The sequence below is a fragment of the Larus michahellis genome, chromosome 1, assembly GCF_964199755.1.
Source record: "Larus michahellis chromosome 1, bLarMic1.1, whole genome shotgun sequence".
NCBI lineage: Eukaryota > Metazoa > Chordata > Aves > Charadriiformes > Laridae > Larus > Larus michahellis.
This window is the reverse complement of record NC_133896.1, coordinates 210,086,861-210,231,039: the sequence shown is the minus strand read 5'-3', so window position 1 is coordinate 210,231,039 and position 144,179 is coordinate 210,086,861. Positions and strand designations below refer to the sequence as shown.

Below are 144,179 nucleotides of genomic sequence, written 5' to 3'. Positions count from 1 at the left end.
TAGTGGGGGTATTTTCAGGACATTACAGTAAATAAAGCCAAGGGAAACTTGTCCTACCCATCAAAACCAAGTAGGTAAGCAGCAAAGGTTTATGTGAGAGCTAATAGGACAACTGTTGAGCAAGTGATGAAACATGCTGACAGATACAGAGAATTTATCTGAAACATCTGTGACAAGCATATCCCCATCCTAGGGCAAGCTGTGTCACCCTTCATGTTATGTTCACTTTTAATGAGCTGTTACTGGTTTTTTTTTCACATACAGATCAATAGCTTACCTACAGTTAATGGCTTGCATCTATCTGTAATACTATCTCTAATATGTGTAACACATTTAACAGATCCATACATGTTTATAACAGATATTAAACATCAGATAAGGCTCTATAAACTATCTGTGCACAGAGCTGTAATATAAAGCATGATGGCAAGCACAGCCTAACTTGGAGTGCCGTGATCTATTTAAGTTATGTTCACACTTCTCATGTGTTTCACCTGTATTAGGGATCAGGTCTTCAGGGCTTCAGTCCTCATGAGGCAAAAGAAGAGTCTAATTTTTTTGAGGTTTTAATGGTTATATAAAGAGTCACCTTGGCTCCTCTGCAGAGACTGTATCCCATTATTCCTGAGTCTGTTTTGAATTACCTTTCTTGTACTATAGGGATAATGTCACACAAAGAAAAATAGATTTTTATAAAATGGCTATGCAGTGAAATACAGGTGCATTTATTGATAACGTTGTTGTAGCCTTGATAGTTTAAGGACCTAGACAAGACATGCTTTATAGGTAGAAGCAATATTTTTTATTGGGTCAACTTCCCAGTCTTTACTTTTCCTGTAGCTGGAAAAGTTGGTAAGTTCTCAGGCACACGAAGCCTTTCTGCAGGTCTCTGTTTGCACTGCTCCTCTGGGGCAGGGCACATGCCAGGACGTGCTGCCGGGTGCCTGGGTGCGCGCTGCCTTCATATCCCGGTGTGATGGAGCGCAGCGTTGCCTTTCACACATGGGACCTGCACCGGCTCTGCAGGCTCAGTGCCCCCCAGCAGGGTCCAGCACTGCCCAGAGGCCAAGAGACGGGCCTTGTGTTAACATCGTGCTGCAACATGGCAGCAGTAGGTGGCCCATCTATAGATGTGAGTTACAACACGCTAACAGCAGCGTTTCACTTAGATGGATGCCTTGGTTTGAGCAACACAGGATTAATTTTGCTTTCAGCAATTTTACTTTTCTGTAAGGTCTCTTCCAATGCTTGGGAAAAGTGCATTCTTAGAAGACTCTAGTGTCAGAATTTGTGAAAATATTTACTTCATAACCAGCTATGGTATGTGGGTTTCAAGGTCTCAGTGTTTCTGAGTTAGCCAGGTATAGGGACAAGGAGGAGCGAGACCTGGGCCCGTGACTCAAGATCGCCAACAGGATTATTTCATACCATGAATGTCACATTCAACATAAATTAGAAAGTTTGCTGAGAAGTTCTCTCTCTTCCTTGATGGCTGTGATCCCAAGAAGTTCTTTCCCCAGTGCTGGACCCCTGAGCCCTTCCCTTCCTCCTGAAGCCACAGCGCTTGCAGTGTCCCACATTTGCTGTCCCCTGCCATAAGCGCACAGCTTCCTGCTGGGAGAATGGGCTGGGTATAACCCTCGTGTATTTTATACTGGTATCAGGATCAATATTGGTTCTTTAGTATTATTAATGTCAATTATTTATTCTTATTCTAATAAATCTGTTTATTTTTCAGCCCTCATGTTTCCTTGTTTTTCCCGATTCCCCTTTCCAGGTCGGGAGGGGTCATCATGGGCCAAGAATGCCAATGGCACCCTGGGGTGCATCAAGAAGAGTGTGGCCAGCAGGTGGAGGGAGGTCATCCTCCCCCTCTGCCCTGCCCTGGGGAGGCCGTACCTGGAGTACTGTGTCCAGTTCTGGGCTCCCCGGTTCAAGAAGGACAGGGAACTGCTGGAGAGGGTACAGCAAAGGGCTACCAAGATGATGAGGGGACTGGAACACCTCTCTTATGAAGAAAGGCTGAGGGACTTGGGCCTTTTTAGTCTGGAAAAAAGACGGCTGAGGGGGGATCTTATCAACACTTATAAATACTTAAAGGGTGGGTGTCAGGAGGATGGGGCCAGGCTTTTTTCAGTGGTGCCCGGGGACAGGACAAGAGGCAATGGGCACAAACTTGAACATAGGAAGTTCCACCTAAACATGAGAAGGAACTTCTTTCCTTTGAGGGTGGCAGAGCACTGGCACAGGCTGCCCAGAGAGGTGGTGGAGTCTCCATCTCTGGAGAAATTCCAAACCCGCCTGGACGCGTTCCTGTGCAACCTGCTCTGGGTGACCCTGCTCTGGCAGGGGGTTGGACTAGATGATCTCCAGATGTCCCTTCCAACCCCTGTCATTCTGTGATTCTGTGTTTGGGTGAAACTGTCTAAACTGTCTAAATAACAACAAATTGTTGTGGGTTCTTCAAACCATAACAGTGTATGAAAAGATGCGGTCTGCAGTGGACCTTGCAAATGCTCTTCCACCTCTGGGCTTGCCATTTTTGGCAGCAGATTTGGCATCCATTTGCTACCCCGGAGAGAATGGGCAAGCCAAAAATTGATGTCAGGTGTTACTTGAAGCACCACCACTGTGCTTGTGGTGTGGTTAGAGTGGCCTCAGCCCAGAGTGGGTCTTGTTGCAGTGGGGAGCTGAGCACCCTCCCCAGCACCCCACGCAACAACCTCAAACCAGCGTCTCCCAGCTGGAATGGAGGGGCTCTGCTGAGCACCTCCTGTCCCCTCTAGGCCAGAGTTCCCACATAGCCCAGGTCACGGTTGTCATCACCTGTGGAGATCAAAGCTGAAAAGGCTCCAGAAGCGCTTCCGATGGCTTACGGATAAGTCGTTCTCGGAGAGGACTCAGGGAAACAATTGTGACTTGTATTACACAAGCCGGGAGCTGACTTGGTCTGAAAAAGTTTGTCAGTGGGTAAATTCCCACCATAGGCTGCTGTCAGCTTGTGTAATGCAGAGTCTGATCATGCAGAGGTGCCTTGACAGGTCTGTGCAATGTTATTTTTCAACTCATTACTCAACGCTGCAGCTGAATCCATCAAACCAAAGGTGATTTTACAGCTTTTTGGATAAGCGAGTCAGTGTTTATTCAAAAGGCAGGCTTTTCAGTAAGGCTCCTATCAGCCTTTTCACTGAGTCAGACTCAAAAATGAAATTTGCTTCTCAGCAAATTGAAAAGACCAGAGTCAGTATTTCCCCTGAGGACCTAGAGCTCAGCTCCAGGAGGTTGCTTCATTTTGGTATGCCAAGAAACTCCCAAGGCACACGTGTCCGTGTCTGTGTGTGTGTGTGCACTCATGCCTGTATGCCCACGCACAGAGTGCAAATTTTACTTTTATCCTTCCAATATTCTTGATAAAAGAAATGAGTATTTAGGGAACAATCCTTCTATAATTTTTGAAAATTTTAGCCTGGAGATACAAAGCAACCCTGAAGTCAAAATACCTACCTGTTCTCACCTCTTCATTATATCAAGTGTTGAGGGTTCTCTGTGCCAGGTGGTCAGAAGTGGCAGTAATAATAATCTGCTGCCTTGTGGTCTGAGCTGAGCACAGGCTTTTGTTATATTATTTTGTAAGAAAATGCCTTGAATGGTTGACCATCTAAAGAGACAAAATAGGAATGAAAGGAACGGTCCGCTGTTTTCCCGATGATCAGCTGTGGTTTAGATACACAGAAAGTGAAATCCTATCTGTGCTCGAGTTGATGACAAAGCCTCAGTAGGGCTGCGGGTTTTATCCCAGTTGCTTAAATAAAACATTAAGAAGTCTTAAGGACCTTTAAACTTGCCTGCTGCAAAAAAAAAAAGCTTGAAGGAAACCTGCACAGAGGCAGACACTGTGAACATGTTTCTCAGGTCCCAGATTTTTATCTTAAACCCCTGAGCACCTTTAGCTGTTAACTCCCAATGCTAAAAAATACAAGGAGCAAAAAAAGACTGGCTGGGATACTGGGCTGAGTGGGGAAATGAAAAAAATCTCAGTTGCTGGCTCTTTGATAAACTGCTTTCAGCAAGGGACGAATGCCCGGTCCTCATGAAGGAGAGCAGTAGTACCTCATGCCATGCTGGGATGAAATGTTTGCAAGCCCTGTGCTGTTCCACTGCCGTCAGCACCCTTTTCTGCGCACCCCCTGCTTTCAGAGCCCGGAGGCTGGTGCCACCGCTCTCCTGCCTCCAGATGGCCGCAGGATGGATGTTTGCGTTGGAATCACTCCTCTCAGCTTCCCTGGGAGCCGATGCAGAGCCATGGGCACCTCTGAGGCACAGCACGTCTCATCCTGAGGTTGACAGCTAACGTGAAGTGGTCGCACGACAGCAGGAGGGAAGAAGAACATAGGGCTGACAGTTTGAAACGAAACAGAAATAAAGGAGGGACAGGATGAGGATGAAGGGGAAGGACTTGACTAAGCCATGACAAGATGCACAAGGCACCAACTGGACCTCTTCCAGCTCCTGTTCTCTACTCATAAAGAGGGCTGTATAAACTATCTCACACACACTTAATGAATGCTCCTTCATAGAAGCCAGCTGCAAATTTCTTGCCGGTGTTTGGATTATGTTTTGAGGGCTGCTTTAAAGGCAGGCCGCATGTGAAAGAGGATGATTGCAAACGGCTTGACCTTTCACCAGAGTTCAGCCCCAACGCAGTCTGAAAAGGACTGCCATTTGATGGCTGTCTAATTGTTTTCAGGAGATGTAATGAGAGAAAACATGTCAGCAGTTAAAAAAAGAAAAAAAAAAAGAGAGAAAAGCAGAGGTGAAGGCAGTTGCCAGCTGGACTAGGGAGAGGCAGCTGTTGGTTGCAAAATGGCTGCTTTGGGTCTGCAACTACTTCGTCTTGCCAAACTTGGAAAGAAATTGAAGGGCGTGCAGGGAAAATAGTCTCATACTTCGAATAATGAAGTAGAAAGTACTCTCAGGTTATGTTCTTTAAAGTGTGTTTTCTGAAACTTTACAACCCAGACACACTACTTACAAGTGGAAAGGTAAAATTAAAACTTTCTCCAAAATGAGGCACGGTTGCTGGCTTTTTGGTTGCATTAGCTTCAACACTGACATTAAGTTGTGAGTTGATCCAGAAAAATCCATCACAGTCCATCAACAAGATTATTCTTTACTTCAGAATCTCTTCAGTTTCCCAAACGCAAGTCTGGACTCCCACTTTTAAGACTGGTTACAGACCGATACCCTACCTCCTGCAAGTTTCTGGTTTAATAAAGCTCCAGATGACTCCAGCAGTTACAGCAACATTCTCGATTCTGACTTCAAGATAAATCCAAAAGCCTCACTAAGGACCCAGACTGCAATTTAATCCCCCAAAAATCTTAAATATCCAGTTCAAGTCCTACTGTAGAACGTGTCAAAGCCCTGAATAATATCCTGTTCCCAAAATTACAACAACAAAAAAAATGATCAAGCGGGACGATTTCATCTTTTTGTATGATGCTCACTGCTGGAGAAAATTTTTATCAGCAAATCTCTAGTATCCTAAATTAATTTTCACCACTCAAGTCCACAGTGTTTTATTGCATCTGACATGCTGACTCAAGACATCTCAGTGTTCAACATAAAGCTTGCTCTGTCTTATTAGCTACCCAGCCCATAGGGAAAGCATTCAGCGTGATGGACACCATGTGGCACAGAAATGTCTCGAATGAACAGAAACATCAGGAGGCGCATTCTTCTGCTCCGAATGAGTCTTAACAACAGCTGTTCACAGTTTCATGATGAACTTCTTCCAGTTTTGGGCAATTAGAGCACCCCTTCCCCCCGCGCACACACACTGTTGTGGTGATATCTGTTGCTCTCTACTCAGAAGCTGAGACTAGTGATCTTAACACAGCTCATCTTTAAAATATATATATTTGGTGGGAGCATGTATTGAATTAAAAACAATGTGACCTAGTTACTGATTTTGGGGGAGAAAAAAAAGTTTAAAAAAAAAAAAAGCATGAAGCTTAAACACATCTTATTATCAGCGGATCAACCACAGTCAACCACATCAAAATCTGACAGAAGTCAGAATGTCTTCACATCAGAGTTATAAAAGAAAACAATACCAGAAGTATGGATAATTTCTTTTGATCTTGGTCAGAAAAAAGTTTAAAATTTATGTGCTCCGAAATATGCGTTAGAGCTTTTGAGTGCCATGTATTCCGGTAGGAAAGAATTCTTTGCAATAAAGTCTTAGTGAAAGACCTCAACCTCCACCACCACCAGCTCTTGGACTCTCTGTTACTGTGCTCAGATAAGGTAGCAGTGGTGAAGGCACTTCTGCTCTGGGGGCTGCTACCTGTTACCTCGTTATACACAAGCCAAAGTACACTTGATCCTGTCAGCGTAGACTTTGGTGAGAAACGTGCTGCTCGTTTTTGTGGCTCTCTACGATGTTATTAATTCTTCTGTCCTTGCATCAGTTCAGTAATATACATATGGATTTGAGATAAGCGCACTGAATGGGAAAGCAACGTTATTTTCACATGAAGTACAGTAGTGGGGATATTTAAACAAGAACAGGCTGCCCAAAACAGAAAACATACTGAAAGAATCAGCTCGAAAACCAATATGAGACAGAAAAGTGTATCTTAATATAAAGAGACATTGTTTATAATTTGTATGGCTAAGAAGAGAATGCAGAGCAACATCTGCATCCTCTTTGCTAATTTTGTTTTACAAATGCACTCCAGCAGCACACACCACAAGGGGGTCTTACAGAATAAGAACTGGTGTGGATTAAATAAAGAATAAACAAACACCCTTCTATAACTGACAGGTATAAGGAAGGTAAACAGTTAAGTTCTTTCCTATAATTATCCCCAAAGCTTGCTGTCATTTCGACAATGCTCTTTATTGTTGATGTACAATATTGTGTTATTTACACAGAAAAAAACCCCAACCATCTTATGACATCAGATAACTTTTACAAGGGACAGTAAAGGCTGATTTGGATCTTGCTAACATTGTTTGGGAGCAGCAGTACCTCCATGTGAACGTGTGGAGCTGCACGGCAGGGTTCAGGAGTTAGCCCTAGGATGGACAAGGACCGGGATGCTGGCATGGAGCCACCCTGTTCAGGAAGATCAGGTAGCCTGATGGTAGGAACCCAAGCCACTCTGTGGTAGTTGGCATCAGACCATGCTTAATATACTAATAAAGACATATTCTTGAAGAGTCGTAGTGAAGTAGATTGGAGGTTTATCTAGTCCATAACTGTCCTTGAGAGTGCTCAGCAGCAAACAGCAAGGGAGGAACGTAAGACATGAGAGGAGTAAAGGTGGTCAATGCCTCGTCCAGAACCTCCCTGCTCCTGGCACTCAAACCAGGCATGGCCATGACTCAGGATTATCTGACTTGCTCAAGTGGGAGAGCATCACAAAACAAGTAACGTGAAAGCTTCAGGTGAGGATGTGCTGTTGGAAACTTGGTGGCTTGGCACATCAGCAAGGGATAGACAGAAAGGGAAAATTCAGATGAAATGGAGTGATGGCAGGGTCAAGCCATCCAGCCTTGGTATCTAGTCACCTAGTTCTAACCAGACATCTACCCCACAATTAAAGAACATATGATTCCCATGTTTGACACCAGCCTTCAATTCAGCACTGTGATGTGGCATGGTTCAACAGTAAAGCTAAACATGGAGCCCCTCGCTGCCCTTCATCCTATCCTTTTCTCCCTGTATTAAATCCAGTCTTCATTACAGTCAGTCTTAATTATCTTCCAAACCTGGAACAGCTACCTGCTGGCCTCTACTTTTTCTTTATGGATCTTGTAAGAGCAGGCAGCAAACATACTTTTTTGCCTCTTTGTCTCAAACCTTCCCCCTAACCCCGTACAGAGGACCAGATCCCAACCACAGTGGCCAGAAGCAGGTTTTGTTTACCCGCACAAGCTCCATCTTAGCCCTTTGTGCCTCGGGGAACCCAACTATAAAGGTGTACCTGCGCCCTTCCTCTCCAAAATGCCAGCCCTTCTCCCAGCCCTGGTGACAAACACCCTGCAGCCATCGTGGACTCCAATAAACCCACCTCTTCAGCTCTGCCAGCGCCATACCTCTACCCTTCCCAGCTGACATACTCCAGAAGCAAACATCCCCAGCTACCCTAGTCCAGCAACTCATGTAACCTTCAAGCTGCAGCCCCCAGCCGTAGACCTAGCCTAGCAGGAAGCCTGAGCCAGCAGCTCTGGGGTGACCTTGGCTGTGCCGCTCTCCTGAGCCGGCCAATGGACGGGTATTGCAGCCTGCACAGAGAAATCTCCTACGCTCTGCATCACGGGGAAGGTGAGCATCATGTCTGCATGTGTGTGCAAGCTCCGGGAGCACAGAAGTGAGATTTGAACACCATGATCCCCTTTATTGACTTCTCTTTATAATTAAGACATGTTAGTAATGTGCTTAACAAGAAGCCAAAGAACTTTTCCCTCCCTCCCCTTCCCCTAATATCAACAAATAGCCCATGGCATTGAAGTTAAACAAAAGCTTTGCATTTGCTTTCTCTATTATTGCGGTAAATCATGCTGTCAGGTTGCCATAGAAACGGCAGCTATCACAAACACCACTACATCATGGCATCCGACCAGCTCCGACAGCCAGGTCTTCTGTTTTCATTCTGGGGCCAGTCCTCCTTTCCCTCACCCAGCCCCATGTTTCCAACTCTTCTAAACAACACACTGCATTTCTTTTATGTAAAAAAAGAGAAAAAAGTATCAAAGCTTTACTCTTGTGAGTGGAAAGTTTTATGGAAGGGGATTCATTGTAAAAATGACACTTCCATTAGCTCTGAAATACCCAGGCACAGTCACAGGACAATTTACTATGGAGAGCTGAGAGTTCAGTGATATAAGTTGCTAAGTTTAGTCACAATGGAAAAAGTCAGTGAGAGCAAACAAATTAATCACAGGTTGTTTTGAAATAATCTGTAAAACAGTTTTGGCAGAGAGAATAGGTGTTTTTGTTGTTTTGGGTTTTTTTTTTCCCTCAAATATTTATGAACCTAAAGATACAGATGGGTAGTGGGTGAGATTTTTAAGAGCCATGCTATGCTAATTTATATTCACCGAGAATTTTGTTTGGACTTTTCTATAGCAGAATTGGAAACCACTAGAACCTTCCCCTCCAACCCTCCAGCCCTCCCTTGGACAAATATCCATTAATTTCATTGAAAACCTGATATAACATCAGTATTGCCCAAACAAAAGGCATAGAAGCAGTGGTTTAACTAAAATGAGCAGAATGCTCTGCTCTAATGTAATGATGAATATCTGATGGGATGGGCTTGAAATCTTACCAGTTTTCACTTACAAAGAAGCTTTTAGGCACATCGGCATATGTTTCATGCAGTGAGTAGAAAAGATCATTTTAACTTCTTTTCAGGGGCCAGTAACATGAGTTTTCAAAGACACTGCGTTTTTTATTATTAAAATACCTTTCCTTTATTTCATTTATTCTGCTTTTGCTAGCCACATGGTTAAAGTTAGGAAAACAAACAGCAGATACTTTCCAGTGAGGAGTGTTTACATTAGGTCTAGCTTATCTGTGCAAAGAATAATCTATGAACTCTCTCTGGCCTTTTGGATAAGCAAACGTAAACTTCATTTCCCTTTATTGTCCACTCCACGTAATAACTAGCCTTTGCAAAGGTCTTCACAGAGGTTATTCTGTTCAGGATGGCTCCTGGGGATTTCCTTTAATGACTAAAGGGATCAGTGTATGCATTATTGAGTAGTAATATTGGAGCTGTGATGGTCTAAGGATAAAGCAGGGAAGTTTGTAGGGAGAGGTATCAACCCTCATCAGGCTAATCAATGCTGTTGGAAAAGGAGAAGCTTCAAGCATCAGTCCTTTCTCGCATCTCTGAAGGTAAACTGAAATGCTCCACAAGTTCATGCACGTAACCACAGTCCCATCTCTTTCTAGCAAGCATTTGTACAAAGCTGCCGTGAGCCAATTCAGTAAACTAGTAGAGCACTAATCCAGCAAAAACCGCTAGAATTTTTAGGATGGGTTAATAAGCCGAATTGGCCCCTTGCAGGGTCACACTTAGTGCCACAGTTGTCAGGAGCAAAGGAGAAGAAGAAAAGAAGAGCCCTTTTTGGCGACTGTAGGATGTATTTTTGGTGTCTCATCTCATGGTGGTTAGGCTCTGTTCTGGAGATTTCAAAGGGCTGCATTAACTCTGCTCACATGAAATTCTCAAAAAAAACCCCACCAGCAATCAGCCTAACCATCATAAGGGTACGCTTCAGCTTTCAACAGCAATCAAGAGGTGGTCGATGCTGCTTTCCTTAGAGGGCTTTGCAGCACTTCCTGGACCCCTTACTCTTGTTGACAGGTAGACGCCAAGGCTGTGACTTTGTCAAGGCACTCACGTGGCTGGTGCCACCACTAGGTTGAGTAAGATTCCTGGGTACTGATCGTGCCCTTATCTCTCTAAAGAGACAGAGGATGAAATAGCCTGAGCAAAGTGTTCTTTAAGGACCTCTTCCCTAGCACACTGAGGCTATTGCAATTGCTCACGCTGATTTCAGTGAGATTTGGATCTAGTCTCACACAGCTTGACAATTCAAAGCATGCTGAGGAATCTTGTCCTGCTATGGAGAATATGGGATTTAAAAGACAAGGTAAAGCTACCAAGTCTGAGCTGCAGGCTAACATATGGCAAAGGACTTTATCTGTATAGATTGTCATATAAATCTTTGTGGGAGTAATTAGACAATTTCTCTTAAGGAAATATACAATTCTGATGCAAAAATACAAGGATGAAGAATCTGCCAGACTTCTTCATATTCAGTTAGTGACCCAAAGTGCAATATATTTTTCCTTAAATTTGTGCAGACTAGTAATGTATGTCTTGACAAAGCCAGTTAATAACCGTATGCTTTTAAGAAGAAATATCTTTGAAGGAAAGATTAAATGATGAGCTGAGAGGCTTAGAGTCCATGTGTAGTTCTAAAGGCTCCTGGCTTGTTCGTTCCATAAAACCCAACCATATTTTACCGTCTCCCACATGAATGCAATATGTGCATGAGCTGACCGGAGTGAAGTTGCTGACTGGGTTATGAACATGAAATGCCTCACCCTTATCTCACTTTCTGGCTGCTTTCACCTGCTGCAGACTTCATGGTGGTTCCTTTGAAATCTACTCATTTCCAGTGACTCACTTGGAAATTACGGGTTTTCGTGCCTAAGTGTTCTGTTATGAAAGAGAGAAAAATAAAGATGGTTCACTGTTCTCTCATTCAAGTAGATTTACACAGTCACTATCAGCAGTCAAGGTTGTTTTTCAGTAAAGGCATGACTCCAGGGCTTTACCTTCATCTTTCTCTCAGAAATCTTCCAGAGGAATCTCTTTCCTAGGAAATCTTTTTTTTTTTTTTTTTGTTCACTCAGGTTTTCCATGTGAGCACTGTACTGCAGAGATTATACAAGGCATGCAAGGCTGCTGTCTTCCTGGGTGAGCAGAAGACAACAAGGAGTTCACAATAAGTGGCAGCAGCCTGAGTTTCTCTCGTATGGAAATGGATAAGCCACACGGCCGGTTACTGGGCTCAGCCCTGGGTGACAGCTCTTGCATCAGTGTAATCACACTCAGAGCCAACAGACCCGTCTGTCACGTATGCTGCGCGCTCCCATGCTGCAAGCCATAGGACACTTCTAGCAATCTTCAGTCCTAGTGGAAGATCAAAAGCTGCCACTATCATGGCCATAGGGAGGGCAGCAAGAGAAAAGACTGGCATGATCAATATGCTATGTCCCTCCAAAACCAGAGGTTTGCTACATGAAAATCAGGCCAGCCCTACAAAGTGAGCCATGCCCCATAACATAGAGGAAGGCAACTCTTCTCCACCCAGGCATTGCCAATCTGAGGCAAGAGAAAATTCCTGGTCCCAAATCATAATACGGGGCAATTAGCTGAATAAGCAAAACCAGGCATCTGAGATACTGCAAAATACTCGTGCTGAAGCACTGAACCAAACCACCACCAATCTCCAGGGGAGGAAAACCCTGCTCTCTACTCTTCCTGCAGTCAAATTTTGTAGTAGGAGAGTGAAAATATGCTCTTTGATCCTGCAAATAGTAAAGTAGAGGGTGTATATGAATTGTTGGGGCTTGAGAACACACTGCTGATCAAATCAAGAGATGGACAAAGGGTATAAGTGGTTCCATCTTGGGGAACCACAGCAGAATCATAGAATGATTTGGGCTGGAAAGGACCTTTGAAAGTCACCTAGTCCAACCCCCCTGCAATGAGCAGGGACACTTTCAACTAGATCAGGTTGTTCAAAGCCCCGTCCAGCCTGGCCTTGAATGTTTCCGGGGATGGGGCATCTACAACCACTCTGGGCAACCTGTGCCAGTGGTTCACCTCCCTTAGTGTAAAAAACTTCCTTCCTTATATCTAGCCTGAATCTACCCTCTTTTAGTTTAAAGCTATTACTATTTGTCCTATCACAAGAGACCTTGCTGAGAAGCTTGTCTTCATCTTTCTTGTAGGCCCTCTTTAAGTAACGAAATGCTGCTATAAGGTCTCTTTGAAGCCTTCTCTTCTGCAGGCTGAACAACCCCAACTCTCTCAGCCTGTCTTCATAGCAGAGGTGTTCCAGCCCTCTGATTGTCTTTGTGGCCCTCCTCTGGACCCGCTCCAGAGGGTCCATGTCTTTCCTGTACTGGAGACCCCAGAGCTGGATGCAGTACGCCAGGTGGGGGTCTCAAAAGAGCAGAGCAGAGGGACAAAATCACCTCCCTTGACCTGCTGGCCACACTTCTTTTTATGCGGTCCGGTCTTATTTCTGCCAGCATTCATCCTGCTGCTCAGATTTCTGTCGCATTTATTGAGTGAACTGCTGAGAAACCTAGGTTAGCTTCTGGGGTTCACATGTTGGATTCAAGACATGTAGGCCACCTGCAAGAAACCTGATACCACAAAGAGCCTGAAAAAAAAAAAGTGTTCTCTGGAGGGCTTGCTCCTTATGAGAGCCAATCTTTGCCATAAATGGCAACAACTGGGATGGAGCCTTACAGATGCCCAGAGTCAAACCAGTTAATCAGGGATGCAAATTAGTTAGCTTGCCTTGTCCCCAGCTCATTATCATACTCAGCTTTTCAGACCTCTCAAATTTCTTCTGATCCAACCTGTGAGACTGAACGACATCGTGTCTTGGGGAAGGTCTGTGTTGGGTCTGTGTTTTGGAGAGGGATCCGTAGCACTAGGGTGCTCCGTGCCTCCTAATGAAAAGTACGAACATTTCCAACTTCAGTGCATCACCACACCAACCTCTGATACAGGCCTCCCCAGCACTCCTAAATCTGGGCAACATGGAAGAGATTGAATGTCACCTCTGAGGACCTCACAGAATTAGCATTCCTGTCTTAAAATTTTTTTAAAAAATATCATTTTCCTAGTTGAATGCTAAACCCTATACCTTTGCTGAATTTTACCATTTAACCTTCCTTTGCACATCTTTTTCACCATTACTGAGACTGTAAGCTGCTTAGTTACCTCCGTTGCAAGACCTTTTGCACCTAATTTCCTCACATTTTCAACAAAAATGTAATTTGAAGATCTTTAGGAGAAAGTGACGCTTTCTAGGTAATAGAATGCAGAAATCCAGTGGTTGATTTTTTGCCCATGGATTCCCTTTAGGGTCTGCAGGCACTCATAATACAAGAGACATTGCCTTTCATTCATTGGTAACCAAGTACTGCCACCACTGCAAATTGCTCTAGGTGAATAACACCATGGAAAATTCTCCCTGGAAAAGTAGCTGCTGGGATTTGGAGACTGTGTCATGATGACATACTTTCTTCTTTTTTCTCCTGCATTTAAGGTTTGCGTTTGCTTGCCTCAGTTTGTCTGCTCAGGGGATTCCCATTTCAATCCATTATTCTGGGGAAATTCATGTTCTCAGTGACACTGCGCTGCTTTCCTTCTATTGATTTCTTGCCTGTGAACTGGGGACGACGTAATCTCAGGATGAGCATTTTGCATGTGCCGTTCATTTAGAGTGATGGTCATTGAAGTGAAGATCAATGACGGACAAAAATAACCATGTTCCTCCACAGGGCGCTGAAACTTGGAGTTTGAGCTACACCAACTCAGGAATGGTCCTGGGAAGAGCTGCGGCACGAGACTCTTCACATGGGCACAATTAATTCTTGCTTCTCCCCTGTCGCTTGATGGTAGCGAGTAGCGGCCAGTCTAGACTGAAAGAAATTAGAGACCCATTCGTTGTCATAGCTTTGTTCTGTGGGCTGATTCACAGGAGCAGGGCACAAGTCAGGACGCAGCTTCTCATTCACACGATACTCGCAGCAGCTTAGCGCCGGAGGTAATCCATGCAGAGGGAAAAAGGGAAATCTTATCTCACCTTCTTCCCCTCGGTAAGTGAATAGAGAAATTCCATTTCTCTCTTTCCCTGCAGTCTCGCAGGCTCTCTTCTGGCATTCTAACAATCTTTGCTGGAACAAAATCTGCACCTTAAATTGACCTCGGACTGCAAACTTCTAAATAACGTTAGTTGGATTCTCCTCTTTTACACTGGTTTGGCACTGGCTGTACCGGAGTGATGTCCATCAAAAAGGAAAAGTCATCTCACTTACTGTATTATTGCTCCATACTTGATTCTTTTTCTCTCCAGTGTATCCCTTTGCAACAATAAAGAGATCTTTCACATGATTACTAGCTAGCATAACTAAGCTGCATAGCTATTCATCACTTAAGTAACTCTAACTCAGTCCCTGCTATGAAATTCCATGCACAAACAGAGAAAACATAGTGAAAGCTTATTTGGAAAAGCAAATATTGCATGTCGGCATATTCGTTAATGCCTGTCTCATAGTCATTTCAAATTCTTGGCATATTATTGTTATATTTTCTCCCAGCAGGACACAGAAATTGCTTGGCAAAGCGTTCATCAAAGCACATAAGCATATGTCTTAAATCGATGCTTTAAGTTAGTCATATGGTCAAGTACTTTGCTACATTGCGACCTGTTTACACAGTGGCTGCTTCCAGAGATCTGGCCCACTAAAAAGCGCACACAGTCAGACAAGGAAGTGTAGGGCTGACAAAAGGAAAAGCAAACTTGAAATTATATGATGACTACCTCTGCTCCAGATAATACATAGTTTTAGTGACATAATGAAGTGTGAATTTAAACAAAAACCAAAATTTTACCAGTCATGACTTACCTACAGCCTTGCCATTATCAGCCCACAATCATGGGAAGGACATCCATGAAAAACAGGCAGAGGCCACGCGGATAGCAAGAGTGTAGGGAAAGTCAAAGGCGGTTTTGGGGAGTTGAGGACAAATGACATATCAAAGCTGGTGCCACCAGCAAACCATAAGGGACAGTTTCAGTGAGAAGATGAGAGGCGTGGATGAGGCAGAAGTACAACACTGGAAGAAGGAGAAGCTTTAAGTGACACAGAATGAAATGGTAAAGACCTAAGAACGATTAACCACACGCAACACTTCTAATTTCACCAGCTTTAAGTATGGGTCAACATACGTATGCTGTCATACAGCAGTGAATGAGAGAAATCCGTCTCCAGCCCATTCCACAGCTCACCACCTCAGCATAATCATCTCTACATCGTTTGTGAACATCTATAGACAGGCTTTTTTCTCCATTTACATACATGCATATATTTTAAAATTGTGTTCTTCTGTTCATTGTTCAAAACTGATTCTTTAGCCCACCAGCCTAGCCCGAAATGCTATTACCACAGCAGTTTTTGAAGGGTTTTCCAAATAAAAGATAGGCACAGGCACCTAAAACCACTTTAAGAACTGTGGTTCCATGAAACCTGAAGTGTCACAATAATAGAGTGATAAGGAACTGATTGGAAGATTCCTCTGCACCTTCTGATAGGGAATTGTAAGACAGAAAGAAATTAGCCTTAAACTAGCTTTTAATTTCAATGTACTTTTCCAAGGAAAACATTGTCTTACCAAAAAAAGTTGGTGTGTAGGTTTGTAGGGGAAGACAACTATTTATTAACATGCAAACAAAGTCCTCAGTAAATATCAGCTATTATACTGTAACAAAGTTCCTGCCATTATGGCTCCCCTGACAGAGATGTGTTATGAGAAAGAAATGAATTTGAGACAAATTATCACCTCTAAAAAGCATAATAGCAAGAGCTAGGACTGCTTTTGTTCAAATGTGTTCTCTGTTTTGGGATGCATGAGTTATTAATCATCACTGTACAGGGAAGTAAGTTCTTCCACCCCAAGAAATAAAGACTAAAGTTAAAAGAAGCCAGGCCCAGATTCTTATCCTAAACACGCAAACTTGACAGGAAGGTGTCTCCTCTGCCTTGAGCAGTCTTTCTGGATTTAAAGAGGTATAAATGAGATCAGCATACGATAACCTTTCAGATACCTACAAGGAAAACACTCAAATAGCAAAACGTAATTTCCAGGCAGTTCCAGTAAGTGCATTATGCTTGTAATTTAATGACTAATTGCAAAATCTATTATCTTGGAGATGAAAAGATTTTGGAAGATTTAAGGTCAGATTTCAAGTTCAAGAAAAGCAGGAAACAAAAAAACCCAATAAACTAAATACTGGAAAACACATGCATGACAAAGTCCTGCAATAGAAATTGCTGTAAGCTTTCATACACATTAATGTGATTAAAAACAATTACTAGATAAGTGGGAAAAGTTGAGCCCTGTATCGAATGCGAATTAGAAACTTTCAGAGAACCATTCAAAAGGAACAGGAAAGGACAAAGAAGCATGAACCTTGCTTTGCCAAAACGGAGTTGCAAATGATGGCGAGGCCAAAGCAGTAACGCTTACCAGGCAAGGCAGCAACATCTGGACAAGGGTTAGGAGGCCACCATCCTCAAGGGCCAGCCATTGTAATTGCCAGTTGTACGAAGCGTCTGAGGCACTGAAATGTCTAAGGCAACTTATTCAGCAGCATACAGCTAACAGAGAAGGGGGAACAACAACCCAGAAGAACTTGAAGGGCCAACTATTATGTTAGATGTGAAAGAGCTCTTAAATATTGTTACAGGGAGCTGGCTGTGCGAGAGACCGATGGTCACACAGTGAGACAAAACACTGGCTCTCAGTGGGCAAAATTCACCTCTGTAGAAAAGGCTAGTGTTGAAGAGTCAAGTGGGACATAAATAATGCAAAAGCCTTATGATGGCTCCTCTCAACAGACTGAGTTTAGCCTACTGTGCGTACCTTAATGACTAGAAGGAGAAAGACAATATTGGGGTCAAGAAAAACAGGGCTGAGATAATCAAGGGTTGTTATGATTTTTCAAGTAAGCCAGAGGTTTCACACATATTTTGGTAAGTTTTGAATTATTTTCCCTGTCTTTTATCTCAGTCTCTGAAATGAAAATAATCTTCACTTTTCCAGACTGTACACAAGAACTTCAAGTGCCCAGGAGGCATAGAAACACACAAATCCTTGGCTTATCTGGAAAAAAGAGAGTCCTGAGAGTAGTCATTGAAATGCCGGAAACTATGAGCCTTTAGTGGTGTTGGAATGGATACAGATAATGTAAACTGATAGCACAGACTCCAAACAAGAATACCCAAGAAAAATGAATTCTGCATACTTGTATGTGCAAGGAAATGTCAAATAACTGCTTTGCAAAGAATGGTAAAAAACAGTGCAGAAGAGAAAAGCAAATGGTAAACCCTTTAAAGGAAAGAAAAGTTGTGAGATGAACCTGTTGGTGCCTCCATTTTCTTCTAACCCTGTTGACAGGCTTCTAGCGACGTACCATTGTAGGACACAAACGGATGTCTTATCCCTTGCAATATAAAGCTGCATTCAGTTAAATAATGCCAGTGCTTTGCAATCAGGAAATCAAGGATGACAGGAAATAATTTATGGAATAATGATAAGCAAATGAATGTTACCTACCAGCTAATTCAAGAAGATCACAGAGGACTGGCACAAAGAAAGTACATCTGATTTGAAATGAAGTTAGCATATCCTTCTCCACCAGGACATGAACGAGATTCCCAAACTACTCTTGCTTACATCACCACCAGAGGGTGACAAATTTCATGTAATACCCAACATTTACACACACACGGTAATAAGAACAGGAAAGATCTTCTGCACATGCAAATCTTACCTCTATATAACAGACTCCATGGTATGATGTTAGCCGTCCCTGTAGTAGATTCTAATCACTCGGGGCTCTAAATAGACAAGCAGGCAAAGGTGGGTCAACTACGCCTTTTAAGAAAATCAGACTGGGAAAGGGAACCATGGACACAATCTCTCAACAATTCAGGTCAAATGGAGCCCAGGTGGGAGGCAGTGCTAAGGGCAGGAGCGAAGCTGTAGGACAGAAGTGTACTGAGAAATCTGTGTGCAGAAAAAGAGAATGGGGGACCTTCAATACCCCTCACTCCTATGAAGTTGCTCACACACACTAGAAAGCACAATATTCCTTCTGCTTCATCTCTTCTTTCTACTCCAGTCCCTTTGTAACCATATGATGCCTTCCCCAGCCACGATCCATAGGACCCTTCAGCCTACACCTACTACCCTGCTCTCAGAGGCTTCTTGGAAACACCTCCTCCCGCGTCCACCCTGCGCGAGGTGGATGGACATCTTCCTCTTACCCTCCACAATGAATAGGAGAAAACCAGAAGGAAAAGGAGAACATGAAAAAAGTCAGAGCATCTCTAATCTAAACAGGCGAGGAAGACAAAGGGAGCGCAGGAGAAAGTAATCTGAATTCCATCTGTAGAAGGGAAACTAAAAGAAGGAGACATGAAGTCCAGAGAAGGCTGGAAGAGGAGCCAGAAAAGCAATCCAGGTCTCCTAAAACTGTTGCACTGTCAAGCTCAGATCTTCCTTCCATTGCTTTAGATTAAATACAACAGAAAATAAGTATGTGTCTAATATTCAGCTTGTAGTTCAACTAGGTTTTAAGGTAGCAAAAATGTCTAAAAGCCCCTTTAATTTCCTACCTTTATCAGCAGCAATTAAGGTTAATCAGTACACTCATCTGATTTAATCTGAGCTCGGAAAATCCTTTTTTTTTTTCCTCCAAATACATTGCAGGTGTTAAATGTCAAAGTTGTAGGTTTTCCTCCTGCTTTGCTGAATGGTTTTCCCCCATTGTAATGAAAAGAGAGCAATGTCACGCATTTACTGAGATCTATTTCTTTTCCTTCCTATGCTTCCCAGTCCATGTATCTATCAGGTCTAAGGACCTGTATTTTACCAAAATAGCTGTGTTTACCAATTTTTTCCCAATATCTTCTGTTCTCTCTGCCTTATCCATGTGCTTTTCTAGACTCACTATGTGAAAGTAAAAATAAAATTTGTGTCCTCAGACACATTTCACTGTGGTGCAATTCACGATACAAACCTAGAGAAGGAGAACCAGAAACTCCCTCTGTTGTTGTCTTGCATGGCATTCATTCCTCCCTTAATGCCTCTTATTCCCTTAGGATTGCTTTGTCCATTGATAATTACTCAAAACAGCTCATTATTTTAGTCAGCTGATTATATTGTTGCTTTATAAAAAACCTCTATTCTTCATCATCTTAAGAACTATTTCTACAGCCTCAGTATAGAAACAAGATGGTTTGCTCTTGTTCTTTCTGAAAGGCTTGTATTTTAATCAAGGCACAACATAATTACAGTGCTTTGCATAAATATCAACAGAAAATTTGGATACAACATTCTCTACTCAGCCCTTTAGGTACGTCTGTGTTCCTCATTACTTTGGCATTTGACCATCTCGTGTTACTTAATGTATTTTCATAGGGCAGAGCCATGTGCCTGGACAGAGAACTGAAGCAAGGATGGAGTGTTTGTGAGGATGGCTTCATGGAAAGAATAAACAGATGCAGATTTGCACTACTGACGGAGAGGCTGAGCTCCTCTCCCCGCATGCCCAGCCCTGCGTGCTCTCGGGGTCCCTTGTGCAGGCACCAGGTCTCACACAGCAGTGCCATCAGCCGGGCTCACCACCCGCAGAATTACACAGCTGCCTTGTCTCTGGGCATCAGGACCACGTACTTCTGCCTGATAAAACCCTTTGTTGCATAAAACGGCTTCTAAAGCGCTCTCCTATGAAGCGGTTGTAATTTGATAGGGAGTCATTTTTTCCATAGAACACAATTCAACCTGCAGGATGTAGCACGCAGTCATATTCCTCCTCTAGAAGTCTGCAGGGTGCTCCTGAGGAAGCCTGCCAACTCTTTTTGGATATTGGCAACAAGCTGAACCTTTCCCACAAAGCCAGGACGTGGATCAAACAGGAGCAGCAAGCAGCAAAAGACTTCCTTTGTGTCTTGAACAGGTACTGTAAATCCTTAATCAAGCTACTAAACATTTTTGCACTATTTGACGTAACCAATTGTGGACTTTGCTACTCCTTTTCCTTTTGCCAGAAGCGGGAAAGAAGGGTAAGGTTACACAGCAGTGATTTCATGGAGTTCTCCCAGGATACCCCAGGACAGCAGTTCTGCCTGTTCTGGCACGTCAGTCCTCTGCAAGCTCATCCCTACAGGAACGGGGCTGGAAGAGCTTATGCAGCAGCATAGACCGAAATGCCAACAGTGGTTTGAGTACACGTACTTCCAGAGGCTTTTCTTAGACCACTATAAAATGGCACAGATTGGAAGAATATGGAAGTGATAAAGAAGTAATTTAGGGGGAAAGGAAGCTCTTTTAAAAAGCTCCATGCTATCAAACCGTGAGGGAGAAAAGATCCTTAAATCCTTAAGATGGTCTGCAGCCTGATATTCTTCACTGCTCTGAGATCTCCAAATGGCTGCCATCATGGAAAGAATACCATGGCTGTCAGTATCTCGTTCCTCTTCTGGGATCCTGTCTTGTCTAGAAGTGAGGCAAGTTTCCAAGACACGTTCTCCCTCCCCAAATACAACTGGTTTTCTTTAGAAGGCTAACATCATCTCCATTTCATCCCTGTTTCAGGATGAGACTGCTTCCCAACGTACATCAACCTAGCATTTAGCTTGATCCCACCATGTCATGAAGGCTGATATTTGGAGAAGGAGGAGACCAGAGGGAGTGTGTTTCCTCAGCTTCGAGGCACTGGAGATCACTGACCCAACCAACCTCTCCCTAGTTTAACAGGAGAGAGACATTATGGCTAAATGATCAAATGTCGGGGTAGGAGGAGGAAGGCTTCTTTGGACAGTAGACTTGCAAATAAACTTGAAACATCATCACCAGAAGAAATCTGTGTAGTCATGACTGTAATGGCTTCAGAGGTAGGTGAACCCTCCCCCCAAAACATCCATTTTGGAAAAACCAGACTCATAGACAAGATAGCAATAGGCAACCAGTTTGGGTTCCAGCTGGTGGCTGGAGAGAGGTAAATACACCTGTGAGTACTCCATGATTTTGAGAAATATTAAGCTAGCAATAGCCAGAGGGATCATATAAGACTTATATTAAAAAATATAGGGGAAGTAAAAGAGTTATTAAATTGTGTTGTTCTAGAATATGCCTCCAAATTTGGCTCTACCACTATTAAATTCACTACTTTTTTTCATACTGGCATGTTTTCATATACTTGGCAAAACTGATGACAACAACAACACTTCTATCAAAATGTCACTGGATCACATGAGAAAGTAAGTACTTACAATAATGGTTCGGTTAAATTACCTCCTCTGGCCTCCTTGGAGGTAAACCTGGATTACTGGGCTCTAATGTTGTCAAAAGAGGCTTTGTAGAATACCATACGGCTAAAAACATAATGAGCTTTACTAGGGGGGAGCATATTTCTAAAGTTCAGCAGAAGGTGTATGTTTGTACGCAGTGACTAAGCATATGCAAGTGGGAGGCAATTACAGATGGCTGGAAATATGCTACTACTGCAAAACACATATGATGTTTTGTATCCCAGAGCAGAAAGCAGAAATGCTCTAAAGTACACAAGCTCGGCGACTCGCTGAGACGGTGATGCTGAATTTGTGTTATTTAGGACCACAGCACCACACTCGGCAGTTGCAGATCAGCAACAAAAGGTTGCTCACTTCTTTTTTTTTTTTTTTTTTTTTTTTTTCAATTGAAAAAAGTTAATACGATCATGGAGAATTTGCAGAGATAAGAGGGATGTACCAAGTGGAAAATGGTTCAGTAAGTTACATCCAGTAAAAGCTCCATTAAAAACAAAGGCATGAGTTAACCATGAGACAGCATGCTTGGGGCGTATAGGAAATTAAATCAACTACATTTGCCAGAGTGGTTAGCCTGCCTTCTCTCCTCCATTTGGGGTTGCCTTACCTATTTTTTGCTGTACTACAGTTCTGCGGTTGGTTTGGGCATAATAAATACTCCTGCTGATTGTAAAATACTAATTTGAGGTGTATTCATTCTCTTAGATATACTCTACATGTGAATTTTTCTTTCACCTGAGCAGTTGCCTGTGCACGGAGAGATCAGCCCTCACAGCACTTACCAATTTGCATTTTAACTGGGGAGGTGTCCTGGAGGAGGTTTATCGAGGGATTGTTTTGGACGTGTTGAGTGGGAACTGTCATTAACGTGAGATTTGAACACAGGAAGTTCCGCCTAAACATGAGAAGGAACTTCTTTCCTTTGAGGGTGGCAGAGCCCTGGCACAGGCTGCCCAGAGAGGTGGTGGAGTCTCCATCTCTGGAGACATTCCAAATCCACCTGGACGCGTTCCTGTGCAACCTGCTCTGGGTGACCCTGCTCTGGCAGGGGGTTGGACTAGATGATCTCCAGAGGTCCCTTCCAACCCCGACCATTCTGTGATTCTGTGATTCTGTGATTTGTTGGAGGGGACAGGGAAATAAACAGGTCCCAGTGTCCCCCCTCTATGGGGAGGAACAGAGACCTTGCATTGGATGACAGGTTTGTATTTGGAAAAGCAGTATTTACAAAAAAAAATAACAAAAACCCCATCACAAAAAAACTTGCACCCATTTATTTTTCAAACCAAAGAACAATCCTACTGCTGTCTATCGACTGATCAGAGGTGAGCTGAATGGAAAGAGCCACCCTGATTTTAAGAGAAAACAAGTCTGTGAAGGATAGAATGCTTGATTAGGATCCACGCAACTGATCCCACCAGCTTTGCATTAGGTGAGAGAAAATACAGGTAACCAGACATTTTATATAGATATAAAAAATATATTTATATTACATATTAATTTGTATATTATAGTATATTATATATAATTATGTTTTTATATAAATTAGAGCTACTCATTACTTTTTTTTCCCTCCAAGGTCTGTTCAGCAGCCTTATTGTAGGGTCAGCAGGGCACAGACTTCTGCCTTTAAGCCTGGAAGTTGCATCAATGCGTGCAATTGCATCTTGGAAGACTGGAAAAATGAAAAGAAACAAGGATTTCCTGCAGGAATACAGGAGGTAATATACATTAGGATAATCTGGCCAGAATTTACATGTGCAGCAAAGCTCTAAGAAAAAAGTCAAACTCAGTCTCTTTTGGAAGTTACTCTAAGAGCATTCACATTTCCTCTGTTAAGAAATTAAGACCCATATACAATGATGCAAAATAGGCTCATCCAGAGGACAAATGTGAGAGTTCATTTTTTTACTCTAAATTTCTCACTAGAAGAATCTGGTAACTTGATAGGAAGCCTAGACTGACTGTCCTCCTAAAATGGGTGGTATGAATGAACTTAAGAACGTGCTGGAGATGTTTAGTCTATTTTGGTGGAAGTGGTCATTGAAAACATCCCAACTTGATCTTAAACTAGCTAACGAAGACATAATTTGATCAAAGTCTGCTCTCCCCCTCAGGGGTCTGCCATCTGCATTGCCTCTTCCTTCCTCAATGAGCCTCATATATTCGGTCCCTCAAAGCTTCCTTTTTCTGACTGTCCATCAGAAAGTGGTTGGTGTTAAGTTGACAGCATGCCTTTCAACACCCTTTCAAGGGACAAAAGGACCAAGAGAGAAAATCCTCACCAGGATGAGTGTTCAGCAATTCTAACTCCCTATCCCATGCTTGAGAAAACAGAGCTCTTTCTGAAGCAGCACTTCCAAATTTTCTGGATTTTGCAGTGCTGTCAATCATTCAGACTTTGTACACTCTGCTGCATACGCTCACTGAAAAATGCATAACTGGAAACACAGCAAAGGCACTAAACTTTTGCAGTTTAGCTCCAAACTACTTAATTATGACCATGGGGCTCTAGACCTTCCATCTGGAACCACTGCTGTAGAGCAATTTCTCACCACCAAGTAATCATGGGGACACCGATCTGTTCACCCCTCCCTCATTACGGCAGGACCCCTATTCACCTTCTCCCTCTCATGCTCCACCATGAAGTAACTTGAGGTGTACAACCTCTGCTGGCCTCTTGGAGAATGACTGCAGGTGGACGTGGGCTGGACCTCAGCCAGCCCAGTGGGTGGGATGAACTGGAGAGTCTCTCCAGGCATAGCCAGGACAGCTCTTTCACTAGCTCCAGCACCCAAAACTGGGCATTTTTACTGCTGGTAAAAAATAGTACTAGAACAAGAGTCAAGAAGATGGAAGTGTATTTTACATTAAGAAGCTGATGGTCCTTTTTTTTTTCATATGCACGGTGACTAACCTATTGACTGCTGGAAGAACAAATCTTACGGCAAAGAGGAAAAGTCAATGGTGCTAATTAGCAACAAAGTAGTTTAATTGAACAAAAATGCTCGGAGAATGTCTGAATATGCTGATCCTGCAGGGCTGAGTTACAGCCTTTAAATTCTAAGCCAATAAATGTATTAACTAAGAAAGAACCACCACAGAAATTGTGATAAAATTGATGAATTTATGGATTATTTTTTTTGCCACAAAATGCAACTGAGATTACGATGTTAGTAAGATTTAAGAAACAGAATTGAGGGTACAGAAAAACTTCTAATGGGGTTAAAAAGACTTATCTGTCAAGAGGCTGTTTTGTATCAACTACCAAAAAATTCTTTCACATTCTACTCAAGTAGCAGAGATATTTTTAGACTGGATAAATTACTGTGTTCATAAGCTCCAATACTATTCTGGTAAATAATACATCAATAGCAGTGTTGGTAACTATAGCCCAAGAATGAAAAACATGTTGTTTTGCCATTTTGTAAAACATGCTCATTTTTTATGAGATAAAATGTGTTTATGAGCCTGATAGCAATATTGACAATAGAACCAAGTTTATGAGTGCACTCTGAATCACCATAAAATTTCTATTTACTGCTTTTCAGAATGATCTGGATTAATTCTCCTTTTTTTCCCCCACTATCACCTAGTTTACTCAACTTAAAATGTTAAGTGTGACAGCATTATAAATGGATTAAGATGCTATCTGATTTTTGCTATGATTTCTGTTTGCCTGTATTTTCACTCAGCAATAATGTTCTGTGAGTTGTTGCAAAGATGCTTTGAAGGAAAAAAAAATAATGCATTTGTTCATGTCACAGCAACAAAATATAGGGAAAATTATATTCCTCATTCAACTGCATGACTCTGTTCTCCCGACAAAAGGAAAGAAGTGAGGAACTACTCCGTACTTCGAGTTTGCTTTTTTAACTGAATGCATAGACTAAAAACACCTAATAATATAAATATTATGTATAAATACATAATAAATCCCAACAGTTCCAAAATACTGCTTTTCTGACGCACATGACTTATGATGTTGATGCACATGTAAAATAAGTTTAAATTAGTACGCAAGGCCTGATCCAAAACCTCTTTTAAGAAAACAGAAGTTGTTTTGAAAGTACAGTGCTTGGGGATTTACTGAAAACAGGGGATACATACTGAATGTGATACACAACTCTGCGTCAGCCACCCACGTTTAGTAAAAGGTAAGACCTATGGAGTCTTCCTATGGAGGAAAACATCATAAAGCTACACATACTCTTCATGTCCTACACACTTCATACCAAACTTCTTTGGAATGCTGTTACTAAACATAAAGAAGATAATGCAAAAGGGCTTCAAAGATTTGGACAGCAAGTACTCTTGGGAACTTTACTATTTTCAAACCGGCTTTTTCTGAATGTGCATGGTACAAGAATTATACCATGCTGGCAACAGATTAATGGGAAAGAAATAGATGGGAAGTTACTGCTCCTTGTTTACTTGACATTTGCTACCAAAAATAGCTTATGGAAATGCTTTTTCATGCAGAAGTATTTACTTTACAGGCTCAGCAAACTATCTTGAACATTATGTAACCATCATCCACGTAATTTAAAATGTTTCACTAATGCAGGTGAATTGCTGTTACAAAAACCGTTGGTTTTTTCTGTTCTATTCAAATGAACTGAAGATAGCGAAGGTAAAACTGAAAACATCAAAGCGTTACTTATCTTTTTTTTTTTTTCATAACAAAATACTGTATTTTAACAGATGAAGCAAGTGGTATTTGCCCCGTTTAGGTTTCAGAGTCCCAGGACAGTTCAGTTGAGGTTGGAAGGGGCCTCTGGAGGTCATCTTGTCCAATCCTTCTGCTCCAGCAGGGCCACCTGGAGCTGGTTGCCCAAGGCCACACCCAGAAGGCTTTTTGAGCATCTCCAAGGATGGAGACTCCCCAGACTCCCGGGGCAACCTGTTTCAGTGACCAGTGACCCTCACAGTAAAAAAGAGTTTCCTGATGTTCAGAGGGAATCTCCTGTGTTTCAGTTTGTGCCCATCATCTCTGGTCCTGGCACTGGGCACCACTGGAAAGAGCCTGGCTCTGTCCTCTTCGCACCCTCCCTTCGTATATACATTGGTAAGATCCCCCTGAGCCTTCTCTCCTCCAGGGTGAACAGTCCCAGCTCTCTCAGCCTTTCCTCACAGGAGAGATGCTCCAGTCCCTCCATCATCCTTGTGGCCCTTCGCTGGACTATCTCCAATATGTCTCTCTTGTACTGAGGACCTGACCAGTAGTTCCCTGGGTCTTCCTCCTTAAGATTGCTCATAGAAATACCTTACACAAAATGGCTAAAGAGTATACGAATAAAACCACTTTCCCCCTCTACTACAATTACATCTTTGTGAATCCAAGACTTGTTAAAAACAGCCTGAATTTTTAAACGGTGATGAGAACTCTCTCTAGAAATCACAAGATTTCAAATACATCTATTAACAGAATCGGACTGGGAAAAATCTGTATCAGAAGTACGTCAGACTCAGAGGAAAACAGCAGGTCGTAAACCTTATTTTTCCAAGTCAAAAGTACATTCTTGTCACCTTTGTATTGCTAGCCATACTATGAATAAATCAGTTACATTTAATAATGGTTTTTAAGGTTTAGATGCTAAGTCAGCTAACTAGTGCTACAGATTTATTACACATCTATGGTGACTAAATAAGACTTTAACTCATCCATAGCAGCTCCTTCAAAGGAAAAAGGTATTCAATCTCCACATTACTTGGGGAGTCTTGGAGTTTATTTTCAATTCTAATAATGCTTTTTGTGTGACAGCAGTCAAGCTGCAGTATTTCACGGTTCAGCCTTCTGACCTATAAAATGGTTTTTTTTCTTTCTTAAGGTAAAGCAATCAGAGAAAACACAATATCGTTCCAAATATATATATATATATTATATTTAACTATATTAAACATGCTTAATATCGCTATGCTTAATATTCCAAAATATATTTCAAATTTTATAAAATATATTCTGAAGTACAACTATTTCAGTATTTAGGATATACTCTCATTTTAGCATCAGTGTTGTATTTGAACAGGGACAGCTATCCACTGGATGCCGGACGGGGCGCAGAAAGCACTTACAACCATATACTTCTGAGAAACCGCGTGGTTTAAGCAGCATCTAGTGGCTAAGCTTAGGTAGGCAGACATTCCCATTTAGCTCTATTTTCTCTTACTAAATTTGTCATTTCGGAAGGAAGGGAAGAAGTCTGTTCCATCACTTTTTGGTAAAGAAGATCCAAAGGCGTGTCTGCTTTAAAAAAAATATCTTTATGTATCATTACCCTTAATGCAAAACAAGAGGAAAAAGCACTATAGGTTACTAATCGCACCCTAAAAAACTGGAGCAGATTGATTACAGGAGAAAGACTGAAGTATCTTCAACCAAGGAACGCAGGAATTAAGTTTCAACCGCATCTTGCAAGGCAACATGGGTTTTTTTTGCACAAGATAATCTCATGCCTTTCCAGTAAGAGGAAGAATCAAGTGCTCACTCCACTTTTGTGGATGTTACTGTTATAAATCACAGAATCGCAGAATGGCCGGGGTTGGAAGGGACCTCTGGAGATCATCTAGTCCAACCCCCTGCCAAAGCAAGTTCACCCAGAGCAGGTTGCACAGGAACGCGTCCAGGTGGGTTTTGAATGTCTCCAGAGATGGAGGCTCCACCACCTCTCTGGGCAGCCTGTGCCAGGGCTCTGCCACCCTCAAAGTAAAGAATTTTTTCCTCATGTTGAGATGGAATTTCCCATGTTCCAGCTCGTGCCCGTTGCCCCTTGGCCTGTCACTGGGCACCACTGAGAAGCACCTGGCCCCATCCTCTTGACACCCACCCTTTAGATATTGACAAGCATTGATGAGGTCCCCTCTCAGTCTCTCTTCTCCAGGCCAAACAGACCCAGGTCTCTCAGCCTTTCCTCCTACGAGAGGTGCTCCAGTCCCTTGATCATCTTTGTAGCCTTCCCCTGGCCTCTTTCCCAGCAGTTCCCTGTCCTTCTTGAACCAGGGAGCCCAGAACGGGACACAGTACTCCAGGTGCGGCCTCCCCAGGGCAGAGTAGAGGGGGAGGATGACCTCCCTTGACCTGCTGGCCACACTCTTCCTGATGCACCCCAGGATGCCATTGGCCTTTTTGGCCACAAGGGCACGTTGTTGCCCCATGGTCATCCTGTTGCCCACCAGGACTCCCAGGTCCCTCTTTGCAGAGCTGCTCTCCAGCAGGTCAGCCCCCAACCTGGACTGGTGCATGGGGTTATTCCTCCCCAGGTGCAGCACCCTACACTTGCCCTTGTTGAATTTCATGAGATTCCTCTCTGCCCAACCCTCCAGCCTGTCCAGGTCTCTCTGGATGGCGAGATAAGGATATCTTGCACTACCATAACTTTGGTGAATGCTGCACCCCGAGTCAGGTAAGTGACCAGGAAGAAAATTCTTATAGATCTTGAAGGAATAACTGAAATTGCCATTCCCAGCTGCATTTGCAACTATAGCACTGCAACAGGTCGTATGAGCGCTACCGGACTGCTACGCTGCAGCCAGCGAGATTAACGAATTAGCCTTCCAGCAGTGATTTACGTTATTCTAGTACAGACAGCTTGACAGCTCTTCCCCTTGTTGGAAGGTTTTTTGTGTTCTAATACTTCATAGCTGTAAACACACTAGTTTAAGTGGTACAGTTCTCCTCCTTAAAGGAAGGAACACACCTCACCCGAAAAAGACACTTTTTCTGTTAGTAAACCGGTTCAATACACTTTCACTAGTTGATAATGATTTTTTATAAGCTGAATTCTAATCAACATAGTCACAAAATATTTTCAAGAGCAGACCACGGCTGGACAAAAACTTTCCAGGAAATAATTCTACCATTTTTTGCTGCAGTGGAATTTTGAACATACAAATGTAAGGGGGAATTAACACACGTGATTTTGCAGAAAGTAAACCACCATGCAAAGAGTTGTCTAAGAAAGTTTAAGAAGTTTCCCAAGAAACATCTATAAATACAACTGCTCTTCAAGATTTCCATAAAATGAAAAGATGTGACTGATGTACCTGATGAAGGATAAATTGTGAATGTGCTACACCTTTTATTGAAATAAAGCAAAACACGTTCATCTACTGATCCAAATAAGGGAGAATATCTTCAGGTTTTCAGCATTCAGTTTAAAATAAATTGCTAGAAGTTACTAAAAAAGGGGGAGGCGGGTTACAACTGGAGCTAAAAATCAACTTAGGCTGCAAATTCTAATACCTGCAGAAGCCATAGCAGGAACGCATCAAATTCCTGTGGCCCGACCTGAGTAAGATCACCGTGGTCCGAAGCAGCTCTGACCTATTTGTTGGGCCAGTTGATTTGTTTGTCCACAAGCCTTCTGCAATCAAAACCAGTCACTGTAAAAGCAGTCTTCTGCTTATGCCTGAAAGACTGACCTTTTGTATCCAAAGCTGATGCAGGTTTATCTTCAGGATATTCTTCAGGAACTGGAACATCTCTTTTCCAATTGACGACTAAAAATAAATGAACTTATCCAAGTGCTCCAAGAGTCAGAAAGCCTTAGCAGGAGGAAAAGCTACACTGCAAACAAACCCCTGCTTTCCCCTGGCTTGTTGAGCACATCATCATTCCTGGTACTTAAACCCCTTTCGGTCAAAATGCAAAATGGCCTTTACCCACCAGGAGAGACACCAAAGAGAAACGACGGGGAGCAAGAAGGTCAGTTAGAGCAGTGCCAGCGTACCATCCTGACAGTTATTAAAGGTGAACAGGCAAATCCAGACTTGTTTTCTGCTTGGGTTAGAGCGAGGGAAAACGTCTATGATTCATGTGCTAATGAGCGACGTCTCTTCAAGGACAATTTCTGGCCAATGTGTAAGAACAGACAGACAAAATGAGTTCAGGTCCTGTGTTGAAACTCGCACCATTACCCAGCTGTGGCAGTGGTATACAGGACTCCACTGTCGTTTTATCTATTTTTTCTAGGCCTAAACAGCACAACTGACTGCTTATAAGATGGATTTTACACTGTACATCTCTGTATTTCAATTTAATCAAGCTGTTTATTCTGTTTGTTTCTCAAATTTGGACTCTAGTATCATTAAAAGAAAAAACAAGCAAAACATTCCCTTAAGCAGTGCTGCATTTTACCTTCAAAAGTTGCTTTTTTTGCACATATACAGGTAACCTACGTCTTGGGGAAAAAAACCCCAACCATGTGATTCAGTACATCGCTTAAGTGAGTAACACGGTACCTCAGGTTTCTCTTCCCCATTAGCCCTTACACCGCCATTACCTTGCTTCTTTCCCCAGAGGCACCTCAAACATCTCCTCTTTCCACCTGAAAAATCACCTGATGCCCCCAACTTCTTCTGTAGGATTCAACAGGAGTTTTATATATCAATACCTTTTGCGTGAGAAAAGCTAAAGGAACCGCACATAACATATGAGGAAATCTATCTTCTATACCCATATTTTCAACTGAACTGATAATTTTGTGACTTACTTGAAGGCACAAAACCAACAGCTTTTATTCCATTTAAAAAAAAACTTTGTTAAGATTATAGTTTGCGTTCATAAACTTCAGTGTTTTCAAAAGAATCAATGTGGATTTGGAGCTTCTGAAGGCTACGGGATCTGCCCAAGTGCCTGTACATAGGTTATAATGATGTAAATCTTCTCTAAGGGAATTCGCTTCAAAGGATGCCAATCTCCTTTAGGGACTCAATCTGTGACATGGCCAGCTACACAACCTTCGCCCGTGTCACACGGAAGCTGTATCTAAACTAGGTACCACACATAGTTTTGCCTCGCTCTCCGATTTGAAAATAAATGGCTCCAAAACGAGCCCTTGCAAATTTGCATTAAAATAAGGCTAAGAACAATTCAGTATTAGAACAGCATATTATTCATTATTATAACTAATAAAAAATATACACTGTTTTAAGAGTGGGGCTCTGAAACCCAAAGATTCCGCCCTTCTAGATCATTGCCTTGACCAGAAACTACAGAATCTTACTCTCTTCTTGGTTTGGGTTTTTTTGGGTTGTTTATTTGGTTTTTTTTCACGAGAAGTACTCTGCTGGCTTGTGGAAAGATGAAGACTTGATTGCTGAGAAAAATATAAAATGAGACCTACAAATTGCAGCACAAGCGCCTCTGAACACCAGGAGCCACCGCGAGCGACAGCACGTTGGTGTCGGCACCCAACCCCTCCCCAGCACAAGAAAGGGAACGGACACAGAAATTATCAACGTCACTTCAAATCTCAGGATCACCTAATCGCACACAATGCATATAAAGGACGAACAACCCTACAGTTTACAGATTAAGACCAAAATTCAGGTAGTTTTAAATGTGAGTGTGGATGTTAATCAGAATATAAAAAGCCTGTTAAAGGTTTTATTAAATGTCACTAGATTTCAGTTAAACCTTAACAGTTTCTTCTTCTTCTCTACAAGAAACTATTTCTATGTATTGTAATCCAGTTGTAGAAAACCAAAATATTTTCTTGAGAGAGATTAATCTGAAGCTCTATATTGTTACGATTTGTAGACAGCCCAAGGTCTTTCATCAACCCAGAAATCTAAATACTAAATGCAACTATTCCGCATTTTTTTGGCCACAGACTTTTAGTGAGTGACATAGCGCGAAGGATGAGCAAGAAGTACGAATCTTTGAATAATTTTAAAGGGACAGATTAATGTTTTGACAAGATTTTATTGTGAAACGTTGGATTTAGAAAAGGTACAAAATGTCAACGGTCAGATGTGTGCCAGTACAGTATTTCAATAGTCTATACATGTGGACAGCTGAATAGCTTCACTGCAGAACGCGTATTTAGACATCCTATCTAAAAGGGGGCCGCGATATTCACAGGCTTAAAATACATAAATAACTTGAGCCAAAAGGGCCATTACTGGTCAATGCTAATCAACATCCGGAAACAGGCTAAAAAGCACAATACAGTACAACAATCTCCTCGCAGATCCACGTTTAAAGAACATCAGTTTATTATGTCAATGATCTACAGCTCCAGGACGCTATTTTCAGGACTGGGATTCAGTTGGCTACTTTACAACTTTAAAAAAATTCATGTTAAAAATGAGATTTATGGAAAAAAACCCGCAGGTATTTAATTAAAACTAAATACTGTGAAGCCCCTAAAAATTTTTTGGATTGGGATTTATAAAGTCAATTACTTCTAATGTAGAATTTCTGTTTGTTCCTTTAAAATGTCCTTATTGCAGCTTGAACAGGAATCATTAAGCGATCTTAATTCAAACATTTCAATTTGCTATGTATTTCTGTGTTTTAAAAACATGAAGCAAACATGGGTTGCCATTCAACTGGAAAAAAACCCAACAGTATCAAAAGACTAACTCTGAATTAATGAAAGTCATAAATTTGTATATTAAAAAAAAAAAAACAACAACATCCCCAAAGTATAGCCGCATTCTCTACCCTAGTTTAGCAAGTTTAAAGAGCATTTATAAACATAAAAAGTTGATTTTAGGGTATAAAAATACACGTACACCATCCGAAACAAGCTAGCTTGATTTTTTTTCAGTAGTCTGTCACTGCTGGAACTTGTTTGAACTACTGAAAAGGTGTTCATAGTTCAGTACGTGGATGGTTAGCCAAGGAACTTCAGATTTTAGTTCTTTAATTAACAGGTGTGTAGCTTATTCTACATAATTAAGCTTACTGAAATATAAGCAGTTACCCTGTTACCAACCAGTACCCAGAGCTGAACTAAACCTTTACTTACATTGAGTCCACTTCTTTTATGCTGATTCGTAACTCACCTTCCTGAACAGAGACCCTGGGGGACACTAAATTATGCTTAATAGAAATTTCTGAATATGACTAATGTCCATTAGGAGCAGAGCTAAACTTAAACTGATGTAATTTAGAATCAAAATCTACTCAAAACATTAAAACAGCCCACCCTTCGACACCACATCCACTCCCTTAATTAATTTCAAGACCATTAGTTTTGGCTACTGTTTTCTCATTGTGTTTCTTTACCGGGGGATGAGAATCTTGCAATTCATTACGAAGAGTCACCAGAAGTTACAACCAAGTACATCAAAACGGACAATGGGGAATACGTTTTTTTTAAAACTTTGAGTCTGTATCACCAATTAAGGATGTAACATTGGGAGTACAATGTCTGCTATGGAATTAAAATTAGCGCTGTGCCAAATGGGAAAAAATATATAAACAAACCCCTAAACCCCAATGTGGCAAAAAAACCCATTTTGTTTTTTGTTCAGGAAGTGTTTGGCATGAGCAGCACTAACAAAATTCTACACCTCACAGACACAAGCTACAAAGGTTATCTAAAGCCAATACTCACTGTCCATCAATTCGCTAGCTCTTAATGCTGCTTCAAGCACTGCACTAGCCACTTTGATCTTTGTTTCAGATTCCTCTGTACACACATTTATATTTACATAAAACATTTATTAAACATGATTTTAAAACATAAAAACCTTATGTACAAAATACCAACATTCCTATAAATAAACAGTTGGAGAAAGGCACTTGCAAGAAAAATCTACAGTAAATCTTACAAAAACCACACTGCCTCTGTTACTGTACAATAGATAATCTTTCGGTAAATCCCTATCACAAGAATGTAAAACACTAATTACTTGTTATAACTAAGAATATAACCGTTACAGGTGTATTTACACATACATATATGCCTTTTTTTTTTTTTTTTTAGTTTCACTTGAGAGCACCATGATTTCCATTCTAAATTTATATTTTGATACAAAGTAAAAGAACAGTTGCCAGAAACCAGTGTTCAGTGTCACTGCAGATTCATACACTTTTGGCTGACAGTGTAGCTTAAAAGACTCAGTTGCTGCTTTGTAAAAAGTACACCTAGTTTGTTATTGCATGTTGTCCGTTTAGAGAGAGCACTGCCATGTTCTCTATGCAATTGTTTAATACTATTGCTGGCAAAAAGTTTCCAATATCAAAAAAATAAAAACATTCTTCAAGCCAGTTGAAGTATTTCATCTGAACAGTAACTAAAAAAAGCTGCATATTAATTATAAAAACGTGTAGGAAACATGCCAACTAATCTGGTGTGCAAAAATATTTTTTCCACTACACAGGATTTTAAGGGCTTCACAGAATTACTCAAATTTCCATTGAGTAGCAAACCCCATGAATAACCAGTTTCTCAAGGAGATGTTAGTATGCTCCCACTTTTATCAAACTTTTTACCCTTTGACAATGCTGCAACCTGTTTGAGTAGTTCTCTGTTTTTGGCCTGCAATACAGATAAAAAAAAAAAAAGTTTTATGAATTACTGAAACATCTCAGATAGTAGCATCACGCAGTAATTTCCCGTTGCATTTATAAAACAAATTATCAAAACGTACATGCTGAGAATATTCAAAGAGATAATGATCACTTTTCAAAGATTTGTATATGCTTTTTGATATGCATATTCCTTCTTTAACAGAAAAGGTAACCACATTTCCTCTATTGCAAAATTCAGTATCTGAGGTACTGCACTGAGTACCTGCTCGGTCTGTGATTTCTAAGGCAACTAATTCAGGCTGCTTTAACAACAGACATTTAAGCGTCAATTGTGTTATGCTGAGCGGTTAAATCAGATCCATAGCACACTGACAACTCATTAAATATCAGAGAAGAGACACAAAAAATAACCTTTGAGAAAGAATGTGAAGTACGCCTCTGTCTCTTAAAAGTTAGAAAGTAATTCATACCGTGAGTTTAATTCATATGGAGACTGTCAGTTGACTGTAGAACTGCTGTACAATGCATCCAAAGTTAAATGTGGTAATGATCATGCAGGAACTTGGTATTATTTCATTGATGTGAGTGAACAGCCTGTATACATAATTCCATCTGAAGTATTTCTCAAGTACCAATAAGCAATTACTCACCTGCAACTGTTCCACAGTTTCCTTGTGAGCTTTCTCCATACTGTTCATCTTTGTCCTCAAGTTAGACTCCTGGTACTGGAAGTCTGCCTTCAGTTCTGTCAACTGAAAACACAAATTCTATGAAGATCCTTGGAGTGCTACAGTGTACATCTTCTAATCAATCTGTGAAATCTTTATGGAAGCCTCAGGGATCTCAATAAACACTATATTTATTTACTATTGTAGTATTGACAGCTCAGCACTTGAGAAGTAGCTTGAAAAGTAAGTAAGTCTACTTTATACGAAGAAAATAACTGTACTTGTATAACCATATTATTTGCTCAGGATTTGGTATAAAGAAGGTTAATTGTCAACAAAAAAAAATTCAAACACAAGACCAATGACTTATAATCTTAGCTGTTCTTTCAGCGGTGAGATACTTATCACAATCTTCAGTTATGTCTCTTCAGTTATATAGTACGGTAACACACGAAAAATCTTCCATACAAAGACAACAGAAAGGATTCCTTTCTGTCCTTTTACACTACACTTTGTCTTAAACAGAAATACACATTCCAGAGTTTCACTGCTTCTCCATCCACAACAGTGAATTAAAGTGTGTTATTAGAAATGTGTAATTTAAAATTACTTCATTTATGATTTAATTCTGAGGGCATGGTGTAGTATTGCTGCCACTGGGTCTCTCCTGAGACAGGCAGAGGTCCAGACGACACAGCACTAAAGCAGGTGTTTCTAAATTGTCATATATTCTTCTATCCATGCAGCTGAATGCTTCTTCTAGAAGCATATGCAGCTGGGTGAACCACTAACAGTTTGTTGTATATGGACCCAGAAGTTCTAGGAACCACTTCTTTAAAAAGTCTAGTTCCTCAAAGCACCCCAGATTCACCTGGCTATTTTGAACCTCTCCAGTCAATTTGGACTTATGAGGAAATGAAGCCTCTTTGCTAGCAAAGAAGCTCGCTGTAACAAATCAGAACATACATTCCTAAAATGACCACCAAGACTGCCATTAGGATATGTCAAATCACACGTAGTGAAACAAGGTATTCAAAACTCTGAAACAAGGTCTTCAGAACTCTGAACCAAACGGTCCTAAATAAAGCACGGGTATTTTCATAGACGCATACATACCCCACTGTACCCCGACTGCTGCTCTAGATATGTACTCAATAGGTGTTGTAAATTACAGGGGATCCAGTACAAAAACCACATACCACAAACTAAGTATCAAAAAAACTAGTGGCAGTATTGCACCATAGTAAAGTGTGCAACTAGATGAGCAAACGCACTACCTGTGAACATTCAGCAAACTGTGGTCCCTTCCTAAGGATCAAGTCTCAGAGCCCTGCAGTAACGTCTTGGTGTCTCACTAACATCTTGTCCAGAAGGCGAAACAAGGCTAGGACTGCAAACAATAAGCACTGTAACAACATGCCTGAGATCCTGACTCATAACCAAAAATGATGAATGAGGATTGCCTGTAAAGCTGGGGTACCGAGTTGGTTTTGCTGCCATACATTATACACTTCAAAGCTTTTTCTTTTGGCGTGCTCCAAACTATTCAAATGCTGTCCCTACACAAATTTTGGGACAAGATCTTAACAGGAGTCTCCCACAGGTCTGGCTCAAGCTTTTATCCCAGTACAGGACTTTAAATTTACTGTCTCACAGTCAAAAAAACCTCTGCAGTGCATTCATTTGTTGTATTTTTTTCAGCTACCCAAACACTGTATGATGTGTTCAGCTTTTCTCTGCCCCGCAGCAGCTGAAGAAAGTATGTGACATTCTGGAAGTGAGTAATTCATGCCTTGAAGGAGTCTTTAAGTTCAAAGTACTCTGAGGTCAAATAAATAGTTTTAGCAGTGGGGATATTAAAATTATTAGATGCTCTCCCATGGAAACATCACAAAACAAATTACTGCAGTGGTTCGGCAGAAGTAGGTGACATTTCCTTACCTAACCCTTTTGTTAGCTCTGCCTACTAAATCAAATATAAAAAGAAGTAAGTAAATTTCCTACTGAATCATCATCTTCTACTGGCTTTATAACAGAGAGATCAGGGCCTTAATGTCTGTCCTTTGAAGAAAATACCTAAAGCAAATCCATGACAGACTGTTCAGCTCTTTCACATCAACTATTTAAAGGCTTGAAATAGCAAGTACTTCCAACACTAGGTATATTATAACACTGATATAAATGAAAAAAGGTTCAATATCCTTTACAAAACACATTGAAGTGTAGAACTTAAAATACTGAACTATGGTTTAAAAGTGGAAACATCTTCCTTTCAGGATCAACGAGCCTTTCTCAACCATCAATGTTTTGATAGGCCACTATGCATCTATAATCAAAATTTCACTTGAAAATATAGTACATTTATTCTTAATACAATTCCATAACGTACTGAATCCTGAACAGACACCCCAGAGCCACCGTTACAGACAGTGCCTTAAAAGCTTCTAGTTAATCAGATGGCAGAGAAATAAGCTCTAGTAAGGGCAAAGTACGTATTTGTAGTTATTTCTCTTTTCTTGTTAGTCCTTAGGTTGTTTGAAGGGCAAATCTGTTGTATGAGTTTCACTGAAGCCATTTGAGCCCGGCTATTTTGCTAACTTTTGTTGACTGCCAGGCATCTAACCCAAGCTTTTCTTCTAGTCTCTGACCATACACAAAGACGTGATAACCTAACCTACATATATGCTACCAATCTTTTAAAATTAAAACACTTAATATTCATACACTGTGCATGTAAATTTGGATGCAGACTCATTAATTATGGCTATAGTTGCTTTAGTTAAAAAATAAAACAAACCTATCCTAAACTCTGAACCGTTACCACTCTGAATCCTCCTCTTATCTTGTGTGTCCATCAGCCTATGTAGGTATTCAGGATCTTTGCTGTGACTCAGTTTAGAATACATAAAACATACAAACCACCGTCTCACATTTTATCCATCGCCTGTGTCACACAGCCCAAGTAACAGTGAACCAGATGGCTAGTTTCTAGATGGCTGAAGTGAGGCAAGAAAAATTCCTCTTTGACTTGGAGCCAAAATATTATTCATGATAGAAAAGTCCCAAACGTGTCCTTTAAATGGTAAGATCTGGTCAGTTGCTATACAAAAAAATTGTATCTGATTTTTGTTTTATGTCACCATTTTGACATTGTCTGGAGTCTACAAAATAGAAAACAAAATTATTACATTATAATTAAGCAGGTGCACCTTTTACCTTTTTATCTTTTTCTAAAATAGTCTGATCTCTTTGCTGCAGAAGACGTTTAAGTGACATTACTTCTTCTTTCAGCTGACTTATGAGGACAAAGTTGTCGGTTCCTCCACTGTCTGCTGACTGATTTATAGAGCTACTAAAAATAAAAAACAATAGTTACTTGCAACATCAACGGGAAAAAACAGTAACTTTTTTTTAAAAATTCAAATTGGATAATTAATAATTCCACAGACATCCTTAAGGACTAATGCAAAAAAAGTATGTACCTGACAGAAATGGATGCAACTGGCAAATTACCTTACTAATGGCACACATTACATACACCTGCAGAAATATAATTAAGTATTAGCTTTGAGGGGGACAAATACCTTTTGACTGAAGCAGCCACTTTTATTTTTATTCCAACTGTTTAGCCAGAGACAGAATAAAGATTCAGTCTCCCACATTAAGGTTCAAAAGACTTCTCTAGATACCAGGTCAGCTTAAAGCAGCAGATTCAACACTGCATCTAACTGACAAAACACCGACGTTAAGGAATACTGTTTCATTGACAACTGTTGCCTCTTACATAAACTTTATTTAATTTTACCCCAAACAGCTTAAAAGCAGGAACACAGTGCCAGTTTTCTGCTAATAAAGTCATTTATTTGACTGACAGCACTCAGATGCCACCCAATAATGTGTCTGTCTGGACAACAGTTTCACCTCCCTCATTCTTCAGACAAAAACAAACAAACAAAAAAAATAAAAGAAGCAACTGGCCACACATCAGTGCTCTGTCTGGTTGAAATGGCTCAGCTTTACGAAAATATAACTTTACCTATCTCCATTTGATGGCTTGGATTCCAGTTTGGGTTTTTTCTTTGGAGTTTCATTCTGAATAGCTGCAGAGGATTTATGGCTGAAATCAAACAAAATGTAAACCTAAAGCCTCATACTATATAACTCTCTAATATCACCATTTGGTACATGTAAAATAACTAACTCATTCTCCTAGCTGGAACGCTAGAGACTAGCCAGCAATGCAAGAAAAAAGTCCTTTAAATGAAAACTGCAAGATAAATTAAAAGGTAATTAATAAATAGTGTCATATTTACCTCTGTTTCCATAGTCCCTGATCTTGTTCTGGACTCAGACTGCTGATTCTGAAATATGTGAAACATATTTGGTAACTGACCAAACATGCCATTATTGCTAAGTTTATGTGAATGGTTATCTGTACTTGAGAAAAATCCACACACCCCCATTATTTTTTTTTAATAAAGTTAACAATTATGAATTTTCAGTTAGACAGTTGTATTATCTGTCATATTCGTGATCACTCTATAATATGTCAGGATGCTATAAAAATATTTCTTGGCTAAATGTTTACACTATTGTAAGACACAAGGGGCAGACTTCCAGACTGATGGTTAAGCCTTTTTGTTGGTACCTCCCAAATTTTGTGAACTTTATATTGCTTATCTTGTACCGGGTACGCTGGTCTAAAGCGGCGTTCCTGGGATTCCCATGCTGCCATATGAACATTGCCTGAAGTGGCGCTTATGTGATGGCACAACAGCAGAGACAAGTTTTGGATCCCTGAAAGTAACTGCCTTTCAGGTCTAAACAGTTGTTTCCAATAATTTCAAAAGCAACTAAGAAACACCACTGATATAGGAACGGTAGAATGTAGAAGATTGCACTCAATGAAATAGTTCAATGAGTCTATATTTCTACCTCATTGCCTCATCTTAACAATAACTGAAAGGCATAGGGAAAAGGAGTCGCATTTATTGGACCAGAAGCAATGGATCCATGGCAGCCTATAGAAAAAAGGTGCCAAACCAGGTACATTATGATCTTTATAGAGATACGCTTACTTCTATAACTCCCAAGGATATTACAGGTTCTATTCTGTAGCAGAGAGCAAAGTATTTTTTATTTAATCCTTACTATACCTCTGCCACATACATTCAATTAGATTTAGCTTGTTGTAACTCCATTTTCAGCAGAGATTTGAGAGAATAGGAACAGTACAATAACTCTCTGCCTGACAAGAGTCATTTTCTTCTTCAAATTCCTAAAAAAAACCAACTTATTTTTCTTTTTTAAGTGAAAGTACACGCATTTCTCTTCTCCTCATTCCCAGTATTATTCCAGTTTATTTTACTTCTATCTTTAAGTCACACTTAGTCAGGCAAGTTTCAGTCAAGTTAGAAAATCATTAGCACTAGAAAAGTGAAGCTTAGAATTAAAGTGATTGTGTGTCTGGGGTCAGGGTCATTACCATTGCAGCCGTAGTATTTGCTATCCAACATAAAAATAAAATAAGTAGCTCTGAAGTTACGCTGCCATAAGCCTACCAATGAAAATAAGAATCATGAGGACTATTATACTGACATAAAAAACAAATCAATTCTGTGATTTATGACTAAGTAAACTGTGTATGTTCGTTAAGGTTGGTACGTTGTCTATGCCATGGCCACGCTGAAAAACCTTGCAGAAGATGGGACAAAACTGTGTGAAATGTTACCAGAGTGCCAGTGACCAAACTGACAGTGTTACTTTCCCATGTCTGTATGACAGCCACTCACAAACTGCCAATTCCAGAAAGATTTGGTTATAAAAACTAGTAAATAGATAGAAACTGGTCCTACACTCTTAGTCCGAGGGTGGTGCCACACCGTTGCTTCTGCTTCTCCATTTAACTGCGAGTATGTGCACACAAACAAGTCAGAATGAAGTAAGCTAGGGCAAGGATTCTGAGCAAAGTAGCTGCTCTGTGCTCACTGCTAACACACGCTTTTAACCCATGGTAAATGCACATAAAATAGCAGTTACTGCTTAGAAAGCCAAATTCAAGTTTATCCCTAAGTATCTTGTTTCTGTGGCCGCTCTGCAGGTTTCTTTTCTAGACTTGTAACCAATTTTAACATTGACCAGTCTGATGATCACCAAGAATTGCTGCTTTTTGCTGATCTCCCTCCATCCAAACTGTAAGAATACAACGATTTTGACGGACCATGGAAGAATGACATTCTGCTACTGCTTCCGATGCCATGTTTTAAACAGCATTTCTTAATTCCTTTGATTTGATCTCAGTACTAACAGAACACAGAAGAGAAAGAGGTACCAACAGCTACTTTAATTGTTGAAATACTTACTTATGATGACTGCTGCTGTGACGATGATGATGGTGGTGATGGTGGTGGTGTTTTGAATGATGCTGGTCTTTTTCAGTAAGCGATGCAGATGAGGAGTTTGAATGTGACGATCCTAGGCTCTTCCTCTGTTCTTTCGTCTTCTGTAGCACTCTCTTGTAGGACAGTGTGCAGAGCCAACACAACAACTTTCCATCAACCTTTTGGGAAATAATTCATAGCAGTGTTTTTTTTCCAAGTATATTTGAGCTAGGAAAGATGTACTTAAATATTTGCAAGAAAAATTTGTTTCACTTCATCTGTTATCTCTGGGGAAAATCCAGACATCTCTTTGGTACGGAACAGTACTACCATATCTCCAATGTATGCACGTTATCTTTTAGTAAAGTCAATATTACTCCATTTCTTTTTGTCATTTAAAGTTATGCTAGAAAGCAGTCTTAGCAGTAAACAAAACATAAAAAATAAAATCGAAGCACTGGGAACTATTCAGCTGCTTAACCTCTTGTTTCCCAGCTACAACTGTCAGCTTACATTTAAGCTTATTTTCAAGAGTGATTTAATTTAAAGTAAGTTAGCTCAGTAGCTAACGTAACAATTGCAGGTTGCAAAATTTAATTCAAATATTGTAAAGAACAGCACAGCAACTTTAATCTAATATTAGTGAACTTAAGATACGTTCCTGTTAATCTTTCTCTTTTGAAGAAGGAACATGGTCTGCTGTCAGCCTAAGCCATTACAACCATGGAATAAAGCCTACCTTCCTTCTTCCCTCCTCTTTTCGATCAAAAGCACACTGCTGTTTGCACTGTTCACAGGTCTGCGGTGGGCCGTACTTCTTCTCCGAGTTGGTGCAACGCTGACATTTTGTGCCAATAAATGCTGCAATAATGTTACAATACTGACAAGGCTTGGGCTGAAAAAAAACATAAGATGAACTGAAGTTAATACATTTAGAGTTTCTGTAATGAAAATAGGTACTTCAAATCATACAATGACACTTCTAAACTACTAGAGCTTCATATAACCTATCCTAAAGAACCTTTTACCTACCATTTTTATCTTCAATAATAAACTTTTCCCCTAAAATGATGCTGCTTCAATGGTCAAAACCAGTCTGAACTTCCATGAAACCTCAGATACGTATTCAATGAAAGAAACACATACAATGGGATTGCTCACCTCCACCCCTGCTTCTTTTTAATTTTTTTTTTAAATATGACATTTTTTCTCTGTTTTACTAAAGACATTACTAAAGAAATTACTTTAAAAACTTTAGAAAAAGAGTAATCAAGTCATTTTTTAGACTGGAAGTTTCTGAAAACATCCCTCTTCCTTCATCATGGATTTGATAACTCTGCAGTTCCAAGATTAGTATCCTGATCCCTGCAATTCTGCAGGAAACTTAAAAAGAAACCCAAAACCACAAACAACAAAAAGCTTCAGATGCCATCAGGTCAGGATACCAACTTTTATATCATACGCTCAACTAGAATAATATGCCGCTGGAAAATAAAATTGCTGTCAGTTTTCATAGGTTAGAAATGGCTGATTATCTTCAATGCGGTTCCTTTTTTTGATGAACTACTGATAAAAAACATTGTTTGATCTGTCCTGCACTTCATTTTGCTGTATTTTAAGCTTTCAAAAGAATGTTCTTTGTTCAGTTTACATTTACGTTCACAAAATGCCTGACTACATACCAACAGTTGTTACATTTCTCAAATAAGCTGAATTTCATCTAATATGGTTTATGTCATCAAGCATATAGAAATTATGCACTTTTGTTTCACAACAAGATTACCTTGATACCGCCTATAAACTAGTATCTGCAGGGCGCTCAGATACAGTATGTGTATTCACGTATTTAAAAAATTCATTTTTCTAACAGAACTGAAGCTCAAATTCAAGACGAGAAGACACAAAGTAACACGCATACAGCTAATACTCATCTTTTCTACTTAATAGCTTAACATGATTAACATGCATTTAAAATTTTAAAGACTTACATAATATAAACTATGTGGTGCTATTAGATTTTCACATTTACCACTCATTAAGAGCACAGACAGCTAATGGTCTTTCTTCCACCAAGCGTGCGTTTATGAGAGTATGTGAAGAATAATTCTACATGCATAAAGTGAAATAACATTGGTTTTGCTGTGAATGGCTATATTATTCATAACTGTTATGCTATACATATAATCGCAATGGATTTCAATTTGAAAAAAAAGGAACTGTAAGCCACGACGGAAATTGAGAGCTGCCAGTAATTGTCACCACCCTTCCGAAAGGTAATTTTTTTTTTTCCCCCAAAAAAGAATATAAGAAGTGTGGCTGCAAGACAGCTTTTTTTTTTTTTTTTTTTTCAGTTTAACGTGTGAATGAACTTCGATGTTTAGGACTAAGAGCCTACTCACCGTTCCAAACTGCTTCACGTTTTGGGCACACTTCTTGCATATCGTATTGGTTTTGCTAAAGACAAAATCGCATAATGTTGAATTCAGCAACCAATACCCCCCTTGACATTCCTCCCCAGGCAATCACAGGACGGCGCTGGGGCAGACCCGGGCTGTGGCGAGCGGGTAACGGCAGGTGAGCGCATCTTAAGGCTGTGCCGGGTTTAGGCGACCCGCCGGTGCCGCCAGAGCAGGGGGGCGGGTTATTTTCCTGCGGTTCTGCCCTTTTTAGTGTCTCCCGGGGGGCGAATTTCTGCCTTTACAGGCAGGAAAGGGCCGTTCCTCCCCCAGCCGGGCTCGGCGCCCTGCCCTACCTCTCCTGCTGGAACTCCGACCGGCAGTAAGTGCATTTCACGATGGGGTGGGCGATCCGGCACTCCTGAGGGGAGAAAAGCGGCGTTACTCCCCCCCGCGCTTTTCCCCACGGCCCCCAAACCCTCGCACCGGCCCCCGCCCTCAGGGGGGTCCCGCCGGGGCCGGGGCCGCCGCCGCCGCCCTCCTCCCCGCCGCACCTTGCAGAGCTGCTGGCCCTGGGAGAGCTCCTCGAAGGGGTAGCGCTGGTTGCACTTGGTGCAGGCGTAAAGAGCCGGGGCGGCCGCCGCCGCCGCCGCCATCCGCGGGGCGGACACGGGCGGGCCGAGGGAGGGGAAGAGGGAGGTGCCGGGGGGGCCGAGGGCCGGAGCGGCCGCCCAGGAGCCGCCCCCGCCGCCTGGGGAGCGCAGCCCCGCCGCCGGCCTAGGCCCAGGCCCCGCGCCCAGCCCGCGCCGCCGCCGCCGCGCCGCCGCCCCCTTGTCTCGGTGTCGGCATCGGCGTCACCCCGCGCGCCCCCCCCCCAACCCCCCGCCCCGCTCCCTCCGCCCCGGGCTCGGGGCTCTGGTGGCAGCCAATCAGCGCCCCGCGCCAAACCTGCCTTCAAAACTCACCGCCCAATCGCCGCCCCTCGCTGGACCCGCCGCCGCCAATCCCCTGCTCCGGTGATGGGGGTTGATTGGGTGACCGCCAGACGGCGGCGCTGATTGGGCGGCCTCGGGCGAGTTCTGCTTCCCCATTGGCCGGGGGGCGGGGGCTCACTTTGACAAAGACCATCCTCTTCCGCCGCCTGCCCTCCGCGCGTGCGCGGCAGGAGCCGTGTGCCCGCGGCCGCTCGCTCCTCCCACACACCTCAAGCGATTGGCCGTAGGAGGCCGCACCGCCTCTGTTGTCTCGTCCCCTTCGATTGGCTGAAAAGCGCCCTTCTTATTATTTTATTGGGTAGCTCAGCTGTCACTCAAATCTGAGACGGCGACGGGGGCTCGCACTGCTCAGGGGTGGGGCTTAGCCGCGTTTCCTCCCTTTCCATTGGCAAGACGCGGTGTCAATCAAGTGGGAGTCGATCGGCGCGAAAGGAGTGCCTTAAAGGGACAGGCGCGAGCGTGGGGCCCCCGGCCGACATGGCGGCGGCGCGCGGTCTTCAGCGCACGGTGAGGCTGGGCCGCGTCTCTGAGGGGGCTGTGGCGGCCTGGGGAGGGGGGAAGAGCCTGGCTGGCCCCCGTTGCACGGCGCCGGGTGTAAGCGCCGGCGGGGTCTCCTCAGGCGTGCGGCCCCGCGCCGGCTATGAGGGGGGAGGTGGGCCCGGGGCCTTCGCCCGCGCCGCAGCCGCTGTGAGGGGAATGGTGGGCAGGCTGGGGGTCAGGGTCGGAGCGGGGCCGCGGCGGGGTCCGGGGCAGCGGCCTGCTCGCCCCCGGCCTGCCCAGAGCAACGCGGGCGGTGAAAGCTCCTGTGTCTCTTAAATGCAGCGATTAAATGTATTAAAACCCATCCTATATGCACACATGTTTTATAAAAGAGCTAGAAAAAGATAAAGGTACTGTGGTAGCAGCCTTCTTACCGTTTCCCGTGACAGTGTCGGCAGAGCGCGTTTGTAAGCGAATGGGATTAAAATTTTGTAATTCGATTTGTTTTCAGAAATAACTTGGGGTCGTGACCCTGAAACCACCTGTTCCAAAGGCAGGTGAGGCTCAATTAAGCGTTGGACTGTAATTACGGTCCAGTTAGGCTGGCACAGCGAGCTGCTCTTGGAGAGCTGGCTGTGGATTTTGCGTCAGCTCCTTCCCACTTACGAGATGAAAACATTCCCTTAAACTGAGGTTTAACTTCAGTGTATGCCTGTGTCCTTAGGCCTGCAGGAGCAGCTGGCAGGTTTGGAGGTAATGCGTAGGTGGTGGTGTGCAGAGGGACAGAATTTCCTTGTTTGTGTCCTGCTCAAGGTGCTGAGGGTAGAGAAGGAACGGGACCCGAGTCCACTGCAGGCAGGTGGCGTGAAGAAATTGAGGCTGGGCTGGAGCAAGCACAGTGAGCTGCACTGAGCTGGGTGTTTGGGGCTGCCTGCCTCCACCAGATCAGCGCCTCAAACACAAGTTTCCACTTGGGTTCCTTGTTTCACGTTTTGGCTTGAGGTTTGTAGCTCTCTGAAGTCAAGTGGGTTTTTTGATTGGCTTTTTTTGGTGAGTAGCTGTGCCTTATGTAGGAGGAGTAGAGATGGTGAAAAGGGTGCAGCATGATGGTGTGGAAGATATGTCTCGTGAGGGTTCATGGTTTGGGGTCTCCATAACTGCATGGTGGGCACCCAGCTTCATATTCTCTGTCTCCGCCTCTGCAGAGTGCCCCCGTGTTTACACCTGCACCAGCAAGAGTGGTGACAGCAGGATTTGAGGCCTCCTATATCCTTCCTGACGGTTTTGTTTTTTTTTTTTTTTCTAGCATGCATAGAGAAAGATGGAAGGAAACTAGTTTTAGTCTTAAGTAGATGAATGTAGGCTGTTCACTTAATTTAGTTAGTAACAACAAAAAAAAAACTTTTAGGAAAAAAGTTGACTACTGAAGACTTTGTATGTGTTGAAAAAAAGAAAAAAGCAAACTTTACACTTCCTGAACTTTGAAAATAGTTGCTTTTAATACATCTGGCATGCTACAGCAGAAACTTAACAAAAAATACTGTATTGTGGCAACATTTTCTCTTTTTTTTTTCCCTTCGTTTATGTAATGGCTTGACTAAGTTAACTTTTTAATGTCTGCTTTTAACTAGAGACGTTATACAAATTTAGGGCACTCCTGACATGGTGCTCTATCAGGCAGGCACAGACAGCACTTGGGTTGGTCTCTGGTTGATAGGGGCTGTTCTTCCTTCCCTGCTCTCCCAGTAACGCAGCACTGAGGGACAAGGGCGGGCTGCTAATTGAGATTGTCCTTCCAAAATAGCTATTTTGTAAGTTCTGATAACTAAGTACTTGGGTATTTTATGTTTGGTGAATTCAATACCTGGTTATTTTGGTTTTTTTCCCAGTCTGTAGATAACTTTCCCCTATTTCAGCCTTTTTTTTTCTTTCTTTTTTTTCTTTTTTTCCTTTTGTTAATGGAGTGTGAGGACTACTGGATGTCATTTAAAGCATTACCAAGCTTTTTTTTTTTTTTTCCCCGTTCTGAGCACCTGTGTGTAGAATTTGTGATACATCCACTCTATTTAAGTCCCTTTTCCCAGTGCTAAAGTGCTGGTACCAAAGGCTTGGTGTCTTCATGCTTTCTTGCTGCAGTTATTGCCAGAGAGACTTCCTGCAAATGCTCAAAATTTCTCCCTCTTTAGTTCTACAGTTTGTTATAAATCATTGCTATTTTTACTTTTAATATTGGATCTAGTCAAATTGTGTATGATAATGACAAAAACATAGAGATTTTTTTACCTTTTTCTTGCTGAAACATTTGGTATGCCACTGAGATTAATAGTCTTCTGGATAGTTTTTCATGGTGTTGTATTTCTTTACTGCATCAGAGAAGAGACAGCGTTATGGTGGGTCGTTTTTACCATCTATACAGGTTGCGTGGTTTGAAAAGTGTCCTTCTGCCCCAAATTGCTGATTGGTTTTTGAAAACTGTCTATGTGAGGTTGTGTCTTTATTTTTTGCCCCTACTGTGTTCAGGCTTCAGAATCTTCAGGAGGTCACTGCATGCTGCTAGTGTGTTAAGCTGTCACTGCTCTGTTTTAATGTTCCCTTTTGCATGCTTGAGTAGGCCGGTGATGGCAGCAGGAATGAATTTTGGAAGGTAATGTCCTCAGACCTGTGAAGGTTAAATGTGCTCAGCTTGTGACTGTTACATCATAGTGTTGCACTTAGCTCCTCGTGGAACCTTTAAGCTTCTTCATTTATGATTATGAGGCTTTAGTGTGGCTTAAGGAAAGAAAGACTATAGGGAGTACCCAGAAAGGGACGAGATTTAGTTAGCAAATGTGGCCTGGTTGAGATTCAGAACAAATGTATGGTGTTCCCTGATTTTCATATGTATTTTTATGTTTCAGGATTTTCCTGAGCATCACAGTGTGATGCTCCCCATGAGAATTTCCAAGAGCAGAAATAGACTTACGTAATTTTTAATGACTTGAGAGAAAGTGAAGAGCAAAGAATAGGTGTGATATTTTTGTCTGAGATTTGTGATGGGAGATTCCTTAATGCTGTTTCATAAACTTTCTCAGTTTTTCACTCAGGTGTATTGAGAAGTAACTGTGAAACAGAATATAAGATAGTCTTTTTCTTAAACATATAATGAAAATATAGCTGGTAGCAAGTGGCTCTTTAGATGATATTGCATAGGCAAAGAACGATTGCCTATACAATAGACAATATTTCAGGACAATTTTTTCAGTATTTGTTTCAAGCAGATAGCTGTACTGACTATTCTGCTATTCAAATTATACCTGCATGCAGGTGAAATTTAGAAGACAGGCAACTAGTTGAAAGCCTATATTTGTTTTGCTCTGTGTAACTTGGTGTTCAAATGTTTGAGTATGCTAGCATTTTCTTTGGGTCAGTCTGCTGTTGGCTAGATAACTCGTAATTATGCCAGTAAAAACAAACAAAAAACCCCTGTGGCTTGTGATTTTTACATAATTATTTTTAACTCACAGATGAGATTTTACAGGTGGAAAATAAAGATGTCTAGAAAAATTGTGATGCTGGCAGCCCTACTTTGGTCTCAGACTCATTCACCTTTTCTTTTGCCTGGTTTGTGGGGTACCTTTGATTTGAATGAATATCGGACAAAAATAGTAGATTGATATTTGAATCAATAGTTTCTGCTGTTTGGGCTGTTGAGGTTTGTGTTGCTCCTCTTATTCTGTTGCCTGCTGCATAAATTACTGTGTTTTGCTTGGTTCATTTTCCCTTTGTTATTTGGTCTTATTCATTATTCTGCATTTAGTATCCTGTAGCGCTGGTGGTATTTTTGCAGGAGTGAAGTTTAGATCTTAATGTTAGCGGGCTTTCATTGGACTTTAACATTACACATTCTACAAAGACCAGTATGGCTGCTGAGCATAAAACAGCGTGTATGTGCACGCGTGCAAAAATCTGTTCGAAATATTTTTGTAAATATATTCTTAATTAGGGATTAGTGTTCTAATTGGCCATCTGTGGTAGCAAAAGTTCTTGTGCAAATGCAGTTATTCCAAGAAAAGCACTTAGGTTGTGTAGGAAATGTTATAAATGCAAACTGCAAAGCATTCATAAAACTGTGCTTAGGAATACTGATTGATACATTCAGGGTACTTAGGGTCCTAATTTTCTTGTGCATAACAAATCATTTGTTATTTATAAGAGGAAATTAGCTGTGTATAGGCTTTAAATAACTTACACATTTTCTTAATTTTTGTCACCTGTATTATTTTTCTTCCTCATAATGCATTTTGAGCTGATATCTGATTTTCTATGAGATACTTTCACAAATACTTCCTGTACTTTAAGTCACAATATGCTCCCAATAATTGGTGTTTGCAAAAGCTTAAAAAAACCCTGCCGAGATCAGCAATTGCTCAGTTGTCAAATTAGTGAAGTAAATGCTCTGTGGAAAGCTGCAGGAGCATTGCATCTGCCTGCAGCCCACTTCTCTCTCAGGTTACCTTCAACTTCTGTTACTGAAACTTTTAGTGGTGGGTACAGTTGAGAGAAATGACTTCAGCACATTAAAAATAAGCATTCATATTTTATTTAATTCATATACACATACCAGAAAGCTTAGGCCAGGTAGCCAGTTTTTGAGTCAAACAGATAAACATGCTATACGAGTGCTGTGGCCCTTTTGCTTAGAAGAATCTTGTTAGAAAGCACACAGTTCAATGGTGTCCCGACTGCACAGTGTGTTCACAGCTAGGTGGGCCCCTCTGGTCATTGCATCATCCAAAATACAGTGAATGTTTGGAAAGTTGATGTAAGGAAAGAAATACAGCTTTTGAGGTATTAGTCTCCTGCAGTAGTACTTCTACACATCATCTAATTGGATTCTACTGTTTTGTTGTTGTGACAGGGGAACAAATGTGCTAAATAATGGCTTTGTTTTGTTTTCAGGATGATCTGCACAAAACTCATAACTCTGCATCAGCCACAGATGGACTCTCGGCAGCTTCATTTATAGAATATCCAAAGTACAAGCCATTTATTAATTCAGATTTGCTGCGCTCCCCACGGAAACCAGTGATTCCATATCCTGAAAGCAACAGCAGAGGTAATAGATAAACAAGGTTATTTTCTTACCTGTCTCCAAATCATGTGGTGAAATACTGTATCTTCAAATCTACAAAGGTTGCAGTCTTACTATATTTTTATCACTTCCCAGTGATGTGCAAGTTACCTGTTTTGTAGGTCCTTAGCGCTTCTCTTTCTGAAGAATACCTAATGAAAGAGGTACTCTTACAGCTGGAGAAAGATGCTCCTTTTCAGTAGGAGAGAGCTGTAAAATTGAGTACTTCATTAAATTGTCCTGACTTGTTTTCTTTGCCCCTTCTCCAATCCTCCTCTCCCGAGTTCATAGCTGAGTTTGAAATAAGGATACTTTAATCCCCAGACTGGTTTGGAGCAAAAGAGGAGGCTTGGCCCTGTTGAAATATTAAAATTTATAGATAAAGAGTATAGCAATAATATTTATTATATCAGTGAAGGCTTGGAGGATACAGAAAAGTTCAGCATAGTGTTGAACTGAGAGCTCACAACACCAAAAAGGGAGGCGATTTTACTCCCATTTGTTCTTCCTTGTTTCTAGGCTGTTCCTTCTCCCTTCTTTCCCACTCTGGTCCTTGTGTTCATCTCCAGATAAGCAGATTCGTCTTGCCTGACCTGACATGAACAGAAACATTCTTGGTTAGTTTTCTGTTATTTTAGTGCCTTGGCTTGTCGTGCAATGAGACATACTCCAGACCTGCCTTGGGATATGTATAGGAGGCAGCATGGGGAGTTGGGAGGCAAGTGCAGAACTGATCCTTTAATGTGAGCTGTTTGGCTCCGGGTCACTGCAAAAATACTCCCTTTAAGACTCAAGTTGCATGGAGTTACATGAAAAACTTGATATTTTTTTCCTTATAAGGAGAAAAGTGAGAAAGATTTAGGATAAATCCTAATATTACTCAAACTAAGTAGAAAAATCAGCATGATAGGCTCAAGTCCCAGTTCCAGTAACATAATTCATGTCTGAATTATTAGAGACTTCTATGTTAACGACCTAGAAGATGAAATCTCAATTCTTGGAGTGCTATTTAAAATGTAGTGTATGCTCAATGCCGTCAGTTTTTAGAGTGCAGTTGATACAAAACTAAAGGAACCTTGTGGCAGATAAAGAATTGGATGTGCAGGAAAGAGCTTCCATATGAATTACTGATGCAGGAGTGGTTTTGTAGATTATGTTGCATTAGTGACAAACTTTTGACTTCCAAGTTTTCACTTGGCAACTTTTTTTCAAGCAGGGAGTCTGCCAACTCTGAAATAAGTACAGGCAGAGGGAGACAATCTGATAAATCATATCCCTTTTTAAAAATTATGAAATGTCTTTATTTAAAAAAAATAATTACGTAACTATTAATATATACTTAATATTCAATTCAACAGACAGATGACACTATCTTATGCTTTTTGCATAGGTTTTAAAAATGCAAAAGTCATCTGGAGTGTATATTTCAGTAAGGTTAAGGATATTGGAATTAACTTCAGATGAGAAAGTAGGTTTGATTGTGCTTGGGGGTCCTTACTGTTACTCCCACCCCCTAATTTAAAAAAAAAAATCATATTGAAAAATCCTGAAATTAAATATAGTAAATTCTGCTTATTTTGGTTTGAATTTGTTTGTATATATGCTTGTCTCAGCATACATAGTTGGTTTTAATACTCTAATGATGACTGAATGATACTTGGCATCCTGTTGGGTTTTATCTTTATCTATTCATTTCTTGAATTGCTTCATTCCTGTAGTTTGTTAGTCATTATTGTAAATATACAGAGATTTCAATTTAGCTCTAAGGTAACAAAGCTGTTTATAGTTTCAACTCTGCCCATTTCAGCTGAGTCCTAGTAACTGTAACATAAGTAAAGAGAAGAGGGTACAGTTGGTGACTCTGATCCTGCAAAAAGGGCCGAGCTGTCTGTAACTTCTCCTTAACTGTGACTGCTGTCACCCACTTCTTATTTACCTAACAGGTACCTTAAAGCAGGTAGTTTTTGTTGATGTCACGTTAGAATGTGCTGTTCTGCACTTCAAGATTTGATGACTTTTTACTCTGGTAAAATGAATTCTGATAACTATTGTTTGTTGGGGTTTTTCGTAATCTGAAACTCAAACAAATACGCAGTCTCAACTTTTCTGTGCTTGTGCATTTGGTAATAAAGGTGGTGTATTCTTTCTCTAGAGTGAGTTTAAGCACAAAGGAGTGGGTTAATGTGACCTTGCAGATTAGTCTGCTATATGAGCTCTGTGTACAGATGTTCCTGTGTTTTACTTTAACAGGACTATATAGGGCTTATAGGTTTATGGTTATGGTTCCCTCTGCAGAATTAAACAATACAGCTAAGAGATGTAATGCATCAGATTACCAGCAGATGGTCTAATTGCAAGGTGATGTGAGTTCTGTTACAACTGTTTTCTTTTTGTGGTGATGAATATATAAAGGTTTTCTTGAGTAATTGTCAAAGCAGGGAATGGAACAGGAAGAGGGAAAGTTTTTCAGCTCAAAAGGAGATGCATGTCTTGGGGGGGAGGAGGAGAACACAAGTGCAAAAACAGAAGAATCAAAAAAGAGCTGCCACTTAAATAAATGTTTTTATGGTCTGTCTAATAGCTAATCTTTATTCTGCTCTGTGACTATTCATAAGAACGTTGTGTTTTTGTATTTGTTGTGCTAGCATGCACTGGTAGAGGATTAATAATAACAAGAGCTGACACTGTTTTAGCTACCTAGTTCTGACCTTTCATTTCCTTTTGATAAAGAGTCAGAAGATGCACTGTTTGTACTTAGTCTACAGAATATTTATGTGTCTTGTTCTGGGAAATGGATGCATCTTTCCCAAATGTTTCAGATGAAGGTATGCACCAATAGATGCCCTATCTATTCATTTGAGACTAGTTTTAGGATCAGTTATGGTTTCACGGGAAGCGGGTCTTAATTCCTGGAAGGAGCCTTGGATGCTGGTAAGGAACACTCTGACTTTCTTACATAACATGCTTTTATCAAAAGGTTTCAAGTTCAATGTTTTCTTGAAGTGGCGATTTGATGGTATCTAATAAAAGGTACTTGTTCAATTGCAGCAATATTTTCTGCTCTGAAGAACCTCCAGGAAAAAATTCATCGACTGGAGTTAGAACGGCTTCAGGCAGAGGAGAACGTAAAACACCTCAGCAGAGAAACAGCAGACTATAAAAAAGTGCTGAGTGAACAAATGCAACACAAAGAGCATGACAAGACTGAAGTGTCAAAGAAAAATCAAGGTTTTTGCAAACTTTATATAGATACTACAGAACACTATTGTGGATGAAATTTGAGCTTTATCAATGCAGAAAACTGTTTTCACAGAATCATAGAATAGGTTCGTTTGGAAGGGACCTTTAAAGGTCATCTAGTCCAACCTCCCTGCAATGAGCACAGACATCTTCAACTAGATCAGGTTGCTCAAAGCCCCGTCCAACCTGGCCTGGAATGGTTGTAGATGCCCTATCCCTGGAAACACTCTGGGCAACCTGCCCAGAGTTTCATCACCCTCACTGTAAAAAATTTATTCCTTATATCTAGTCTGAATCTACCCTCTTTTTGTTTAAAACCGTTAACCTTTGTTCTATTGCAACAGACCCTGCTAAAAAGTTCGTCGCCATCTTTCCTGTAGCCCCCCTTTAAGTGCTGGAAGGCTGTTAACAGGTCTCCCTGGAGCCTTCTCTTCTCCAGGCTGAACAACCCTAACTCTCTCAGCCTGTCCTCATAGGAGAGGTGCTCCAGCCCTCTGATCATCTTTGTGGCCCTCCTCTGGACCTGCTTCAACAGGTCCTTGTCTTTTCTGTGCTGAGAATTATTTTTTAATTAATTAATTTAATATAGTTTGTTCAGCATCTTTTGCAGTGACACACAGATTTACAATAAATAATTCTAAAAACATACTTTGTTTCAAGGATTTGCATGCATACAGAAGTTCAGGAGGCTTAGTCAGTGGGTTTCTTTAGATGGTCCTTTTCCTGTTTGTTTTGATGCTGTCCCGAAAACAAAAAAAAATCCCAGGAACAATCAGTGCATGGTTTCACTTTTCTGCCTTTTAACTTCAGAACTGGCTTCTCAGCTGGCAGCTGCTGAGTCTCGGTGCAGCCTTTTAGAGAAACAGCTGGACTACATGAGAAGAATGATCCAGCATGCAGAAGATGAGAAGTCGCATCTCTTGGAGAAACAGGTATGTTCTCAAGATTATCTTGGAGTTAAATTATAAAAATCATGAACTATGTCATGATTTTTTGTAGTTGCTATAATTTTATTATCTTTAAGCATGGATGTCTATTTTGGATAGCTTTAATGTACTTGGGTGTGGATAATTTTCCTACTTAAATTTCCCGGTCTTATCTGGACTGTGGTATTTTCGGACTTTGTGACCTGTCTCTAAGGCAGTATCAGGCTCTAATATTAATAAGAATTGATTGCTTCTGAGTGCTTGACTTACTGCAGAAGCTCATCCTTATCCCTCAAGTGTTACATACCCATGTGCCACTGGGAAAAAATCCTCCCTTTCGTGTTTACACTCTTCGGGTCTTAAGGGATTTACTTTACTAGTACTGCTTTTGCTAAACTGGGGCTGAAATACTGGTTCTGTAGAAATAATAGTAAAATTTCTGTTTCCCACCATCAGTGACTCTGGGATTGGGCCTATATCTAAAATGAACTTGAATTTTGTTTTATAGGAGTATGGATCTCCTAGAGCTCTGTTCATTGGTCTCAGTGGCTATTCTGTTTCACTCTATTAGATATTTACCGAAGAAAAAATATTCAGAAAGCTATCTCTAATAGCTGAGTAATGAGAATTTTTTACCACATTGGGTTCGGAAGGAGAAGAGACTCTACAGAATTCTCTCCCATCTGAATCTGGTTGAGTGTGAGGCTCCCAGTGTTGATTGAGCCAGTGGCGCAGTTGCTCCCTAATTGTAGCACCGTTTAAAAATGCACGGAGGGAAGTAGTAGCTACTTTGGACTGTTTATGGTTTCCTTTTGTGCTGCAGACACAAGGCTTACTATAGATGGTCTTGGTTTATTGTGCTTATAATTGTTTTGCTTTTCACTTCTCCCTTCAAGGGTTCGTTGGAGAGAGATCGGCTGCTTGATCAATCACATGTTCAGTCTAAGTTGGAAAAGCTGGATATGCTGGAAAAAGAGTACAGCAGACTTACTACCATGCAGTCCATAGCAGAGGTCTGTCATTTGTACTGGATACTGTATCAGATTTATCTTGTTTATTGTAATCAGCACTTTATAGCTATATGTCAATAATAGGGCTGAGCAAAACTTTGTGCTGTGGAGAAAGCAACTAAGTATCTTCTTCAAGCAAGTGTTGTAAAAACTTGCAGTTACTGCTGGAAGTCTGAGTAGGCTTTATGTCACTACACTTTGTTTAGCCTTAGCGGTCTTTGTTGGTGTTCCTTTTTTGTGGTTAGTTGGTGCATAGGCATGTAGGACTGCGGGCATTCCTAAGCTGCCAGCTTCTGAGTTGCCTTGCATGATGCTGGATGCTAGCAGTTATATTCTGTTATGACCCAGATTTGACTTGATTTATGTGGGTTTGCTTGTTGTTTTTCTTTTTTCCTCTTAGCCATTTGCCCTTCTCCTTAAGGAAAATAATTACTAGTTATTTTACTTCCAGAGCTCTGGAGCCTGGCATTGCTTAGCCTCTAGCTCTGTCTGTCAGTGTTTGAATCAGTTTGCCTCTTCAGGATTCCTTTCGACTCGGTAGCTTTTATAAGTTCAACACAACTGTATTTGGTCATATTCTTTCTGTGTACCATCTGTAGTGTTGGCTTCTGAAGTCTGGTCCACATACCTCTTCCCGCTGCTATAGCGAGACCACAACACTCCTAAGCATGGGAACAGAGGGCTTAACTGGGCTTCCACCTGCAAATTTCCTCCATCCAAAAGCAGCAGATAGTACATGATTAGACTGTGGTATTGAGGACAGCTCTGGACTCTATCAAAATTGTAGGCTTGCCACCCTGCACTCCAGCCCTTAACAGGTGCTACAGTAGATGGTGTTTTTCCAGGAGTACACAAGGAGATGTTTGATAGTAAATCTTTAGCTAGTTGGTCTGCTGCAGGACCTTCAGACACGACAGGTATTCTTGGGAGTCCCTGACTGAAGGCAGTTGTAACAAGCTGTTTAAGATCCTTACACCCCATTTTTGTAAGCTGCATTTATGGAGTAAAAGTACCTGCATTGTTCACCTGGACCGGATTCTTTCAGAGATGATGTCTCCTGGGCCTTGTTCACTGAAAGTAGTAGTAGGCTCCTCCAGGGCTGAAATAACTGTTTCAGCAACAGGAGTTCCTTTCTCAAGGGCTTTTATCAAGCTTTTGACTCATAGCAGCTGGAGTTTGGTGGAGATGGTTGGGTTTTTTTGTACCTGGCTTGCAAACATAATTTCAGTGTAACAGTTTGTGTTTGTTTGGGTTTTTTCCTGTATCAAACTAGATGTCTCTGATATCTTAGAATCATAGAATCATAGGGTTGGAAGGGACCTCTGGAGATCATCTAGTCCAACCCCCCTGCCAGAGCAGGGTCACCTAGAGCAGGTTACACAGGAACATGTCCAGGTGGGTTTTGAATGTCTCCAGAGTTGGAGACTCCACCACCTCTCTGGGCAGCCTGTGCCAGTGCTCTGCGACCCTCAGGGTAAAGAAGTTCCTCCTCATGTTTAGGTGGAACTTCCTATGTTCAAGTTTGTGCCCATTGCCTCTTGTCCTGTCCCCAGGCACCACTGAAAAGAGCCTGGCCCCATCCGCCTGACACCCACCCTTTAAGTATTTATAAGTGTTGATAAGGTCACCCCTCAGACGTCTTTTTTCCAGACTGAAGAGACCCAAATCCCTCAGCCTTTCCTCATAAGAGAGGTGTTCCAGTCCCCTAATCATCTTTGTAGCTCTCTGCTGCACCCTCTCCAGCAGTTCCCTGTCCCTCTTGAACCGGGGAGCCCAGAACTGGACACAGTACTCCAGGTGTGGCCTCCCCAGGGCAGGGCATAGGGGGAGGATGACCTCCCTCCACCTGCTGGCCACACTCTTCTTGATGCACCCCAGGATGCCATTGGCCTTCTTGGCCACAAGGGCACATTGCTGGCTCATGGTCATCCTGTTGTCCACCAGGACTCCCAGGTTTCTTTCAGCTGAGCAGCTCTCCAGCAGGTCAGCACCCAACCTGTACTGGTGCATGGGGTTGTTCCTTCCCAGGTGCAGCACCCTACACTTGCCCTTGTTGAACTTCATAAGGTTCCTCTCTGCCCAGATCTCCAACCTGTCCAGGTCTCTCTGTATGGTGGCACAGCCTTCCGGTGTGTCAGCCACCCCCCCCAGCTTTGTGTCATCAGCAAACTTGCTGAGGGTGCACTCTATCCCCTCATCCAGGTCATTGATGAATATATTGAACAGGACTGGACCCAGTACTGACCCCTGGGGAACACCACTCGTCACTGGTCTCCAACTAGACTCTGTGCCCCTAATCACAACCCTCTGAGCTCTATCTTTCAACCAGTTTTCTATCCACCCCACTGTCCATTCATCTAACCCACACTTCCTAAGCTTCCCTATGAGGATGCTGTGGGAGATTGTGTCAGACGCCTTGCTTAATCAAGGTAGACCACATCTACTGCCCTCCCCTCATCTATCCATCCAGTCATGCCATCACAGAAGTCTATCAGATTAGTCAGACATGATTTCCCCTTGGTGAATCCATGTTGAGTGCTTCTGATAGCTTTCTTTTCTTCCACATGCCTTGAGATGATGCCCAGAACAAGCTGTTCCATCATCTTTCCAGGGATGGAGGTGAGGCTGACCAACCTGTAGTTCCCCGGCTCCTCCTTCTTGCCCCTTTTGAAGACTGGAGTGACATTGGCTTTCCTCCAGTCCTCAGGCACCTCGCCTGTTCTCCAGGACCTTTCAAAGATGGTGGAGAGTGGCCCAGCAATGACTTCCGCCAGCTCCCTCAGCACTCTCGGGTGCATCCCATCGAGGCCCATGGACTTGTGAATATCTAATTGATCTCTCACTCGATCCTCCTCAACCCAAGGGAAGTAGTCTTCTTTCCCTGTTACTTCCCCTAGTGTCTGGGACGCCTGAGGGTTGGGCTGAGCAGTAAAGACCGAAGCAAAGAAGGCATTCAGTAACTCTGTCTTCTCTGCATCCTCCATCTCCATGGCTCCTGTTTCATTCAACAGCAGGCCCACAACTTCTCTGGTCTTCCTTTTGCTTCTAATATACTTGTAGAAGTCCTTCCTGTTGAGCCTGACATCCCTAGCCAGGTTTAATTCCAAGGCAGCCTTGGCTTTCCTTGTTTCATCCCTGCAACAATGCGACTTGATGCTAACAATGAGACTTAATAAAACCACACCATTCTGTGAACAACAGAAATAATGAATCCTCACATCCTGTTGTGGCTGTATGCTACCTGCACCTCTCATTTTTCCTGTATCCTTAAATTGCCAGGTGGTGAGAAGCAGCACCTGCCCTGTTACAGTTGGGTGTAAGCTGACTGCTCAGCTGTCAAGCAGGTGCTAATTTGCAAGGTAGTTAAGCACAGAGGTAAAAGCTGTCTTCACACTGGAGACATTTCCTCTCTGGTGGAACTAATTTGGATGTTTATCACAGCAGCTGCTTTTTAGAAATACAGGTGTTCTGTATCTTTGAGGGCTCAAAACTTTCTGTCTTTGGTTAAAGTTGTTCGAAATTTATTTCAGTGGCAACCAGAAGGATAGGTAAGGTGATCACATGAAACTTCATTTCTTTAGAAATTGGGAAAAAATACATGTTGAAATATTTGTATGTTTTTCACTGAGATTTTTTTCAGATGTTAGTGATGATGGAGCAGAGCGTTTTAGGTAGCCCAGTGCTGACCTGCAGGGCCCTTCTGTGCCATGCTACCTTACGTGATGGGCAGTGTGTCCAGGGTGCATCTGTGTTTGCTCTTAGCTGGCCCTCTGGCCTCAGTCCCCAGTAATCTGTGTCTGCCTAAGGGAGAGCTGAGTTTGGAAGATGGATTGAGTGATACATTTTTCTATAAGCAAGGGGAAAAAAAAACTATTTTGGGAAAATAATTTGGATAGATAACTTCCAACAGGGTCTGACGCTCTTCCTGTGCAGTTTGAGCTGAACAGCTGGCTGAGTGAATACTTGGTTCGTTTTGGTACAGAAGCATTGGCCCAGCTTCACGTCAGTCTTCTGTTCAAATAGAAGAGTTGCTTCAGGATTTCCACATTAAAAATTCTTTCATATGTAACAGGTTAAAGATCTTTGTGTGACCGGCCACATGGAAATCAAGAATTGTGCCATATGCTGTAAAGGGTGAAAGATTATTTAGAGTTACCTGGAATATAACTGATTTGAATGGGGAAAAAAAATTAGTCAAAAGAGTTCTTTTGTTCAACAGAAAAAGTTGGTTCCTTTATATACAGTGCCTTTGTCCTCAGTGTTTATCCAGGGGTTTGCCTTTTAACACCTTTGTATAACAGCTGGTGATGTTAATCTTGCGGTTAATGCTTAAGTAAAGCAGAATGCAAATATTTAAAAGCTCTTTGAGTTTGAGTTTATTAAAAAAAGAAGTGTACAAATATAGCTGTTACTGTGAATTGCATGCTTTTTTGACTTAAGTTTGATTAGTGGTTCTGTGAATAATGGTCACTCTTTAGGGGAAGAGAAGGGAAGCTGTTTTGTGTACTGGAGCACTGGATCATGTTTTCACTCTGCTGTATAAAATCAGAAAGTTATTAAATAACTTTCACATTGGGAATTTAAGTGTATCCTGCTTTAAAAAAGGTTTTCATCTTGTTGGAGGGTTTACAAAGAAATGTGTGCCTTCCTCCTTAATTGTCTTTGAAAGGGGCTTTCAAAAGATGACTTACACACTTTTAGCCATAAAAAGATGAAATTGCTTCAGTTTTGCTTAAAGATATCTCAGAGGCATCATACAAACTTCCCTCCTCTTCTTTATTAATAAGTTGGTTATAAGTTCAAAAGTTTTTCTCTTTTAAAATGTTTAAGTTACAGAAATGTAGTGATCTAAATAAAGCAAGTATCTCTCAGCTTATAATGATTTGCGATATAGCTTTGTTAGCCCTTCTGTTCTATAAAATCTTTCAGGATAATGTGCTCAAAACAATCTACTTCCTAGGTTGTTTTTACAACTGAAGAGGGAGAGAGAGCCTTGTGTATTATTCTCCCTGTAGGCTATGATTTTACTTCCGCAATTGGTGTCTGAATTTAAATACAAAAATCAGTTAGGTTTTAAGCTTAAGCGCTTGACTGCTGTCTTCATGCCTTTGACTGCTGTACTTGTACAGACAAAATTTCAGCCGTCATTCTAATGCTGAAGTCTTCACTTAGTTTTAAGTCGTAAGTTGAACTGATACACTTTTGCTCAGGCTCTTAGTATTGTAGGCTTCAGTAAAAAAAGGATTGTTTCATTAGTAATGCTATTATTTTTATTCAACTTGGACTAGAAAAAAATGAAAGAGCTGGAACAGAAGCTTCAGGAGGAAGAACACGCGAGGAAGCTTGTCCAGGAAAAAGCAGCTGAGGTAACCAACAGGAAATTTCTTTTGTACTGGTATGCACTGTAATTAGCCCTTCCTTTACACCAACTTTTCAACTAAACTTGCTGAAAGTGCCTCCCATACATAAAATAACGAAAGCCTTGGCTTAGTCTTTTTTTTTTTTTTTTTTTTCCCGTCTGTGTGAGGTACCAAATGTTCTGAAGTTCTGTGAGCTTTTTGGAAGCCTTTTTCTAACAGCACCTGTGCACTGAAGTTTGATTTCTTCAATAAAAGAAGCTACTTGGAAAAGAGGAGTAGAAATTCATTGTTGAGGATGCATGGGGATCTCTGCTTTAAATAAATAAAGGTCAACGAGTGTAGTCCCTTATTCATAATTTAACTAGAAATATTGTACATGAAGGCAAAAAAGAGGCAACATACTATTGGTTACGAGCCCATAAGGACACTGGTCTTCTAACCTGGAAGCGTTGTGTTCATTAAATATTGTATGCTGAGGAAGTATGTAGGTAATGTGGTAGGCTCTAGCATCAACTCTTTCTGTGAGTTTGGGGGGAGAGTGGAAAGGCTGTCTCAAATTAATCAGGATTAATTGTTCTGTGAATGCTTCTAGTTGAGATTGATTAGGAGGTGATTTCTAAAGCTGTGCCATAGCTTCCTTGTGGAAGGAATAGTGACGAATGTAGAGCTCACTGTTGACAGTGAGAATCCTAACCTTTTCTCTTCTAGTAGACATTTGGTTGAGGTTTTTTTTCCCTTTTTTAATGTCAAATTTAACAGAACAGAAGAAATAGTTGTCTGTTACTGTCTGCCACAGGATCAATTGAGCAGGGTTGGGTGTCTTGACTTCCCTAATATCTTGTCAAGTGTAAAGCACAGCTGACATTTTGGCGCTTGCCTGCATGGGAATAATGCAGTAAGACTCATTCTCTAACTTACTAGGATTAGCGATGAGTAGTGCTACCAGAGGAAGTATTCTTATTCAATGTTTAGAATCGCAGAACGTGTTGGGTTGGAAGGGACCTTTAAAGGTCATCTAGTCCAACCCCCCTGCAGTAAGCAGGGACATCTTCAACTAGATCAGGTTTAAATTGACCTTGGACTACAGAAGCATCCTGAAGTCTTGCAGCCCTTGCTTTCAGAGAGCCTGTATTTTAAAAACTGTTGTTTTGCAAATCTCAGCTTACTTTGTCTCTGATTAATATAATTCCAGTAACTCCCCTTATTTCCTCAATTAAAGCTTCAGACAGGCCTGGAAACCAACAGACTACTGATTCAAGCAGCATCACCATTGCTTTCTCCAAAAGCAAGAAAGCCCAGGAAGAAAACTAAGCAGCCAGAGAAGGTAACATGGGGGGAAGAGAAGGGCAATTACTGAGGAGTAAAATTAGGGTGCATGCAGGCAAACAGGAAGGTAGGTTGCCTCTTTTATTACAATGCAGAGGGAAAATGGGTTTGCTGTAGTGTCATCTTCGATAAACATTTCTCTCTTCTTTCCTTCCAGAAATGCTCTCATACAAGCCATCTCACTACGCAGCCCCATTACAGACTGTGTCTGGGTGATGTACCCTTTGTAGCTGGGAAGGTGAGATGCTTAATTCCAAAGCTTAATGCTCAGTAGCTGCAGCTCCTTGAGTGGCTTTGGCATGGTGCACTCCTGACACCCAGTGGTCAGATCATTTCATTTACTTTGACTCTTTTCTTCCAGTTTGTCTTCAAAAGGCTTGTTGAATATTGATAATTTGCTGAACTGGCATTTCCAAAACAGGGTCTTCTCTATGCTTGTCAAGCTGTTCTTGTTGGTGCATATTCATTCAAACAAAAAAATACATTGCTGACAGCAAATCAAAATATTATTGTTTTTAAATGTTACCTATTATTATCAAGTAGGTTGTTGACAATGCTGTTTAAAATAAGTCTCTTTGATTTTTCCTTCTAGTCTACCAGTCCCAGTCATTCAGTTGGTGCCAACGTGCAACATGTCCTACACCTGATGAAACAGCACACGAAAGCTTTGTGTAACAGTCGTGTGGTAAATGATACTCCACTGGCAAAATCTATCAGTACTGGTCATCCTGCCAGCAAAAGCAGAAAGTCCTCTCTGCCAAAGGAGTCCTCTTCATCCCAGGAAGAGCTCTCAGAAGTGTTGCTGACATTACAAGATGAATTTGGACAGATGAGTTTGTGAGTTTGGTGTATTCTTCCTTGCAGATTATCAGTGTAGATGCTTTGTATTTTTGGAAGGTTTTGCCTGAGAAAGGAGTTAGTTTTAGGAAGTCTCTAGCTTATCTCTGTTCAACTGGCTGTAGAGGCTGTCATTTCTCCTTGCAGTTAAAGAGGGATTCTGATAAAGTCTGGACTCCATACCTGTGTTTATATGCAGCAGTATTGAATTTGTGAGGGGTAGGGGAGAAGTGTGGTAACAGCCCCTGATGCAACGGACAAATACTTCGTTAAAGGACATCTTTACTGGTCATTTTGCTTGTCTGGCTTAACAGAACATGAATTGTTATCCCACTGCGCAACTGCAGTGGCTAGACACAAAATAGTAACTGAGTGAGTGCTGAGATCATGCCCTCAATGGGTTATTTCATTATTTTGAATGTGTGCATTGAAGTTTGAAGCTACTTAAGTTATTGAAACCTAGTGTTGCAGCACCCTGCCACCAGGATGTGCTACTGTAACAATGCTGTTAACCAGCAAAACTGTTCTTACTGGGTCATTAAGGCATGTTGAACATGTCTGATGACGCTATTGTTTCCTAAAAGTGTTATTTCTGAACTGGGTGTACAAGCACTAGAAGCCAAGGGTGTCTGATGCAGGCTTTGTTCTGTCTGAATTCCATGCTAGTGATCACCAGCAGCTGTCAAAGCTTGTCCAGGAAGCCCCAACCATTGCTGTGAGGGAAGATCTAGAGAGGGAACTTGAGGTGCTGGTGGGAAAGATGGAAGCAAAGGCAGACCAGATCAGCAAAGTCCGGAGGCATCGATTGCAGGTGAGTTCATTTTGATTATGTTTGTGCTTCTGTAGAGTTTCTGTATTAAGGGGTTTTTTACATTATATTCTAATTCAGCAGCAATTGAATATAGCTGTAGAGCGGTAGTGCCTAGCTTTAGCTTTGATGTCCCAAAGTTAGTCTGCAAGCCTCCATCTTCCTATCCCAGTATTTCTGCAGGACTATCCTTTCTGTCTTACCATGTCAGCCTTGTGCCCACTCTTCATCGTGTCCCGAGCAGAGCTTTTTGCTCTTGCGTTGCCTTTTACGCTCCTCTCATCCCCAAGACAGGGGAATGATTGTCTATTGTGTGATAGCAAATCCCACAGCTGTTGAATTCTGTAAACACAGCATAAGCTGGGGGGGCAATACACAATCTGAGAAACAGCACATAGGGCTGCAAGGTGTGAGCCTGCTTCGTGGGCCCCCAGCGGTCTGTCTGGGAGACAGTTCTGATCAGATATCACAGAACCAGAAAGTGGTTTGGGTTGGAAGGGACCTTAAAGACCATCTAGTTCCAACCCCCCCTCTAGTGGGCAGGGAACCTCCCACTAGACCAGGCTGCTCAAAGCCCCATCCAGCCTGGCCTTGAACACTTCCAGGGGTGGGGTATCCACAACTTCCCTGGGCAACCTGTTCCAGTGTCTCACCACCCTCACAATAAAGAAATTCTACCTAGTATCTAATCTAAGTCTCCCCTCTTTGAGTTTAAAACTGTTGCCCCTTATCCTATTGCTATATTTCCTGATGAAGAATCCCTCCCCATCCTTCCTGTAGGCCCCCTTTAGGTACTGGAAGGCCGCTATAAGGTCTCCCTGTAGCTTTCTCTTCTCCAGGCTGAACAATCCCAACTCTCTCAGCCTGTCTTCCTAGGAAAGGTACTCCATCCCCCTTATCATTTTTGTGGCCGTCCTCTGGACCTGCTGCAACAGGTCCATGTCCTTCTTGTGCTGAGGACTCCAGAGCTGGACGCAGTACTCCAGGTGGGGTCTCACCAGAGTGGAGTAGAGGGGCAGAATCACCTCCCCTGACCTGCTGGCCATGCTTCTTTTGATGCAGCCCAGGACACAGTTGGCTTTCTGGGCTGCAAGCGTGCATTTGCCAGCTCATGTTGAGCTTCTCGTCCACCAGCACCCCCAAGTCCTTGTCCTCAGGGCTGCTCTCAAGCCATTCTCCACCCAGCCTTTATTTGTGCATGGGATTGCCCCAACGCACATGCAGGACCTTGCACTTGGCTTTGTTGAATTTCATGATGGCTACACCTCTCAAGCCTGTTAAGGTCCCTCTGGAGGGCATCCCTTCCCTCCAGTGTGTCGACTGCTCTGCATGCTCTGATGTGTCAGGAGGTACCTGTGTTCTGATCAGTCACACTCACTCCTGGCACATGTGAAACAGCTGTGCTGAACCAAAGCAACTGCTTTGCATGAGGTCCCTAGTGACAACCAGCTGCACAGACACCTGGGGAAAGTCCTTGTGAAATGCCGTTCTTCACATGGAACTTCTAGTAACCTATATATAGAAAAAATTGTTTTCTACTTGTTGGTTGTTGTTTTGGCTTTTTTTAATCACTAAATGGTAACAGTGGCAAATCAAGTTTTTGTCATATATAATTTTTTTCTATTATGTTCATGATGGAGACATTCCCCCGTAATCAACTTGTCAGTTTTTAAAGAGATAACCTCGTAGTTCAGACTATAAGCTGAACACAGTTCTAAAGATGCAAATACAGCAATGCTGTGTAAAGGAAAATAAAATAGTTATTATTCAGGGCAACTTAGACGCATCTGTTTGCTTAACTGAGTGAGATGAGTGGTGGGATATTTCAGCTGTCTGGAACAATTGCAGAACACAAACTGAAACAAGGTCACTGCTTAATGTTTTTCTTCGGGCTTCTTTTTCAGCTAGAGAGACTTAAAAGAGAATGCAAGTCCAAAAAGACTTCTGCTAAACAAATAAAAGACAGCAGGTTCCCCGTGAGTGAGGTTAAAGTAACAACTACAGTAACCACAAAGGGAAAGAATGCTGGTCCCATCAAGGTGAAACCTGGAGAGAAGAGTCGGAAAAATCTTCAGTTGTTGAGAGACATGCAGACCATACAGACTTCGCTACAGAAAGACGATATCAGCTGGGACTACTGACTCTACTGCAGGAGATGTTCTCAAACCATCCCAGTCAAACTTTCTCCCATTCTGGATATGAAGCAGATGCCTTTCTTGCTGTGTGAAAGAGACTACTGGATGTGAAGTGCACTTTTGAAATACGAGCCCTTAACTCTCCATCCCTGAGTGTGATTGTATATATTATGGTCTAGCTTAAAAGACATTTCATTTTTAAGGTACTCAGCCACCAAATCTAAACGTAGGTCTCCACCAGTTCCTTTCGTGTTATGGCTCCAGCAGTCCCTCCAGTTTCAGCACACTGAGCACCATGGGTTGGTGTGTGTGAAATGCCAGTGCGATTTCACGCTGTTGTTGAACTGTGCAGTGGGAGGCTTCTCATGATGCGTCTTGTTTGAAAATGATGCTGTGACCTGAAGTCTGAAGGGCTTTTCCCAGGTCTGTTGTGTGTGCAGCTGCAGTTACTCGAGCCCTGAGAGAGTCTTAAGGGAGAACAGGTAAACCCTTGGAAAGGTGTCCTGCGTAGCTCTCCTCAAAAAGCTTTCCTAGTTCTTGTTCTGCTGCATTGCATTACTCAGCATTAATGGCAGGGGATGTTTGAGTACTCAAAAAAGGAGCAAAATAGTTTTTCCAAATTATTTTGCTTAATAATTCATTAAATTCAAGTCTAAAGAGTGAAATTTTTCTTCACAACTGTACTTTATGAAGAAGCAAAAGGACAGGGAATAATAACCCATCTCCTAGTCTGCAGCTTTGGGTGGTAAAGGCATGAGATAAACCACAAGTGTTTTAAATTGCAAGTGCCTCAATCATGCCGTTCAGCCCTGGCATCTTGCTTTTAACTTTAAATATGTGCTTTGATGAGCTATCTACTTCAGTAGTGGTGCAATTTGATTTGCACTCTGACTTGCACAGCTGAGTAAATGTTATTTATTATGTTAATAATGTAAAGAATTTCCGATTAATGGAATGTACAGAAGACCCGGACTACCCATTTACACAGCTGAGAAATAAAGCCAGCTTGCCTGTTGAATGAGTTGTGGGAAAGCTGCACTTCTCTAAATTACCTCAGTGTTTGCAGCACTGTGCCCCCTCCAGTGTGCTTTCTGTGGTGACGGGATGTCCTCCTGGTCAGGGAGGTGAATGTGAGCCGCTGGCAAGCTGCGGTTAAGGTGAGGGACGGGGTTGTCCACCCTTGCCTGTAGCTAATGGACGGGGAACTGTAGGGTCAACACAGGCAGAAGAGATTTCGGCTATCTGTAGGTGATCCACCTTGCTTGTCTTCTTGCATCTGAGGCACAGAAAGCTTTAGAGAAGCTTTAGGGGAGAAGGCAGAAGCTGTTATCCAGGCCTGGCACCCCCCTTAACTTTGTTTATGTGAGGGACATGGGCTCTGTGTAGCTGGAGTAACCCCTTGGAGAGCAGCTCATCGTGGAGGTTCCTAAAGACCGGAGCTGAAAGTACACTTGGTAATTTTGCTTGGGAAGAGCCTCTGGGGACGAGCTTGCTCAAAGATGGGTTAATGTCAGCATTACCTCAGGCTGCCTTAGATGAGTTGATGATGCAGCTCCTCAGTGATGGAGGGCTTAGGACTATTTTAGGCTCCCTATGCGCTGCATACAGTGAATGAGGTGCCCACGTTGGAATTAAGCCTAGTAGGGGTGAGAGCAAGGAGCAGGCATTGATGCCAGATCATCCATGAATTTGGGCTTAACAGGAGTTACGTAGAAAAATGCGAATATTCCTTTTACACAGACATTACTGTGGTAATGAACTGTAGAGTGCAGAAATTATTTGATTTTTTTTTAAATTGTGAAAGTATTTTTGTAATATTGAGCAGCTAAACATTGTATCTGTATTAATACTGGTCTGTATAGGATAAGAGAAACTTGTCCAGAGATGAATTTTGTTTTCCTGTCACTCTAAATCTCAGAGTTTGAACATTAGCATCTTCCAAGACCATCTGTATAAGAATGAGAGAGATTTACATTCCACATACTAAATTTTCAGTGCTATTTGATTAATGTTTGCATGACTAGAAGTCCTTTGGCGAACCACAGAGTTGAAAATAAGGGCGCAGGAAGAACTTTACCCATTTATCAATTTTTATTAGTGTTAAGGAAACCAAACAGTGTTCATCAAGGAACAAAATATACACACATAGTCACTTTGCTAATAGAGAATAACGCTATGAACCATCTATAATGATTGTACGTAAGAGCAGATCTGCCCTTTAACCTTAAAGCAAATCCAAGGCCTTCAGAAGGTATTGTGTGTGGATCCTTTGCACTGTCAAACCGTAACACCAGCCCCCCCTCTCACAAACGCAGTGATGCTATACAGCCTGTTCTCGGCGTGTCGGAAGGTGGCTGTGGATTTCAGTGTAGGTACTGAGACACCGATTGCAGTAGAGCAGGCAGAAATGGAGACTGCAGGGGAAAACCCTTGTTACTGCCTTGGAAGGAGTGTGGCTTTTGATGGGCAATTTCTGACACGTAAATTGTCCATTCTTGTACCCTCTCAGAAAATACTTCTCTACCATGGAAGAGAGGCAGCGTGAAGCAGCATGCTGATGGGTGCGTTAGAGAGGTGACTGCAGTATGGGATCCTGTCATAAAAGAGCAACACAGGAACCTGGACCAAGCCCTGCCCCTCTTCCTTAGCGTGGAGGTGAGATGCAGCCTGGAGTAAAGATGCTTGCACAGGTGTAACTTCTTCACTGTAAGCCCCATCTTCTGCAGCCTCACCTGTTTGGAAGAGCCATGGGGCAGTCATGGTGTTACCAAGTGTGGTTTTTATCTCCGCTTCTACAGTAAAACTTTGTATTAAAATTGAATATGACTTAAGTTTAGTCAGGTGACGCTAATCCTTGAAGTACGCTATGAGGAAAAAGACTAAACACCGGGCTCAGAAACTGGCTAAGCTGTTTATCTACCACAATAACCTTAAGCAGCAGTTGCAATGCAGGCAGAAAGGCTTCTTTGGTTGATACGCAGTTGCTTCCATGAGTTAACAGAAAACTGAAACACCTTAAGTATGCCACTATGATCCTGCACAGAAGCATTCAAATCGCTGATTATGCTTATTATCCGAGCAAAATGACATGACTGATCCCAGCAGTTCACACATGCCCCTTGGAATTCCACTACCTTTCCCCTGCTGAGCGTGAGGCACTGGAGGCCAGAGAAGCTGCAGAAAGCCCAGGGGAGCCGTGCTCTGCTTCCCCCCCTGCAGAAATAAAGGTGCTGGAGTCGCATCCTGGCACGCCCATGTAAACTGTAAGTGAGACTAAAGTTGCAGATACAGAAGTAAACTTTGTCCTACGAAATTAAGTCGCGTAGGTTGCTCCTCTACCACCATGTTGTATTGGTAGAAGCTGCCCTTTCTTGGAGTAAGGCATCATTTACATGGCTTCCTATGACCTAGATCAAAGCGAAGGGAAAAGCAAGGAGGAGGGTGATATGTTTCAGATTCTGTTGCTGCTTGTCTCTGAGTACGTTGGCAAACTCATTAACACTGCTATGCAGACATTCATAGCGGAAGGTTTCATGACTTAACAGCTGTGTTATAGGCTCCGATATAAACTCAGGTTTGATATTTCCTTGTAGCAAAGGGAAGATTTTTCAAACTTCTGAGTAGATGTTTTTCCTCCACAGTACTTCACTCTAGTGCAGAGGCTCTCTTTAAAGCCAAGTGGTTTCCAGCACATAAGTGAGCAAAGAAAGAGCTCTAGGTTTCTTTTAGGTGGCAAGTGCAATTAGCTTGTATTATAATCTAGCCACTGAGAAGGTTAATTGCATAGGGGGCTGCCTTTCTCTGTTTTTGCTTAAGCTTCCTCTAGTGCTACAGTACTAATAAATTACCCTGGAGAAAAATAAATAAATAGGTTGGCATCTCCCAGACACCACACTGGAAATCCAGAAGGCTTCAGAAAAGCTGCCCCCATGGTCCCGGGAAGGTACTCGGCGCAAAAAAAAAAAAAAAAAAGTCTGTATTATACAACAGTCTGTACAGGAGCCACGCACTGTGCGGGAGAGCCGGCTCTCTCCGAGGACGAGGTGGAACGGTTGGTGATTTCTCTCTGCAGTTCCTCCACTTTCTTCTGCAGCTCAGCCCGCTTGGCAAGAAGCTCCTTGTAGCGATTGTGGACAGGTTCCTGCAAGAAAACGTGGAGGTGAGCGTGGAAGAAGGACGCCTGGACCGTGAAGCGTTGCTGCTGACCTGGCACCCAGCTATGAGGGAAGGAGGGGGGAGGTGGGGAAATCATTGCCTCCAGCCCAGGGGTCAGACAGTAGTTGTTCTGGCTGTGGGATACTCATTTTTATCCAGCAAGCGCAGTGCAATGGTGGCTAAACAAAACTTTGTGTCTGTTCTGCAAGATGACCATTACAACACTCTGATCTCTGACGTTTCTGAGGGGGGACTGGCCTTGGCATCTCGGCCTGGACAGAATTTCAGGGCTTTGGCGGGGGGAACCCCACAGATTTATCTAAATATTTTCCACATAGTTCTGACTGTTACATAGTTAATGCTGGAAGGCTGGATTCCTCTATCTAATGCCCCAGGTTTTCAAAGTTCTGCTAACTGCAGTTGGACTCTGAGGCAAGCCAGGAATTTATGTTCCTTCCTATTAAAAAGTGATTTCAGCATTTAGGGCCATGTTCAGGCTCCCGTCTCAGGTGCCTGCCCTGGGCAAGGCCGTTCCCTGCTGCCAGGGTGCAAGAGCGTAACGAGGGTCGCAGTCACAGCCCCGTGCCTCAGGCAGCCAAAGCAAGCAGCCGTTCCTGCTGCCGGCCATCTAAGTACAGCCCCGAAACTGAGAGCTAGAAGCCCACAACCAAAGAAGTCTTAGGTTTTTAGGCTCTTTTGTAAAGAAGAGAGAATTCAGATGATTTTTTGCCCATACTCCAAGTGAGAAACTTTCCCAGTTGCTGAGTATCTTCAGCTCCTGCGGATTTCAGGAGGCTGTGACCCCCAGCTGAGCGCCCATGGCAGCCCAGCTGTGGGTGCCGCTCTTCCATGTGCTTGCATTTGAATCTAGGCTTTTGTTTTTAGATTTAAGCAGTGGCAGCCTAAGTGTGTACGTTACTTCTTGTGCTTCAGAGGTCCTGAGCTCCAAAATGAGTTATTAGTGCTAGCAGGGAGGGAAATAAAAGCAGGATCCTTGGAAGAGAGAGGTACCTGGGGTTTCATCCTGGGGTTCCATCGGATGTAGTAGCCGACCCACAGCTCGAGGTGGCGCATGCTGGCCACGGGATAGAGGACGTGGTTGGAGTAACTCACGTACAAGGGGTTAGTGAAGTCTTCCAGTTGGCTGTTGATGTAAGACCAAAGCGACACGGTCTTTTTTGGAAGGCTCTGCAAGGGAAGGGGGTGGAGGAGGCTTTATTTCCTATATGAATCGCAGCGTTTATCTACAAAGTATTTATAACAGCATATACATATGCCTGTCGTTAATACAGAGCTGGTTGCCCTTTTGTAGCTTAAAAAAAAAAAAACAAACCCAAAATGTTCTTTTGATGCGGTTACTGTAGTTAAAGCACATGGCTGCAGGCAGGCACACACGCAGCCTGGCACGGAAACATCCTCTCTCACCCAGCCAGCTGCCAGCGCGGAGCAGGAACCGCCATCGGCACAGCAAGGGGACGCTGGCATGGGAACTCCCAGCGCTTTGGTTAAACCTCACCTCTTTAAAGTGCTCCTGGAGGACTTGCTGGAGTATTTAATTGCAAAGAAAAAAAAGAAAACATTTGACTTGGGCCCTGATCTAGTGGAATAATTAGGGCTGTGAATAGTCCCAGTGAAACCAGTGCTGAAGTGCTTTCGAGATTAAGTACTTTGCTAGGCTGAGGCCTTACCGAAGCCCCAAGCACGCAGGTTTTCTTCTCTGGAAATTACAATTATTCAGCCGCTGTGGACTCTAGAGAAACAGGGACCCTGATTTCACTACAGTACAGTAATTTTTTTTTTATTATTATTATTTTTATTTTTTAACTCATGTGCTATCAAATATAATTACATGGGGTCCACCCAGCGCCGTCCTCACTGTACCTCTGTGACGTTAGCCTGCGAGCTTTTGGTGACAAAATGCTCCATCTTTAGGTAGGTGAGCCAGAATGAGCGTCACTGCTTTTCCTTTTGATTCCAGGGTCTGAACAGGGTAGCGTTTGAATGGATACATCTATACGCTCCTCCCTCAGCAAACCAACCTCGGCCGGGCTGCAGAGCAGAGCTGGCTGATGGCAGGACCCAGAGGCACGTCCTTCGCAACACCAGCAGCTCTGTCCTCTCCCGGAAAAATGCAAGCACAGCAAGAACGCACCCCGAGACCAGGCGCTTGCTGTAACCTGCGTGTGCAGAATGACAATACACACTTGGCTGGTAGTTAAAAATCCACCTAATGGGACCACTCCAAGGAAAAGGGAGGGTGAAAAGGTACCAGTTTCCACAGAGAAGGTTACATTAAACTGGAGTTCAAAGAAAAACTGCATTTCCAACTACCTGGGAGACATCAGGAGCTCCTCAGTGACCAGCGAGCAGCTGAGAACCATGCTGAAAGCAGTGGAAATGGTATTGCTCTGAAAGGCTCCAACGGACAGCAGTTGAAGCTGCTAAGAAGGGGGACCTGCATCTACCACTGAGTGCTGGAACAGTGTCGCCAGCAGTACCCGGCAGCTAAAGCAATCACGGCCACCATGCCTTCGCCTTGGAGAGAAGCTGCCTTACCTCCTTCACCCTCTGCTGCTCGCTGCTGCACAGGAAGGTCCCGAACAAACAGCTGTACAGGTGGTCCAGGATGGTTATCAGGAAGTACTCGTTGAACTCGAATGCTGTAGGAAACTTCAGACAGAACCAGAAAATTAGGTTGGGATTTTAGAACAGGAATCGCAAATAAACTTTCTCCCGCTTCGTGGTCTTGGTAAGGAGTTGGCTTCTCTTCTTGATTTCTAAAACAGGATTTGTCCCCGTTCCCTGCCTGGCTGGATATTTGGGATCATATTTGCTCCTTCTAGAAGCAAGAGTTTCTCCCTTGCAAAGCTGCTTTACATGTGCAGAGAGGAATTTTGAGCAAAAGCCAGAGGTCTGAAGGGTTTGACTGCTGTGTTTATATACACATTTGGTGCTGCTTCAAGTTGAAGCTTGCTCTGCTAATGCCTGCCCCTCATGACAGACCATGCAACAAGACTGTGAACAAAAGGCTGAAGCACATGTGAAATAATGCATAAAACGAAATGGAAATTTCCCAGGGCCAAATGGAAATAACCTGTTTGTGCAACACAGCGCTTCCCAGAGGGAACCGCAGGGAGGCAGCTTGCAACACAGGCCAGCGGGAGGAACGCGTGTATGGGTAGGGGCTGTGTTTGCTGTTGATGTTCCATGCAGAAACAATCAGGCCCAAGCCAGGGAGAACTGAAGCTCCACAAAGGGTCAGTAACGATACGTGCAGTGATCTGCAAAGACATGCTTTGCTTTCCAGGCTGCCCCAGTTGCAGCATCCTGACCTCGCCAGCTGCAGGACAGGATGCCTGCTTCCAGGAGCAATCCAAGGACAGCAGAGTGAAAGTGACGTTTGATGATGGTAAAGCCTTCCTTTACCTCTGCTTGAATGTGGTACAGCTTCGTATATAATGGTATCCTTCTTTTCCACTTTACCTGTTTTGATCCATGATGAGCCTAACTTTTTCAGTGAACTGCCGGACTGTGGCTGACATTTGCTATGTGACACATTTTGTGTCACAGCAGACACAAAAAAAGCCTTCCAGGTTCCACACACCTGGGGAAAGACCTCCCAACCATAAGGGATGGCTCCTGAACCGTGCCTCTGCCATGCCTGGAATGAAGTGAGGAACTCGGCTCCAGCCGTTGGGTATGAATCAGGAGCAGTGCGTTAGCCTTCAGAAGTTAAAATGGAGCAAATGCATTGCTCCACGGCTGCAGGTTTGGTTACAGGATCAGCTTGAGCAGAAGCAACAGCGATCTGCCTGCACCCACCACGCTCGAGACTTCAGCAGCTCAAGACACTCATGCTTCCGAAGGCCCAGTGGGCTACTGAGGGTGGCTGGGGTGTTTATTCCGTGACAAATGTGAGGCAGCTGTCCCCCGTGTCAGGGTGAGGCAAGCTGTGAGCACAAGCTCACATTTATGATAGCAGCACGTAGGCATCAGCACCCACTAACTGGCTAATCTGACACGTGCTGACACCGCGGCCTCCCTGTGCACGCGGGCTCTTTGCTAAACAGGCTCCCAAGAAACTTGTCGCCAGAGTTCAGAACAAGAGTCGAAGCCCAGGAAGGTGAGCCTCTGCAGGTCAGCCTGGAAATTACTCCTGGGGCCAGACACTGTGCCACATCTTGGCACAGCAGCTCTGGGGATGTGTGTCACCCAGCAATTTACCTGTCTCGTCATTTGCCAGACACAGTCGATGAACTGGAGGAAGACAGGAGAGCGATCCGCGTCTGCATGATTCTTATCTCCATGGCCAACTCTCTGAAACCGAGCAGGACAAAGAACACGAGTCACGCGGGGTTCATGGGGAAACTGCTGGGGTCTCCTCTCGGTCACCCAAGCCTTTACGGAGAGCTATAAGGTGGTTCAAGTGAGTCCTGGGTTTGCTTTGTCCATACCAGCGGGTAAAGGAGTAAAGGACAGCTACTCCTTTCATCTTTGAAGTGACGCTTCCTTATGGGGATATTTTCATGCTAAATTTAAACAAAAGTTGTTAGAGTAGAGGCTCCAGATGCTATGCTGGCACTGGTTTCAGTTAATAGCCAAAGTTCAGGAGGAAAAAAAAAAAAGAGAATGCTTTTTGCTTCGGTTGCAGCTGTCGTCTTGGCTACTGCAGTAGTACAGTGCGCTAGACCTAAACACTACCTCCAGGCACGGCATGTGGCCACAACCGTCACACAACACCTCGCAGCCTCCAAGCGCTGTACAAACATTAACCCAGCCCATCTCCTGCCACCTCAAGAGAGGCAGTGATGAAAGCATCCCCAGAAATAGTCCTCCAACCCTGACCACGCTGTGTGGCCGAGACACGTGAGGCCGGACTCCTTATCACTAGTATAGTGCGCTACTGGTTACACGCTACCCAGGAGCCCTGAGTACCGTACAAAGACAGGCAAGAGCGTGTAAGTAACAGAGATCCCTACCTCCTTGTAATACTGTTCTCCCCTCACCAAAGGAAATCAATAGCGTTATCTTCTTTGTATAGACAGGGAAGTTAAAATACCATTCAAACACCAGATGACGGTTTTGCTGCAGCAGAACCTCAGCTGCTTAGTGCCTGTTTCCCCACCTTCCTCAGAGCATTTAACTACGCAACCCACCATCGCATGTGCTGGAAACGGACCTTTTTCTAGCCCTTGCCAAAATTAAACAGCCCTAAGAGAGCAGCTACGAGCAAAACACACTAGGAACAAAGACTGAAAGGATACTACTGAAAGGCTCTCTCCGTTCCCATCAGCGCAAACCGTAACGAACTGCTGTGTCGTAAGTCCACAAAGCTGCCTCTCTGCCAGCTCCAGGGACACAACCACGAGCTCCTCTTGCTCCAGTCTCAAACTGCTGATCTTTTACCTAAATAATTAAAAAGCCTCCCCAAAAATAAAATGTGCCTGAAAATGCGAGGTCAAGGCCATAACCCCATTCCCCAGCCTTCTCAATACCAAGGCATTTGTTAAATGACAGTGTCCAAGCAGTTTCGGAAAACGGACTGAACTGGAAAGAAAGACAAAAAATACCCCAGTGGTTTCTGCCGCCTCCCAGCAGAAACACTTGTCCTGAACCCAACACACGCTGTTTGTTTAAGCCTAAGCATGGGAACACAAGATATCCGTCAGGCACCGAGACGTTTAATACCACCTGTTCCTCGTATCTGACCACTACTGTCTCCAAGGAGGTTAAGAGATGACTGGAATTATAGGCAGAAAACAACAGCAGCAGCATTCACCTTTCTTCTGCGAGTTCAGGTGGGAGACTTCTCACAGGAAAGGCTAAACTCCTTTGAAATCCTTCAAGGTGGACAATAACTTTCTGTTCAGTGCCTTCCAAGGGCTAGTGACTCACCAGCTGAAATCTGTGGCCGAAGCTCAGCCACTCCTTCTCCACCAGCACTTCAAAGCCCCTGATAGTTCGGTAGTAGCCATCTAACATGAGCAGAGACAGAGAGGTGAGCTGGGCTGTTCGGTCCCAGCCGTCACTGCAGTGTACAACCACAGACGTCTTCCCCGATTCCACCTTGTCGGCAATGCGAAGGGCTCCAGCGAGAATAAGCTGGGACAAGGGAAAAAAAAAAAAAGTTACGAGATCTCTTTGGAACACAAACTATAAATGAAAAATGGCTCGTGACAACACAGGACAAACCAAGGGCTCTGCCTGCCTCAAGGAGAATGGTAAATCAGTTCCAACTACTTCATAACTAGGACAGCAAATTGGTGAACACATTTTTTGTTTCAGCAAGATGACAAGACATCTAAACTGTAGCACAGGCACAACTCTAGCAGAGCCCCTGCATTAAGCTCAGTCCTTGGACAGACCAGGATTTAAAGGCAGGAGCATTCTGTGTCTGAACGGCCAACACAAGATGGCCATCACCTTGCAACTGCCCCTTTCTGCATTAGCAGGCAGACAACGTAAACTGGAGCTTTTTAGGAAAGAAAGAGCTTAACTTGAAAGCCAACATTTGTAGAAGCTGAAGCGTTTTGCCACACTCATCCCAATTCTGCTTGGCTTCTTCAAAGGCCGATGGGGCACGAACTCCCAACACCTGCTGGTCTGAACCAGGCAGTAACGCCCGGATGTCAAGGATCCCCGAGTCAAGAGCCTGGAACCTCTGGGGCTCCTACACTCTGACCAGGGCTTTCACAGTTATACATTACCCAGGAACACATTTCACTTCCTAAACACCATCTGTCAGTATTTCAGCCCTCTCTCTTGTCCCTCTTCCCATCTCCTCAAAATTCCCCATTGCAAGAAACGGTGCGTTTAGTTGTTTTTAAATTGAAAACAAACTGTAAGTCTTCAAATTTCTCATGAATTGAAATCTGGATACGAATGAGTATCTCTGGATACATTTCCCAGTGACCAGACTGGTACAGACTTGTGGTGAGAGCCACATGGAGTGGGGGCAGCCATGCGTACCTTGATATGCTCCAGCCAGTGAGTTGACTCTAAATTAGACAGCCAGTGAGTCTCCTCGATATTGGGGTACACAATTTCTTTCAGTTTTCTCAGTGATTCTCTCATAACATGAATATTGTGAATGTCCAGGAACACCAGCTCTGCATTCTGATAGGCATCCTCACTCTCATAGCCCCCTCCTTTAGCCTGAAGAACAAAAAAAATCATTAAGAACATAAAAATCATTAAGCAAAACCGCATTTGATATTTTACCCCAATCGTTTGTCCTGAGCAAGTATCAGCTGACAAAATGCCACAGTGACTGTGCTACCTAAAGCAGGCCGTAAACATTGGATTTATCTTACAATTGGGAACAAACATGTACACACACACACTCTTTGTGTCTCTTTCCTGCAATAGTAATGAATGCTATAATTTTTACCAAAGAATATCACAGTACAAGCCTTCTTTTTCTCTGTAATTATCATTTATCCTACCATTTATCCCCCACTCAAGCTGCTAGCTCATTAGATTCACTATTCTGTCATTTACAAATTTACCATGCTATTATAGAGCAGTATATCCCACACGCTAATTGCCTTTCCTAAGTAGTGGGAAAGACAGATTAAAAAGAAAAAAAAAAAAAAATCAGCTTTAGGGCAACACAGCAGTTCTACCGTTACAACAGGGGTGAGAGTTACGGCATGAGACATAACAGCAGGAAGAAAACGGCAACATTCCTAGACATTAAAGATCCCCAGATTATATTTTGAAATTAAAGATCACGATGCCTGATTTTCAGAAGCGCTGAGTAACCTCTGCTCCCACCAGGGTTCGGCGCTGTTAGAGGAAGGAGGTCTTTCAACCACATGAAGTGAAAAACGGCGATACGCAAGATTGGGGGTGTTAGAGTTTGACCTCAGTTCTACTTGGATTTTTTCCCTTCCAATCTCATTTCAAGTTGTGGATTAATCCAAGCGGACCTTTCATAGTCACGCTGATATCTACTGATACCAGTGCAGGTGTGTAACTCTGTCTAGAGAATCAGATCATTGCATATGAATCTCTTCATAGTAGAAAAGGAATAATTTGAAATGGTGGGGGGAAAAGGGCTCTAAATGATTATGTTCCCAGCTTTTGACAGAAGAAAAAGTACCCGACCTTATTGGCTACAGCGTTCACACTAGGCCTTGCATCAAATATGAAGATTTTATGGGACTGAGCATTAGAATCCATGATGGCTTGAAGGTACTTCTCATCTTCTTTGCTTCGCTTGCCACTCACTCCCACCATTGGTTGGCTACAGCGAGTGATCGTTGCTTGACTTTCTGGGTGAATCCATGACAATACCTTTGGAAACAAACGAGAAAGAAATGAAGGAAAAATGGGATTCGTTAGACCAGTGAAGTGTTGTACCTGCAGTGGCTTGTGCTGGGATCCCGCCATGTATTAGCTAGTTCCAGAGGGCTGGGTTCTATTAAATCACAATTGAATGAAAGAACGAACTCTTCTGTCCTTACTCATTCATTCTGGTGGCATTCCCAAAGTTTGAATAAACAAGAGGTGACCAAATAGGTTTAAGTCTGACTTTTAAATATGATGCAGATTTCTCGCTGTTGCGTGAGTCACAGCCCCACCTTCTCGTTCTGCAGTCACTGGGCTGTGTCTTTACTAAAGTTATGCACTTTAGGAACAGATTTAATTTTCTATAGGCTTGAGAAGTAAAACAGTACATTTGCAGTTAGCGCTGAAATAATCAGAAAGGTGCGTTTTGTCTGAGCTCACGTAATAAGCATTGTCATCGAGAGCATCACCACGTATTCCTCTACCCTGGAAGTCCGCGTAGGGCAGACAATTGTAAACAACTAAATAGGGCTGCTTCGCATTTTTCAGGAACTGAACTGAGATTCGGTCTGGGTTGTGCTACGTTATCTTATCTTCTCATTTTGGTTTAGTCTACGTCTCTTCCACAGCAGTGGTTCCAGCAGATAACGTTGCTTTCTAACTCCTCAAACATGTTGCTGTCACTTTTATTATCCATTGACCATTTATTTGCTCCCCGGCATCCACTCAGCCTGATCTCGGTATTATTTATGGCCCAAAGGTATGTAAGAACACCACATCAAAGCGGCCTCTTTTGTCACACTCACTGGTATGCGTCCCCTTGATCTGAAGGATGCTACTCTCTTTAATTCTTCATCGGGAATGTTTACAGGCACAGCTAGAATGGCGGGGTATGTATCACACAGCTCGTAGCGCTCATTAATCCTGGTCAGCCTCCAGCTTTCATTGGGAATTCCCTAAAGAGGAAACAGCAGCAGGTTAGCAAATGAGTTGCTCTGAGACCTCAGCACAGTCAAATCCCCAGACCTGAAATTGGAGGCACCTTTTGTTAATGAAGGACATTTAGGGCTGGAGCCTGGGACTGCGTTATCTTGGTAACTTGTATCTCATGCCTCTTCCCAGAGAGGCCGATGTTTTGCTCAAGTCACTGAAGAACAGGAAAACTAGAAGACTGCAGGCAGGCTCGCCTACGGCAAAGAACTGTGGAGGCTACAGAGGCGGCAACAGAGGTCGCCCCCCTGAGAGTATTTGTAACGTACCTCCCAGTTTCCTCACGGTGCTTACAGGAGCCAGGAGCAGGACAGAACGGGTGACCAACAGCCCTCACTCCTCTCTCAGCACTTGGCTCAAGCGTGGTGGGTGGAAACCGGGGATGGAAAGTGGAGACACCAGACAGGATGGAGGGGAAGACAGAAAGGAGAACAGGCAGTAAAACACCCCAGAAAAATCATTCTGTTTTGGGCCTTGTGCAGTGTTTGTGGCACAGCCGTGCAGTCCCCTAAAACCACCACAAACCTAAGAATTGCATGTCTGCGGCTGCGTGACTGTACGTGATCTGGACAGTGATGTGTAACTCCCGTGTTCCTGCCAGACTAAGCTCTCTGGTTGTACTACTCTGCCTTGGGCTGGGAGAGCAGGGAACCTACGCACGCACATCACCGAGCTCGGGGTGCCCTGGTGGGGAAGCAGCTCAACAGCTTCCCAGACGACAATCTCCAGGTAACACCCGAAGCACAACGGGGACGATCCTGACAATCTGCAGGCTTAGTCTGGCCAGCGCTGGGAGTTAACAGGTCAAAACGGTGTGGTTGCTACTGGGTGTCTGCAAGGAGAGATTTAAACAGGGGTGAGCGCGGACACAAAGCATCTCTGTGGGGAAGACAGATCTACTACAGCTCCTATACGCAGCGAACATGGCCAGACTGTTGAGCACAGAGTCTGAGTTAGAGGAACATCAGTTCTTAAAACAATACACGCTGTTGTTCTAATAAACAGCGCTTCGTTTTAAGGAGGGTGGTAGGACACTGATTACCACTGTTGTGGCTCCCACGGGAAATAAATGACCAATCTAACACAGGCCAGACGAGCTGTGGTAACGATGGTTGACCTACAGAGACTGCAGCCGGCTCCTCGTCAGAGCCGTGAGTCATGCTCTCAAAACAGGTCATGCTTAGACATCTGAGGAGAGGACAGACCTTCTGCCTAATAGCGGTCACACCCTGCTTGTGAACCACCCCTGGTCCTGGGGCACTCCCTCGGAAGGAAATGTTACTACAAGGAATCAGCAGAGTTGCCAGGATCACGAGTACCCCAAAACCCTAAACAAAATCTATTTTTGGCACTGCCTGAAGCCAAAGAAGTGGCAGAAATGGGCATCAAACAGTGTGTACACACAGTCCAAGCTACTGATGGGTAAAACATGCTCAGAGGTCTACACAGCAAGGAGGTTCACCAGCTCTGCTGTCCCCCAGGGAATAAGCAAGACTCTTGCTCTTAGCTGTCCATCAGCTGTGACCAAACTGGTTACTGTCTGGAAGTGAACTAATGGCAAATGACTACATTGTTCTCAGTCCTGTCCTGGTAAGTACATGACTGCCCTGCAATGGACCCGTCAGCAACACGTGGAGATTTCACCTCCCACAAATCTCAATTAAAACTACGCTGTCAGCACGCTCTTGGCAAGGAAAATGGGAGCTGACATGCAGTTACATGGAAGAAGAGCTCCTTTTTCTTCTACCCTGCAACTCTACCGGTGCTCGCTGAGATCAAGCAGTCACTGTAAAGCACCCTCTTCACGGCGCGGGGCAGAACGGCTTCAGCACACGCTGCTCAGTCCAGAACCAACACCTCCAAAGCTCCAAGCCTTTCAGCTGCCGCCCTGACGAATTCGAATGAAATCTTTCCTCTGCAATAGCCCAGACCAGGAAAATCCATGACAACCCCTCAAAGAAAGAAAAGATGCTGTGTGTCAGCGTTCAAGTTTCCTTTGAATCCCAGGGAATGTCTGCTTTCCCCTGGAGCAGGAGCCTTGAATCACGGCACCACCCAAAGTGGGCTTTGGATTCAGATTGTGACTCTCTCCAAGAACTCGAAGTAAGCAGAAATAAGCAAAGTAGGCTAGAAGAGGAGCCGGATTTGCATCTTCCCAGGACTTTTGCCATGGTGCAGTGTATCTTGTGCATTTACTCCTGCTTCTTCAGATTTGCACTTTCTCCAGCTGGAATCAATAGGAAAAGCTAAACATGATATAAAGCACATTGGTATTTCCTCATATAAGATGCATTTCACTGCTTCCTGGGAAGTTGTAAGCACCCAAAAGCCTACAATCAAACCAACCCAAACTGTTACAGGTGTAGCTCAAGATGCCTCTGACAGCTCAGGACCTGCTCTGGGAGACACCTGCCTGTGCACCTGCAGGAGGAACCCAGGCTAACAGCGGGTGTGATGGTCCAGAAGGTGCTAGGGAACATGGCTACTGGGTGTCCACGTTAGCGACCAGAGCATGCTGCCCTGATGGGTACACTAGGTCTGTCTTCTCCAGGTAAACCAACACCGCTAGTAGACCCTGACTTCGGGGGAACTCACGTGTTCGGGTGTTGCCACAGGGCAAAGTGAGGAAGGCAACAAGGCCACATCTACAGTCATAAATCAAAGGTGCCCATGGCTATTCTCACTGGGACCAGCTGGCACAGTGCACCTCACATCCATACTTAAACTCGTTTAATCCTCAAAACTGAGCAGTTTGTCCAAACTGCCTAATGGTGAACCTTGGCTTGCAGCAACCACGGAGATATGCCCAGGTTTGGCAGCAGGCAGGCTGGCCTTGCAGCCCTCCTTCTTCTCGACTCCACAAGGGCCCAACTGCCTCTTCAGGTCCCAGCTCTGATGTGGACCAGCTGCTCACCCATGGCTCAGGCCGCCAAGGACACCGCAAAGCCATGCGAAAGAGCTGTGTGAAAATCTAGAGAAAGACAAGAAACTTAAAATCGCAGATAGGGCAGAGGATTGTTGAGATGGGGATCGCTGGTAGCTCAAGGTTTCAAGGGAAAACAACATCATGAGATGGTATAAAATCCAGAAGGAAAAAACTGACAGTCTAGTAGGCAGTCATTGGGTGAGGGCTAACAGCTGGGTCATCTGCGTGCTGGTGTTGATGTTACTGGTGGAAGACAGCAACAACCACCCAACTGAGGGAGGTGCAGACACTACTGCCTGCCCAGGAAAGTCTCTTCAGATGCCTCCTCTGAGGTGGCGAGTGCTAATGCTCAGCCTAGTGGCTAGTTAAGTCCCTACTAAAAGATGCTAAAGAAGCTCAAACACACTCACTCTGAAGAGGGACGGTAACAGCCTGGACTGAAAGCTACACCTACCTGGAACTTGCGATGAAGGTTCCTCAGTGCTTGGGAACGCTCCTTACGACTGTTGCCAACTAACCATAGACGCGTAGCCTTTGTGTCATCTCCACACACTAACCAGCCTTGGTTTCCCTCTGGATAGTCACTCATGCCTTACTTTAACGACCTGTGCTCAGTTATCACTTGACCTACACATGTTGCAGAAGATGAACTTTCTTCATTTGCAGGGAAAAACTGCTGAAGACACACCAGCATGGCACTGAAATCACCGCCTTGCAAAGCACATGTTTAAGCTTAAGCATGTGAGGATCTTTCACTGGCAGGAAAAAAAGAAAATCCTTGCTGGAATTACAGAGCCACATCTCTCTATGGGATCCAGTAGACCAATTCTGAGCTTAGCCACCCTGAGCTACAGCGGGCAAGGTTGTGTCCACTTCGTACAAGACAGCTGTGATCCATTCTGCAGTAGAGACATAACTAGCATAAGCGGGACCTCAGTTAAACCATGGGACATTTAACAGTCCAATTCTCATTTTACTCCCCTAAATTACACCCAACGATCCTCTGCAGGATGCTGTTCTCGTGCTGTCCCTTTCCCACTCTGCTTGTATACTAATGCTGGGCACTCCATTTATCCTCAAAACAGACCAGCTCCTCTTCTGAATTATTAATTTCTATATGTTTTTTTCTGAAAGCAGCGAGCACAGCCCTAATCTGTGGCTCCCTGGTACATACGACCAGAGCGTAGGATTAGACGAGCATGACTTCTGTAAGGAAACATCACACATTTCCAGCTTCACAATCCCTTGTAATATTTTCCAAATGCTCCCCACCTTGTTAAGGAAAATGAAAGCTTTAAGTTACTCCAAAGACATCTCAAGGCCTTTTGGTTTCAACTGAGCCTTATTCACTTCACCATTCTGTTTTATACTCTGCCAGCCCGTGTGTAATAAAAATCAGGGAGCAATTTCAGTTTTAAATTTCATTTGCCACATGTGATTCCATTTACCGACTAAATCCCAAACCTCTCTGAGTTCCTTTTGTTCTCTACAGGTTGTTTATTACTCCCCATAGTTTTACACAATCACAGATTTTTAATAAGTTACATATTTCCATCTTTCCCAAGAACAGAGAAGTCAGGGGTTTCCTGCATATCTTTCCTAATTGTTACAATCTCCATCATATCAACACACTTAGATTAATCTGAAAAAAAAAATTATAATAAATAAATTATACCACATGCAAACTTGCCATGTACACCAGTGTGGACATAGAACCTGCCACGGATCCTACTCTGAGAGTCTTTTCTGGATACCTGGTAGTTGGCTTCTACCTTTGCTCCACTCCTCTCTCTCCGTGTCCCTGCTCCCAGAGGGAAATGACTGACACAGCTTGAGCTACACCAAGATAATGCCCAGCCGTAACTGCTGGGCTGCTTATGCCCCAGGCCAGCTCTTCTCTAGTAGTTTTTAAACCAATTCCAAAAGGTCCCGCAGATAGCACGTATGTCCTGCTTTTCTATTTCTGATCACAATTCATACAGTCAGAGACAGGTAATCCCATTATCTGATTTGACGATGCCAGTTTTGTTTCACTGTTAACGAATCCCTGCTGCCATTTCAGGACGTAATCCTGATTTACTGTAGTATTTGTTATTGCTTTAACAGAACCTGGTTGGATTAAGAAAAAAGGATAAAACACTCACACAGATAAACTGAACATCCATAGTTATAAATGCTGAAATTAAATAAACACACTGAAATACCTAAAAGTTTTGGAGGCGACATAACGCTTCATACTACAGGACCTAAATCAACTCAAACGAAAGGGATGAAATTCTCCTCCTGGCCAAATCACCACATAAACATCTACTGCAGTACGGTTTGCCTCTTCTTCAGCAGCTGGTGTTGGTCACTTTTGGAGATAAGCTACTGGAACAGATGGATTGCGTGATCTGGAATGGGAATGACTGTGGCCCATCATGGGTAAAATTCAGATAGGCTGTGCCTGCAAAAAAATCCTGGTTTGCATTCATTTTTGCAGTTACCAATGTAAGCAAATGACTGAGGGCTTCAGACATGGACATCAGTTTGGTTTCTTGATGTAAAAGCAGTCAGGCTGTTTTTCCTGGCTGCTCAAAAACCATACAAAAGCAGGTCACAACAAAAGGAGTACATACTGCAGCAGTGTCTCAACGGGGACATGCCTTACACACACCAGTGCTGCCTCACGTGACCAGAAACAAAGACACCATGGCCCAGAGTCCCTTTTTCTTTAGGGAAAGGCCATGAAGAGCTGCAAATCACATACATAGAATCATAGAATGATTTAGGTTGGAAAAGACCCTTGGGATCATCGAGTCCAACCATCATCTCCGCTCTACAAAGTTCTCCCTTACACCATATCCCTTAACACCACATCTAAACGAGTCTTAAACACATTCAGGGATGGTGACTCCACCACCTCCCTGGGCAGCCTATTCCAGGGTCTGACCACTCTCTGTGAAGAATTTTTTCCTAATGTCCAGCCTAAACCTACCCTGCTGCAGCTTGAAGCCATTCCCTCTTGTTCTATCACTAATTACCTGTGAGAAGAGACCAGCACCAACTTCTCTACAATGTCCTTTCAAGTAGCTGTAGAGAGTGATGAGGTCTCCCCTCAGCCTCCTCTTCCTCAAACTAAACAGTCCCAGCTCCTTCAATCGCTCCTCATCAGATTTATTCTCCAGGCCCTTCACCAGCTTCGTTGCCCTCCTCTGCACTCGCTCCAGCACCTCGATATCTCTCTCGTATTGAGGTGTCCAGAACTGGACACAATACTCAAGGTGTGGCCTCACCAGTGCTGAGTACAGGGGGACAATCACCTCCCTCCTTCTGCTGGTCACACTATTTCTAATACAAGCCAGGATGCCATTGGCCCTTTTGGCCACCTGGGCACACTGCTGGCTCATGTTCAGCCGCTTGTCAATTAGAACCCCCAGGTCCTTTTCGGCCAGGCAGCTCTCCAGCCACACTTCCCCGAGCCTGTAGCGATGCAGGGGGTTGTTGTGGCCCAAGTGCAGGACCTGGCACTTGGCCTTGTTGAAGCTCATACCGTTAGCATACATGTAAATGTATGTATCTTTTCCACTGTGTAACCAAGCTCCTGCCAAATTTAAGGTACAACCAAGCACAATATAAAAACCAGTATGCATAGAAAAGCTTGAATTCTAAAACCAGATACGCCAGGATTAAGAAATTGGAATAATTTACCCTGAAATCCTCAAGGGTCACCCTTCCTCCTTTCCAAGTATTGTAAGGATGCCTTTTGTACTTTATTTGTTTTAACTGACGCTTGGCTAAGTGAATGTTGTGCTTTTCAATGGAGATTATTTTGATAGCACAGGTATTCTTTAGTCGTTACTCCAAAGTTCTCAGTCCTGTAAAGAAGCATCTTTCCAATACAGCTTGGGCTGCAGATCCCTTTATAAACAGATCTTTCCTTAAAATAGCCACCAAGAAAGAGGTAAATTCTAAACAAAGCAATAATTGCTGCATTATCTGGTCTTATTAGTCAAAGTCGACCTTAGATGCAGCGTGTGTCATTGATTACACATGACTGGAGTTTGTCTCTACCAGGATTTTAGATTGTGGTATCTCACTGCAAAACATACCCTTTGTTTGCGATGAAGACAGCGGAGGTAAGATACATCTCACTTTCAATTAGCAGCCTAGAAGCCAACCGTCTATCTTAGGCAGCTATTTTAGGAGGGAACAAATCACCCCCAACAGTGAAACTCACTCTCCCCATCTGTTAATGACAGGCCTAGATAACCAATTTAGAAGGCATGCCCAGCTTTTAGAAGATTAAAGCTAGGAAAATGAAACCCTTTCTTAGGTTTTGGATGTCAGGAATCAGATGAACAACTAGGCTAAGACAGACATCTTGTTTTGGCTTGCTTTACGGAAAAGATCCAAATAAATCTTTAAATTACATGGCTGTAAATTTCTTAATTTTACAAAGGAAAATTCGTTTTATCCTGGCAGATCTGGATGAGACAAAAGTTTAATGTGTCCAGGGCAAAGCTGTCACCAAATTGTGCTGTTTCCTCAACTTGAGAATTTTATTATAAGAATGATTCATTATAAAAACTGAAACTCTCCCATCTTTTCCCCCAGGGAGGGCCACTCAAGTTTTTATCGCAGTATTCCTGACAGCCAACCACTTCACAATCATTAGCACTTTTCACCAGTCTACTCTAGACACACTACAACTGTCTGTTCCAAGCTATGGTTAATCACAACACTCTCTCTAGATTGATCCCTACACTGATTCCCCAAGAAAATGAAAGAATTCTACATTTAATTTTTTTCCTTCCAAGTTCCTGTTCGAGAGATCCTACAGAAAACTGGAAAGAATTAAAACTACGAGCAAGAGCTGAGGTGTGAAACTCAACAATGGGATGACTGTACCCACTAAACGCATTCTCCATCCCTCACTGCCAGCAGTGGCCGATGAGTAAGCCAGAGCAATAGGTTTTTCCTACCAAAGCCTAAAGTCAGCTCTCTGCAGCCTGAGTAATCTCCGTCAGCAGATGCTACTCTCTCTAAAGCTGTACTGCTGTCATCAATCACTGCAGTGTGGAGAACAATGTCCTCACCCAGCCTGCGAGACATTTGTCAGCAGGACCATTCTCCGTCTCCACGCGACCTGTAATTATATTACTGCATAGAACCTCACTTCCGAAGAATAGAGAGGATGGAGGAAGGACATGGCAATAATACCCACCTGTCTTCTGTACTCCCAAGTGGGGTCATACACCTTCCATCCATTTTCTGGGAAAACCTCTTTGTACTCAAATGCAAAAAGCGGCTGAAAGAAAGAAAGAAAATTTAGCATTAAGAGCTAACTCAGAGCCCGTTTCCAGGATGTTTGATACCTCAAATAATAACTAATGACTGTTCCTTCTTTTTTTCCCCACTGCATTACTTTACTTTTAGGGCTTTGTGAAAAAGATCAAGATGCTCACTGTAGCAGATAATTAGTACAACAATGTACCTTCCTCTATGCCTCTGATCTTACTTGTCTATTACCTAGTACCTCATGGACAAAAGAAGTTTGTTATTAAAGGGAAAGAAAAATCTACTCAGGCAAGAACGCTTTTACATATTAAAACTAGATCTTTTGAACCTGTATTTGAAGCAACAATTGCAGCGATATAACACAACAGGTAACGGCATTCCAGAATCGGGAGCAGTGCAGTCACCACTAGCTGTAATCCTCTGATGGACGTCACTGTGCTTTGAGTATTTTCCCTCTGTTAGGAGGATGTGAATATCAGGAAGTTATTTTCCATACATGAAGGAATCCAGTCTCACAGTAGTAGACTTTTCCTGTTTCTATACAATCTAAATTCCTAGAGGATTCACTCTAAGACAGATTTAAAAACCCAGCATTTCTCCTCCTTCAACAAAATGCACCCCATGTGAATGTTGTACCAGGTAGATGGGACTGAACAAAACAGCTTACTGCCACTCAGTGTCTTTTAGTAACAACTGAAAACAAAACACTTACCAGATTATTTGAAACTGGGAAAGCATATTTCATTAGGTTCTCAAATATGGATCGTCGAGTTCTCCCTTCAGGCTTATGAGCAAATCGCAAGTTTCGAATATCCTAGGAAAAATGAGAGAAATCAAATTGCAGATTTCCAAACCGCTTCAACATCCAAAGAAATTCTGAAAGCCAACATTCCGAATAGGTTCATATCATGATACTCTTCCTAGTACTGCTTTAGTATCACACTTTGAACACTGCTGAACTCTGGGCCTGGTTCAGCAGCTGCCTGCAGCCTCCAACAAAGCCTGCCACAACCGCAGCGGAGCAGAGGGAGCGCACAGGCGTGCCTGATCGGTGCCGTCTTGCCTCCACATGAAGCCTTCTACCTGCTGAAAGTCTAGGGGAGAGCCCCGCTCAGGCACAAGCTACCTCTGACCAGCAGGAGTTTGTGAGACAGACCTCCTAGCTCCTACTGGGCTCTCCGGTTGAGCTGTGGCAGAAGACAGCTGGAAGAGACTGCCTCACAAGGTACCTCCATAGAGCTACTGCAGATGAGGAGCCCAAGTCCAGCCAGTGTGGTGCAAAGCTCTTGGGGAAGAGTGGCTGGAAAGCTGCCCCACAGAAAAGGACCTGGGGGTGCTGGTGGACGGCCAGCTTAACATGAGCCAGCAGTGTGCCCAGGTGGCCAAGAAGGCCAACAGCATTCTGGCTTATATCAGGAATAGCGTGGCCAGCAGGAGCAGGGAAGTGATCGTGCCTCTGTACTCGGCACTGGTGAGGCCTCACCTCGAGTGCTGTGTTCAGTTCTGGGCCCCTCTGTACAAGAGGGACATGGAAGTGCTGGAGCGTGTCCAGAGGAGAGCTACCAGGCTGGGGAGGGGTCTGGAGACCAGGGCATATGAGGAGAGGCTGAGGGAGCTGGGCATGTTTAGCTTGGAGAAGAGGAGGCTGAGGGGAGACCTCATTGCCCTCCACAACTCCCTGAAAGGAGGTTGGAGAGAGGTGGGTGTTGGCCTCTTCTCCCAGGTGAATAATGACAGGACCAGAGGAAATGGTCTGAAGCTGCGGCAGGGGAGGTTTAGATTAGATATTAGGAAGAATTACTTTACTGACAGAGTGGTCAGGCACTGGAACAGCCTGCCCAGGGAGGTGGTTGAGTCACCATCCCTAGAGGTATTTAAGAAACGTCTAGATGCGGCACTTCAGGGCATGCTCTAGTGGCAGAGATTGTAGGGGTCTGGTTTTTGTGTGTGTGTATGGTTGGACTTGATGATCTCAAAGGTCCTTTCTAAGCATGAAGATTCTATGATTCTAATGCCATCTTTCCTTTAAAGCTTCCATCTCTCAGAGCACTGCAGAGGATGTCTGAAACTGACATCTCCTCCACTTTGCCCAGCAGCACAGTTTCTACTCAGAGTGGTAACCCAGGACCTTCTTTCCATACTCATCTACAGAATCAAATTCACAAACTAAATACAGCATCTCTAAGATGCCAAGTTTTTCCAGCCAAGCCTACAACTCAATAACCTGTAGTAACCAGGTTAAAAGCCACCAGCAGGAAACGAGCCTATCAAGTTCAAACATACAAAGGTGGTACAGCAAGTCAGAGAATGAGATAAGCAGCTAAAGACTCGGCCGTCTCACAAGGCTGAGATTGGGCAAGTGGTGTCAGACAGAGAACATTCCAGGATGCATAAGCTGTGCCTGTACTACTCTGTGTCACACTAAACTGCTCTGCATATCCTGGGCCAAGCAGGCTGGCATAAAGATAGATGTACAGAGAGATACATGTGTATATATATACATGTTGTATAGGGCCAAGGTACCTATCGTATAGTTTGTGCCTGGGTTTCCCACCCAGGGAAACAACGCATTTCAGTCCAAACCCAACCACGTGTGCAAATTTGCATGTAGGCAAAATGGCTGAGGAGTAGGAATCCAGACCAAAGCAGGCAACAAATTAGCTTGCCCGCACACCTCTACGTTAGCCAGGGAGGATCACGACTGCAACAGGACGAGGGAGCAGGTGGATGATTTGGTGTAGATTATACCAACTGCTCTTGCCTCAGCACGCCCACAGCCTGAGATTCTGCTCAGCTTCCTGCTGCCTCAAAATCACAGCAGTGACCAGAGCAGTGTGGGACTCATTTTCATTCCTCCATCTGCCCTCATCCAGAAAGTGGCATCCTTTCAGCCTTGAGGAGGCTCTCACAAGAGCTCTAAGCAGCCCAAGACCTACAAGGTTCAGCATTCAGCTCCCCATATGGCCACTGAGGGAAGCAGAGGGGCTGTGCCCTGCTGAACAGCGGAGGGTGTGAATTTAGGGCTGGAGATGGTGGGTTTATCTACTGTGTGGGTCTATAGTAAGTAGACAGGAGGAGGTGAACTGTTAATTTTTATTGTAGTTTGCATTTCCAATGATTCCAAGGGCTGGAGAGGTACACGCAAAATATGTACTGCCTAGAAAGAACAGCCTCGAGGAGGACTGAAGGCTACTTGCCAGTCCCTCATCACAAAGCACGGCAGCAGCTGGACATAAGTTAATGATTTAGGAGGAAACATGCCCCTTTCTTGCTCTTGACGTGCGAGTGAGTGAAAGGCACCCTGTACTCCACGATGACTGGAGTCTTCCTGGGACAGCCTGGTGGGCAGCACCAAGAACTGGAGTGGGATGCAGGCCTAGGTTTCCCCTATGAAGAAAAGACATCACCTAGCACAAAGCCTGAATAAAGGTTTGGATCTCGTCTCAAGTGAGTGGAGCTGCAGAATCCTGAAAATTACTTTTAAAATCAGATGTTTTCGGAAGCGTGTGAACTTAATACAGAATACTTAATGCAGAACTTAATACAGTACTACAGAGAAAACCTTTTAAAATATACGTTCCCCTTCCCCTATTGTAAAACACAGACAAAAGTTTACCTTGCACACAATCTCCAGCCCGTATGAATTCTCACCACGACTGGAAGCACCTCCAATTTTCTCCACTCTGTTGATTACACCTAAAGATGCATCTAGGACAAAAGGAGGGTCCTGTAGACAGTTGAAATTTGTGAGTTTAAAAAGGGGAGGGGGAAAAATCCCCAGCTCCTGCTCCCTCATGCTTATATTCCCAAACATATAGCAATGATTCACACGGAATTACTCTCAAAGAACACCTAGGTCTGACGATCGAACAGTGAACAAAAGCAGATGGTTTCAAAAGCTTACCCGTTCCATGCTTTTAAAATACAGTCTATAATTGGTAACAGTAAGGGTTCCTCTGATTGCGCCAGTGAAGGGGCAGATGTAAGTAACATCCTTGGCTTAAAAAAAAAAGAGGAAAAAAAAACCCATTAATTTTATGGTTAATTTATAGGAGTAAAATTTTGACAGCAACAATATTTGTGGGCTCTGCTTTTCAGATCATGAAATAAAAACAGGCTTAATCCGGGCTTCTAGCCTACAGCTAATGTGTAAGTTTCAGTTCTGTGAAGAAGGTAAAGAGTTTGGGTATAAATTGAACTCCAGGCAAGTACCATCACCTAGAATCCTACCTTTGCACAGAACTGCTACCCCTGTAAAAAAAGTATTTGGCTGCAAACTAGTTCCTCTTGCTGAGCAATGCATTACCAGTAGCTGAGAACACCATGCACAAAAAGAGGAGAGGACTCCTGCCTGGATGCCTACATTTGAAGCTGATAATATCTGCACAAAAGCTAAGGTTCACCAGTAAGCTGGTTTGTGCCACTAAGGCCAGAAGGCAGTTCTCCTACATGTGGCTTGTAGGACGCTTGGGTCCTTCAGCACACCCTTGCACGCAGAGTCAGCCCCGGGATGAAGGCCCTCACGCTGAAAGTCAGAGGAGCCACAGCGATTTCCAGCAGCCGCGAATGTGTGTAGCACCCAACTGCCGGTGACTTTAAGCCTGAAGTCAGCGATCAAGTTACCCTGCAACAATTCAATTATTTTTTGAGCCTGAGTGACGGTGACTCAACGCAGTCCCCTTTTTAAAAGGCCTCAAACATTTCTCACTTGTTCCAGCAAAAGGCAAGAGGTGCTGCTGCTTTTCCACAGCAAACACCTCCCCTAACTGCCCTTCTGTTTTACATCAATTGAAATTGCCAGCATTGAAGCCGTTCCCTCCCCATCGCCCAGCAGTGACCCGTCACGTCTTCTGCCACTGAAGCAGTCGGCTGGCTGTGCCGTGGCAATGGTTTGCGCTATCACCGACAAGTAATGACACCCCTCAAACACAGAGGGATCCTTTCAGAAGGAGACCCACTGAGCGGAGCTGCCAGATGCATGAAAGAACCCCCTGGACCACTTAACAACCTCAAGCCTGCAAACCTGACGGGGTATGCATTTTGGAAGGGCTGTGTGAAGTCAGGAGAGCTCACCTCCCAGCCAGGTGACAGCCACCACGCACAAGAGGCGTGGGGCTACTGGCGTGTCAGGATGGGGACCTGAATTTCTTCTACCTTTATCCCATCAAATTTAGCCTGGAGGGAGGGAGGAAAAGAGACTGCCTTACTCCAAGGCATTGGCAACTCGTGTAACTAAGTCACATCCTCACATCAGCTCTGCTTCTGCATAGTCTTCACTGACTCTCGAAATAGGGATATGGACAAGGATCCTTAAAAAATCAGGAGCGACTAATTCAGAGCAAAATACGTAGCACAGAATTTTTGGTTAATTTTTAAGCAAAATAAATAAGAGATATACACACACACACGTGCTAACAATTTCATTATTTATTTCTTTATTTATTTAAATTTACATGCATTTGTTGGAAGGACAATTAAACACAAAACACTTCTAGCCAGTTCTAACTAAACCAAGCGTTTCATTATTGGCTGATTATTAATCACTTCTTTCAAAGACTAGTTTGACAGAGGTTTGAAAGCAGACTCAGGAAGCATAATAAGGGTGAGGGCAGCTTGCCTGGTTTTTCCACTGGAGTTCCCATTATTCAAAATGTAATTTAAAATGTTTAAAAAATAATAAAACAAAATCTGCTAATAAGAGAAGCGTGCATTTACATCTGAAAGGAACGGGATTTCTGGGTAAAGAGGAAAGGTGACAGAAAAATGTCTTCCAGGTAAAGAATCCCAGGCATGATCTCAAACACTGTCTTTGCCAGCTCGTAAAGCCACATCACCTTCCACATTTGTGTTTTATTAGCTTGGTTTCCTACGGAAACGATTTTACTTAATTACACTGTACATGTACGCATGTACACATGGCTTGCCTGACCTTAACCCTACCACGGTTGTATGATTTCAGCAGTCTCTATCTGATAAACAGGGATCTCCAAGGCATTAAGATGCTTCACTGTTTGTGAGAACGGATGCCAGGTATAACAGAGAGGTTGTACTAGTGCTACTGCCAAGGGAAAGCCTAATAAACTCAGTCTTTGGTGGATATAAGAGAATCCATATAGGAGAAAGATACTGGAATCCAGGATTTACTAATTGGTCTGCTTATGGAATTCCTGTCTTTTATAGGGCTAATCTTATCCTAGATTATTGGATCGGCTGAAATAATTTTCTTCCCTTCCCTGTAAAATATGAAGGGAATTACACTTGCCTTTCTTAACACTTTTACCAGGAAATAACAAAGGAAATAAAACAGGTGAATAATAAAGATTTCCTTTTTGCTACCTTTAACTTCTTGCTGGACCAGGCAGCTGCTGTCTGGCCTACTCCAAAAGCCACCCATTCTTACAGACTCACGCAGCTCATCACATACTTTGACAACAGATAAAACGCTGGTAACTCTGATCTCTTAAACCATTCCCCAGGAACCCTTCAAAATACAGTCTTGCTCCCAGAGCTAACCGTGCCTGTGGAGCGAGAGAGACGTCAGTCTGCAGCGCATGGTTGGAGCACGACTTCAGAGTCCTTAGGGCAGGAGTAGAGAAGAGGATTGAGCACTGAAGGGGGGCGGTTTTGCTCGGTTTTATTTTTTCCGTTGTTGCTGGATGGGGGTTTTTTGCTGAGATATTTTCAGGTTTGGTGTTTGTTTTTTTTATTCTTAGGACTGAAGCTGCACTCTTCCATATAATTTTAAGAGGAAGGCAACCTCTTAAACTAGTGAATGCAAAAATCTTTCACAGAAAATTAATCAAGAGGCTTACTCAAACTTTCCGACTGGAGTGCATCAGCAAACCTGATGCATGTCAGAGTATCTGATGAAAAAAAAAACAAACCCAGAAAAAAGCCTCATTCCCATAACACAGCAAGTTCTCCCCAACAGCACTGTATCCTCTCCTGCAGCCTGTGACAGAGGTTCCGCACACAATTGTGCTGTGTCAACCTAAGAGGTTTCCCTGTGGCAAGCACAATGTGAAACAGTCGATCCACGTCCTTTCAGGAGGCAGCAAATGCAAAGCTGCACCACCTACCTCATCGCTCATGCTACGATACGTTGAATTGCCTTGTATTTGCTACATGCTAAGAGGAGACATATAGTTACCTCGGCTCACGCGATGCGCAATAACTTCATTAATGAAACTGCCTGATCATTGTTCTCAAAACATCAGCAATTTGCTGTTGTCAGTCAATGACTGACAAGATATTTTGCTGTATGGATATTCTATTTGGTCAGCAAACAATAACAGATTTCCTCTTCACATACCCATGTCTTTAATGGTTTCTCCTGGTAGCAAAGGTGGCTCTTCCATTTCAGCCAATTTATTAGTCTCCCTCAGGACCTAGGCAAAAGATAGAGGTAGAAAAAGAAATTAATTATGTTTTCATAAACAAGAAGTTTACACTTACCTGCAACAGGTCAATATCAAGGACAACAAATATTCAAAGATTTTTGAGGTACTGCCCAGCGTCTCAGCCTCCGAAAGGTTGACACAAAGCACGTGAGAGACCTCAGTGCAGTCCACCAGGCTACGCAGAAGTGTTTAAAGCGAGGATGTCTGCGATGGAGAAGCTGTGCAGAGCAGCACACTTCCCAGGTGACTGCCTTTCAGGCTCCAACCTTCTCCTCCCCAACCCACGGTCACGAGTCAAACTCTGTCCACACAGTTACACACAGAACCAAAGGGATCGGTTCCTTTTCCAGCTGAAGTGACCAACTGTTACCATGATGCTATTTTTAGAGCAATTTTTAGTTTACACCGAGGAAAGTTAAAAGGGACACCTTGTCACACCACTGTCTTCAATGACGGTCCAACAACTGCAAAGATCCTGATTTGTCTCAGGAGTAGTGACTGGTTACAAAGGTTATATTTTTATAGGCGTGAATAGGAGGTACAGTTTTGATTTTTTTTTTTATTTTTTTTTGGCTACCAAGTGATCCCTCCTCTACTTTCCCTCGGAATAAAGTGAAACCACAGGGCATTACTTTTCTATGATTGCCTTTACACAAGGGTTTTCACAAGAACAGCTGCTATCACGAGCAGGTGGACATTTTAGGAAGCACTATGGTAACTATGAAAGCATTACCTGAAGTCTAAACCTATGGTAAGAACTAGGGGAGAAGAGCACACGTAAACGACCAAGATGAAAGCTAAGTCTATGCGGCCAAAAGCAGGTGGATTTAATCAGATTGCCCATGCCTCGAACCAGCCAAAGGACCACAACCACAGCAGCACACCAGCTGCTCGACCAACACCGCAGACAGAGCGCAGGTCAGTCAGTCCGCACTCTGCTGTAGCAACCACAAGAACCTGGGTTTAAAGTTGTCGTGCATCCCACCTGGTGGAGACAGGCAGAGAGCCCACGTCTGCTCACAACCTGAACGTGCAGGCTCGCCCAAAATGCTTTCTTTGTCTTAATGTGAGGAAAGAATTGCTTTAATTTGGTATCAGGAAATCCCTGCAAAGAAAATTCAAAGACAGGGCCTAAAGTGGCACTCAAGAACCTGACACGTCTGTGGTCAACTTTCATGTAGGATCAAGCCAAAGGGAGAGCCTCGGGGAAGAAAAATTCTCTAAACTATGCAAAAAAATGAAAACAAAATCCAAAGAAACCCCATGCCACAATAAAAGCACGTTCCAGCATTTTCACACAACAGATTGATGTATAGATGAAAAGATTAACAAGATCAAAGCCTTCTTGAGAACAAGATGTACATTTTAAAAAATGCATTCAAAAGACCCCTAAAAAAAAAAAATAATAAAAGCAAGCACGGTCCTGGCTTCCTAACAGGAACCTCATAACTGCACCCACTTAGGCCAGCTCTTACCAGGGAGGCTGCCAGAGCAGCCGGACTAGGGTCATCAGCATGGGCACAGGGAGGTCCCCATTGACAGAGCTCACCCTGGCAGCACTGAACTTGCAGAAAAGTTTCTCCCCCCACCTCCCCCCCGTCAGCAATACCAGTAAAAACAAGGTTTTGCTGGTATAACTAGCAGAAGTCTATGCCGAGGACTTCTTGTCAGCACAGCTGTGTTGGCCAAAGATCACACATCCCATCAAAGCCCTGACTGATGGCCTCCCCGACAAAAGCCTGTGATGTAGACCCACTCTCAACTCCTCTGTGTCAATTTTTGCACTTGAGCAACAGCCTTGAAATTAGCAGGATAACATCTGGATTATAATAAATGAGAGGGAGGCTTCTGGCTCATTAGCCTGTAAGTGGTGGTCGCCTTTGCGGCCTTTTATCTTGGAAGGACATTAGTAAAAACACACTCTGCGTTCAGGACACATGATCACAACTTCTTTGAGAAGGTCCATACCCTGAACGGGCAGCAGCTGCTGCTAGGGTCACTTCGGTCAACAGCTGGAGTCACTGCTCTCCTGCAGATGTCAGCGGGAGCACGTCCAGCGGTAAACATTTGGAGGACTGGGTTATATCTTAAGCCAAAACAAATATGAGGTAAGATACATAGAAAGCACTTGGTATGACAGACAGCTGCCATGATCACTGACTAGGTGGGCAGTGCTCAGGTGGGCTTTAAACACTGTACTGCAGGTGCGGGAGAGGAGAAGGGAAGAGGCAAGCAGTAGGAAAGACAAAGACCTCCATGTCAACACCATTCCGCTAAAGACAAGGTTGAAAGCTTTTTCAGCTTAAAAACTGGCTCTTTTAAGTCTAATAAAATCCATCTGCTCACTCGCACTCTCTGAGATGTGGAGTCCCCAGGGTCAGAGGAAAGGATTAGCAATCCAAACCTGCGCTCACTTCAACACAGGGCGGCGGATGGATGGCCTCCTGGAAGCACAGTGCTTCAAGATCAACAGCTTCTGCTCCATTGCCTCCCCCTCCCTCTGTTTTTTTGGGGGGTTTTTTTGGGTTTTTTTTGTTTTGTTTTTTGTACAGAGTTGAGGACTAAACTGTCATTTTCCGCACTCCCCAAATGACCTCAGCCACACGACCTACCTCAGGTAACGCAGCACCGACTGCCTTCACGATGATTTCAAAGTCAGCGCAAGCACATCACCCCTGGATAACAGTCACCCTTCCCAAGAGGCTGAGACAGACATGGTCAGAAAGCCCAGGACAAACCCTTCTCTGGTGTGCCGGTTTGCCCAGCTCAAGACCTTGAATGAGCCTCCTAGTTGGAACGTGAACACTTGAAACCTGTCCTGGCAGATATTAGAAATGAACGGTAGGCATTTTGCTGAAATACACCTCCATCAACGGCTCCTTAAAATCGATTCGTGGAAATGCAATCTGTGTGCAGCTGAGGATGCAGGCAGCAGGCACAGGAGAAGACATCTGGGACAGTGCTAAAGGACAGGAGGTGGCAGGTGGGAGGAAAAGTGGGTGCATAAGGAAAGAAGAGTTTTGGAAACAGATCAGGGGGGAAGAATGGGATGGGACAATGCACACGGAGCTCTGGAAGGATGCTAACACCATGGAGGGATGCTCTGCCCTTTATGTGACTAAGGAGATGACATGAAAAGCCCCTCCATCTTACTGCCATCCTCCCCTTCCCCCCACAAATCCAAAAATGGTTCACTAAACTGACAGAAAAATCTTTTTTTGTACATTAGCCTATTTTCAAGACTCCAAAAATAACACTCCAGGGCCCAGATTTAGCCCTCTGCAAATCCTGCAAAACAAAATTAAGAGCTCCAGTGAGGCAAGGAAGCAGGTAGAGGAGCCGGGGACACGACTGCGGCAGCCCGGCTACAGGACAGTGATGGCTGGCTACTGACGCACTGACACTATTGAGGCAGGTACCATATACATGTGTAACTGAAATGTTTCACCTTTTGTGCCTCAGCTTTTTAAATTGTTCCGGGGAAACAAAAACAAGGAGAGTTTTGAGATGTGCAGCGAAGGCCGCAGCCAGAGCAGGGCAGGATCAGCATTACTTAGGAATAGGACCACGTTGACGTAGAGCTACACACTGGCCGTATCTGTCACAAACACCACTAAGATGGTTTCTGTAAGAAACAAATACAACCACCAAAAATTGTTATACTATTTTGCCTTGCCTCTAAGCCAAACAAAGCCTTTGTTATCTTTTCCCCACAAAAACATTATGCTTGGTAACTGGATCTTCAGGGGAATGAAGAGTTTAGTTACACACCACAATAACCTTTATTTATCTCCTAACGAGTAATACAATCTACCCATTCCACCCATCAGCAGCTCTCCCTCGAGATAAAAGAGCTCTCTGGGATGCTGAGCATGGGAGTACCTTAGCACCTAAACGCAAGTCCTGCCTCAGCTCAGAGAGGGTGTGAGGACTCCATGACACCACCTACCTTTGCTCTCTGCTCAAGCAGCGACTTGGCAGAACAAACCCACGCTTGCTACATTTAACAACTGCTTCTCTTACTCCAGGATCCCACCTTGTGTTAGCTCCAGCCCACTTACCCATGGCTGACGGCGCTGGGCGCTCTCATGCCCTCCCATCTATAGCACCCAAGGCAGGAAAATCCCAGCACTGTCTTGTTGACACAACCTTCAGATCTCAGAAACAGAGATCACCTCCTTTGCTTGCGTGTCTGAGGTCAGGGAAAGAGGTTTAGATCCTGCTAAAGAGGTAAGACCGCTCCCTGCCTCATCCCTTACCTCTTCAATACTGGGATTTCAGGATGCTGATGCTCTGCCAAGCCTCTCCAACCACGTATTCACGCTGCCTCCCAACACAGCAGCCGCTGTGCAGCTCCACAAATCCCTCTCCCAACTGATGTCCCTGCACAACTCGGGCACGCAGCTCATCCCGAGCAGCTACAGCCAGCTCAGGGCGGTACGGAGATACCTTGTGCTGTAACTCTAACTACAGGGTCTCAGAGGTCTGCGCATCACCGAACACTGCTCCAGAAGGACCTGAGAGGGGGCATGAAACTCTATAACCAGGGTTTGCTCTTGCCTGTGAACACAACAACTGATATGTTTTCCTCTCGTATTGCCCGAGAGGTGTTTGCCTTCCAGCGGAGCTGCACAGCCAGGATGACAACACGCATCCTGCGCTGGCTGAGGCCGAGCCAGCGCTGCCTCCTCCCACCCAATCTGCCAGCGCTGGAATTGCTCCCGTATCTAGCTCAATCAAGATGCTTGGGTGAGCTTAATGGCTTTCTTAATGGTTGTTTTGCCATAACCTGGGTCATTTTGACAGGACTGGCTCGGGGCGTGACTACACGCGCAACTCAAGGGGTGTAAACCCAGGGCGAGGGAGGAGAGCAGCCAGACTGACTAGGGACAGGAACTGTGTGCCTGGACACCGACGTCTGCACAAGCCTCCAGGTAACAAAGATGCGCAAAGAGAGCACCTGCGGTCCCCTCCGAGCAATTTTCCAGTTACTCTCTTCTACTTTCTCCTAAATATTTGAGTCCTGAAACCCACAGACAAAGATCAGGTTTTTTTAGTTTCACGCAACTTAAGGGGAGACCACAGATTTGTGTTACCGAATTGCTGTGTAACAGTTTTCCCGAGTCTGCATAGATTGTTCTATCCTGAATCGCATTCAAAATGAACAAAAAGAATCTTTTTCGTTTAGACAAAATTAAAATGTACCCTTTTTTGTGATTTTTCTTTATCCCCCCCCCTCTGAGTTAATCTCTCCTTGGTAACCTCCTACACACTCCAAATCATTTTGCACATTTTGAATAGATTTGTTACGCATAAAGCCCCAGCGCTGGTGCAACATGTCCGACCCAACACCGTGACCACCTCGCTCCTGCATTATTCCTTCCTCCAAAACCATGTCTGCCCCATCTATTGAAAAGACACGCTCTCCAGGCTGGGAGCTGCTTTTGTTCCAGCTACACAGTCCTCTTCTGTGTTTCCTACAGCAGGAAGCCAGTCTCTTAACTGGTCTCTTGACACAAACATATATAACCTGTCTGTACAGACAAACATTTTATGCACACACACACACACACACACACAGAGTCCTTTGCACCTGCAGCCCCTGAACTCACAGGTTTAGCGCATCTACCTCATGAGCTTGCACCGATCAGCAGCAACAGGAGGGATATACGCTGCGGGGACAAGAACGTGCATGTTGCACATGTGCATGTGCAAGAATATACGCATAGAATTAGTAGATTTTAAAAATATGTAGCTTTTCAGTTACGGGTAAAATACGGATTTGAAACTCAGCAGCCAAGTGAAAGGTTTCATCTCCTAAGGAAGGAGGTGAATATTTTCCTAAAGGAAAATATTTGTCTGATACTTCACATTTTAATGGAATAACTGGGAATATTCTGCCTGTAGTTAATATATCTGAACTTTCGTCCCACCCCTTTTTTTTTTTTTTTAATGTCTTCCTTTCAAGGACCGGCACATGATTAAATGCCCTCCTGAATCAGCACTTTTGCCGCTCTGCAGGCACGCCAGTCAGTAAACTGCAGAAATACCCATTTAATCTAAAACTGGAGATCTACATCTGAGCTAGTCACCCTAGGTGCTCTCTACAGTCAGTGGAAAGCAGAGACCTAGGAGATTCATCTTCAGGATGAGTGCCTTTCTTCCCACCGAAGGCTGAGAACTAGGGTAACTCACTCCAATGCAGATCTGTTAGGACGAATCCCAACTCCTGGTGCTTCGCTGCGGTCAGCACAGCAGCGCCTGACCTCCTGGATGTCCTGGGTAGTCACAACCTGTACTTTGCAGAGAGGTCCAAACTTAACCTCTGCAGAGAGGCAGCAGGAGATGAGCCAGGCCAGACCCAAAAATTGTATGAACTTCACTAAAACAGGCATGACTCCAAAGCTTGTGGGACAGGTCTTATTACCCGAGTTACCAGAAACGGCTTTTCGGTCAAGAGCTGGCTCCTTTCTGCTGTCTCAGAGAACCACATGAGGGAAGTCAGCCTTTCTGCAGAGGCTTAGCCATAGGATTTTTTTTACATAGTTATATCTAATCTAAATTTCCCCTCTTTCAGTTTGAAACCGTCACCCCTCCCCCTATCGCTACACTCCCTGATAGAGTCCCTTTCCACCTTTTCTGTAGGAACCCTTTAAGTACCGGCATTATTTTCTTTATAAATCAAGAGCAAAACACACACATTTACATAACCAATGTTTTTCTCCTTTCAAATGCCTTTTGCTGGTCTCAGACCATGTTCACCTATTCCTTCCCCGAATTCCCTCCCATCACTCCATCCCCTTCCCCTTTCATGGCTGTTGCCATAAAAGTCAATTAACAAAGGACAGTGCCACTATGCCAGGTGCACCAAGATTTATCATTACCCCAATGATGGTGTAAAAACCTCTGAAACAAAACAGATACAAAAGATCTTTCCATTCACCTCAGGAAAAAAAAAAAAAAACAACACGAGTTCTAATTCTGTCCAGCTGACACTGACAGAACCTGCAGAACTGACACGAATATGTGCAGAATCAAGACCCGTATGCTCATTTAGGATAATTTTTCATAGGTGTGTTGGTTTCTTTTCTAAATGAAACATTTCTTACAACAGGAAAGAGGGCACATTTTTTCTAGCATTTTGCTGGTAAGATGCTTCTGTCTTAATGCTCAAACAGACTGCAAAACAGTAGCCGTGCTTACTTGAGAAATCCTTCTGTAGACTGCATACACTGTACTGCTTTGGAGAGGCTTTCAGCTGCCATTTATGGCTATTTTTTGGCATACTTTGAGAAGATTTATGTGCTATGTATCCTACTGGAAATATAATAAAACATAAATAGAGCAAGTAAATGGACTTTTTGTTGATTATTTTTGAATCATTAAGAAATACCACAGCAGAATGACTACATGAAAGAACAGCAGTATCTCTGCACGACTGAGGCACGGGGACTCTTCTGAGGATTATGACCAGATGGGTTGAAAAACTATGTTAGAGACACTCAGACCAGCAAGATATTAATTGCAGGGAAATGTTTTGTGTCTTATTCTTTTGGGATATTAGAAGTTCAACGGGAAAAAGTCAAAACACCATGGACACATGGATCATTTCAGGATAGTACACAGAAAATATACCGTCCAAAGACCACATCAAGCCCATTCAGCTCCTAAAAGAGCACTCAGCCAAAGAAGACTTCCTAGCTTGGTTAAAAAACAACACAAGAGGCATTTAAGTTATCAATAAAATGTTCTTACAACAGACCATCTATTACACTACTCTAAAGACAATAGTCACATACAATGTACGCTGCGACTGCCCTTTAACTATGCCTTCCTGACACAACTGAAAAAAACAAATCACAAACTGTGATCTCTACCTACCAGATATATTTTGAGAAAATATAAGAAGGCTCGAGAAATCACTTGCTTACTTACCACTCTCTTGAAAAAAAAAGAAATACAGTCGCCAGGGTAATATAAAGGGACTCCTCTGCAGGAGGAAGTAGCCACTATGCAGCGTTTCCCTGGGGTTTTCCGGCTTTGTTTTTTCCACGATGTACTTCTCCACTCAGCCCCGAGTGTCCAGTGATGAAGAACACCCTCTCTGGGCTGGTGAATCTCCTGGGCCCTCGCTGCACAAGTACAAGGCAAGGCTTAGAAACTCAAAGGAACACACTGTTGAGGACCACTCGTTCAACCACGGCTGGCTTGTCTCTTCAAGTTTGTATGGCTTCGTGCCTCAAGACAATTCTTTCATTAGGCTCCGACAGAAAGTTGTCATTGACTCAACACAGCAACGCGCTCTGGCACAGAAGGTTGCAGATATTATCTATTCAGACAAGTCCAACATTTTTTAATACCTAACCTTCTTCAGTGCCAAGGGTTCCACATACGTCCCAAAGGACAACGGCTCTGTTCTCCACTGGCCGCTCAAAAACTTGGTACAGCACATTAGTCCGACTCTATCTTTTCTTTATTTTTACTCTATTTTATTTAGCAAACAACTTATATGGGAAAATAGATTAAAAATTTCAAGGAAAGCATTACACTAGATCAGTGAAGTTCATATCATCAGTCTTAAGTAACAGAAAAACACTCTGACCGAAGAGAGTTATAAATTCTACCAACTAAAATAAGTCACAGAAAAGCGTATCTACAACCAAGAATTTCACATTGGAGTTTAGTGATATATAAGATAAGGATCCAAAATACAAGTAATTATATATATATTTACAATCACACAGAGGGGAACAAAGATGTTTCATTCAGTGCAAAAACTTCTACAGAAAATCAAATCTCGGCAGGTCCTGCATGCAGTCACAAATCTGCGTGCTCCTTTTAAATACCGTGCTTGTTCATTCCTGCCCGATTTGTGCTTCAATCTACAAAACTGTAACTATAGGGGGGAAGAAAAGGGTGAAAAAAGCCACCTCTTACCCAGTTTTACTCAGCAAAAGGAGAACTCTTGCACTTTGTAGCTAGGAGAAATACGGCGGTCGATTAGGAAGAGCTGAAAATATTTTTGAGGAACATATGAAGGCCATTTGCTTATTCTCCTTAGTTCTCCATTCCTAATAGATGGCAATCATAAACGCTTCCAGAGATTTCTTTCACTGTGCATTACTTCATATTCAAACGTTCAGGTACCTCTATATAAGAAAAATTAGCGACACTTGCTGTCTTTGCACTCTTCTAACTAGATGAGCACTTAGGGAGTATTATTTCCATGTAAAGGAGACAGAAAACTGGCTGCTTCTGGCTTTTCCCCCCCATCTAATTTGCATGAAATCAATATTTTGCAACCCAGAGGCTGGCTATTCTGCGTTTCTGTTTTCTTGAGGGGGAGGTGCAGAAAAGGACCAAGATATTCCATCTCTTAGGACAGTTTAAAAAGAAAAAGACTGTAATTCTCATGAACTATATAGCATTTACAGTGATGGGAACTGGAGTCCTAGAAAAACATGGCAACAGCAGGGGCTAAATTCCAGTCACTTGTGGGGCTGTCCTGGAATGACCACGCTTATGCACAAGAGCATCATTCATTCTCCAGACCCACTCCTTTGTGCCTTTGTTCATTGACAGCTTAACACTCCGAAGAAGAAAGGAAGCCCATTTCCCACAGACACACACGCGCAACTCAGACAGCCAAAATCAGAATTTTGAGATAGTTAAAATATTTTTCCCCATAAAATTTTCCTAATCGTCCTCTGCTGCTCTTTAAGTACCCGTACTTGATACCTTTGATAACGTAAAGCATTGCGTGTTCTTGGATTTGGCCCCGATTTCATCCCTGTATGCAAAGGGACCTGTGGAAATATTACATGTGGATCAGGTGAGCACTACTTCTGCCTGCGTAGCTTCTCCTCCTGTACACCCACAAAAATGTGAGGTCCACCCCTGTGTGACAATGTAACTGAGCCCAGAGTGATGATGCAGAGAAACACATATGGTCAAGTTTTCACCCAGTGACAGCGAAAAGGTGAACTGTTGATTTCATTTCACTGCTGTGTCACCAGTTCACATCTAGCCAAGTCTTTTGTGACCACAGGCCAATTATCTTCACCACCTGGTGGCTTGTGCACTATGATCTGTAATTTAGTAACAGTCATAGTCCAGTGCACTGGGAAGGAAAGCTCACACCACAGAAGACATCTTTGCATATGCTATGAACTAGTCTTCTTACAGGCAGTCCCACGCAAAGAGTCAAGGGCCGGTCCGAAACAGGAATACTTATCCCCATATATCATTAAGCGAGGGATGGAGCCGACTGGCAGGACAGAGAGTCTTCAACTACCCTGGTGGTGCTTAGGGAGAGGTTTTTTTCATGATTTAGCACTTCCAAGCTAGCATCATTCACTAACTGAAACGTCCCTTAAAAGCAGAACTAAAAAACATTGCTTAAACGAGTGCTTAAAGTTTAAAAAGTTATGCCGCTCTCTAACCCCAGCTCTTGTTGAACATGTGTTACACATAACCGAAGCCTGACACACTTCCTGCGTTGGCAGGGAGATAGCAATGGAAAAGCTCATTGAGGCTAGTTTTAGTGATTTACAGCAAAGGATGGGGGGGGGGGGAGGGAATCACATCTTTCTTCAATATGTTTTTCTACTATCAATATACATGTTCTACTTAAAACTAGTCAAAGCCACTTTGCACTAAAGCTAGAATAAAGTAACACAAAGGTGGCAAAGTCAGTGACTGGCATTTCAGTTAATCCCGCCCAACAACACCTGAGGGACAGGATTTACCTCAATTTCAGAGGTCTACATCTGGAGAAATTACCCTGAAATCTCTTCATAGTCAGAGGAGAAACACAGTAGGTTTTCAAATGAGACAAAACTACACCTTTACTGGAGCACAGCTAAAGCTGGGATTCACGCTGAGAAATCAGTTGCTGCCCCTCAAATAATGTTCACAACATCCTGCAGCAAGGACTTTTCTAGCTCAGCTACGTGATGTTCTCACCTAGTATGGGCATTTCCTTAAAGCCGAGTAAATCAGATCATAAATGACCTATTTCTTTCCATCAAATGCAAAGGAATTGTGGTTGGCGAGCTTGAATACAGACTTGCTGAAACACATTTCATTCAGGAAACCTAAGGAGACAGCGATGGCACCCATTTACTGTCTTGGAAGGAGAAGACTCCTTCATATACTTTTTGTCATGCATCAGTTATGTATCTTACAAAATAAACCACGTGGGCCTGTCTACAGTCTCCAACCACATACGCAAGGATAACAAATTAAGGTTATGCAAGCAACTCTGTTTCTTCCCTTTTCTAACCTTCAAGTCCTGGGCATGCTCCGATAAATGTTCTTGCATCTCATATATAAACCCATTGCAAATCCACCCATTCCTTGTATATTAAAGGAGAAAATTACTATGGAGGGAGCAAACAATCATGGAGGATGGGACACATGCTTGTACAACATTTTGCTGGACGTCAGAGGAATATCAGTAATTGTGGCTGTTACTGTTGCCCTCAAAGGGGAGAAGGGTTTAGCAGTCACAAACAGCAACACCAAGAACAAAGGTCTGAATCGCTTGTTCTGCAGGCTGCACAACTAAGCAGGTAACTTATGGGTCTGCTGTACTGGTTTCCTCTGCCCACAGAATGGACTAGAAGCAAGAAACCACATAAGAAAGCCAACACAGGAGTTTCCATCCTCTGGTTCAGGCTTTCGCTGTATACAATCCAAAACCAAACACAATGGACCTTAAATTTTCAGGCAAAGGTACTGTTCTTAGGGGAAGCAGCAACAGGCTCTGCTGGCCAAATCCACAGCTTCCCAACTGCAGATGGAAAGGATCCAACCCTTTTATGACAGCTACTCCAAAGCTTTGAACATGGTAAACTTCAGGCATTATCTTATAAATCAACATCTAACTCAAAATGAAAGTCCCTACCGAGAGAAGCTAGAGCGTTAGCAAGAAGACTTAAGAAAAGTACTAGAAGTACACAGACGTATCTGCCCATAGGCACAGGAGAAAATACCCCCCGTAGGACTTAGGAGCAAGAATCTCACTGTACTTTAATAACCGCCAAGTTCCCAAATTTGTAAGAGATACTTATGCACCTCAATCCCTTTGGCAACGCTGGTTCTGAGGTGTTTTTACAATCTCACCCCAAATTACAAAAGTATCTATGAATTTCCGGCTCCTTTTCATTTCTAACTACTATTTAATTCTGTTCTTGCCTGATCTATAACTTATGTTAAAACATATGGCAGTGTATTTGCTAAAAATTCCCTCAAAAAGTGCATTCCCTAAATCAATCCCAAGCAGCTTCAGATTTGAGATCAGGAAGGGGTTTGGGGTTTTTTTAATTCTTTTTTTCTCCCTATGAAGCTAACCGAAGCAGCCAAAAGTTATTTAGAGTTAGTTTATGAAGTGAAAATTCTATAAATTGTAGTGGAAAGGCAATTTAATCTTACTTCCAGATATTTAAATGCTCAATATACCTTCTTAAAAAAAAACCCTTCATAAAGGTTATTATTAAATACTTTGGAGAAAGGTTTAGGAAAAATACTGCACATGCATTCAGTAGGAATCCCCAGTGGTTGTCTCATTTACCTCATTACACACATGCACTCACACACACAGAGCGTTAATTGCACTCCAAAAGAAAACTGCAGGCACAGACTGCAAGAAATGATGTGGGTCCTTCCCCTGGTTCCCTCCTCCCGACGGACGCCTACTATTCTTCTAAAAATTCCCCACAGAAAAAGAGGGTGCTAATTGTAGCTATCACAAAGCGTTTTTCCATCGTCACAGAAATTTAATTCCTAAATTTGAGTCAATGCACACGCAGAGGCAGGGACCAAGCAGAGGCAGGAGTGATGACGGATCCATGTAGCAATTCACTCTAGCAGGAAAAATTTAAATACACATCAAGAGCATAATCCCATAATTGGCAGATCCACTTCGAAATCTTGAAAAGCTTATTTTCAGCCTCTTAAAGCTAACTGATGCAACACCTTCCTGTGAGAACACCATGTAGCCCAGGCACTTGTCTCCCGCACCACAGAGTTACCACAAAATGCATTAGTTCCCACTTCAGGGCTTATTCTCTCACATTTTTCCAGGAACAGTGTGGGACTTCGTTTTGTCCTCAGAACTAATAAGGTGCTTAGCTCAAATCTCAGTACCTATTAAGACTTGGGAGTTCATTCTGTCTTGTGCCAATCAAAGCTGCACAAGGTGCCCAGGCGCGTAAGGAAAGGGCGAGAACAGAGAGCACGCTCACACCACTGTATCAGATAACGGTATGACCTCATCTGCAATATCAAAGGCAAGGCCACATCTCAGAAAGATCAAAGAAAACAGTAAGAACAATCAGGACCTTGAAAAATCTCTCACAGAACAGACTTAAAAAAAAAAAAAAACCAAAAAAAAAAAAAAAAAACTTCCAGAACTGTCACATGACAGAGATGTTAATTTGGAGAAAATTGGACAAAGAATGAGAAGCCCAGAGAGAGGACGTCTGTTCTCAAGACCTGAAAGAAATCAGTGTTAGCTGATCACCACTCATTATAATTCTTCCATTTAGGAGCTCGCACTAGGCTCCAAGAGCAAGCCCAGGGAGCGCACGGCACCGCACTAGCACCGACAGCGATCGATGTGAGGACAGGTTGTGGGACTGCAGTTGCACTGGCAATACCAACACAAGAGGCTGTCCACAGGTAGAGGACAGATCTTCATCCCACCTCCCAGGCTTGTTCGCCAGCATCAAACATCCTCAGGAATGAAGAGCGAAATGGTTAATGCATGAATTCTTCTAGGAGAGATAAAGTCAACCTGTACTAGTGGAAACTGCCCCTTTCTCCCTGTGCCCTAATAAAAGTAGGAACGTGGGAATGCATTTTTTCTAGGTTTGCTCACCACTGACAAGCAGTCACTCAAGTGTAAAGGCAAGAACCAGCCCTATGCCTGCACACAGCTGCATCGCAGCCACTCACATCACACCTACAAGAGCAAGCTTTAAGTGAAGCACGGCAGGCTTATACCGAATTCAGGCCCCACAGAGCTGATGCAGATTAAGAGCAAGAAGCATTTTGCCAGCAGAGGCACAGGCTCACACTTGGCCTGCAGTACCTTTATTCTAAATAAGTAATTCTCTGCTTTACCATCTCTCCTTAAATGCTACTCTAAAATGAAAGGGGAGCAGCATCTGTTCCAAGCGTGGCAGAACCTAAAGTTTGCTTAGAAATTAAAAAAAAAAAAAAAAAAAAAAAAAAAGAAGAGGGCAGACTGTGAAGAAATCACTCTGCAAATTACAGGAACTGTGGCACAGCAAGGAAGTATGGGCTTCTAATGGCCTCCAGTAAACAACACGTGTATCTTCTGCCTGAATGTATCACGCAGCTAAGTGAGCATCCCTCTGCAGATGTTATTTTTGATTGAGGGGAACCAGACAAATCCAGGAGAGCAGGAATCCCTACCCAGATAGCTTACAATTCGCACAGACAAGGTGACAAAAGGAGGGAGAGCCACAAGACGCGATCAGGGTTACAAGGAAAACACATTGAGCCATCTTAACCACCGGCAAGTAAAGACAACCTCGATTCTAGAAAAGAAATGTTGCTTTGTTCCCTACTTGTAAATGTAACTCCCAAGTGTTGAAAAACTGTGAAAAGGCAGTTGAGTTGTGCATCTGAACTGCAAAAAGAAACCCACTTATGCAAACTTCAGTAAAAAAATTAAATAAGCAAATAAAATAAGTTTCTGTAACATTTATTTTTTTATAATATTACACAGACAGTTACAGTTGTAGCAGTATTTGCAATCTTATGTGTATTTGTATCAATGAAATCACTTAGCCTCAGCCTAAACAGTGCGTTTTCTGTATGTTGCAGTAATGTAATGCTCCAACTTCACGTGGAAATACCTTCAAACCTATTACACACTTCTTTACCCAGACATGTTCTGAAGATTACTCTTTGTATCCATAGGTAAAATGTGTAAACTATCATTAGATTCCACATAAACTGATTCATTTTCAAATCTTAGCTTAATATTAGCTAATAAGCTGCCTTTGGAAAGAAACATTTGTGTTGTTGCCGCTTACGAACAGGTGGACTTTCTGTTATTAACGATGGACTACTGAGACAACACTCACGGGACAAAAAATTATCATGGTTGTCAAAGGAATTAGTGTTGCATTTAGAGGATTTTATGCAATTTTTCTGTGTTTAGATTTTACAAAGACGCTCAACCACAGCTGAGAAATGCTAAAAGTCATTACTAGAATGTACCAACATCAACAGTTTTATACTCCGGGATGTTTATTTAAAGCTAGGGTGTATCAGAAAACCCTTTGATTTCATAAGAGGAACATACCGATTGCTTTCAAAACCCCTGCGACACTGAACTAGAACTTTGGATTTATAATTAAAAAAAAAAAATCTAATAACAGACTTAAAAGAGCCTTGTTTGGACCTTTCTATGTCAGAGCAATTTATTGTGACAGAAGATTGTTTTATCAGCTTGGAGATAACAATCTTTCTCTGAAAGAAGATACTTCCAAGGACTCAGTGTTTACAAACAAGCAGGAGTGTTCAAGAGAGAACATCTCATACACGCACACAACAGGAAAAAAAAGGATATACAAGTGGCAGGTTGAGGATTTCACTTACTTAAAGCACTTAAAAGAAAATTGAGTTCCTTTGAAAATTCATCTCCAAGTGTAGGTTGCAGAGTCAGCTTTTTGAAGATAAAATAACTTTATAAAGAAGGGAATAATATGGTAGAGATTAAACTTCAGTTTCTATTTCACCTGTTTGACTGTGGGTCCTTTCATGCTTTGACTACATAAAATTTGGCATTAACCTGAAAGCTGAAAACATTTTACCATATCCAAACTCCCAGAAGCAAGAAATGTCCTCTGAAGGAGGCCACGACATATAATATATATTTCTCTTTTAAGACAAAACAGACATACCCTTAAGTCTGGCGAGAAGTTGTCTGCCGAGGTGGAGACCGAATCGGACGATACGGCTGAAGCAGATTTGGTGTGCGCAGAATGGTCCGACTGAGAAGTGGAAGCGCTATAAAGAAAAACACCACAGCGTATCAAAACTGTGCTCAAGAATGCTCAAAAGCCAACAAGTACGGCCACTCGCTTACAGTCATATCAGGCATTTTTCACTATTTCCACCCTTTCCACTCTCAGTTACCCAGCCTTCAGCAGTGGTTTAGAAGAACCTGTTTTACTTGCCATTGCCACAGATTACAAAGCACACACAATTCATTACCAAATCTCATCTCACACTGAGCCAACGTTATCACAGTCACACACTTGATCAAATCCTAAATCATAGAAACTACGGGCCTCCATTTCAGGCTTTCAGATGGGAGATATTAGTGCGCTGCAAGGGGATGAAAACAGACTCCTGAATGCACGCCAGCACAACTCCAACCGCAGCTTTACAACGGTGGAAGAAACTCAGAATAAAAACTCTTTCCATCACACATAACTTCCCTCCTTCAGGTATAAGCCCCAACCCTCAGGAGAATTAAAAAGACTCTCTCAGCAGTTGACGATGATACAAAGTGCGATTTGCTAAATAGCAATGCAAAACAATTATTTTCTTTTCCTATACAGTTTTGCTAGTACAGCTGTAAGCAATTAAAATAAGCTTATTTTATAGCATTTTTATGCTTCGACCTCTCCTAGAACCATAATTGCTTAAAATTACCATTCGATAATAATGCTCTTAAAACCCCAGATGACTGTAAAGAAAGATCCTCCACGGTTCAATGTTGCTCCCTGAAGCCACGGTACAGCAGCCAATGCTACCTGCGCCAACTAATTCCCACGCTCCTACCGACCCCAGAAAGGTTTTACCTGGGTGTAAAGACACTCTGAAGGATCAGCTATAGGGCTTGCAAGCCTAGCTTTGCAAGCTTGCTAGCCTTGGCCGAAGGAGAATACCAGCAGGAGTATTACAGTTGCTAGCTGTATTAATTAGACATGTGACAACCTAGAAAGAGCTATATCTGAGCTTCCAAAGGGCCTGGAGATCTGTTAATTATCTGAAAATTGTTTTGCTGCTGGTAAACAGCCATCCAAAGGCCAAAATGTTCCATTTTTATTTCTATTCTTTGGAGTTTGGCAAACTATTACAGAGGCAGCGTTAAAAACATGAAGGACTACAGAAAATTGGGCTCTTGCTGGGAGTCAGTCCTTTCTCTCCAAGGATTAAAAAGTATTGGCAACTCTTTCATCCTAAGAGGTAGAAACTTACAAATGGAACCTTTGGGAACAGTAAAAAATTATTTAAAATACATGATACTTATGTCAATTGAATAGCACTGAATTCCACTGAATGCGTTTGTACACAGTTCAACAGCTAATCACTCAGCTTTACAACTTGCTCAGCTCTTGCGGTGTTGCCACGTAAACTCATGTCATTTCAGATGGCCAGTGGCACTTGTGCACACGACGCTGCTCACACTGCGCCAGCCCCAGAGTCTCCATCCCCGGCAGAACATAATCTTACACTATAATAATAAGAACTGAACCTGCAAAGCCTCCTGTTCTTATGGATCAAAGGGTCTCACACACACACTGAATTTGTGTACGGTTTCACATTACGACAAAATTAAGTGTACGCTGCTGCTGAACGGGCTGCTCACATTGCCCTCTCTTTGTCCTCCTCTCAACCTGGTCTGCACACCACTGCCATCTCCATTGCGCTGGATGAGCATCATGGGATGCACGGTTCAATTTGCTGATCTGCCGGCACGATAAACTATTAATAAACATGAAGAGAGTCTTCTGTTGGATAATAGGGCTGATTGGATTCATTACATGGCCATATAAATCATCAGATGCAGGGCACGGAGAGAAAGGGAATCTGTATCTGGAGATGATGAGGAAGGCTGAGAGCACTTCTGCGCACAGCAGCCTGCAGGCATGCTAAATTAGGCTTAGCACTAAACCACATTTTTACATTACTTTACTTAAATGAGCTCAGACCCCTGGATGTGTTCCCTTGAAACTCCTTTCAGTCTGGTTTCTGCATGGTCAGCCTTCGTCTTCCAAGCATTCACCCTCATGTTTGTTTAATTAATTTGATTTTTAAAAGGGGAGGGGAGAGGAGAAAAATTAAAAATCACACTTAATTTAATCATTTCACAAAGCAGCAGCAGTTTACTGTACAGCAAGCCATAAGATACTGTAGATGCCTTTGTCACCAGGTGACAACTCTTGACTCCTGTCCCTGGGTCCCCACCATGCCTTCTCTAGCACCGGCTCCAGCCGGGGGAGCCAGAGGCTCAGAGTAAGCCTCCAGAAGCCATGCCTTCTAGCTCCCTCCCCTTTCAGGGCCCAGAATTTTGTGTATTTAAACGCATTTTGAAATGCAACTTTGAAATTCAGCAGCTCTGCTGAGTTTACAAGTCATTTAGCATGGGTGTAAATAACTAAGCAAGAGGCAAACCAGCAGCTAACCTGGCCCATGTGCACCAGGCAGGCCAGCTTCCTCACCCAGCGGCCATCACCATCAATAAATCACTGAGCACAGTAACCTATTAGCAGCAGCATTTGCATCAAGAATTTCACATCCTTTAGCCACAGAAAAGGGAGCTGCAAAGGCTGCAAAGGTTTAATGGAATGCGCTAGTCTCTCTGCTCCCAAGCCAGGACAAGCTACACCCAAACAACTCCTGAGACCTGTCTGTCTAACCTGCTCTTAACAGCTCCCATGGAGGGAGACTGCTAACAAAAGGATCAAAATGTCACCAGTTTTTCTGCTTACACAACTTGTCTGCCCTTGTACATTCCAAGTGTCTACCTAATAAACAAGCAGCGATTATCTAATCATTGTAGACCAAAGATTTTTATGAAATCGCTAATTAATTTCACTTCAGCAGGCTAAGGAGCAAATTGCTTTATGCGGGGGGGGGGGGGGGGGGGGGGGGGGAAGAGAGAGAACCATAATCCACCGCACGACTGAGCTGTGAAAGTGTTTTGTGTTTGTTGATCACGCTTGGCTTCAAGTGGGTTTTAATGAAGGAAAGCATTTACATTTTAGAAGTGGATTTTCAAAAGCTGCCTGCACCAGCGTCCCTCTGCTGCCGTGGAAGCCACCAGTGAAGCCTCCCTCCAGTGGCAGCAGGGCGAGCTTTTGGGAAGAGCTGCCTGCACGTACGGCAAACAATCGAACAATACCGCTTGGAGTATGCAGTTCTGCACAGTCTGCATAGGTTGCATATGTTTGGCTCACTGCCTCGGTTCTCCTCATCCATCATTTATAGGGAGCTGAGATGGAACGAAGGAGCAGACAACTGAAACGCTGTTGGCTTGCAGCTCCCTTCTCTTATCATTGTCAGGCAGTTACATGGCTCCAGCTCCACTGCTTAGCAAACTCATTAACCTGATGTCCCTGCATGCGCATGAGAAGTTTATTAGCTTCAGTGGTTTAGTCAGTCTTGAGCTCTCCTCTGCTGCCAATGCAAAAGAAAAGATCCTCAAACCACGCAGTTTCATATGCCTTTGGGTGGGGAAAGGGGGAGAGCGTCCTGGGGCCAACACATAAACTCAGAGCGAGGAGACCAGAGCTCCCCCCATGCCTTGCCACCAGCCCTTCTGCATCATCCCGGGCAAATCATTTACTCCTGCTTCTGTCACAGCTTCTGCATATCATCCTAGCTTTTGCCAAGACAAAGTTAAAGCTGTCTCATACAAACAATACTTCTGGCAGCGTGACAGGGTACTTCTAATGTCAGTCTAAAATGCTGAGGAACCCACTGAGGATGCTATGTTCTCGCAGGGACATACACCCAACACCTGTTTTCCACCAGTGAGACAACACAGAGCAAACCCGAGTGATGGCAAGGGCACGACAGTCAGACCTAACTGCTGGGTTCGGGGGCACATGACAAACACCTGAGAACACAGGTAGGTACGGCCAGATTTCAGCATGGGTTAAAAATCACTGGACCTGTGCCAGTCACTGCTAGCTGAAGGTCTGGTTCAATACAACTTAATAAACGTGCAAAAATAACGATATTGTCTCTGAACCTCATTAAGGTTCTAAAAAACAATATATACTCAGGTTCACAAAACACACTGAGCTCTTTCTACAGGAAAGAAAGTGAGATGTTCCTGTGAGGAACCTGTGAAGACCAAGGACCTCCTGGAGCATTTCTCTTCCCCTGCTTCAGGCCCAGGCAGCTCCGCACCCTCCCTGCTGATGGATGTCTCTGTCAAGTACCAAAAGAGACCCCTACAACAGTTCATAAGCACCTTCAGGGAAAGCACCTTACTCCGGATACTGCCATCCCCATTTCTCCTCTCCTTCCTCCCTCCCCAAGCAGAAGCAGGAAACAGGTTTACGTTGCAATTAACAGTGATACATGTCTTTCACCTCAGTGATTATTTTTATTATTTAAACGTACTTCTTATGGCCAGATTTTGAATGATAAATGAGTCCAAACGAGAGCTGTCAGCACAATGGTCTTGTACAGTACCTGCACACAGTATTAACCCCTTGGCTATATGGAACACATACATGCAACTAATAAGAGAATTACAATGGAAACCAAGCGCAATGACTCAACCCCTGGTAAAGTGTTCATTGTTATTATTAGGACTATCCCACAACATCCCATGGTTTTCAAAGATAATTCAGATTCAGACAGATGCCCTCCGGTGATTCTTGTTCAGGCAATTGAAAGGTATTACTGCATCCGTAGCAGAATTGAAGGTATGCCAGTGCGCTTAGCTTAAACTGTCAACAAAGATGTAAAGAAGCTGCAAACAGAAGTGTCTGAGACACTCAAACTTATCCGGTTAAACTGTGAAAGTGCAGGGGAAATATTTTTGGGGAAAGAAGCGATAAAGTCTTAAGCCACTTCAAAAAAGTGTCATTACATGGCATCTGCCAAAGCCATCCAAGTCAATCGCTACTCTCAGACCCCTGCAATCTTAAAAAGATGGTGCATAAGAAAGCCAGGGAAAATAAGTAAAAACTTGTAGTTGTCCTTTGTTTTGCCAACTGTTACAGAAAGAGTTTGAATATAAAATTATTGCTTTCCTAGTGCAGAGAAGCAACAGATTTCCCTGGAAGGCAAAAGCACAAGTCCAGTTTCTGACGAGGGCAATTTGACCTCCTGAGCGTGACACATTGAACTCAGGTCACGTAGAATATAAGCGTGGAGATGCAAAGGAAGAGTCAGAATCAAACCATGAAACCCTGGAGCTTCAACCTGATGCAGACAAATGCACAATTTATGCAGGACTGAGTTCTCCTCCCTCCACCACTACTGTAGGAAATTTAATATAAAATTCTTTGTACTCAGAAAAGTACTTCCCCATACCAACCCTCCATAGGAAGGAAAACTCCTTGGATATCTCTATGAAGAGCTTTCTGTGAACATCAGACCTAAGGGCAACCACATCACACAATCTCACATCTTAGGCCATGAGATCCAAGAAGAAAGTCAGGACAACCAATTCCACGTATCACATAAAACTTCACAGCAGTTTCCAGCAAAACTCGAAGCAAAGGGCATGACATCACTATGAGGGATGCTCCAGCTAAACCATCCCAGCTGGTACTTGCTGAGAATGGTCATTTCCAAGCAAGCATCTTAGAGATGTGCCTCTTTCTGTTCAGCAAGAACATCAAAAATATATACGTATACACCTTCCCAAAGACAAAAAACAATCCTATGCAGAAAGGGACTGGGTACGACGAGGGCGGTGAGACACTGGAGCAGATTGCCCAGAGAAACTGTGGATGCCCCATCAAGGCATCCACAGGTCAGGTTGGATGGGGCTTCGAGCGACCTGGTCTAGTGAAAGATGGTCCCTTCCAACCCAAACCGCTCTATGATTCTATGGGCAGCAACTCTCTGAGAAACCACTGTTAATTTTTGAAGACACTTGTTCAGACTTTGAAAACTGTGGAAGAGACCTTTGTCTTGCTTCAGAATAAGATACTGTTTTTTTTAAAAAAAAAAAACAAACAAAAAACACCACACAAAAAAACCAAACCAGAACAAAACTACCCCAGTTACAACAAAAAGGGGGAAAAAAAACCCAACCAAGTTCCGATTCCTAAACTTCCTCTCCTAAATCCATGTCTGGGAACCTGCATATGAGTTTAACACCTAGAACTCTGTGAAAAGCTGATGGGACAGGAGAGAAACATACCCCTCGAAAACAGGCCATTTTTATTTACAGCATATGCACAGGGCTCGAGGACACCTATTTTTTTTTTGTACTAATGTCTTAAAATACTAACCTGGCTCGCTCCTATAAATAACACAACCAAAATGCAGTCAGTGATGATAAAGTCAGCTCTCCAGCACCTTCTTTATGAAGATGCCTTCCCTGACAGTAGAAGAAGTAGCTGCTTCACTGCTTGCAGAGGTGTGCCAATTACTCAGACGCTAATTGGCATGAACTGCTCACACCATTTCTTCTGTATCAAACCGAATGTTTTGTTTCAATAGTCACTGAACTCACATGGAAAACAGGGGATAAAATGCACACTGGGCGATACAGTTTCAGCCGCAAAGGTCATAAATGAGAAAAACACTGCAGAGGGCAAATTTCCATTTCCTCTCTTCCTGTTTTTGTAAAAGTTTCTCATTATGCACATTCCTAAAAATTAATCAAGGTGAAAACTGCAAATTAATGATGACTAGTGGCAAATACAATTTAATTTGGAAGCTTCAGATGCCAAGAGAGCAGGATACAATTGGTTCAAATTTGCAGCAGGGCCATGAATAGGAGCACCTGCAGCACTTGGGCACTTCTCTTAGAAATGTGACACAGAGTTATTGAGCACTCCCCGCTTGCTTCACAAATTCAAGCCGACAACTCTCCCTCCTAAATACTTTCAACACTCCTGTTTCTTTCAGAGAAGGAAAAAGTAATACTGAAAAACGTTCTGGGTCACATCAGAGCAGACAAACCAGTGCTTGTTCCCCATGAATGTGACTTTGTCCTAGCCAGTACTGGCTGAACTGGCCTGGGAAATCCAGCTGCTGCCCACATCAGGCTCTCCCAGCAGCTCTCTGTGGATCTGTGCTAAGGCTAACTGGTCCCCATAGTCCTCATCAGGGTGTGTATATATATACCTAAGGGTACTCAGAGATCCCTCATATGCCCCTCTTCAGACAAGCACTTGAAAGCATGGTTGGTGTCTGTCCGAACTGGAGCCTTGCAGCAGGAGCTGGGTGCTCTGTGCCGGCTTCCACTCTGCCACAGGGCTGTCACAGGCTCTTGCTGCTGTAAATGAAGTTTTAGCATCTTAACACCATCTCTCCCAGGACAGGAATCCCACAGTGCTCAGCACTGCGCATGCCCATAACAACAGGCAACCCCTCTCCCAAAGAGCTTACGTGGATAGACAAAGCAGTAGTATCTCCAGCAAAACAGAAAATCAAACCAGGCTTATTCTACTTAGACAAGAAGTACCAAAGGAAACCCACTTACAGCATACACGAGATGCACCCTTACCCTTTCCAAACACCCAGTACCCTCTTTTTAGGCACACACAGGACAGACAATTGCTAATTTCAGAAGTACATGGAACTCATAATTTTTCTAAACATTTAAAGATTCCACTTTAATCTCTGCTTGACCTGTAACAATCACAAAGGGGAAAAAAAAAAAGCCATAAACAAATATGCTTTTGAAGGAAAGAAAAGCACCAACTGCCAGGCTTCCTCTGGCATTTGGGGGAGGCAGACAGTTATACAATATAATAATGTACCCTCTCCATTCAAAAGGGCTGGCAATGTCAGAGCTTAACATCTTAAAAAGCAGCCATTTCAGCAAACAAATCATTGTGCATGTGTGTGACAGACCTAAAATAGCCCCCCACGCCACTTGCCTGAATGAAAAAGATTCACTTCTGCTGCCAAGCAAAGCCGGGTCTCAGTCCGACTTCAATGTTCCAAGGGAAGAAATATCATTTTTTAAAAGTTGATCCTCCTAAGTAGCATCCTGAGCTGAATATATAGTACATGTTTTCCCATGAGCCATGAAGAGAATGTCCTATATTTTGACCGTGAACAAGCTTTTCTAGGAATGCAAATTTTGCTCTTAATGGTTACACAATGGACCACAGTGTCACAAGCACCGTTCGTGCTCCATTAGTCATTCTTTTATTATTTTTTTAACCAGAAATTCACAAAAGGCCTACAGTGTGTATAGAGCACTTGCTAAACAATAGGCTGATTGTTTAAAATATTTGCAAGATTCCGAGAATAGAAAGCCAACACCCAAAGACAAACCAATATGCAGCACATAATTAATAACAGCAAGCAGCCCACAGTATCATGCTTTCATGAGTCAAACAATCCAGAAGGTAAAAAACAGGAAGAACAGGAGCTATCAGAAGCCTGAACTAATATCCTCTGATCAGCACGTGGAAGACAATTACAAAATGATGTATTCACAAGAGGAACAAAAGGGGAGTTAGTTTTCTAACAAACTCCAGGCTGGCATGGGATGGTACTCAGCTACGAGGAAGAAAACAGAAGAAAAAAAAAAATACTTTTTCAAGAAGTTGCTAGACTTCTGCTGGGAACTGACATTTTGCCTCTGTTTCACCAACTACATTTCATCCCATATCTACAGAGTCCAAAATTACTTACTACCTCCTGAAAGCAGGCTGATAATCCAGTACTTTTTTCTGGCACAAATACAGGTTGGGCGGAGAATGGGTTGAGAGCAGCCCTGAGGACAAGGACTTGGGGGTGCTGGTGGACGAGAAGCTCAACATGAGCTGGCAAATGCACGCTTGCAGCCCAGAAAGCCAACTGTGTCCTGGACTGCATCAAAAGAAGCATGGCCAGCGGGTCAGGGGAGGTGATTCTGCCCCTCTACTCCACTCTGGCGAGACCCCACCTGGAGTACTGCATCCAGCTCTGGAGTCCTCAGCACAAGAAGGAATTGGATCTGTTGGAACAGGTCCAGCGGAGGTCCACAAAGATGATCAGAGGGCTGGAGCACCTCTGCTATGAAGACAGGCTGAGAGTTGGGGTTGTTCAGCCTGGAGAAGAGAAGGCTCCAGGGAAACCTTACAGCCCCTTCCAGTACCTAAAGGGGGCCTACAGGAAAGATAGGGAGGGACTCTTTAGCGGGGAGTGTAGGACGAGGGGTAATGGTTTTAATTGGAAGAGGGTAGCTTTAGATATTAGAAAGAAATTCTTTACTGTGAAGGTGGTGAGACACTGGCACAGGTTGCCCAGAGCAGCTCTGGATGCCCCATCCCTGGAAGTGTTCAAGGCCAGGCTGGATGAGACTTTGAGCAGTCCGGTCTAGTGGGAGGTGTCCCTGCCCATGGCAGGGGGGTTGGAACCAAATGATCTTTAAGGTCCCTTCCAACCCAAACCATTCTATGATTCCAGTTCCTAATGGAAATGTTTAGCTTGCAAAATCCATCACTAGCACAGGCGCCTTCGCTTGCAGCATTAGTAATTCAGATAGTGAGCGCCCCACCTGCTCCAGGTGAGACACGATGCAAAGGCAGCCCAGTTGTTCTGGCTCTGCCCTAGTGCACGGGAGAAAGGTTTGACAGACTTCCCGGAGATAATGCGCATCTCTGGATCTGTGTTCCCAAGCTTTGGCGTTTCCAACCACCGGGACAGACCCTTAGCGCTGAAGACAAATTAAGGCTAGAAGGTGAACAGGGGTTGAAAACGCAACCCTGCTTATCCTCAACACAAACAAGGTTGCCTGCTAGGACAGTGCTCCCACCTGCTCATCTCTGCACCTTCCTACATCTTAAGTTATTGCTATTCTTTTTGGGATCATTCATCATCATTCATCATCATCTTTGTTCTCAACTATAAGATGCTGCAGCAGGCAAGACCAAACTAAAAGTGAAGAAGAGCCCCTCAAGAAAATAGTATTTCTAGGTCAAAAAACCATGGCTGAGGGAGAGAAATTCCAGAACCTCAGGCTTCAGATGGCTGAAGAAGTGCTGCACGGCGACAGAGAGAAAGCCATTAGGGAGATCACTGACTGACCGGACATCTGGCAAGTGATCTCTCAGGGCCGTGATGAATCAGCACGTGTCCTGACTTGCGGCTTTCTCCCCAAAACCACCCAGGCAGCAGCCTGGGCAGCCCACAGCCAAGGGGCTCTTCATGCAGCATGACCACCTCTAGCAAAAAGGCAATTTAAGAACACAAATCCAAGTGATTCCTGGTGCTACAAGACTACCCATGTCTTTAAACCCTACCTGTGTAAGAAGCTGATTCCAAGGCTCAGGACATTTTGTGTCAGAGAAGTAAGAGACCTGGGTGGTGCTCCTACCTCCTACATCACAGCAACCTCAGATTTATCACCGCACCCCACAGGAGAAAGGGCTGGCAACAACTCTTTCCACAGGTGCTGTGAACACACACAAAACTCACTATGGAAATCCTACACACAGTTCAAAACCACTCTTGCCTTTTACCAGCATTTATATTTACCATATAAACTTTCACCCCTTCCTTTAAAATATATTAAGCCAAAGAAAAACATACAAGTAAAAAATTATCAGGATTTTGATGCAAATTCAGACAGTCCCATGATAATTTGCAATAACTCCAGAGTCTGAGAGCAAGGTGAAACAGAAAAAATAGAAACCAACACAGGATATCAAATCTTTTGTTGCTTGCAAATTTAAAAAACAAAACAAACACTATTAAATTTATCACAGAAAAAATTAGAAATAATATCTACATTAGTAAGTACTCACCTCAGGACAGAAAGGAGAACTGGATAAAAAGACAGATATAACTTCGCTTTTACTATTTGTGTTCTGGCAGTGCCTTAGTTTCTAGTTACGTGCTAAGACACAATTATGTATAGTTTAACCAAATGTATACTTCCCACGGTTCATGTGCTGTCTCAATTTTTCTTTCAATTCCTACCTATTTCCCTATTTAAAAAACACCTTAGTCAGGACGTAACATGTATTGTTAAATGTTCTGCTTTTCTTTCAAACACACACCACACAACACCCTCGCCCCAATAAACCAAACACCCACAGGAATTAAAAATACCAGCAATTTACTCATCAATGACATTAGTTGTTCCATACTGGGAATAATCGAAAGAAGGAGCAAAACTGACGTGGTGTAACACCTTGATTAGCTTTCACAGACAGTATCTACGCAGCTGCATGCTCTGCCAGACTTGGCTCAAAAAAGGATTGGGAACAAATATATTCGGTCAGCAGCCCAACCCCTGCACCAAACTGGTCCCTAGCAGAGTCTCAAGGCTAACGTAAGCCAAGCATTCAATAATTTGGGGGCTTTATTTCCAGAAATTTAAGCTAAGACAATACAGGATGTTTTCAGAAACATTTAGCACCTGTACCTTGTCACAACTTCCAGAGACTCCAGCATCTCTGAAGACTGTGGTCCATCAAAGTCCTCATCTTCAACACTCATACCTGGGACCAAGTTTCCCCACGAACACTTAGTCCCATTTAGTATCTAAATAAAAAGCCCAGTTTCCAAAGTGCTCAGCAGCCATTGACTTCTATATGTCCCAGACTGGCCAAAGGGCATGCTCATTCACTGCACTGCCCAGTAGGGTACACATTGAAAACAAAGATCTTCCAAATTCTTCCACCTTGCAAGAAAATAAGGCACACAAAGTTTGCAAGCTCATCTGAAGATTTTCTGTACATCAGTTCTCATGCATCCAAAATGAAGGTTAATCTTCTAAGGTCACTTATTCTTGCCGCTTCTGCTTCCTCAAGAAGAAATCAGGGTATGCGGAAAAAAAGTAATTCAAAGAGGAGTAGGATCAATGAGGTCTGGATGGCTCAGCTCCCGATGGTAGATACCATTGGTATTTATGCTCCCATTTAGTCAACAGAAACCGAGGCAATGGAGTCTGGACAACAATTCAGCTCTCCCAGGGTGGAACATTACCCTTGTTCAGTTGAATTACCTGTGGATTGTATTGACTCTGCTGAGAGTAGGGAAGTTTTAGATACCTAATTCACACGGAGATATGGCAATCTGAACTAGATCCTGCCCTGGCTTCCAGAAGATGAGTGTCTTGTGGTAGAGAAGTTTGTATTTGCTTTCTGTTTTCAACTGAACAAAGCCTTTTGCAGCCACCAGAGAAATCCCAGGAAAGAAGGAAATGCAAAAACAAGAGACCTAGAATATTTCTTCAACTTTAAAAAAGCCTCGCAAAAGAGAATCCGCGCATACTCGTGACATCTTTCTCATCTAGGTATTCCCTTATGTTGAAAAAGGAATACGCCTCTTTGCAATGGAAAAACTGACATGGCCTCCCTTCCCTTCCCATCTCCATTTTTGTTTAAAAGCAAAACTTTAACAATATACATAACAAAACATATATATATAACATAACAAAAGTTATTACTTTCACTCCTCTGTCAAACACGGTTAAAGTTGTCCAAATGTTACAAAAACTATCAGTGGACAAACTAGACATGTACATGAAGAAACAGGCTTAAGAAACCGGATTACAAATCTCTGCTTTCCTCTCAGTTGCCAAGATTTAGTTAATATGCAAAACAAGAGCAATAACATTAGTTAGGAAATACATCCTTCCTTTTTTTGGAGTGGAGAACAACCCAAACTCAACATGCTTTTTGCCCCTACCGCAACGACTGGGAGGGAGTGCTGCGTAGGTGATCACATCTGAATTACTCACTGTAGGCTCTCCTTACAGTCACTGGGGAAAACCAGAGATGACTCACTCTTCCCCATCATCTACAAAAAGAAACCCAGAAAGCAGCAGAGGTCTGCATCAGTTCAGTGAGATGTGACAAATCTCATCCAGGGTGCCTGTGTTTTTCTTTATGCAAGGTGGAAGCAGAAAGGGGAAGCAGCAGATGGAATATAGAGTCAGAATATGTTTTAGCAAATAAAGATGAAACATGTCCCTCCGTGTTGCTGGGGGCAGCAGTGATCAGCAGAAGCTGTAGCCCAGCATATGGTAACAAGGGAAGGACCAAGACTGCTCTGCTGGCACAAGTCAAGGGCACATCCACGAATAGTCCCACCACATTCTTCTACTCACATCATGGTGTTTAATGCCCATATTGGTAGCATGCTTCTTCGCCTTTGAGGAAAAAGGCTTGGGAAGCACTCTTTCATGAGATGTGGGGTCTCATTTTCGGTGAAGTGGGACGTCCATTCTTAGACTGGAGGCCACAGTCTGAATTTTCAAGAACATCCTTCTGACAGCCAACGTGGGTAAAATGCAAGCAGAAGATCCCACATTTTTCATTTCCGTATCAGAGGTCTTCTACTTACAAACGAGATGCTGATCAGTTTTGACTTGTTAAAGGTATCCCATCTGCTGGTTAAACTAACCTCCACTCTGATGACTGATTTTGACAGTCATCCTTTAGCAGCTTACCTGTGGGACTACAGGTTTCAGTGACGTGCCCCTACCTTCAGCATCTGCTCTCCACAGCAGCCAGACAGCCTCTGTAATCTTCCATATGTAACCAACTTGTTCACAGGCTCCAGCTCATTCATGGGAAGATATAGCTGAAATAGATGACGAGGCTAGTCCTACTACTTGTCTGTGCCATCTTTGAGAAGACTACTGTCCTATAGCAGTGCTATCACAGAAGTCAACAATAGCATTTATTAACAGAACAATAAAAATAGCACAAATGTTTTATCTTCACTAAAGGCAGGAGGTATGAACAAGGTTGTGGTTCAGGAGCTCAGTAACTCGGACATTAGTGCTTTTTATGCTGGGGGGAGGGGGGAAAACACAAAAAAAACCCCAAACACCAAACGCTTTGCTCACAAAACACCAAGCACTGATCAGATGTATAGTCACTGCACCAGTTAAATTTTGTTCAGAAAAATATAGTTGGGTTAACCTTTAGTACTGTCATTCAGTACTGCCATTGCTCTTCATAAGCTTTATAGTGAATTTTCAAGGCCTCAGGACCGAGGTTTGTCTGAACTTTTTTTTGGCCTGCCTGCAGCTTTATTTTACCTGGTTTAGTTGTGACTGTAATTTCTGTAATTGGCCAGGTGTCTATATCTACTTTGTTTTATTTTTGTTTGTATAAGGTACAACCAAGGTTTTGCACAAATCGCAGCAACAAGCAGTTATTCTATATAGAATGAGATATTTACCCCTAACTAATTGTATAGAGAAATACAACAGCCTGGTATGATAGCAGAGGCCTGGAGAAGTGGAGATAAAAGACATAGCATAGAGGAGTACAGGCACAGGATGAGAAGAGATGGGGCACAGGCTTGGCACTGGAGACCGCGGCTATAAACAACTCACCAATGTTCAGTTGAAGAAATGCAAACCTGGAGCTGGACAAAACTGGTTTTAGGGGTAACGAAGAAATAGTATCTAATACCCATAAAAAGCAACCATATATAGCAAAAAACAGATGGAATGTGGAATTGCAGACCAATGAAGACAGAGATAGGTGTAAAGTTGTTTTACCAAACATACTAAAATGATCCCAGGTGGATCCTACAGTAAGGAAAGAAGAAACTGTCAACGTGAACCTCATACTTCTCCCAGTAAAGGACTCCAGATGCTGACAACTTGCTTTAACACCCGTCACCACCAGAATAAAACCAGCAACCTGGAAGAATAAAACCTCTGGGACCCAGAATAGGGGAGGGGTGAGCATAAGACCAGGAAGAGGGGTAGAAACTAAGATTTATATGTATGACAGTTTTAACTGCATTATTCTTCTTTCTTTTTCTGTAATAACCGTATCTCAGGTATTAATGATTAGACTTTCAAAATTTCAGTCACACTAACAATAAATTCTTTGCTATATAAAGATGTGCTGCCTTTTTGTCCACGAACAAGATTTTGTGTGTAATACTTTGTACAAGCACGTACTCTCATTACATCACAGTAAATAAATCCAGATAAAAATGTTGTTTTATTCTAAACAGGTGTTGCCCATCTTCCCAGAACAAAGAAAAAAGCCCCATAAACTCGTGTTTTTCTAACTAGTTCAGCAGAAATATGATCACGTACCCACACCTGACCCAGATCAAATTTGAACCATTGGGTGATCTAACGTTAATGATTCTGGAGCCATGGCCAGAAGACTACAGAAAGGGCCGATCCGTAAAGTGGGAGCATTTGTGCAGAGCTAACAAAATTACTAGAACATCACCTTGAAGGGGTTATGAACTAGAAAACTGCTAAGACTTTCCCTTCATCAAATATATCAGGGCTTAGAAAGCAATGGAAAAGAATTCATGGAGCAGAGAGGCAAGAGAGAAGCAAGGAAAAGAGCTACCTTGAAATCACTGGAAAATTACTGAGTGAGAACATTGTCTGGCAAAAGAAACTACAGCTGGTAGAAAAAGGAAAAACAAATACTCGAAAAGCTCCACCGATTCTTTGTTGTTGTCTTTCACTGATTTTTTCTTCAATTAGCTCCCAGCTACTGGGGCTATAAAGCAGCCAGATGTTTTTTAGTTAAAAATGAAGATGGGGTAATTACTGTGACAGTGTCTCTTCTGTAGTCTCACTTCTCTGAGTTATCCCAAACACCTCTACAAACCAAGCACTTCATTACCTTCCTGTCACCCTCCTCTTCATGGTGGAATGGGCTTCCCATGGACAAATAACAAGACCACTTTTTTCATGTCCCGTTTTACAACTACACCTTGTATAGTGACCTCTGGAAGGTTTCCAATGCATTTCTAATGTATGTTTGCTGTTTTTATCCTCAACGAAGCTTTCTGGTAATCTAAGCCCTTCGGTGTATGGATTGGGTCTCTTTTTATACTACCTGATACCCTCGGCACTGAAAAACCAATAACAGTAAAGCAGGTCATCGGGAAAAGATTCAGGAAAAAGAAGCTGCAGACTATCGATTCTGCTGAGCCGTTCAAGAGGTGTTATGACCTTTCCAAAAGCAGCTCTTGCCTTTGTACATGAGCTATGAAAGAATTAGCAAAGGAAGGGAGACGATAAAATATCAGAAATAGACAACAAAACATGTTCAAGACAGGTGATAACCTATAACTGAAGTCACAGCAGGAGTACAACCACATATCAGATAGGAATTGTGTAATTTGACACTGTCAGGTCATCCTCAATCTTAAAATTCAGGTTCTGTAATTGCATCTCTGTTGTAAACAGCCTGAGTTAAGGCACTCCGTGTATGACTCAAAACTGTCTAGCAAACAGACTGTTAGTCAACATAACATTACCATCTCTCTTCAGAAAAGGCAGTGCTTGATGGGACCCAAGAGAGTCGTGTTCTGAGCCTAGCTTTACCCCTCAGCAGCTGTCAGACCTTGCCTCATCTCTCCACAGCAGTTTTTCATCTCATCCTTAGACTTTCTCGCTCTTCGCCCAATCTCTCAGCAAGGAGTCTCAGCACTTGACTGAACATCCAAGAGCTTAGTAAAATTACCAGCCAGACATTAGTAAAAATACAGTCCTGGCTTTGGCACATTTAAATAGTTGGTCCCTGGCTCTTCAACACAGAAACCATCATCTGTATCTGTGTAGCAACTAGCACCATGGCACCCCAAATTCCTGTGAGGCCTCTAAACAGCAATATAACATCAATTACGATACAAGAAACAGGGGTCAATTGTATTTTATATTCTCAAATGAAAAATATACTTTAAAAAGAAAACATATACACTTTTATTGTATAGCCAGAATCTGGACAAAGAGATCTCTGTGTGCCTGATAGAGGTAAACTTCTAAAACTGAAGGTCTCACTCTCCAAGAGAAGTAGGAATGGTTTCTGCTGAATGCAGGAGCCAAAACCTGCATGCCAAAGACTGCTACTAAAAACAAGTCCCAAGTTCTTCAAAGGTAACAGTTTCTCTTCACAAGTGAACTGCATAAATTAAAAGCTCTAAAGCCTTTTTGACTGAATGTTATTTTCGTTATTTTCATTATTTTCTGCCCCAAATCCTCAGACTCTAATAAGAGATCCTCCTCACTTTGTAAAAGTATATGCAGGCAAAACTGCTCTTTATCTTCACAATACACAGTACACAAAAAAACCCACTATCTATCTCAGAATGGACTTCAGTTGCAAATAAGTGTTATAAATTATCACTCACATATTAAAATTAATGATAATGAGCCCGTCTGGAGTTGCAAATTGGTTCTAGGCACAGTGTTAAGTTTCTCAGATGCAAAAACCAGTTCATTATCAACACTCAGCCAGCAACGTACTTGTCTTTAATGGTAACAACTCTTGAGAAATCCTGCTTCACACATATAAGAAATCAAATGCAAGAAGTGCTCTCAAAGCCCATGAGGAAAATGACAGCTACTCACATTTCACCGAACACCAGAACTGGCTAAAATCTTCCCTTTCAAACTCTAACTTCAATGACTCATCACAAAACAACTCAATCAGCAAATCTCACACATCTGGTAGCAATGTGGTGCTAGCGAGCCCTCCTCAGCCAACAGCTTACAGACCCAACTCTTCCCAGCACTGCGCTCGCCCGTGGGGAAAGAATTCCTTCAACGTAGCCTTAAATCAGACCAGGTATTGACAGGACCTTATTTGAGACGAAGGGGGGAGTTCATACCTCATGGAGCTATTGCTTCAACAGACCTTGCTGCACTGATTTACAGAGAGTTTATGTTTTCAGAGTTATCCCTGCAAACATAAAGACAAGGAGCATGATTATTCTCATATGCTTCAGTAAAAGTGCTGTGCAGAGGATCCACTGCATCTGCAGACCTCTGTGGATGATAACCACCAGCAGAGAGGTGGTAACAAGCAACCAGAAAGTGGTAACATCAAACATTGCTACAGTCATGCTGGCAGGAAACATCTGCCCGCTGCCTTATCTCTTTCTCTCATTTTATACTGAGATTGAAATATCGCTGACATCTCCTACAGCAGTTTCTTTACAGTACAATCTCCTCCACGCTTTTGCACAGGCAATACAAATTTACCTTCAGTGGATCTAACAGAAAGCCTCTTGGATACCTTATTGGACTGTTGTTCAGACTGGACTGTAATATGCTTTTTTCAGGTAACATTTCAGAGGAATACAAAGAGATATATGTTCATTCAGAAACTACAGCACATAATCACACAGACTGCATGAACAAAATGCCCCATCGCCTTTAATGAAAAGTAAATAGCTGAAGTCAGACATCACCTTTTTCCAGAAGTCATGTGTTCTGCTAAAGTCATATATGGCTCTATCTGGCTTTCCTTTCATAAAAGGAAAGATTATGGTAGAATTTTGCTGGCTATTACTTTGAATTCCAAAAGTCGGAGGGTCCACATGCAACTTCAAATTTAAAAAAAAAAAAACAAACAAAACCACCCACAACTTTACCTACAAACTCATTTTAAGAGCGGTCTTTGAAGAACTCTAATTAACTAGCACAGCTGAAGTGTGTTTATCACTCACTCACCCAGGATCCCCAGGCCATTTTATAGATATAAAAGCAGTCCATAACACTGAGTAAAGCTTGCTCTTCTGGACGTAACTGTACTGTAGCTCATCAAACATTAGAATCAGTGTTTTACCTTAGTCCTTTTTCTGTCTCGCAGGTTGCTCCCGGCCTGACACTGCAGACACAAAAGCGCTCCTTGCAAGCTGCTAGTTAAATACCACCGCGGCTCTTTATTAGCTGGCTCATGGTCACCTGTCTTCCACGAGAACAGGATGCAAGGGGAAAGTCCATCCTAAATACTGACCTTTGGAAACCACACAGAGCTGCAGAATCCAGTGCTGTGCCACCCAAAACTAGCACTGGGTGAGACGGCTTAGACTTGAAAAGCAGAATAGCTGTTTCAGCACAACTATGAGGGCAGCTGAGTTAATTAGCTGTGACCTGCTCATTTGAAACTAACTCAGTATTTCCACAGAGAGCTGGGGATTTTTTTACCGTGTACAAACAGCTATACGGTGAGTCTCGTAAAGCATTTTCAAATATTTTTCTAGTTGGGACAGAAAAGTAGATAACACTTGTTTAGTTATTCCCATATCTTACTCAGGGACCACAGGTACAGCACTTTACTAGGGTCTATTAAAATATGAAAGCAACTGTCACTGTCAAATGCTATTATTGACATATCTCGTGTATTACTAAAAGACAAGTAAACATATATATGTTCTTTAAGGCCCTTATTCATGTGAGCAACTTTATGTATAAGGGAACTCTTATCAAGCATGCCTTCTTGAGGTGTTAGTTCTTAAGTATCTCTAGAAATATGAAACTCACTTAACTTCCAAGCTGGAACCAAAAGAATGCAAATAATGCATTACTGTATATATTTGATACTAGCATCTTTCCGAGTCTTCTAAATCTTGTATAAAACTATTCAGTCAACTACAACTCAGCAAGGCTTCACATTGCTAGGTAACTGTGAATCTGGGATGAGTGGCCTTCTACTCATTTTTTTGTTGTTGTTCCTTTTAAATAAAACAGATTATAAAAACTGATGACAGCACCCTTGTGATTCATTGTGCTCCTCACATCATCCCCAAAGCTAACTTTTTCTTTTTAAACAAAATCACTTAGTGAAAATGTGTCACGTCTCTGTAGTCATAGGTTAATGATCCAAAGTTGGTCTAGCTATTAGACCACAATCAGAGAGATGAAAATAAGTGTGTTTCAATGCATACAAATAGTCCCATTAGCTTCAGAGGGATTGTTCTGATGCATAAAATCAAACTGCAGTACAGCTTTAATGAGAAAAAAATCTTTAAAAAAACCCCAAAACTGAAAATGGATCTGCAGTCTGATTCATAGGAAAATTATTTGTTTGTGCACAACTATCGTTAGATTTGCAGGGGAAGTTGGTAATAAACATTCTGAAGGTTATCAGGCATCTCTCATTATAAGAACCTTATTTTACTTTCTTAAAATTTAACTAAAAAGTTTCACAGCATATACCAACTCAAGATGAGGGGTTTTTTATTAATAACTGCAGATGAAAAACATTTATCTATTTCCAACACCTGGCTAAAGAAAAATATATTTTGTTTGGAATACCTCAAAAAAATTGGCTGACTTTCTTCTACAAGTTCTAGATGCTAGAGCAGAGACTCGAAATTCTGAAAGCTTTTGGATAAGTGTTTTTATATCCCAAGAAATCTGCTCAAGTCTGGGCCTTTTCAGGGCTTGGAGGACACAGCCTTGTGCATGCTCAACAGAAACAGATTTATCATCTCAATTTTCCAACAGTTCCATCTGTGCAGGGCATGCTGCTGAGAGGCTGAACAGGACTTTCCTTGTAGCCAGTGGCTCTTCTGAGTTAAGTTCTCTTTTGTGTCCACAGGCCTGCGTTTCTTACAGTGACTGACCTCCAGATGGGTCCAAGTTGCCCAAGTTGATGCAGAGGGAAACAGAAGTGTATATTGGGTCAGTTAGGTAAGTGGGAAAGAGGTCTATAGACATTTGGCAGGGTACAGGTAAACTGCACAAGGAAGCTGATACAGAGAGCAGAGAACAGAACAATTTGATGGAGGAGGGTGAAATGAGGACAAGGAGTCATGAAGGACTCAAGAAGGAAGAAGCCCAAGCGCAAACCGAGCACCGCCTGTCTGGGGAGCAGCTCTGCAGGAAAGGCCCTGTGGGTCCTGCTGGGGATAAAACAGAGATGCTGGCAGCAAAGGGGCCACCAGCACCCTGGGCTATAAGACTAGAGGGAGAGATAGGAGATCCAGGGAAGGATCTCCCTCTACTCAGCACTCATTAGAGAGCTTCTGGAATATTGCATCCGTGTTTTAGCCCCTCAGTGCAGGAAAGACATTGACGGAGGAAGTTCAGGGAAGCACCACCAGGATGGTGGATCTGGAGCACCTGCTGCGAGGAGAGGCTGTGGGAGCCTGGAGCAGAGACTGCTTCAGGAGACTGAAAAGCAGCCGCAGTGGCTATGTGGAAAATATCCAGAAGATGGAGATGGGCTGCCCAGAGAGGTTGTGCAGTCTCCGTTGTCGTAGGTTTTCAAGATCAGACTGGGTAAAAGCCACAAGCAGCCTGATCTGATATCAGAGCTGTCCCTGCTGTGAGCAGGAAGCTGGACTGAGGGATGCTGAGATCCCTTCAGCCTGAGTTACCCTGTGATCCTACGACCTGGCCATGGTGACAGCAGCCAGAATGGGAGAGAATAACCTTCAGTCACCAGGTCATCCTGCTTCCAGGCCCTACCACGAAACCTAGAGTCTCTTGTGCCACCACCCCTGTCCTTCAGCCATCATCTTCCCTTACTACCCTACCACACTCTCCTGTGCCAAACGCATGGCCCAAGCGAGATGCGCTTGCCAGTGGCAAAATTCAGACTTCACCCATAGGCTGTGGAGGGTGGGAGGAACAGGAAAGTCTCCTTTCAGCTTCTGTGCCTTAAAGACCTTGGAAATTACCCACATGGCGTTAGAAGTCATTCAGACCACAAAGCCAAGCTCTCAGAAAAAGCTGTGAGGACAACAACCGCAAATGCTCAGCACAGCCCAGGAAATCTGTTGGTGAAAAAGCACAGGGTAAGGCCTAGCGTGGGAGCAGCAGAAGGCAGGTAACAACGCTGGTGCCCTACCCTGCCCTTCCAGCGGAAGCTCACCTGTCCCATTGCCTTCCTCAACTCAGTCACCGCAGGCACCCCAGGCAGGCAGCGCAGCTTTGGCTGTTCAGACAGCTTTTATCGAAAGGCTGCTGGGGGTGGCACCTCCTGCTCTGACTAAACGCCTGTAAAAGAAACCGGCTTGGCCGCAGTCGAGCAGTGCCCACGCCTGCACCGTCACCCCGAAGCCACCCCAAGCACCGGGACAACCTGCAGGGACATGGGGACACCCGGGCGGGCTGGACCCGGCGGCGGGGAGACGCTAGAGCCTGCTGCCCACCGAGGGAGAAAATGGCACCAGCTCCATCCCCTCGGCTTCCTTCTCCCTGCCGGCCCCTCCTCGCCCTCTTCCTCTCCCCCCACGCCCCGCCATGGCTCTTGGCTGACGAGGGGCCCCTCAAGCCGCCGAGCCCCGCGGCGGTGCGGCAGCGGCGGCCCGGCCCCGGCCCCCCGCGGGCGGGTGGTGAGGGGGGAGGGATGGCGCGGCGGCCGTTACCTGGAGAGGGAGTCGCCGCTGGGCGGCCGCGCCGCCGCCGCCGCCCGCCCGGCGCCCAGGCTCTCGCAGCTGGAGCTCTCCTCCATGCCGGGCGGCAGGGCGGCCCCCCGGGGCGGCCGGCTGTCTGTCAGCCAAGCGGCGGGTGCCAGGCCAGGCGGGAAGCGGCCATGTTGGCCCGGCGTGCCGCGCGGGGAGGGCGGGCTGAGGCGGGGCGGCGGGAGGGGGCCGGCTCCGCCGGCTGTGGGGAAAGGAGCGGCGAGGGCAGAACGTCCTCGGGCTCCCTTTTCCTCAGCCCGCGGTCCCGGCAGCCAGGGAGAGGGGCACTATGCGGTTCTCCTTCCCCTCACCGGGATGAGGGACGCGGGGGATGTCCGGCCGCCTGAGGGAGGGGAAGGGGATCGGGATCGTTCCCGGCCTCCCCTCGGCACATCCCCGCCTCCCCTTCCGCAGCGTGAGCCTGGCCGGAGCCCGGGGGCTCCTCATCGCCTGGGGACCGAGAAGAGGGTGAGGGAAGGAGACAGCCAGCCGGCGAGTGGAGGTGTTTGTTCGTAGGGGCACAGAATGGGCCGGGATCTCCCTTTTTTGGCTTCTTGAAAACCAAGGGAAGGCGGCAGCTCCCGGGTTCCCTCCCCAGGGCATGAGGGTCATTGCTAAGAGCAAGGAAATGGTCTCTCTCAAAGATCCCCTTTGAAGTCACAGAATCACAGAATGGTTTGGGTTGGAAGGGACCTTAAAGATCATCCAGTTCCAACCCCCTGCCCCAGGCAGGGACACCTCCCACTAGACCAGGTTGCTCAAAGCCCCATCCAGCCTGGCCTTGAACACTTCCAGGGATGGGGCATCCACAGCTGCTCTGGGCAACCTGTGCCAGTGTCTCACCACCCTCACAGTAAAGAATTTCTTCCTAATATCTTATCTAAATCTACCCTCTTCTAATTAAAACCACTACGCCTTGTCCTATCACTACACTCAGTGCTAAAGAGTCCCTCTCCATCTTTCCTGTAGGCCCCCTTTAGGTACTGGAAGGCTGCTATAAGGTCTCCCCAGAGCCTTCTTTTCTCCAGGCTGAACAACCCCAACTCCCAGCCTGTCTTCATAGCAGAGGTGCTCCAGCCCTCTGATCATCTTCGTGGCCCTCCGCTGGACCCGTTCCAACAGATCCAGTTCCTTCTTGTGCTGAGGACTCCAGAGCTGGATGCAGTACTCCAGGTGGGGTCTCTCCAGAGTGGAGTAGAGGGGCAGAATCACCTCCCCTGACCTGCTGGCCATGCTTCTTTTGATGCCACCCGGGACGCAGTTAGCCGTCTGGCCTACAGGCACACACTGCTGGCTCACGTTGAGCTTCTCATCCACCAGCACCCCAAGTCCTTGTCCTCAGGGCTGCTCTCAAGCCGTTCTCTGCCCAGCCTTTATTTGTGCATGGGATTGCCCCAACGCACACGCAGGACCTTGTACCTGGCGTTGGTGAACTTCATGGGGTTCACATGGGCCCACTTCTCAAGCCTGTCCAGGTCCCTCTGGATGGCATTCCTTCCCTCCAGCGTGTCAACTGCTCCACACATCTTGGTGTCACTGGCAAACGTGTGCTCAATCCCAATATCCATGTCACCAAAAAAGTCATTGAATAGTGCCGGTCCTAGGAACGACCCCTGAGGAGCACCACTCGTCACTGCTCACCATTTGGACACCTTGTTATTTGTGTTAGGCCAGCCTGCTAGAGGCTTTGCTGAGACCTCCTCTTGTGCTGGGTTGTGTGCCCGTAATAAACAACAGTTATGCTCCTGAAAATTTTAATTGCCTGTATCTGCTCAAGAATCCCCATTGAGTTTATCCCTCAACTGGATCGAGCAGGAGCTGGGGAACATGGCAGGTCAAAATCATGCGAGTCCACGGGCTGCCAGCACGGATCCTCTGTGTGCTCGCAAGGAGAGAAGTTACCTGACTGACAGCTCGTGTGCATACGTCGCGATTTGTGCCCGGGAAGCTTTGCAGTCACAACTCACTGTTGAATGTTCTGCAGGAAGAGCCATGGTGTGTTCAGTTTCTTGGAGCAGTTTGGTAAGCAAGAGAAAAGGCATTGCATACAGAGACCCGGGAATTACATCTTAAGCCTCCCATACCCAGCGCAAAGGCATTTTCCACCCGTACAGCTGTTTTGGCAAAAATCCCACTAGGCAAAGAAACTGAAACTCTGAGGACGTGTTACTAGCCAGGTGCGTTTCCAGTAAGTCCCGCTTGTTGGTAAAGAGAGCACCTTATGTCAGGACACTCAGTCCAAATATACCTCCCTGTTTGAGATTACCTCAAAACAGCATAAACCCTGTATTTTCTAAACATCTGAATACTCTGTGGACTGTAAAATGGTTACTGAAACATCGTCCCTCTTCGTGCTCAAAGGAGCAAATCAGTTGATGTATCTCTTTCTGTTGTTTCCCGTATTGTTCCTGTCATCAGAGTGTAACTCCAGAGCAGTTTAAATCATGCAGAAGCCTGTGAACAGGAGCAGGATGCTGAAGAGGGATTGCAATAGCCCTGCCTGAGACTGCACAATGTGGCTGTGAAATTGCCTCTGTCACCCTTTCCTTCAGTGTCTATCGGCAGCTGTTGAGCAAGCTTGATGTGGGACAGTTTTGAAGCTGGTTTAAACTTGAAAACGTAGCTTTGTTGCAGCAGGTTTTTTGTCTGTGTTTTTTACTTAGTCTTCTGAACAAAAAGTTTCTAAATTGGCAAATGAGTTTGTCGGGGAGGGGGGGAGGGTTCAGCCCAGAAAATGGAGTTTCTGGAGGCTTTTCTAAAATGAAATCTCTGTTTTCTGTTTAGAAGTGAAATTTTTGTTTTAAAAAATAAGCTGATTGCTGATGTTTTATTGCAGTGTTAAAATCCAAACAAAATGCTTCTACATTATTACAATGAATTTTTTTTTTCTCTAATTAGGGGCAATAAACCTTTCAGAAATGCCATTTATTAATGGAGAATGAGGTACTAGTGAGATACTCTCTCACCCTCTCTTCTCTTCAGCCTTCCATCCCCACCTATGTCTGGGCGAGCAGATGGCGTCCTCTTTGGAGACAAGTGGACAGGGGGTGCTGTAGCAGCAGCAGTTTTGCATCTTTGGTAAGCAGTCATGCAGTTTCTGGTAGGCTTTTTCCCACTGATGTACTCTTTTCCCAGTCTTTCCGAGGACGGAGTTCCTGACGGTAGTAACCTTTGGGAGAGGTCAGCGCCGTAGAACTAGCACAGAGCAGTGTGTGTTTCCCTTTCAAATCTTATCGAATAGCCTTATGGTGAGTTGGTATTACCTCTATTCCCTCTGTTAAGCTTAGTTTGATAGAGGTGCAGTTGTTTAAAAAAGTCAAGTACGAATAAAAACAATATATAAAACCTCCTTTGCTATGTGAAAGTATTAGAGTGCCTTCCTTTCTTCCTAATTTGCTATTGATGTGGCATCTCTAAGTAGTTTATTGATGAAGTGCCCTATTTGCTTTTCATTGCTGTGTTTTGTTCTTGGCCTTATCCCCAGGGCCTGTGAAACCCTTTAGAAATTCCCACTGGTGCTTTGTAAATGAGAACAAAGCTAATCACCTCCTGCATCTCTCCTGCTGCTGAAAGAAACTAGCAGTCTGATCAGTGAGTCTTTCTGCTCAACAATACCACATTTTCAAAGTCAGTCAGAATTTTCTCTCTGTGAAGTGAGTTACCTCAGGGCTCTTACAAGTGATGGTGAATTAAATAAAGGCCCTGACATAACCAAAACCAATTAAGGACAGTTCACAAGACTGTTTTATAACTGATGCAAAATAAGTGTAGTTCAGTCTGTTAACCTACTTTTGCTTACCACATCCCTAACCATTATCTTACAAGTATCATCATTTGGTTGGTTTTTTTTTATGAGGGAATGTTTTGCCGTTTTGTGATTTGAACACAGGAAACAGTAAAAGAAAATTAGCATCACGGATAAGTAATAAAATTATCTGTATTCCTCTTTAATTCCATGTGGCTGGCACAGCTGAGATAAAAGATATCCAGAAAGAGAGAATGACAAGGAACTTTCTTGAATCAAAGGTGTGAAAGATAATTTCCAAGTAAAGGAGACAAGCAGACATCCTGCAGTACTTTCTGAAATTGTACGTGGTTGTAACTTTTGTTCATAGCACATAAGAAGTGTAAAATACATAGTCTGGCTTTCCTGGGTGTTTAGAGGCTGTCAAAGCTGTGGTGAATATAGCACAAAGAGGACAATTTTTGTACTATATAAAACACAATTAAGAGAGGGGAAGTAAAGCTTTTCCCTCAGTCCTTCAGCGTGAAAAGGAGATAGTATTTGTGTCTATTGTATTTAAACTACGTGCCTGTTGAGTACAGGGCTTTATAGCTCTGTGTGTATGTGTAGTCCACACATCTGGTATATAATAGATGAATGTGCCAGATGTTAAAAATCCAGATGTTCTCATCCCTGGAACTCCTCAGCTTTGCTGATGCAAACACAGGCATTGTCATTTCTCACACTGTGAGCACAGAGCTCCTCAAAGCTAGGGACAGTCACACATCCCAGGCATCCTGGCACAGCCATCTCATAGGGGTCTCGTGGAGATGTTTGGTCGTGGTCTGTGACTCCTTGACTAAATGTACCTGGAGCATTGGGTGCCAGAGCAGAGGAGGAATTGTGCTTCTACAGTGGTCAATGGGTGGACCATGAAGCAGGACCACATGCTCAAATGATTCTCTCTAAGAAAGCATGCTCCCCTGCTGCAGTCTCTGTTATAACCTGCCCTTACATGGTACAGCTCATCAGGCATTCTCCTCGCTACTTCTCTTCCCCATCACAAAACCCAACACAGTTATTTGAAAGGCCTATAAATAACAAGGGAGTGAGAGCCCTAATCCCTTCTGAAAATGGTTGCCTTGTTCCCTTCACTCCAGCCCCAACACTGAAATCATATCCATCCTAAAACTATCTCTTCTTGCTGGAGCTCTATGGATCTCCCATATTTTCCCTACTATATTCATGCATTCCTGTGCCCTGTTAGCCAGTGCATTAAATAATTCATGGCAATGGCAGCTTCACACACTGTGCCTTCCTCTCTAGTAGTCCACATCAGTGAGTCCAACAAATTTGTGGCATGACTCAGTCCCATAATTGTTCTGAAAACCACACAACCAGAGACACCCTCGTCTCTCCCTTTGATTCACTAAAATGGTTCTCAGATTTATTACGTTTTCTTGTCTCCTTGATGTACAGCTTAAGGGCAGTGGGCAGCTGATAAAAGATTCTCAGCGCCTTGGGAAGGGCGGAGTGTCACTGGTGAGATCCCACTGTGATGTATGATCATCAAATCACAGTGGAGGTGGCATGTGTTCCTTTTGTCAAGCTCCATCAGCTGATAAAGTATGAGGTCAGAAACAGCGAGAGCTTTGGCACATGCAGAGAGGCTGATGAAGAACAACGTGCTGTGGCTGTGATTTGGAGCTAGAGCTGCTTGTGGTTGCAAGAACATCTGTTACAAGACGGTCGTGGGCACATGCACGGATTTGGTCCTGCTAGTGCACGATGCCTGTGCTGTCAAAGCTGGAAACTAGTCAAAACCAAGAGGGGAACTTATAGTTAAATTGTCACCATGTCTCCAACATTACTGTACTTGAGGTTAACCTGATCAGAGTGGTCACTTTAGCTCACCCATGATGAGGTTCTTTACTGGCTGTGATGGCACCCTGACAGTGCTTTTGCCTTGCACCCCCCACGTGTCTGGCAGAAACAGAAGCTAATGATCAACGGGCCAATGACACTTTCTTTTTGTCACTTGATTGGGTTTTTTTTTATGCAGTCATGCACATATTGGTGCAAGGTGTTACAGATGTGGAGCTCTGGACTCAGCCTGGACCTAATCCTGCATGCTATAGCTTGCTACCTGTTTACAGAGCACTTCTGATGGGCGGAATATTTATTCTGCGTGCTGCTCTGCCTGTGTAGTGCTCTCTTGTCCTCACTCCCACCCCAGCCCATGGCTGCTCGCAGAGCAGTGAGGCATTAAATATCAGATAGGCTAATGAGTACATGAGGATCCATCCCAATGTGTGCTCGGTGTGTACAGACCATTGCCTGGAGTCAGGCATTTCACCCGCCTTTTAATTGCCTTATGCTTTTAATTTTTGCTGGCCTCTGCAGATAATGATTTATTGCAACGTACCGGAGCATGCATTTGCCTGTAGCTAAGCAATGATACCGGCGCAGCCCAAGGCTGACAAGGTGAGTACGTCAGTGCTGTAGCAGACTGTGAAGTCTGAAGGTGCAGGCACCCTGTTCTGGAGAGCGTGCGGCTGCCTCAGCTGCTGTGTGCTGCATTCCTCTGGCTCTAGGGGCACTACATGCTGAAAAACATGTTGTAGTTTTAGAAGATCAATTTTTAGTGTCACTTCAAATAAAGTTGTATAGTATCTTTCCTCCTGAAGGACTACATACATCACAGCAGCTGTCTGGCTGTCTACAGGTTCGGACTGCAACACTTCAGCAGCTCCTTGCCATCTGCGTAATGGTCTCCAATCTGGCAAACATGAAGTAAGAATTACTCACAGGAGTTAAATTTGAAAGTTCTGGTGCTTGTTAAACCGCTACTGCTGGAAAGAAATGTATTTCCAGAACCTATAGGGTGATCAGGCAGGAAGGAAGGACATTGAGGCAAGAATTGGTTTTGATGTTGTCAGCCATTAGGAGTGTGATTTTCTGAGGTCTCAGCACTTGCACTGAGCAGTCTCATTAAGATGGGGATAGGTGTTCACATGCAGGGTAAGGGTCTCGTACCTTTTGGATCTCAAATCTTTATTTTACAGTCCTGATTTGCACACCAATTTTCAAGCAAACGGTAATTTTAAATACAGGTGATTTTATGTCTACATTCTCTGAAATAGTACTGTCTTTATATTGTGTATGTGCACACAGAATTCTCAAAGTGAGATCTTAATCTACAGCTGGTGTATTTAATAGCTACAATTAGGGAAATGCTTAAGAATACTTGATTTTATCTGTTATGCTTCTTTTCCTACTAAGGAAGATGTGCATTTGTGGTAGTGTTTTAACAAAACACAATAAAATGATGATGGTAAGATCTGGAGATGACATTAAAAATGAGAAGGACACACCTAGAATATAAAATACAGTAGGAATTCATTCCTTTTGGTTTCCCTTTTATTTAACTCGATGGCTCAAATGGGGAAGGCTCGTGTAGTTGCCCAACTTTCTTTTAGAAGTGGTAGCTGTTCAGCTCCAGTGATGGAAGGGCTGGGGACTTGCCGGCTTAACAGTCAGCGCAATAAAAATGAAGTATTTGAGAGGTGTTTGATTATCTGCTCTGTGTGAGTAACCTATCCACAGTGGGTGAGATGTGGAAAACATTCAGGAAGCTGAAGACACATTAAGCCCTTGGATATTGTGAGGGAGGAAGCTTACTGCCATTTCCAATGGTACTATAATTTGGAGATGGTTGTCAATAATGTCAAATAAGAGGCACAAGGAGCAAACTGAAGTGCTGAAGCCTTGATTAATTGCATTACTTAATTGTTAGCTTACCATCTGGGTTGGGGAGACTGCTTCAATCTGCTGCCTTCAAGACACCCACATTGCCTTTTTGGATTTAGCACTGGGTGAACTATCTTCAAGCTGGAGCTTGCCCCAGTGATGGCTCTCAAAAGGCAGCGTGGGATGGGACTGCACCAGGTTGGGCTCCCTGCTCCCTATCCAGCTTCTGGCACAGTGACAACGAGCTGTGCCTTCCCAAACAACCCAGTGCTCTCCTGCCACATCTCCAGATGTGCAAAGATACTCATCTTTTCCTGCCATGAAAATACCTGCCTGATGCATTTCCCTTTACTAGAATCATAGAATGGTTTGGGTCGGAAGGGACCTTTAGAGGTTATCTAGTCCAACCCCCCTGCAACGAGCAGGGACATCTTCAACTAGATCAGGTGGCTCAGAGCCCCATCCAACCTGACCTTGAATGTTTCCAGGGATGGGGCATCTACCACCTCTCTGGGCAACCTGTGCCAGCGATTCACCACCCTCATTATAAAAAATTTCTTCCTTATATCTATTCTAAACCTGCCTTTGCAGCAGATGTGCTGATTTGAGATAGCCTCCAAAACAAAAACGACATCTACTTTTTACTACACTTGATCTCATCGCCAGCATCTCTCCCTGACCGCTTTTTATTTAGCAACGCGGACCTACTCAGGGAGTTGTTTCTCATTGTCCCCAAGGCGATTACACACCCAGTGTGGGGACACCGGTCAGTGTTTCTAGGAACACCAGACAGCTGGAAAAGGGAGTGCATGCTTCTCCCAGAAAGGCGGTAGTGAGTGACTGGTCAGGAAAGCGCACAACTGCAGGAGCGTGCGGTGTCCTACAAGCAGCCGCAGACTCCAAAATTTTGGCATAAGCTGAAAGTGTCAGTTACTGTTACCATTTTCGTAGACATGAACACCACTTCCCTCCTCTTGAGGCTAGTTTTAGATCATGAAAGAAGCAGCCAGATTGTGCCTGTCTTGCCACTTGTTTTGTAGTCAAATCTATGTTGCATTCAACAAATGAATGCACGAAAGAAATAGGCTGCAGTGCCATGTGTACCAAAACTTAGGAAATGCTTGGTTTAAATTTCCACGTGACGTGAACGGGTTCTGTTCAGACATCCCATCTGTGTGCTGGATGCAGTGAAGGTTCAGGACAAAAAGCATGATGGGACCGTGTAATTAAAAAGCAGTTTAATGCCTGCACGTAAGTGTGGCTCAATTCAGGTTTCACAAGCAACTCCAAATATGCCATTTCTGGCCTTATTCCAGCATTTGGATGTCAACTGCTTCTACCCCGCATAGTGAGACTGAGGCAGTGCTGATATATAAACTCCTGCAATTTGTGAAGGCCAAAAGTGAGCATTATCTTATGGGAGTGTAATAAGTCATCTGCCGTCAGTGACCCCTGAGCCTTCAACACTGTAACTCAGAGACTGTGATGGTCCTGACACCCTCCTTCCTCTGTGCATTTCTGTGTGTTTTGGGTCTGGGTTTTTTGAAAAGAATCACCGTCTCGTGTGTTTGGCTCCAAAGATAAGGAGGAGGAGCACTATCTAGTATCCTCTTTCCTGCCCTGGAAAGGCAAGGGCCTCATGTCTCTGCAATTTGTCTGAGAGATTGAGAGGGACACACGCTACTGTTGGGGAGTTTATGAAGGAAGATGATAACCCTCATTTCTCAGCTGGGAAATTCCTGGCCTTGACAAGGAAGAGGAAGGATGGGAAGCAAGTTTTAGTGCTGGATCTGGTGGCACTACTGTAGATGGAGAAGAAAGAAGCTTAAGGCAGCCCTTCTTTTTTTCTCTCTGTGTAGGGGTGGCACCCCTCCATCCATCATGGGGGCCCCAGAATGGTGTGATGGGATGGTGACATGAAGCGCAGTCCGCCGCCGTCTCCCAGCTGCAGCTGCTCTGGCAGCTCAGCAGTGTCTTCAGGCAATATCTGCTGCTGCTCTGCCAACGGGTTCAGCCCATCCTCAGCATGCTGATAGATGAGCTCGGGTGGTTCGTGAACAGAGACAGGTTGGAGGCTGATGCCTTGGCTGGGACACATTTGCTTTGGCCAACTCTGCTACAAAAGCAACTGCGGAGAGCAGAGGTGCTCGTGGGGTTGGCGGTGCCTGAAACCAGCAGGAATTCAGAATGAGCCCTGGCTTGAACCGTCAGCATGTGCCTCACAGCTCCCTGGGATGCTTCAGTCATGCTGGAGCGTTGCCAACATGCTTTCCAGCCTAAGGATATTGAGAAAAGTGAAAGAACAGAGGTTTAACATTAAACATCTCAACCAAAGCAGAGTGGAATTTCCCAGGGCAAAGATACATCATTACCCCGAGGGCATTCCCTGTGCTGAGTACAAATACCTGCTTCCGAAAAATGGAGGTGTGATCCCTTCCCAGAGAAGGGTCATGAGAATCCTTTGTAAAGTCAAGGGTTAAGTAATGTTAATGTGGGATAGACAGGCATCCCTACTAAGAGATATTAATTCACTTTTAGAAAGGAAAAGAAGGAAAGGAGGGAAACGTTCTGGTTTTGCTCAAATATTCTTCATGGACAAAATTTAACGCCTTTGGCTGTATGAATATGCTGAATAACCTGATTATCTCTTAGCTCAGTGCCCATTGTAAAAATGCTTGGATAATATATTATAGAACATATTCCCACTCTGATTAAACATAACACAAAACTGAAGACATTTCAAATCTATACTATGGTGACAGTGAAGGTGAACAAAGTTATTTTCTTCACTGTTGGGCCTGTGAACTCACAAGTAATGCAACAGTGGTAGGTGATGGGCAGATTAGGAAATCGGGGCTGCGTTTGCTCAGAATGAGTATTTGCTGTTGCAAAGAATTTCCCTTTGTTCTTTAAGGATGATATAAATTGCTACTAGTCCAAATTTCAGTGATAACATC

General features: G+C 43.5%; 3 protein-coding genes across 11 annotated transcripts; 1 reads left to right on the top strand and 2 right to left on the bottom strand.

Moving 5' to 3' along the window:
• Positions 1-34,145: 34,145 nt before the first annotated feature.
• On the bottom strand, positions 34,146-45,295 carry FAM76B (family with sequence similarity 76 member B). Of its 6 annotated transcripts, none has more exons than XM_074571187.1 (10): positions 44,978-45,278; positions 44,780-44,844; positions 44,427-44,481; positions 42,767-42,922; positions 42,010-42,206; positions 39,961-40,008; positions 39,684-39,764; positions 38,864-38,999; positions 35,630-35,731; positions 34,146-34,986 (listed from the first exon to the last, which is right to left on the bottom strand). In XM_074571187.1, the coding sequence occupies exons 1-10, from the start codon at positions 45,077-45,079 to the stop codon at positions 34,897-34,899; spliced, it is 1,032 nt and encodes a 343-aa protein (XP_074427288.1). In that variant the 5' UTR covers positions 45,080-45,278; the 3' UTR covers positions 34,146-34,896. The 6 variants fall into 6 exon arrangements, with proteins under 6 accessions (XP_074427288.1, XP_074427292.1, XP_074427299.1 ...); XM_074571191.1 differs by having other exon boundaries at positions 38,864-38,996; XM_074571198.1 differs by lacking the exon at positions 39,684-39,764 and having other exon boundaries at positions 44,978-45,295.
• Positions 45,296-45,824: 529 nt separating this feature from the next.
• Positions 45,825-67,668, top strand: CEP57 (centrosomal protein 57). 2 transcript variants are annotated; one of them, XM_074571178.1, is made up of 11 exons: positions 45,825-45,925; positions 50,837-50,993; positions 54,057-54,236; positions 55,059-55,180; positions 56,071-56,187; positions 61,473-61,550; positions 62,764-62,868; positions 63,028-63,108; positions 63,463-63,707; positions 64,374-64,518; positions 66,424-67,668. In XM_074571178.1, exons 1-11 carry the CDS (start codon positions 45,896-45,898, stop codon positions 66,472-66,474), a joined length of 1,311 nt encoding a protein of 436 aa, XP_074427279.1. In that variant the 5' UTR covers positions 45,825-45,895; the 3' UTR covers positions 66,475-67,668. The 2 variants fall into 2 exon arrangements, with proteins under 2 accessions (XP_074427279.1, XP_074427275.1); XM_074571174.1 differs by having other exon boundaries at positions 66,420-67,668.
• Positions 67,669-68,726: 1,058 nt separating this feature from the next.
• On the bottom strand, positions 68,727-133,899 carry MTMR2 (myotubularin related protein 2). Of its 3 annotated transcripts, none has more exons than XM_074571149.1 (15): positions 133,713-133,899; positions 111,635-111,740; positions 95,606-95,681; positions 92,198-92,292; positions 91,910-92,020; positions 89,006-89,107; positions 88,220-88,303; positions 79,904-80,053; positions 78,915-79,103; positions 77,775-77,960; positions 76,701-76,907; positions 75,030-75,122; positions 73,362-73,475; positions 71,817-71,993; positions 68,727-70,791 (listed from the first exon to the last, which is right to left on the bottom strand). In XM_074571149.1, exons 1-15 carry the CDS (start codon positions 133,796-133,798, stop codon positions 70,630-70,632), a joined length of 1,938 nt encoding a protein of 645 aa, XP_074427250.1. In that variant the 5' UTR covers positions 133,799-133,899; the 3' UTR covers positions 68,727-70,629. The 3 variants fall into 3 exon arrangements, with proteins under 3 accessions (XP_074427250.1, XP_074427259.1, XP_074427269.1); XM_074571158.1 differs by lacking the exon at positions 133,713-133,899 and adding an exon at positions 123,031-123,221; XM_074571168.1 differs by lacking the exon at positions 133,713-133,899 and adding an exon at positions 119,546-119,733.
• Positions 133,900-144,179: the final 10,280 nt, after the last annotated feature.

Coding starts and splice junctions, on each gene's coding strand:
- FAM76B (XM_074571187.1), bottom strand. CDS start 45,079: ATGGCGGCGGCGGCGGCGGCCGCCCCGGCTCTTTACGCCTGCACCAAG. Junction 39,000..39,683: donor AAGCCATCAAATGGAGATAG/GTAAAGTTATAT, acceptor TTTTATTTTTAG/TAGCTCTATAAATCAGTCAG. Junction 35,732..38,863: donor TTTTAGAAAAAGATAAAAAG/GTAAAAGGTGCA, acceptor TTGTGTTTTCAG/TTGACAGAACTGAAGGCAGA.
- CEP57 (XM_074571174.1), top strand. CDS start 45,896: ATGGCGGCGGCGCGCGGTCTTCAGCGCACG. Junction 45,926..50,836: donor CGCGCGGTCTTCAGCGCACG/GTGAGGCTGGGC, acceptor TTTTGTTTTCAG/GATGATCTGCACAAAACTCA. Junction 55,181..56,070: donor CGCATCTCTTGGAGAAACAG/GTATGTTCTCAA, acceptor TCTCCCTTCAAG/GGTTCGTTGGAGAGAGATCG.
- MTMR2 (XM_074571149.1), bottom strand. CDS start 133,798: ATGGAGGAGAGCTCCAGCTGCGAGAGCCTGGGCGCCGGGCGGGCGGCG. Junction 111,741..133,712: donor AGCGGCGACTCCCTCTCCAG/GTAACGGCCGCC, acceptor TTTTCTTTATAG/CGCTTCCACTTCTCAGTCGG. Junction 76,908..77,774: donor ACTGGCTGGAGCATATCAAG/GTACGCATGGCT, acceptor CCCTTGTCCCAG/CTTATTCTCGCTGGAGCCCT.